The following is a 144,179-nucleotide window of genomic DNA, read 5'->3' on the forward strand; positions in this document are numbered from 1 at the left end:
TAGTAAGCAGTGCTTTCAGTTGAGTAGAGTGTAGACATGAATTTTTGGTGAAAGTGCTATCTGCTAACTTGTTGTAAACATTTTCTCTATACTTATCAAATGATTTAGAGTTGTCTGCAAACAGTTTTATGAGTGTGCTCATGAAGTTAGAGAAGTTGCATTGAGCACTATCTCCTACCATACGCAATAGAACATTAGAGTTTCCAAAGCTATAGAAACATATTGGTAGCTCCAATCTAAATGCTATGTGGTATGTTCTTGAATTCAGCTTGCATTAGAGTAATCCATGGTTGTGGGTTGTCTTCATTAAGTGACCGTACAATTCACCTCACTTCGGTTGTTTTGTACACATACAGCACAAAATGCATAGAGTAGAATGTAATGCATTCATCTCATTATAGTGTAGATTTGAATTATTCTGAAAAGTGCTTTGTGCTAACCTGATGCAAACCTTATAATTCTAGTTACCATGTGATTTGGAGTAGTCTGCAACCAATTTTATGAGTGCAGTCATAAAGTTAGAGAAGTTACGTTATTACCTTTTACACATAATAGAACATAAGTGATTCCAAAGCTAACGAAACACATTGGCAGTTCCAAATATCTAACACAAAATGCTTTGCATAGTAAGCAGTGCTTTCAGTTGAGTAGAGTGTAGACATGAATTTTTGGTGAACGTGCTATCCGCTAACTGTTGTAAACCTTTTCTCTATACTTATCATATGATTTAGAGTTGTCTGCAAACAGTATTATGAGTGTGCTCATAATGTTAGAGAAGTTACATTGAGCACTATCTCCTACTATACACCATAGAACATGAGACTTTCCAATGTTATAGAAACATTCGTAGCTCCAATATAAATGCATGTGGTAGGTTCCTGAATTCTGCTTGCATTTAAGTATTTGATGTCTCTGAGCTGGTGTGATGCAGTTTCTGTACACTTCCAACGCCACCTGTGAGGTTATGTAGAAACTGTTGTTAACATTTTCTCTTTACTTATCATATGTTAGAGTTGTCGGCAAACAGTAGTATGAGTGTTCTCATAAAGTTAGAGAAGTTACACCTACTGTACACAATTCAACATGTTTCCAATGCTAAAGAAACAAATTGGAAGCTCCATTGTAAAAGCTAAGTGGTAGTTTCTTGAATTCAGCTTGCAGTAGAGTAATCCATGGTTGAGGGTTGTCTTCATCCAGTGACAGTACAATTCCCAACTCACTTGGGTAGTTTTGTACACATACAGCACAAAACGCATAGAGTTGAAAGTAAAGCATTCAGCTCATTATAGTGTAGATTTGAATTATTCTGATAAGTGCTTTGTGCTAACCTGATGCAAACCTTATAATTCTAGTTTCCATGTGATTTGGAGTAGTCTGCAAATAATTTTATGAGTACAGTCATAACGTTAGTGAAGTTACGTTATGTAGTATTACCTTTTACACATAATAGAACATCAGTGAATCCAAAGCTAACGAAACACATTAGCACTTCCAGTGTAAATCCTATATGATACTTTCCTGAATTCTGCTTACCTTTGAGTATTCGATGTCTCTGAGCATGAGTGATACAGTTTCTGTACACTTCCAACGCCACCTGTGATGTTATGTAGAAATAGCTAACAGAAAATGCTTTGCATAGTAAGCACTGCTTTCAGTTGAGTAGAGTGTATACGAATTTTTGGTGAAAGTGCTATCTACTATGTTGTAAAACTTTTCTCTATATTATCATATGATTTAGAGTTGTCTGCAAACAGTATTATGAGTGTGCTCATAAAGTTAGAGAAGTTACATTGAGCACTATCTCCGACTATACACAATAGAACATGAGTGTTTCCAATGTTATAGAATCATTCGTAGCTCCAATCTAAATGCTATGTGGTAGGTTCCTGACTTCTGCTTGCATTTGAGTATTCGATGTCTCTGAGCTGGAGTGTTACAGTTTCTGTGGACTTCCAACGCCACCTGGGTAGTTATGTAGAAATACCCTAACACAAAATGTTTTGCATAGTATGCAGTGCTTTCAGTTGAGTAGAGTGTAGACTTGAATTTTTGGTGAAAGTGCTATTTGATATCTTGTTGTAAACCTTTTCCCTTTACTTATCATGTGAGTTATTGTCTGCAAACAGTAGTATGAGTGTGCTCATAAAGTTAGAGACGTTACACCTGCTGTACACAATTCAACATGTTTCCAATGCTAAAGAAACAAATTGGTAGCTCCATTGTAAAAGCTAAGTGGTAGTTTTTTGAATTCAGCTTGCAATAGATTAATCCATGGTTGTGGGTTGTCTTCATTAAGTGACCGTACTATTCACAACTCACTTGGGTTGTTTTGTACACATACAGCACAAAATGCATAGAGTAGAATGTAATGCATTCATCTCATTATAGTGTAGATTTGAATTATTCTGAAAAGTGCTTTGTGCTAACCGGATGCTAACCTTATAATTCTAGTTACCATGTGATTTGGAGTAGTCTGCAACCAATTTTATGAGTGCAGTCATAAAGTTAGAGAAGTTACGTTTAGTATTACCTTTTACACATAATAGAACATCACTGATTTCAAAGCTAACGAAACACATTGGCAGTTCCAGTGTAAATCTTATATGGTACTTTCCTGAATTCTGCTTACATTTGAGTATTCGATGACTCTGAGCAGGAGTAATGCAGGTTCTGCACACTTCCAACGCCACCTGTGTAGTTATGTGGAAATATCTAACACAAAATGCTTTGCATAGTAAGCAGTGCTTTCAGTTGAGTAGAGTGTAGACATGAATTTTTGGTGAACGTGCTATCCGCTAACTGTTGTAAACCTTTTCTTATCATATGATTTAGAGTTGTCTGCAAACAGTATTATGAGTGTGCTCATAATGTTAGAGAAGTTACATTGAGCACTATCTCCTACTATACACAATAGAACATGAGACTTTCCACTGTTATAGAAACATTCGTAGCTCCAATATAAATGCTATGTGGTAGGTTCCTGAATTCTGCTTGCATTTAAGTATTCGATGTCTCTGAGCAGGAGTGATGCAGTTTCTGTACACTTCCAACGCCACCTGTGTAGTTATGTAGAAATATCTAACACAAAATGCTTTGCATAGTAAGCAGTGCTTTCAGTTGAGTAGAGTGTAGACATGAATTTTTGGTGAAAGTGCTATCTGCTAACTTGTTGTAAACATTTTCTCTATACTTATCAAATGATTTAGAGTTGTCTGCAAACAGTTTTATGAGTGTGCTCATGAAGTTAGAGAAGTTGCATTGAGCACTACCTCCTACCATACGCAATAGAACATTAGAGTTTCCAAAGCTATAGAAACATATTGGTAGCTCCAATCTAAATGCTATGTGGTATGTTCTTGAATTCAGCTTGCATTAGAGTAATCCATGGTTGTGGGTTGTCTTCATTAAGTGACCGTACAATTCACAACTCACTTCGGTTGTTTTGTACACATACAGCACAAAATGCATAGAGTAGAATGTAATGCATTCATCTCATTATAGTGTAGATTTGAATTATTCTGAAAAGTGCTTTGTGCTAACCTGATGCAAACCTTATAATTCTAGTTACCATGTGATTTGGAGTAGTCTGCAACCAATTTTATGAGTGCAGTCATAAAGTTAGAGAAGTTACGTTATTACCTTTTACACATAATAGAACATAAGTGATTCCAAAGCTAACGAAACACATTGGCAGTTCCAAATATCTAACACAAAATGCTTTGCATAGTAAGCAGTGCTTTCAGTTGAGTAGAGTGTAGACATGAATTTTTGGTGAACGTGCTATCCGCTAACTGTTGTAAACCTTTTCTCTATACTTATCATATGATTTAGAGTTGTCTGCAAACAGTATTATGAGTGTGCTCATAATGTTAGAGAAGTTACATTGAGCACTATCTCCTACTATACACAATAGAACATGAGACTTTCCACTGTTATAGAAACATTCGTAGCTCCAATATAAATGCTATGTGGTAGGTTCCTGAATTCTGCTTGCATTTAAGTATTCGATGTCTCTGAGCAGGAGTGATGCAGTTTCTGTACACTTCCAACGCCACCTGTGTAGTTATGTAGAAATATCTAACACAAAATGCTTTGCATAGTAAGCAGTGCTTTCAGTTGAGTAGAGTGTAGACATGAATTTTTGGTGAAAGTGCTATCTGCTAACTTGTTGTAAACATTTTCTCTATACTTATCAAATGATTTAGAGTTGTCTGCAAACAGTTTTATGAGTGTGCTCATGAAGTTAGAGAAGTTGCATTGAGCACTACCTCCTACCATACGCAATAGAACATTAGAGTTTCCAAAGCTATAGAAACATATTGGTAGCTCCAATCTAAATGCTATGTGGTATGTTCTTGAATTCAGCTTGCATTAGAGTAATCCATGGTTGTGGGTTGTCTTCATTAAGTGACCGTACAATTCACAACTCACTTCGGTTGTTTTGTACACATACAGCACAAAATGCATAGAGTAGAATGTAATGCATTCATCTCATTATAGTGTAGATTTGAATTATTCTGAAAAGTGCTTTGTGCTAACCTGATGCAAACCTTATAATTCTAGTTACCATGTGATTTGGAGTAGTCTGCAACCAATTTTATGAGTGCAGTCATAAAGTTAGAGAAGTTACGTTATTACCTTTTACACATAATAGAACATAAGTGATTCCAAAGCTAACGAAACACATTGGCAGTTCCAAATATCTAACACAAAATGCTTTGCATAGTAAGCAGTGCTTTCAGTTGAGTAGAGTGTAGACATGAATTTTTGGTGAACGTGCTATCCGCTAACTGTTGTAAACCTTTTCTCTATACTTATCATATGATTTAGAGTTGTCTGCAAACAGTATTATGAGTGTGCTCATAATGTTAGAGAAGTTACATTGAGCACTATCTCCTACTATACACAATAGAACATGAGACTTTCCACTGTTATAGAAACATTCGTAGCTCCAATATAAATGCTATGTGGTAGGTTCCTGAATTCTGCTTGCATTTAAGTATTCGATGTCTCTGAGCAGGAGTGATGCAGTTTCTGTACACTTCCAACGCCACCTGTGTAGTTATGTAGAAATATCTAACACAAAATGCTTTGCATAGTAAGCAGTGCTTTCAGTTGAGTAGAGTGTAGACATGAATTTTTGGTGAAAGTGCTATCTGCTAACTTGTTGTAAACATTTTCTCTATACTTATCAAATGATTTAGAGTTGTCTGCAAACAGTTTTATGAGTGTGCTCATGAAGTTAGAGAAGTTGCATTGAGCACTATCTCCTACCATACGCAATAGAACATTAGAGTTTCCAAAGCTATAGAAACATATTGGTAGCTCCAATCTAAATGCTATGTGGTATGTTCTTGAATTCAGCTTGCATTAGAGTAATCCATGGTTGTGGGTTGTCTTCATTAAGTGACCGTACAATTCACCTCACTTCGGTTGTTTTGTACACATACAGCACAAAATGCATAGAGTAGAATGTAATGCATTCATCTCATTATAGTGTAGATTTGAATTATTCTGAAAAGTGCTTTGTGCTAACCTGATGCAAACCTTATAATTCTAGTTACCATGTGATTTGGAGTAGTCTGCAACCAATTTTATGAGTGCAGTCATAAAGTTAGAGAAGTTACGTTATTACCTTTTACACATAATAGAACATAAGTGATTCCAAAGCTAACGAAACACATTGGCAGTTCCAAATATCTAACACAAAATGCTTTGCATAGTAAGCAGTGCTTTCAGTTGAGTAGAGTGTAGACATGAATTTTTGGTGAACGTGCTATCCGCTAACTGTTGTAAACCTTTTCTCTATACTTATCATATGATTTAGAGTTGTCTGCAAACAGTATTATGAGTGTGCTCATAATGTTAGAGAAGTTACATTGAGCACTATCTCCTACTATACACCATAGAACATGAGACTTTCCAATGTTATAGAAACATTCGTAGCTCCAATATAAATGCATGTGGTAGGTTCCTGAATTCTGCTTGCATTTAAGTATTTGATGTCTCTGAGCTGGTGTGATGCAGTTTCTGTACACTTCCAACGCCACCTGTGAGGTTATGTAGAAACTGTTGTTAACATTTTCTCTTTACTTATCATATGTTAGAGTTGTCGGCAAACAGTAGTATGAGTGTTCTCATAAAGTTAGAGAAGTTACACCTACTGTACACAATTCAACATGTTTCCAATGCTAAAGAAACAAATTGGAAGCTCCATTGTAAAAGCTAAGTGGTAGTTTCTTGAATTCAGCTTGCAGTAGAGTAATCCATGGTTGAGGGTTGTCTTCATCCAGTGACAGTACAATTCCCAACTCACTTGGGTAGTTTTGTACACATACAGCACAAAACGCATAGAGTTGAAAGTAAAGCATTCAGCTCATTATAGTGTAGATTTGAATTATTCTGATAAGTGCTTTGTGCTAACCTGATGCAAACCTTATAATTCTAGTTTCCATGTGATTTGGAGTAGTCTGCAAATAATTTTATGAGTACAGTCATAACGTTAGTGAAGTTACGTTATGTAGTATTACCTTTTACACATAATAGAACATCAGTGAATCCAAAGCTAACGAAACACATTAGCACTTCCAGTGTAAATCCTATATGATACTTTCCTGAATTCTGCTTACCTTTGAGTATTCGATGTCTCTGAGCATGAGTGATACAGTTTCTGTACACTTCCAACGCCACCTGTGATGTTATGTAGAAATAGCTAACAGAAAATGCTTTGCATAGTAAGCACTGCTTTCAGTTGAGTAGAGTGTATACGAATTTTTGGTGAAAGTGCTATCTACTATGTTGTAAAACTTTTCTCTATATTATCATATGATTTAGAGTTGTCTGCAAACAGTATTATGAGTGTGCTCATAAAGTTAGAGAAGTTACATTGAGCACTATCTCCGACTATACACAATAGAACATGAGTGTTTCCAATGTTATAGAATCATTCGTAGCTCCAATCTAAATGCTATGTGGTAGGTTCCTGACTTCTGCTTGCATTTGAGTATTCGATGTCTCTGAGCTGGAGTGTTACAGTTTCTGTGGACTTCCAACGCCACCTGGGTAGTTATGTAGAAATACCCTAACACAAAATGTTTTGCATAGTATGCAGTGCTTTCAGTTGAGTAGAGTGTAGACTTGAATTTTTGGTGAAAGTGCTATTTGATATCTTGTTGTAAACCTTTTCCCTTTACTTATCATGTGAGTTATTGTCTGCAAACAGTAGTATGAGTGTGCTCATAAAGTTAGAGACGTTACACCTGCTGTACACAATTCAACATGTTTCCAATGCTAAAGAAACAAATTGGTAGCTCCATTGTAAAAGCTAAGTGGTAGTTTTTTGAATTCAGCTTGCAATAGATTAATCCATGGTTGTGGGTTGTCTTCATTAAGTGACCGTACTATTCACAACTCACTTGGGTTGTTTTGTACACATACAGCACAAAATGCATAGAGTAGAATGTAATGCATTCATCTCATTATAGTGTAGATTTGAATTATTCTGAAAAGTGCTTTGTGCTAACCGGATGCTAACCTTATAATTCTAGTTACCATGTGATTTGGAGTAGTCTGCAACCAATTTTATGAGTGCAGTCATAAAGTTAGAGAAGTTACGTTTAGTATTACCTTTTACACATAATAGAACATCACTGATTTCAAAGCTAACGAAACACATTGGCAGTTCCAGTGTAAATCTTATATGGTACTTTCCTGAATTCTGCTTACATTTGAGTATTCGATGACTCTGAGCAGGAGTAATGCAGGTTCTGCACACTTCCAACGCCACCTGTGTAGTTATGTGGAAATATCTAACACAAAATGCTTTGCATAGTAAGCAGTGCTTTCAGTTGAGTAGAGTGTAGACATGAATTTTTGGTGAACGTGCTATCCGCTAACTGTTGTAAACCTTTTCTTATCATATGATTTAGAGTTGTCTGCAAACAGTATTATGAGTGTGCTCATAATGTTAGAGAAGTTACATTGAGCACTATCTCCTACTATACACAATAGAACATGAGACTTTCCACTGTTATAGAAACATTCGTAGCTCCAATATAAATGCATGTGGTAGGTTCCTGAATTCTGCTTGCATTTAAGTATTTGATGTCTCTGAGCTGGTGTGATGCAGTTTCTGTACACTTCCAACGCCACCTGTGAGGTTATGTAGAAACCGTTGTTAACATTTTCTCTTTACTTATCATATGTTAGAGTTGTCGGCAAACAGTAGTATGAGTGTTCTCATAAAGTTAGAGAAGTTACACCTACTGTACACAATTCAACATGAGTTTCCAATGCTAAAGAAACAAATTGGAAGCTCCATTGTAAAAGCTAAGTGGTAGTTTCTTGAATTCAGCTTGCAGTAGAGGGTTGTCTTCATCCAGTGACAGTACAATTCCCAACTCACTTGGGTAGTTTTGTACACATACAGCACAAAACGCATAGAGTAGAAAGTAATGCATTCAGCTCATTATAGTGTAGATTTGAATTATTCTGATAAGTGCTTTGTGCTAACCTGATGCAAACCTTATAATTCTAGTTACCATGTGATTTGGAGTAGTCTGCAACCAATTTTATGTGCAGTCATAAAGTTAGAGAAGTTACGTTATTACCTTTTACACATAATAGAACATAAGTGATTCCAAAGCTAACGAAACACATTGGCAGTTCCAGTGTAAATCCTATATGGTACTTTCCTGAATTCTGTTTACATTTGAGTATTCGATGTCTCTGAGCAGGAGTGATGCAGTTTCTGTACACTTCCAACGCCACCTGTGTAGTTATGTAGAAATACCTTAACACAAAATGCTTTGCATAGTAAGCAGTGCTTTCAGTTGAGTAGAGTGCAGCCAATTTTATGATGTGCTCATGGAGGTTACATTAAGCAATATAGAACATTATAGAATGTTATTTTATATTATAGAATATAATTTGTACATTATATTATTATATATTATATACAATATATACATTATATATTACATTACATTATACATTATAGAACATTAGAGTGGCAGGGTCGATTTTAGCATTTAGGAGTATTTTGGATGGGTTCATGGATGCAAGAGGTATGTAGTGATAAGTCAGAGTGTTCTTTCACTCCAATGCCTTCACAAACTCTTTAATTACCCCTTTCTGAACACTGGACTGCTCACAGCTGGTCCAGGAGTCTTATTTACCTTCAGGCCTTTCAGCTTCGAAAGCACATTCATTGCTTAGTAATACCATCTATACTGACCTTTCCCAATAGTTTTGAATTATTGGCATGTTTTTTTGAGGGGCGGGGTGAAATGATGTCAGAGTAAGAAATGTAGGGGGACAGCAGAGGATAAAAGAGAGATGAAAGTGAAACATAAGACCAGAAGACGTAGGAGCCAATTTAGGTTATTTGGCTCATCTCGTCTGCTCCACCATTTCATCATGGCTAACCTAATTTGCCTCTCAGCCCCAATCACCTCCGTTCTCTCTATATCCTTATATGCCCTGACCAATGAAGAATCTATCTAACTCCATCGTTTTGAGAAACATGCAAGTATATTGGACACAAGAGATACTGCAGATGCTGGAAATCTGAAGGATTTCAAAGAATGGGCTGGAGGAGCTCAGCAAGTTGGGCTTGGTTGGGAAGAAATGTCAACTTGGGAAGAGAGGCCAAGACCACTCATCAGGGCACTTGATACCGAGGTATCTAGAATATCAACAAGCAAGAAATTATAACATAGTGTCAAATAGTTAAAACGTTTGGCAAAATTTACTGCAAGCCTTAAGAAAATATGCCAAGCAGAGCTCAATAGTATAACAAATACAATAACGGGAAGGAACACCTTTACTATACCCATATAAATGGCTTCATTAGGAACAATACTTAAGTTTTTCTGATCTGGAAAACTGTTTGGAACCCATAACCACAGGGAGAGTGAGAGATGAAAAACAGGGGAGGATTTAAAAGGACTGTCGTGGAACTGAATCACTGGCAAGTTCCAGGTGGCCTGAGTTGACTCTATTGTGCACTAGGTGTGTTATAAAATCACTAAGTACCAGAGACAGAGTTTAAAATAGAACTGATTTATTTGTCTCAGATCCAGAATATTAAATTCCAGTCCCATTAAAGGTGAATGTGCAGCAGAAGAAACTCCTCCCATGCCCAGCGACCAAAGCAGCAATAATTTCAGAGTTCAACGCTGACAGTCACCCTCAAAATTGCATTCAGCAATGGTGATGGACAAATATCCAGCATGCAGCTTATTGAAACTTTATCCCCAGTGTGAACCCGGTCGTGTGTCGTATGTGTAACATGCTGCAAGGTTTCACTGCTGATGTTTTCTCTGAAGCAGCAATGTTTAGGTTATGACTAGAAATAACAGAGTTTTGGGGTTATCCAGTAACAGAAATGTCCTTCCTTGTGAGTCTGGAAGAGAGGTTTTCGTGGTCTTTTGCTGGGGAGAGATGAGAAGACGCGAGTGGAGCGAGTGGCCCCTTTTTGTTTATTTTATTAACCATATAGTCAAAGTAAGAATTATGAATCTCAATAGTTTAAATCGCATTTTGTGTACTGTTTGTTATTTCATGTTACTGATTTGTAACAGGGGACACATCACGCAGCATCCACCCAAACGAGATTTCTTATGTTTGGCCGGGCTGGGGGGGCTATAACCCCCCACCCCCCCCCCCCCCCCCCCCCCATATTAAGCTGCCAGCCAAAGCGAGAGTTACATAAGGTTAGATTACTGAGTGAATCCCTTCCCACACTCCCCTGTGTGAACTCAATGATGCACATTTGGTTGATTTGTCTGAGAAAATCTCTTCCCAAAGTCCGAGCAGATGAACCGCCTCTCCCCAGTGTGAACTGACCGGTGTGCTTCTCGGTTAGTGAACTGTGTGAATCCCTTCCCACAGTCTGAGCAGGTGAACGGCCTCTCCCCAGTGTGAATTCGCTGATGTGCCTTAAGATTAGATGATAAAGTGAATCCTTTCCCGCAGTCTGAGCAGTTGAATGGCCTCTCCCCAGTGTGAACTGACTGGTGTGCTTGTAGGTGGGATAACTGAGTGAGTCCCTTCCCACAGTCTGAGCAGTTGAATGGCCTCTCCCCAGTGTGAACTCGCTGATGTACCTTAAGTTGAGATGATAAAGTGAATCTTTTCCCACAGTGAGAGCAGGCGAATGGCCTCTCACCAGTGTGAACTGACTGGTGTCTCAGTAGGTGAGATGACAATGTGAATCCCTTCCCACAGTCCAAGCAGGTGAACAGCCGCTCCCCGGTATGAACTCGCTGGTGAGCCATTAGTTCAGATGACCGAGTGAATCCTTTGTTCCACTTCTTAAATATCTGGACAGAGACAGCAAAATGGCATGTTCTGTTCGAGATTCCCGTAGATAATTTCCTTGTCGTTTTTAACCTGAAAAAAAAACATTTAAGCTGCATCAATGAGTGAAGGACAACATTTCAGATGAGATCACTTGAGTTGCCAAGGTGTGATCTGGCATCATACTGTTACAATAGACACTAGACAATAGGTGCAGAAGTAGACCATTCGGCCCTTCGAGCCTGCACACAATTTGGAGAGAAAAATCATCTTCTAACTGTGCACAGTGCTGGTATCTGGAATGACCATCAAACTCTCTGATGCTCTACCTGTCTCTATAAGAATGGGGCATTTCTGCCATCCCCAATCTATGACCTGACTCAGTTTGACTCTCTCCATTGGTATTCTTCCCTGATCCCACTGAGCTGCAAGGGTGCCTGGCCCGACAGTAACTGAAACACTCTCACGCAAATACTCTTTGTTGACATGCAGCTGGGATTTTCTTTTATCTACTGTCAATGTAAAGTGCCACAGTTCATTTTCCTGCCTAGATGAATGGTTGGCTTGCACAGCTGTTAAAAGGAATTAAATGAATAATCATATTATTTCTGGTTCTTGTCACAGAGTCACAGAATCACAGAAAAGTACCACACAGAAACAGGCCCTTTGGCCCATCTAGTTTGTGTTGAACTATTTAAACTGTCTACTCCCATACACCTACCATTCAGGTTCCTATACAAACCTCTTAAATGTTGAAATTGAGCTCGCATGCACCAGTTGAGTTGTCTGCTCAGTCCACACCCCGATGACCGTCTGTGGAAGAAGTTTCCCCTCATGTTCCTCTTAACATTTCCTTTCACTCTTAACCCATGGGGTCTGATTGTAGTCCCACTCAATCTCAGTGGAAAAAGCCAGCTTGCATTTACCCCATCTATAACCCTTGTAAGTGTGGTACACCTCCATCAATCTCCCATCAGTCTTCTACATTCCAAGGAACAAAGTTCAGACCAGCTCAATCTCTCCTTATAACCCAAGTCCTCCAGACCTGGAAACATTCTTGCGAATATTCTCTGAACTCTTTCAACCTCTTACATTTTCCTGTAGGTTGGAGACAAAAACTGCACTCAATAGTCCAAATTAGGCACCATCTCCTGTACTCAGTACTTTGGTTTATGAAAGCCAATATGCCAAAATCTTTCATTCTGTCCTTATCGAACTGTGACACCACTTTCAGTGAAATATGGACCTGTATTCCCAGATTTCTTTCCTATGCAACACTTCTCAGTGCCCTACCAGTATGACCCTGGTAGGTCATACCAAAGTGCAACACCTCACAATTTTCTACTTTCTATTTCTCAACCCATTTTTCCAGCGGGTCCAGATCGCACTGCAAGCCATGATAGCCTTCCTCGCTGACAACTACACCACCAATCTTGGTGTCACCCACAAATTTGCTAATCCAGTTAATGACACTATCATCCAGAATACTGATATAGATGACAGACAACAACAGATCCAGCACTGACCCTTATGGCACACCACTAGTCACAGGCCTCTGGCCAGAGAGGCAACCATCTGCTACCAAACTCCGGCTTCTCCCAAAGACAGTGTCTCATCCAATTTAATATCTTATCTTGAATGCTGAGTGACTGAACCTTCTTGACCCACCTCCCATATGAAACTTTGTCAAGCCATACTGCCTATACTTAATCAGACCACATCTATCCAAATACTTATATTTCCGGTTCCTGCAGATAAATTTCCAATAGCTTTGCCCCTACTGATATGAAGCTCACCAACATACAATTTCTTAGTTTATTTTTAGAGCCTTTCTTGAACAGCGGAAAAACATTGGCTGTCCTCCAATCCTCCAGTAGCTCACCTGTCACTAAGGATGATTTAAATATCTGTGCTTGGGCCCCGAAAATTTCTGCACTTGTCTTCCACAGGGTCCCAGGGAACAACTTGTCAGGCCCTGGGGATTTATCCATGGTAGTTTGCTTTAAGTCAGCAAACACCTCCAACTCTGTAATCTGTACAGGGACCATAAAGTTGATGCAGCTTTGTCTCACTTCTATAGACTCTGTGTCCATCTCCTGAGTAAATATGGATGCAATAAAATCTCCCACATCTATTTTGTCTCCTCATATGGATTACCATTCTGATCTTGCAGAGGATTAATACAAACGTATTTTCCCTTGCAATCTTTTCACACTTAACATATCTGCAGAATCCCTGAGGATTCTCCTTCACCTTGTCTGCTGGGGCAACCTCATGCCTTCTTTTGTTTCTTTCATAAGTGTTCACTTGAATTTCCCGTACTTCGTAAGTACCACATTTGTTCCTATTTGCCTGTACCTGGTATGCATCTCCTTTTTAATGATCTGGGAGATGAAAGCCAAATGGATGATAGAGTTGCACGGTGGGAGGTGGCTGTATGGGGGGGGGGGGGGTTAAACTAAAGTTGCAGGGGGAATGGGAGCCTGAATAACAGAACAGATAGTGGAGGGGTTGTGCAGACAGATGTTGTTCAGGCCTTAGACAAAGTTAGGAATGAAAAAGTTGAGCATGGTGCAGTGAACATGCTGAGATCTGCATATTTCAATACGAGGAGCAGCGTGGGAAAGGCGGATGTGTTCAGGGCATGGAATAACACCTGGAATTAGAATACTAGGATCTGGCAACTGTGGATTGGGACAGGCTGCTTTATGGCAAAGATGTGCTTGGTAAGTGGAAGGCCTTCAAAGCTAAATTTTGAAAGTACAAAGCAGGTATGTGCTTGTCAGAATAAAAGCTAAAGATAGAAACTCAGAATCTAAATCAGGTTTATTATCACCGGTATGTGTTATGAAATGTGTTAACTTAGCAGCAACAGTTCAATGCAGTACATAACCTAGCATAGATAATAATAATAAAATAAATACATTAAAACAGTATAAACAAACAATTAAATAAATTACGTGTAATGAATAGATTATTAAGAATGTGCAAAAACAGTATCACTGTATGTTAAAAAGTGAGATAGTCCAAAGCTTCAAATTCCATTTAGGAATCGGATGGCAGAAGAGGAAGAAGCTGTTCCTGAATCGCTGAGTGTGTGCCTTCAGGCTACTGTATCTCCTACCTGATATAGCAGTGAAAAATGGGCATGCTCTGGGTGCTGGATGTCTTTAATAATGGATGCTGCCTTTCTGAGACACCACTTCCTAAAGATGTCCTGGGTAATTTGTAAGCTAGTACAAATGGAGCTGACAAGATTTACAACCTTCTGCTGCTTCTTTTGGCCCCTCCATACCAGACAGTGATGCAGCCTGTCAGAATGTCCTCCACGGTGCAACTATAGAAGTTTTTGAGCGTATTTGTTGACATGCCACACCGCTTCACAGTCCTAATAAAGTATAGCCGCTGTCTTGCCTTCTTTATGGCTGAATCAATGTGCTGGGACAAGGTCAGATACTCAGAGATCTTGACACCCAGGAACTTAAAGCCGCTCACTATCTCTACTTCTGATTGGTATGAGTTTCCTCATCTTACTCTTTCTGAAGTCCACAATCTGCTCGTTCGTTTTACTGACGTTGAGTGCCAGGTTGTTGCTGTGGCACCATTCCACTAGCTGGCATATCTCACTCCTGTACACCCCCTCGTACAATGGTAGATGATGTTTGAGCTACGCCTAGCCACACAGTCATGTGTATACAGAGAGTACAGTAGTGGGCTAAGCACACACCCCTGAGGTGCGTCAGTGTTGATCATCAGCAAAGAGTACATGTTAAACTGTAGGGAACCTTGGTTTTCAAGAGATATTGGGACTCTGGTGAAGCACAAAACGGAGTTGCAGGTAGGTTCTAATGGAGTATAAGAAATGCAAGAGAACAAATAAGACATAAATCAGGATGGCTAAAAGAAGGCATGAGGTAGCCCTCACAGAAAAGAGAAAGAATAATCCTAAATTATTCTACAGATAGATTAAGGGCTAAAGTACTGCAAGGGACAAAGCTGATCCTCTGGAAGACCTGCATGGCAATCCATGCGTGGAAACAAAACAAATAGGGAGATCCTAATATTTTTTCATCTCTAATTACTCAGGACATGGGACACAGAGTCTTTGGACGTGTGGAAAAGCAGCATTAATATCGTGGACTCTGTACAGACTAAAGTAGAGGAGGTGTTTCCTATCCTGGCAGATTAGGGTGGATATATCTCCAGGGCATGAGAAGGTGCTCCTTCAGACCCTATGGGAGGCGAGTGCAGATATTGTCGGGGCCCTAGCAGAGATTATTAAGTCATCCTTAGTGACGGCGGTGGAGGGGGGGGGGTGGGCTGACCAGATGATTGGAGAATAACTGAAGTTGTTTTGCTCCTCAACATAGAACAGAGGTATCTCCAGCAGATTACAGGCTCTTTGGCCCACAATCCTGTGTCGACCGTGTAACCTACTCTAGAAACTGCCTAGAATTTCCCTAGCGCATAGCCCTCTTTTTTTCTAAGCTCCATGTATCTATCTAAGAGGCTCTTAAAAGACCCTATGGTATCTGCCTCAACCACTGGCAGTGCATTCCACACAATCAACACTCTCTGTGTAAAAAACTTACCCCTGACATCCCCTCGTTACCTATTTTCAAGCACCTTAAAAGTACTGTATGCCCTTCGTGTTAGCCATTTCAGCCCTGAGAAAAACCTCTAGCTATCCACACGATCAATGCCACACATCATCTTATACAACTAAAAAAGGTTCTAAACATAAGGAAATTATACTTTGTTTTGAGAAATTGTTAGAAGTACAGAAGTTAGTTTGTTGTTCACACAGAGAGTGGTCAGTGCGTGGAATGGGCTGCCAGCGGCGGTGGTTGAGGCGGAAACGAAAGGGTCTTTTAAGAGACTCCTGGATTGATACATGGTGCTTAGAAATTTAGAGGGCTATGGGAAAGCCTAGGTAGTTCTAAGGCAAGGGTATGTTTTTCCTCAACTCCGTTCTAACTCTCCACACTCAAAATTCCACTTCTGAAGGACGCCCATTTACCAAGTACTCCTTTGCCAGAAAACAGCCTGTCCCAAACCACAGTTGTCAGATCCCTTCTGATACCATCAAAATTGACCTTTCTCCAATTTAGAAACTCAACCTGTCACCAGACCTCTCTTTTTCTATATTTACTTGGAATCTCATGGCATTATGATCACTAGATTCAAAGTGTTCCCATATACACTAATTTCTGTCAACAGCCCTGCATCATTTCCTAATAGCTTATTGCACACTTCTACATTGGGAATTCTACATACTGATTAAGGGCACATTTGCAAACTTTATTCCAGCTAGTCCTTTTACAGTGTGGGAGACACAGTCAATATCTAGAAAGTTAAAATCACTTACTGTATCAACATCTATTTATTGGCATAGTCTGCAATCTCTCTACAATTTTGTTCCTCTGAATCCTCAGACTGTTGGGTACAACCAATAGACAATAGGTGCAGGAGTAGGCCAATCATGGCTGATCATCCACAATCAGTACCCCGTTCCAGCCTTCTCCCCATATCCCTTGACTCTGCTATCTTTAAGAGCTCTATCTAACTCTTTCTTGAAAGCATCCAGAGAATTGGCCTCAACTGCCTTCTGAGGCAGAGCATTCCACAGATCCACAACTCTCTGGGTGAATAAGATTTTCCTCAACTTGATTCTAACTGGCCTACCCCTTACTCTTAAACTGTGGCCTTTGGCTCTGGACTCCCCCAACATCGGGAACATCTTTCCTGCCTCTAGAGTGTCCAATTCCTTAATAATCTTATATGTTTCAATCAGATCCCCTTTCATCCTTCTAAATTCCAGTGCATACAAACCCAGTTGCTCCAATTTTTCAACATATGACAATCCCGCCGTCCCGGGAATTAACCTTGTGAACCTACGCTGCACTCCCTCAAGAATATCCTTCCTCAAATTTGGAGACCAAAACTGCACACAATACTCCAGGTGTGGTCTCACCAGGGCCCTGTACAGCTGCAGAAGGACCTCTTTGCTCCTATACTCAACGCTCCTTGTTATCAAGGCCAACATGCCATTAACTTTCTTCACTGCCTGCCTGCTGTTGTCCTCATCAAGTTAGAGAAGTTACATTAAGTAATATTACCTGTTGTACATAATAGAACATCAGAGATTCCTAAGCTAAAGAAACATATCAGCAGTTCCAGTGTAAATGCTATGTGGTAGGTTCCTGAGTTCAGCTTGTACTAGAGTATTCCATGTCTCTGAGTAGTATTCATGCAGTTTCTATGCACATCCAACTCCACCTGAGTAGTAATGTAGATTACTTTCAGTGACTGATGAACAAGGACACCTAGATCTCATTGTACTTCCCCTTTTCCTAACTTGACACCTTTCGGATAGTAATCTGCCTTCCTGTTCATGCCACCAAAGTGGATAACCTCACATTTATCCACATTAAATTGCATCTACCATGCATCTGTCTAATCACCCAACCTGTCCAAGTCACCCTACATTCTCATGACATCCTCCTCACATTTCACACTGCCACCCAGCCTTGTGTCATCTGCAAATTTGCTAATGTTACTTTTAATCCTTTCATCTAAATCATTAATAGCAGTTTAAACAAAATTCAAATCTACACTCGATTCAACTGAAAGCATTACTTTCTATTCATGTTGTGTTAAGTATGTCTACATAACTACTCAGGTGGAGTTGGATGTGTATAGAAACTGCATGAATACTAGTCAAAACCATAGAATTCTCTAATACGAGCTGCATTCCGGAAACTGCTGCATAGCATTTACAATGGAAGTGCCAGTATCTTTCTTTAGCTTTGGAAAAGCTTTTGTTCGATTTTGTAGAAAAGGTGATATTACTTAAAGTAACTCCTCTAGCTTTAGTAGCACAGTGATAAACTCGATTGCAGACAAATCTAAATCATATAAGTAAAATTAAAAGTTTTACAACAAGTTAGCACATAGCCGTTTCACCAAAATTCAAATCTAAACTCGATTCAACTGAAAGCATTACTTTCTATGCAAAGCGTTTTGTGTAACGTATGTCTACATAACTACTCAGATGGAGTTGGAAGTGTACAGAAACTGCATGAAGACTACTCAGAGCCATGGAATACTGCATTGCAAGCTGAATTCAGGAACCTACCACATAGCATTTACACTGGAGATACCAATATATCTCTTTAGCTTTGGAAACTCATGGTTAATTAATGACAATAGGTGATACTGCTCAATGCAACTTCTTTACCTTTATGAACACACTGATACCATTGGTTGCAGACAACTCTAAATCATATGATAAGTAAAATTAAAAGTTTTACAACAAGTTAGCACATAGCCTTTTCACCAAAATTCAAATCTACACTCTATTCAACTGAAAGCATTACTTTCTATGCAAAGCGTTTTGTGTTAAGTATGTCTACATTACTACTCAAGTGGAGTTGGATGTGCATAGAAACTGCAGGAATACTACCCAGAGCCATGGAATTCTCTAGTACAAGCTGAATTCGGGAACCTACCACATAGCATTGATACTGGAACTGCTGATATGTTTCTTTAGTTTAGGAATCTCTGATGTTCCATTATGTACAACAGGTAATATTACTTAATGTAACTTCTCTAACTTGATGAGGACACTCATAAAATTGGTTGCATACAACTCCAAATCACATGGAATATAAAATTAAAAGATTTACACCGTTAGCATAAAGCAGTATTCAGCATAACTCAAATCTACACTCTAATGAGCTGAATGCATTACTTTCTACTCTATGCATTCTCTGTTGTATGTGTACATAACTACCCAGGTGGCGTTGGAAGTGTACAGAAACTGCATGAAGACTACTCAGAACCATGGAATACTCTAGTACAAGATGAATTCAGGAACCTACCACATAGCATTGACACTGGAACTGCTGATATGTTTCTTCAGCTTAGGAATCTCTGATGTTCTATTATGTATAACAGGTAATATTACTTAATGTAACTTCTCTAACCTGATGAGGACACACATAAAATTGGTTGCAGACAACTCTAAATCATTTGATAAGTAAAATGAAAAGGTTTACAAAAAGTTAGCAATAGCAGTTTCACCAAAATTCAAATCTACACTCGATTCAACTGAAAGCATTACTTTCTATGCAAAGCGTTTTGTGTAACGTATGTCTACATAACTACTTAGGTGGAGTTGGAAGTGTACAGAAACTGCATGAAGACTACTCAGAGCCATGGAATACTGCATTGCAAGCTGAATTCAGGAACCTACCACATAGCATTTACACTGGAGATACCAATATATCTCTTTAGCTTTGGAAACTCTAATGTCCTATTATCTACAATAGGTGATACGGCTCAATGTAACTACACAAACTTTATGAGCACACTCATATAATTGGTTGCAGACAATTCTAAATCGTATGATATGTAAAATTAAATGGTTTACAAAAAGTTAGCACATAGCAGGTTTCAGCAAAATTGAAATCTACACTCTGTTCAGCTGATGCATTGCTTACTATTCAAAGCATGTTGTGTGAAGTATTTCTACAGAACTACTCAGGTGAAGTTGGAACTGTATGGAAACTGCATGAATACTACTCACAGCCATGGAATACTCTAATTCAGGAACCTACCACATAGCATTTACACTGGAGCTACCAATATGTTTCTTCAGCATTGGAAACTCATGGTTAATTAATGACAATAGGTGATACTGCTCAATGCAACTTCTCTAACTTTATGAACACACTGATACCATTGGTTGCAGACAACTCTAAATCATATGATAAGTAAAATTAAAAGTTTTACAACAAGTTAGCACATAGCCGGTTCACCAAAATTCAAATCTACACTCTATACAACTGAAAGCATTACTTTCTATGCAAAGCGTTTTGTGTTAAGTATGTCTACATTACTACTCAAGTGGAGTTGGATGTGCATAGAAACTGCATGAATACTACTCAGAGCCATGGAATTCTCTAGTACAAGCTGAATTCAGGAACCTACCACATAGCATTGATACTGGAACTGCTGATATGTTTCTTTAGCTTAGGAATCTCTGATGTTCTATTATGTACAACAGGTAATATTACTTAATGTAACTTCTCTAACTTGATGAGGACACTCATAAATTTGGTTGCAGACAACTCCAAATCACATGGAATATAAAATTAAAAGGTTTACACCGTTAACATAAAGCAGTTTTCACCATAATTCAAATCTGCAGTCTAATGAGCTGATTACATTAGTTTCAACTCTATGCATTCTGTCTTGAATGTGTACATTACTAGCCAGGTGGCGTTGGAAGTGTACAGAAACTGCATGAAGACTACTCAGAGCAATGGAATACTGCATTGCAAGCTGAATTTAGGAACCGAGAGCATAGCATTTACTCTGGAGCTACCAATATATCTCTTTAGCTTTGGAAACTCTAATGTCCTATTATGTACAATAGGCGATACAGCTCAATGTAACTTCACAAACTTTATGAGCACACTCGTATAATTGGTTGCAGACAATTCAAAATCATATAATAAGTAAAATGAAAAGGTTTACAAAAAGTTAGCACATAGGTTTCAGCAAAATTGAAATCTACACTCTGTGGAGCTGATGCATTACTTACTATTCAAAGCATGTTGTGTTAAGTATTTCTACAGAACTACTCAGGTGAAGTTGCAACTGTATAGAAGCTGCATGAATACTACTCACAGCCATGGAATACTCTCATGCAAGCTGAATGCAGGAACCTACCAAAAAACATTTACGCTGGAGCTACCAATATGTTTCTTCAGCATTGGAAACTCATGTTTAATTAATGACAATAGGTGATACTGTTCAATGTAACTTCTCTAACTTTATGAGAACACTCATACAATTGGTTGCAGACAACTCTAAATCATATGATAAGTTAAATTAAAAGTTTTACAAGTTAGCACATAGCCGTTTCACCAAAATTCAAATCTAAACTCGATTCAACTGAAAGCATTACTTTCTATGCAAAGCGTTTTGTGTAACGTATGTCTACATTACTCAGGTGGAGTTGGAAGTGTACAGAAACTGCATGAAGACTACTCAGAGCCATGGAATACTGCATTGCAAGCTGAATTCAGGAACCTACCACATAGCATTTACACTGGAGATACCAATATATCTCTTTAGCTTTGGAAACTAATGTCCTATTATCTATAATAGGTGATATGGCTCAATGTAACTACACAACCTTTATGAGCATACTCATATAATTGGTTGCAGACAATTCTAAATCGTATGATAAGTAAAATTAAATGGTTTACAAAAGTTAGCACATAGCAGGTTTCAGCAAAATTGAAATCTACACTCTGTGCAGCTGATGCATTGCTTACTGTTCAAAGCCTGTTTTGTTAAGTATTTCTACAGAACTACTCAGGTGAAGTTGGAACTGTATGGAAACTGCATGAATACTACTCACAGCCATGGAATACTCTAATTCAGGAACCTACCACTTAGCATTTACACTGGAGCTACCAATATGTTTCTTCAGCATTGGAAACTCATGGTTAATTAATGACAATAGGTGATACTGCTCAATGCAACTTCTTTACCTTTATGAACACACTGATACCATTGGTTGCAGACAACTCTAAATCATATGATAAGTAAAATTAAAAGTTTTACAACAAGTTAGCACATAGCCTTTTCACCAAAATTCAAATCTACACTCTATTCAACTGAAAGCATTACTTTCTATGCAAAGCGTTTTGTGTTAAGTATGTCTACATTACTACTCAAGTGGAGTTGGATGTGCATAGAAACTGCAGGAATACTACCCAGAGCCATGGAATTCTCTAGTACAAGCTGAATTCGGGAACCTACCACATAGCATTGATACTGGAACTGCTGATATGTTTCTTTAGTTTAGGAATCTCTGATGTTCCATTATGTACAACAGGTAATATTACTTAATGTAACTTCTCTAACTTGATGAGGACACTCATAAAATTGGTTGCATACAACTCCAAATCACATGGAATATAAAATTAAAAGATTTACACCGTTAGCATAAAGCAGTATTCAGCATAACTCAAATCTACACTCTAATGAGCTGAATGCATTACTTTCTACTCTATGCATTCTCTGTTGTATGTGTACATAACTACCCAGGTGGCGTTGGAAGTGTACAGAAACTGCATGAAGACTACTCAGAACCATGGAATACTCTAGTACAAGATGAATTCAGGAACCTACCACATAGCATTGACACTGGAACTGCTGATATGTTTCTTCAGCTTAGGAATCTCTGATGTTCTATTATGTATAACAGGTAATATTACTTAATGTAACTTCTCTAACCTGATGAGGACACACATAAAATTGGTTGCAGACAACTCTAAATCATTTGATAAGTAAAATGAAAAGGTTTACAAAAAGTTAGCAATAGCAGTTTTCAGCAAAATTGAAATCTACACTCTGTGCAGCTGATGCATTACTTACTATTCAAAGCATGTTGTGTTAAGTATTTCTACAGACCTACTCAGGTGAAGTTGGAACTGTATAGAAACTGCATGAATACTACTCTCAGCCATGGAATACTCTCATGCAAGCTGAATGCAGGAACCTACCAAAAAGCATTTACGCTGGAGCTACCAATATATCTCTTTAACTTTGGAAACTCTAATGTCCTTTTATGTACAATAGGTGATACAGCTCAATGTAACTTCTCTAACTTTATGAGCACACTCATATAATTGGTTGCAGACAACTCTAAATCATATGATAAGTAAAATGAAAAGGTTTACAAAAAGTTCGCACATAGCAGGTTTCAGCAAAATTGAAATCTACACTGTGCATCTGATGCATTACTTACTATTCAAAGCATGTTGTGTTAAGTATTTCTACAGAACCACTCAGGTGGAGTTGGATGTGCATAAAAACTGCATGAATACTACTCACAGCCATGGAATTCTCTAGTACAAGCTGAATTCAGGAACCTACCACATAGCATTGATACTGGAACTGCTGATATGTTTCTTTAGTTTAGGGATCTCTGATGTTCCATTATGTACAACAGGTAATATTACTTAATGTAACTTCTCTAACTTGATGAGGACACTCATAAAATTGGTTGCAGACAAATCTAAATTACATGGAAACTAAACTTAAAAGGTTTACACCAAGTTAGCATAAAGCAGTTTTCACCATAATTCAAATCTGCAGTCTAATGAGATGATTGCATTAGTTTCTACTCTATGCATTCTGTCTTGTATGTGTACATAACTACCCAGGTGGCGTTGGAAGTGTACAGAAACTGCATGAAGACTACTCAGAGCCATGGAATACTGTATTGCAAGCTGAATTTAGGAACCGAGAGCATAGCATTTACACTGGAGCTACCAATATATCTCTTTAGCTTTGGAAACTCTAATGTCCTATTATGTACAATACGTGATACAGCTCAATGTAACTTCACAAACTTTATGAGCACACTCATATAATTGGTTGCAGACAACTCTAAATCATATGATAAGTAAAATGAAAAGGTTTACAGAAAGTTCGCACATAGCAGGTTTCAGCAAAATTGAAATCTACACTCTGTGCAGCTGATGCATTACTTACTATTTAAAGCATGTTGTGTTAAGTATTTCTACATTACTACTCAGGTGGAGTTGGATGTTCATAGAAACTGCATGAATACTACTCAGAGCCATGGAATACTCTAGTACAAGCTGAATTCATGAACCTACCGCATAGTATTGACACTGGAACTGCTGATATGTTCCTTTAGCTTAGGAATCTCTGATGTTCTATTATGTACAACAGGTAATATTACTTAATGTAACTTCTCTAACCTGATGCGGACACACATAAAATTGGTTGCAGACAACTCTAAATCATTTGATAAGTAAAATGAAAATGTTTACAAAAAGTTCGCACATAGCAGGTTTCAGCAATATTGAAATCTACACTGTGCAGCTGATGCATTACTTACTATTCAAAGCATGTTGTGTTAAGTATTTCTACAGACCTACTCAGGTGAAGTTGGAACTGTATAGAAACTGCATGAATACTACTCTCAGCCATGGAATACTCTCATGCAAGCTGAATGCAGGAACCTACCAAAAAGCATTTACGCTGGAGCTACCAATATATCTCTTTAACTTTGGAAACTCTAATGTCCTTTTATGTACAATAGGTGATACAGCTCAATGTAACTTCTCTAACTTTATGAGCACACTCATATAATTGGTTGCAGACAACTCTAAATCATATGATAAGTAAAATGAAAAGGTTTACAAAAAGTTCGCACATAGCAGGTTTCAGCAAAATTGAAATCTACACTGTGCATCTGATGCATTACTTACTATTCAAAGCATGTTGTGTGAAGTATTTCTACAGAACTACTCAGGTGAAGTTGGAACTGTATGGAAACTGCATGAATACTACTCACAGCCATGGAATTCTCTAGTACAAGCTGAATTCAGGAACCTACCACATAGCATTGATACTGGAACTGCTGATATGTTTCTTTAGTTTAGGAATCTCTGATGTTCCATTATGTACAACAGGTAATATTACTTAATGTAACTTCTCTAACTTGATGAGGACACTCATAAAATTGTTTGCAGACAAATCTAAATTACATGGAAACTAAACTTAAAAGGTTTACACCAAGTTAGCATAAAGCAGTTTTCACCATAATTCAAATCTGCAGTCTAATGAGATGATTGCATTAGTTTCTACTCTATGCATTCTGTCTTGTATGTGTACATAACTACCCAGGTGGCGTTGGAAGTGTACAGAAACTGCATGAAGACTACTCAGAGCCATGGAATACTGTATTGCAAGCTGAATTTAGGAACCGAGAGCATAGCATTTACACTGGAGCTACCAATATATCTCTTTAGCTTTGGAAACTCTAATGTCCTATTATGTACAATACGTGATACAGCTCAATGTAACTTCACAAACTTTATGAGCACACTCATATAATTGGTTGCAGACAACTCTAAATCATATGATAAGTAAAATGAAAAGGTTTACAGAAAGTTCGCACATAGCAGGTTTCAGCAAAATTGAAATCTACACTCTGTGCAGCTGATGCATTACTTACTATTCAAAGCATGTTGTGTTAAGTATTTCTACATTACTACTCAGGTGGAGTTGGATGTGCATAGAAACTGCATGAATACTACTCAGAGCCATGGAATACTCTAGTACAAGCTGAATTCATGAACCTACCGCAAAGTATTGACACTGGAACTGCTGATATGTTCCTTTAGCTTAGGAATCTCTGATGTTCTATTATGTACAACAGGTAATATTACTTAATGTAACTTCTCTAACCTGATGCGGACACACATAAAATTGGTTGCAGACAACTCTAAATCATTTGATAAGTAAAATGAAAATGTTTACAAAAAGTTCGCACATAGCAGGTTTCAGCAATATTGAAATCTACACTCTGTGCAGCTGATGCATTACTTACTATTCAAAGCATGTTGTGTTAAGTATTTCTACAGACCTACTCAGGTGAAGTTGGAACTGTATAGAAACTGCATGAATACTACTCTCAGCCATGGAATACTCTCATGCAAGCTGAATGCAGGAACCTACCAAAAAGCATTTACGCTGGAGCTACCAATATATCTCTTTAGCTTTGGAAACTCTAATGTCCTTTTATGTACAATAGGTGATACAGCTCAATGTAACTTCTCTAACTTTATGAGCACACTCATATAATTGGTTGCAGACAACTCTAAATGATATGATAAGTAAAATGAAAAGGTTTACAAAAAGTTCGCACATAGCAGGTTTCAGCAAAATTGAAATCTACACTCTGTGCATCTGATGCATTACTTACTATTCAAAGCATGTTGTGTTAAGTATTTCTGCAGAACTACTCAGGTGGAGTTGGATGTGCATAGAAACTGCATGAATACTACTCAGAGCCATGGAATACTCTAGTACAAGCTGAATTCAGGAACCTACCGCATAGCATTGACACTGGAACTGCTGATATGTTCCTTTAGCTTAGGAATCTCTGATGTTCTATTATGTACAACAGGTAATATTACTTAATGTAACTTCTCTAACTTGATGAGAACACTCATAAAATTGGTTGCAGACAACTCCAAATCACATGGAATATAAAATTAAAAAATTTACACCGTTAGCATAAAGCAGTTTTCAGCATAATTCAAATCTACACTCTAAAGAGCTGAATGTATTACTTTCTACTCTATGCATTCTGTCTTGTATGCGTACATAACTACCCAGGTGGCGTTGGAAGTGTACAGAAACTGCATGAAGAGTACTCAGAACCATGGAATACTCTAGTACAAGCTGAATTCAGGAACCTACCACATAGCATTTACACTGGAACTGCTGATATGTTTCTTTAGCTTAGGAATCTCTGATGTTCTATTATGTACAACAGGTAATATTACTTAATGTCACTTCTCTACCTTGATGAGGGCACTCATAAAATTGGTTGCAGACAAATCTAAATTACATGGAAACTAAACTTAAAAAGTTTACACCAAGTTAGCATAAAGCAGTTTTCACCATAATTCAAATCTGCAGTTTGAATTCATTAGTTTCTGTATTGCAAGCTGAATTTAGGAACCGAGAGCATAGCATTTACACTGGAGCTACCAATATGTTTCTTTAGCTTCAGAATCTCTGATGTTCTATTATGTACAAAAAGTAATATTACTTAATGTAACTTTTGTATCCTTATGAGCGCACTCATAAAATTGTTTACCAACAACTCCAAATCACATGGAAACTAAAATTAAAAGGTTTACACCAAGTTAGTACAAAGCAGTTTTCAGCATAATTCAAATCTACACTCTAATGAACTGAATGGATTACTTTCTACTCTATGTGGTTTGTGTTGTATGTGTACATTACTATTCAGGTGGTGTTGGAAGTGTACAGAAACTGAATAAAGACTACTCACAGCCATGGAATACTCGAATGCAAGCAGAATTCAGGAAACTGCCACATAGCATTTACACTGGAGCTACCGATATATTTCTTTAGCTTTGGAAACTCTAATGTTCTGTTATGTACAACTGGTGCTACGGCTCAATGTAACTTTTCTAACTTTATGAGCACACTCATACAATTGGTTGCAGACAACTCTAAATCATATGATAAGTAAAATTAAAATGTTTACAACAAGTTAGCACATAGCCGTTTCACCAAAATTCAAATCTACACTCTATTCAACGGAAAGCATTACGTTCTATGCAAAGCGTTTTGTGTTAAGTATGTCTACATAACCACTCAGTTGGAAGCTTTGAAGCTGCAGAATAATGCCCAGCTCTCGCAGCGAAGCTGGCGGAGGCAAAGATATTTTAGTATCATACAACCGTTCCCACGCAGAGAATACAGTGAAAGGTGCCCACAGCAGGTTGAAATTGTCCGAGCCGATCAACAATAAAACGAGGGATTTCCTGCGTTTCTCCATCTCCGGTTCTCTGGCCCTCTGTCCGTTGCCCGGAGCCCTGAGTCTCCTGCGGGTTCTGCTGGCGACTAAGACATGTCTGACAGTGAAGCCATTCGATACCAGAACCAGGACAAATGGGAACACAGGGGTGAGGAAGTAATAAAATAGGTCAATTTGACTCAAGAAATTGAAATAATGATCTTCGTTTATACAAATGAATGGATTGACTGCCCAAGTGCATTCCTCTGAGAGCCGAAAATACTGGTAAATATTCTTTAAACAGCTGATCACAGTCACTGTCCCCAAAACCACAGCTGCAGTTTTCCCAATGCAATATTTTGTTAACATCATTGCTAACCTGTTTCATATATTTGCATTTTATAGTACTGTATTACTTAGTTTACTAATAAACACTATTAGTTATAGTAATACCAGACTCCACCGTGTTGTCCATTTCTGCTGGTTTGGTAACCCGGTCACGGGGTAGGTGACAGCTGTCAGTATCTAATGGTGTTCCGTACGGGTCAGTATTGAAACTGCATCTTTTAATGTTAAATCTGAATGATATGTATGACGGAAAAGATGCTGACGAACTTTGCAGCTGATACAAAGGTAGGTACAGGACAAAGCGAGAGTATGCAGAAGGACTTCGATAGGTTTGGAGAACAGGCAACGAAGGTACAGATGAAATGCGGTGTATGCAAGTGTACGGTCATGAACAATGCAGGAATTAAGGCATAGAGAAAAAAAATAAATGGGAGAAAATTCAAAAATCAGAGGTTCATAAGTACTTGGGAGTCTTTGAGCAGGAGACCCTAAAGGGTTTTTTGCAGATTGAGTTGATTAATGATGACAACTGTAATGTTAGCATGTAAGAGCAAGGATGTGATACTGTGGATTTATAACGTATTGGTCAGAGCGCTCTTGGTGTATTGTGAGCAGTCTCCGACCTCTTGTCTGAGAAAAGATGTGCTCGTATTGGAGCGGGTCCGGAGCAGGTTCACGAGAATGATTCCAGGGATGAAAGGGTTAAAGTTTCTTGGGACACCGAAGCAGAAACGGCATTCAATAGCTTAAAGAGACGCTTCACCACCGCCCGCATCCTGATCCATCCGGACCCGTCCCGACAATTCATCGTGGAGGTGGACGCTTCAGATTCCGGGGTAGGAGAGTCCTGTCCCAACGGTCGGGTACGGACGAAAAGGTTCACCCCTGTGCCTTCTTTTCCCGCCGATTTTCCCCCGTGGAACTGAATTATGACGTGGAAATCGAGAATTATTGGCGGTCATACTGGCGCTGGAAGAATGGAGGCACTGGCTGGAGGGGGCAGAGCACCCATTCGTTGTCTGGACAGATCACAAGAACCTGGGGTACATTCAAACCGCCAAGCGCCTGAACTCCCGCCAGGCCGGTTGGGCATTATTCTTTGGGCGATTCAAGTTTACCATCACTTACCGTTCAGGGTCCAAGAATGGAAAGCCGGACGCGCTCTCCCGCCAATATGACTCCAGGGAAGACACCTCCAGTCCAGAAACGATCATCCCCCCGTCCTGCGTGGTGGCCTCCCTCACCTGTGAGATCGAGTCCGTGGTAAAAGAAGCCCAACGAGATGACCCGGACTCAGGTAAGGGACCCAGCGACCGCCCTCTATGTGCCCGAATGCGTCCGATCTCAGGTCCTCCAGTGGGGGCATGCGTCTCGATTTGCATGCACACCCCGGAAGTAATCGAACCCTGGCATTCCTAAGAAAACATTTCTGGTGGCCCTCCATGGAGGCAGACACCCGCTCCTACGTCGCGGCATGCCCCACCTGTGCCCGGAGAAAGGCCTCGCATCGGCCGCCTGCGGGATTGCTTCGCCCCCTGCCTGTTCCTGGCCGCCAATTGTCGCACATCGCCCCGGACTTCGTTACGGGTCTGTCCAAATCCCGCGGGAATACGACCATCCTCACCGTGGTGGACAGATTTTCTAAGGCTGTGCATTTTGTAGGCCTACCTAAACTCCCCAAGAGACCGCTGACCTCCTTGTCCGCCATGTCTTCCGCCTCCACGGAATCCCCGCCGACATCGTCTCGGACCGAGGTCCTCAGTTCGTCTCCAAGGTGTGGAGAGCATTCTGCCGAGCCTTGGGTACATCAGTCAGCCTATCATCCGGCTTCCACCCCCAGATTAATGGACAGACGGAGCGGGCTAACCAAGACCTGGAAGCGACGTTGCGTTGTGTTACTGAAAACAACCCAGCCACCTGGAGCGACCAACTCCCGTGGGTCGAGTACGCCCACAACTCCCTCGTGAGTTCAGCCGTAGGAAAGTCCCCGTTCGAGTGCTCACTGGAGTACCAGCTCCATTGTTTCCCACGCAGGAAGCAGATATTGCTGTACCATCCGTCGGCGATCATATTGACCGGTGCCGCAGGATTTGGAAGGAGACACGGTAGCCCGTTCAACAGATCGCTACAAGGAAACAGCCGACCGAGACTGGACCCCGGCACCAGAGTACCAACCTGGGCAGTTGGTATGGCTATCCTCCAAAGACATTCCGCTCAAGAATGAGCTTAGAAAACTCGCTCCTCGCTTCCTAGGTCCGTTCAGAGTCGAACGGGTTATCAATCCTACGGCGGTCCGACTGAGGATACCAAGTTCCCTACGCATCCACACTACCTTCCATGTTTCCCAAGTTAAACCAGTCTTGGTCAGCCCCTTGTGTCCACCGCCCAATACTCCCCCACCAGCCCAAATCATTGATAACCATCCAGCCTTCACCATCAGACGACTATTGGACGTACGCCGAAGGGGCAAATGGTTCCAGTACTTGCTGGAGTGGGAAGGGTATGGGCTAAAAGAGCGTTCCTGGGTTCCCCGCTCCTTTATCCTGGACCCTTCCCTCATCCAGGATTTTTATCTGGACCATCCCGACAAGCCGGGAAAGTCGCCGGGAGGCTCCCTTTGAGGAGGGGGTACTGTCATGGTCCTGGATGGCATTTCCCACCTTTTCCCTTTCCTCCCTAATTGGTCCTTAATCCCCACACTTGATTCCCAATCTTTCCCAATTCCCCTCAATTACCAGCACCTGGTTTCCATTAGCCATCGGAGGCTAAGACCCCGCCAGCTCCGGTCAGCCCTTGCCAGATTGTTGGTTGACTCTCAGAAAGAGAGGAACCTTGCTCCAAGTCTTCAACCCCGTATCCCTTCGTGAATCAAGCCTCCCTAGTCCTGACTCAGCCTGGTCTCTATTCTGCGCTCGCTACGGAGATTTTGCCTCCTGATCCTGCCTCCGTGTCAGAGTCCTGCAGCTGGGTTCTTTCTTCCTGCCACGTCCCTGTAACATAAGCTACTCTCACAGTTACATTGACGATCCCTCCTGCCACACGGACACTCACAGAAGTGCTATTCCATTATTTCCTTGGATGAGAATTTCCTCAGGACATTTTACAGTAAGCGGGGATTCCCTTCCACCACGATCTCCATTCTCTGTTGCATTTCCTACGGGTAACATCACTCCATCCCACCCAAAATAATGAAAGAGGCAGGGTATCCTTGTCCTCAGGTAACACGCCAGGAGCCTCCGCATGTATTTTTCCATATCTTCCACCATTTACATAGCGACACTACCAAAAGACACGACTTTCCCTCCCCCATCTTATCTGTCCGGAGATATCTCTTGCGTGACCACATTGTTTACTCGTCCTTGCGCACAATTATCCCTCATTCCAGTAACCATACTCTAGACATTATTTCCAAACAGGCACTGATTATCCGGGCACAACGGACATCTCTTTGGTATTACACCTCCTTTACAGTGTTCACTCACTTCCTAGAAATAAAATGCTGATAATTCACCAGCTACAATTGACGAATCCAAATATCATCGATTATGTCATTTACAATCCTTGTCGGACCAAGAATTTGCTGATGCCGCGGACAGAATTTTCCTGATAGTTGTTATGAGCTTAATATTACTAAGTTCGGAGGAGAGACATTTATGGACATGGTCCGCAACGAGAGTACACACTGTAGAGGAAGATAGAGGTATTCAACATTAACTTTTTAAAATAAATTCATGATATTATTGCGAATGACCTTGACAGCTGACAGAAAAGCACACTGTATTATTTTTCATCTTCACATTGTACCGTGTTTACGCTTGTTTTCCTGACACATATTTTTGTCTGTTAATAGTGACATTTTCCTCACGTGAATCTCAGGTTTATTTCTGCGTGACGTCCGTTTGAAGTTAACAAGAACACATTGTCGCGGGTTGGTTGATAAGAAATCCGAAATGTCAGATATCTGCACGCTGTGCTGAGTGCAATATCCACCGCCCGGAGGCTAATAATATTGCACCTTCCTTCAGTACAGATAGATGGACTCAACAGTGTTACACGGCTGACCTTGCCTCAAGTATAGTATCAGCACATACATTACATATGTATTTTTAACATATTCTGATTATATCCCCGCATATTGTGTTCCATCGCTGGAATCCTTAAAAATTAAGCTGCTTATGCAATTCCATTGCTTTATTTTTTCACAATAGGGTCATTCCTTATCCTGTCGCATCACTGACGTATTTAAAGACGTCAGTCAGCAGAGCCAGACTACCAATGAGGAATCACAGTCATCCCGGCATTAATGACATTGGTTAACGAGACAAAGCTCAGATTTTAAAGTAAGTACATTGGCATGCAAAGGTTTGGCCACCCCGGTAAAAATTTCTGTTACTGTGAGTAGCTAAGCGAATAAAAATGACCTCATTTCCAAAAGGCATAACGTTAAAGATGACACATTTCTTTAATATTTTAAGCAAGATTACCTTTTTATTTCTACCTTTTACAGTTTCAAAATAACAACAAAGGAAAACGGCCCGAAGGAAATGTTTGGGCACCCTCCATTGTCAGTACTTAATAACACCCCCTTTTGCAATTAACACAGCACAGCTTGTAAACCCTTTCTGTAGCCAGCTAAGAGTCTTTCAATTCTTGTTTGGGGGATTTTCGCCTATTCTTCCCTGCAAATGGCTTCTGGTTCTGTGAGATTCTTGGGCCTTCTTGCACGCACTGCTCTTTTGAGATCTATCCACAGATTTTCGATGATGTTTAGGTCGGGGGATTGTGAAAGGCCATGGCAAAACCTTCAGCTTGCACCTCTTGAGGTAGTCCGTTGTGGATTTGGAGGTGTGCGTAAGATCATTATCCTGTTGTAGAAGCCATCCTCTGTTCATCTTCAGCTTTTTTTTACAGAAGGTGTGATTTCTGCTTCCAGAATTTGCTGGAATTTAATTGAATTCATTCTTCCCTCTACCAATTAAATGTTCCCCGTGCCACCGGCTGTAACGCAAGCTCAAAGCATGATTGATCGACCCCCGTGCTTAACAGTTGGTGAGGCGTTCTTTTCATGATATTCTGCACCCATGCCGTTGCTCATTGCGGTCAAAAAATTCAATTTTAACTTCAACAGTCCACAGGATTTGTTTCCAAAATGCATCTGGCTTGTTTAGGTGTTCCTTTGCAATCTTCGGACGCGCAATTTTGTGGTAGGACGCAGGAAACATAGAAACATAGAAAATAGCTGCAGGAGTAGGCCATTGGGACTTTCGAGCCTGCACCGCCATTCAGTATGATCATGGCTGTTCATCCAACTCAGAACCCTGTACCTGCTTTCTCTCCATACCCCCTGAACCCTTTAGCCACAAGGGATCTAACTTCCTCTTAAATATAGCCAAAAACTGGCCTCAACTGTTTCCTGTGGCAGAGAATTCCACAGATTCACCACTCTCTCTGTGAAGAAGTTTTTCCTCATCGCGGTCCTAAAAGGCTTCCCCTTTATCCTTAAATTGTGACCCCCTCGTTCTGGACTTCCCCAACATCGGAAGTAATCTAGCCTGTCCAATCCCTTTAGAATTGTATATGTTTCAATAAGATCCCCCCTCAATCTTCTAAATTCCAGTGTATAAGCCTAGTCGATCCAGTCTTTCTTCATATGAAAGTCCTGCCATCCCAGGAATCAATCTGGTGAACCTTCTCTGTACTCCCTCTATGGCAAGAATGTCTTTCCTCAGATCAGGGGACCAAAACTGCACACAATATTCTAGGTGCGGTCTCACCAAGGCCTTGTACAACTGCAGTAGAACCTCCCTGCTCCTGTACTCAAATCCTTTTACTATGAATGCCAACATACCATTTGCCTTTTTCACCGCCTGCTGTACCTGCATGCCCACCTTCAATGACTGGTGTACAATGTCACCCAGGTGTCGTTACATCTCCCCTTTAACTAATCGGCCACCGTTCAGATAATAATCTGTTTTCCTGTTCTTGCAACCAAAGTGGATAACCTTACATTTATCCACATCAAATTGCATCTGCCATGAATTTGCCCACTCACCTAACCTATCCAAGTCACCCTGCATCCTCTTAGCATCCTCCTCACAGCTAACACCGCCGCCCAGCTTCATCAGCGATCTCCCTGTATCATGTTTTAACATAAACCAACTGTAGGAGACTCTTGTTACAAAAATAGCATCGGGAAGACAGCAACTATTTTAAGAGTAGATACTAGATTTGAGGAAGCGAGAAAGTAGGAGAAAAAAATTCACCAGAACCCGCTGAATCAGAGGCTCACAGGTACAGGACTGAGAAGACACACTTAACGCTCGAGCAGAGACTGACAGGTGTAGAATGAACACAACACACTAACGCTGCAGCAGAGAATAACAGGTATAGAATGAAACCCAAACTCTCACACTGTAGCAGAGACTGACAGATACAGAATGAAACCCACACTCTCACATTGTATCTGAGACTGACAAACACAGAATGAAACCCACTCTCTCATACTGTAGCAGAGACTGACAGATGCAGAATGAAACCCATACTTTCACACTGTAGCAGAGACTGGTATATCCGGAATGAAATGCATAGACTCACACACTATGAGAGCGAGAGTGTGTCAAAGACAGGGGCATTTTTATGTTAAACCATGAGATCAAATCGGAATGGAATCTATACATAGCAGACGGTATTTTGTTAAATCATGCCGGTATTTACACCATTGAGAAACGTGTTGATGGTTGTGCTCGTAACTCACAGGGAAGTGAAAGGCAGCGTTATCAGCCCATTATATTCCTACAGCTAATTGAACGCCACGGTATTTCAGCATCTAACTGTTCACCAGGTGGATTCAACAGCAGCTTTGTCCGTCACTTTACTGTTTCAAACTCCACAGCACGAATAACAAATTTCATGCATATACATTATGGGATGTATAAGAGTTACACACAAACATACATACACATGCGCACACACAGTAAAAACACAGACAGACGTATAGACAAAACCACACACACACGCATACGCGCATACAAACAGGCAGAAACACACACACACACACACACACACACACACTCACTCACTCACACACACACACACTCACTCACTCACACACACACGTATACACATAAACATAGATACACACAGATACTACAGATGTGAAGATAGTTTAAGAGATGGAGGGAACCGGGGACAGTTCTGGAATTATCGAAGGTGTCGAAAATAAACATTACACTGGGAAGGTGATCAAAATGACGTAAACATCGATGTCATCCAGGGCTGAAGGAGAACTGGACAGAGTACCTGTCTACACAACGAGTATGTTTTGCATATGGTGACACATAGTCGGGCAGGGTGGGATGAGTTTGGTTTAAGAGTGGCCAAAGTGGACTGCTGAATTATGAAAAGTGAACGATATTAAAGTCTGCAGGGGAAGACTGAGAGGAGTTTCCATGTTTCCCTGGATCCAGACCACACTGACGGGAAACCGGATTGCTTTGTGACAATGAAAATTGCCGAAAGTGTTGGACATATCGGTTCCAGAATGATTATGGAAAGGGAACTACAGAAAAAGTTTCTGTTTGGAAAATTGGAACAGTCGGAACCGCTGCCAATACAGCTGTGGAATGTGGTCAATGAAGTGGCCTATTGCTCATTTACTGGTCTCGTTACACATTTTGGTCGAATTACACAGAGGGATCTGAATGAGCTAATGCCCCTGATATTGATGTGTTCATGTTACATCCCCACAGCATTGGCACCTGTGACACTTATGTTTGTTCAATAACGATGGTCAGAAGTGGGACCTTGTCACTGGAGATTGATCCCCTGCATAAATCAGAGCCTGTTGCAGTACGTCAGCCAGAGTGTCTTGCCAAGCTGTGGAATTCAGAGCAATAGCGTTTACTGCGTCACTCAAATGGGATATCCAGTAATCTGGCGGATTGAAGACATTTACTACCCTGTTATTTCAGCCGCTGGAATTCCCGGTAAGCCGCTGACACACCTGCGAACGGCAGAAACTGAGAGTAAATTCCGATGATCTGAAGTGTTTCTCTCTCTACTTGTTTCCCTCGCTATTTGTTTCCACAGTCGCTTGCCCAGTCCCCGCATTTCAGTCATGGAAGGAAGGCGCTGACAATATTAATCCCATTGCCTTCGTAGCAAGTAGCGCTCCATATTGGAGCCGAGATGCTGCCTTTGACTGAAATCCTCTCCGGTGCCTCAATGTCATGGAATAATTGTGAATTACATAGCACGAGACCGGGCAACACTGCATCTGTGGGAGCCAGCCGACCTTCTGTTTTGTCCGTATAAATGGACTGTGAATTGCGTGACTGAGTGATTGAACAATGCAAATGGGTCATTTATTTTAGAAATGTGATCAGAAGGAACTGCAGATATGAATTTCATTTCATTTCTGTGCTGCTCAGAGTTAGCGATATTTATTGTCCATTCCTTACTGCGGACTAGGGGGCATGTAGACAGCTGTCAACTTAATCCATTTAAAAACTCACGGAAATTTCTCTGTCACGCCGATATTTCACACTGTCAGTGTCTTCAAATGTCCTTGATCCGGTTTCCACCATTTGAAGCAGGAAAAAAAACACACGATCAAGTTTAATATTATTATAATTTTGCTCTATTGCCCTGACAAGTCAGTAATTTCTCTGCTTCTTTCCTTCCCTCTTGCAGTTAACCTGGTGGCGATTGTTATCCTGTCCCGAGGAAAGTGCGCTCTCCAAATGTATCTGCTGGCAATGGCAGCGGCTGATCTCCTGGTTGTTATCTCTGACCCTCTGCTGAAGTGGATTGTTTACATATATTTCAGGTCTTCCTTCCTCTTTATGACCCCTGTTTGTAGCGTCATTCGTTGCCTGCTTTTAGCAAGCACCGGTGTCTCTGTCTGTCTGACGGTCGCGTTCACCTGTGACAGATTTGTGGCCATTTGTTGTGAAAAGCTGAAAACAAAATATTGCATCGAAAGAACGGCAGCTGCGGTTATGGGGACAGTGAGTGTTCTGGGCTGTTTAGAATGTATTCCTTTCTGCTGTACATTGGAACCTTGGATAATATTCAACGGCGTTTTTTATGGGTGTGTGACCAAAGAGAACTTGTATACGTCCTCATAATGTGTCGCATTTGTGATGATTCATCGTATTTTAATGCCTTGTCTCCCGTTTGTTCTGATTTTATTGCTCAATGCTCATAGTTAGACGGATCTTTTCCACCAATAGGGTCCGGATGGGGTTCCGGGGCCACAGCAACGGAAAGAATGTCAAGGACACTGAGATGGAGAACCGAATGAAATCCGTCGTTTTGCTATTCAGTATAACCGGTAGTTTTATATTTCTGTGGTTAACTCGGCTGGTTTTTTATATCTACTTACGAATTGCAAACATCCCTCGTATCTGGGACAATGATCCGATTTATATCGCAGAATCCAAGGCGACGATGCTGCAGATCCTCAGCTCCTGCACCAACACATGTACTTACGCCGTGACTCAGAGCAAGTTCAGAGAGGAGCTGAAGAACGCGGTAAAATACCCACTGAAACTGTAAACAAAATTCCTTAAATCATAGAGCGACTCGTTGCTTTCTTCTGGAGATTTAAGTCAAACGCCATGGTTCCTTCATAGTCACTTGACGATATGTAGAACCACGGGTAACAACTGAGCGCTCTGAAATGTGCATGCATTTTTATAATTATGTATTTCACTCGCTGCTTACCCCGTACAGGTGAAATGTGCCCTTCTTCAAATACGTAATATGTAACGTTCACCTCAGCTGTAATTCACCCCGATACAGGGTCTATAGTCAGGTCCCGCCCGTTTTATTTTAATAAACTCCATTACATCTGACAGCGTTTTACTCCGGGTTGGTCAATTTTGGAAGAATTCTCTCTCTTTTCTCCATTCTCTCCGTTGTTTCTAATTCATCCTTTTTAGTGATGCTCACGGTGTTTTTCCTCACAATATCTCTCGCTTACTCCTTCTTCCACGCCGGTGAAGGAAACGTTATCAGGCTGCAAAATAGCGAGGTAGGGGTGTGTGTGTGTGTGTGTGTGTGTGTGTGTGTGTGTGTGTGTGTGTGTGTGTGTGTGTGTGTGTGTGTGTGTGTGTGTGTGTGTGTGTGTGTGTGTGTGTGTGTGTGTGTGTGTGTGTGTGTGTGTGTGTGTGTGTGTGTGTGTGTGTGTGTGTGTGTGTTTTCTCCTTTTCTATCTAATCCACTTTGTCCTTTTATGTCTGCCTCTTTACCTCCGTTCACATCCTGAGGTCCCGTGAAAATCTGTTTCCTCTGTTCTCAGTTTCTTTCTGTCCACGCGTCCGGTTCCCTTCTGAACAAAATGTAATCTCATTGCAGACTAGTGAGCTTCACCGTGAGGGAAACATGATCGGACTGAAACATTGCGTGTTTATTTTCTTCTTTTTTCATCTCAATCTCCATCTCCGAACGGTTCCCTCGTTGACCTCTACAAAATGGACGCGTTGCACTTGAATCCCAAGGGGACAAATATCCTGGCTGGGGTGGGCGGGGGGTGTTGCTAAAGATACTGGGGAGAGTTTAAACGAGAATTGTTCTGGGGTGGGAACCGAAATTAAGAGACTGGGGAAGAGGCGATTGGGTCACAAATAGAGAAAGCTTGGAGATAGTGTGTGAGGGAGGATAGGGAGGTGATAGAGAAGGGACGCGCTCAGACGGACGGTTTGGGATGTGTCCATTTTAACGCAAGGAGTATTGTGAACAAAGCGGATGAGGATAGAGCGTGGATTAGTACTTGAAGCTATGATGTGGTGGCCATTACAGAGGCTTGGTGGCTCAGGGACAGGAATGGTTACTTCAAGTGCCGGCTCTTTGATGTTTCAAAAAGGACAGGGAGGGAGACAAAAGAGGTTGAGGGCGAGGCACTGTTAATCAGATAATACTGGCTCGGCTGCAGAAAAGTTGGACGCCATGGAGGGATTGTCTACGGATTCTCTGTGGGTGGAGGTTAGGGACAGGAAGTGGTCAATAACTTTATTGCGTGATTTTATAGGCCGCCCATTAGTAACAGGGATATCGAGGGGCAGATAGGGAAACAGATCCTGGAAAAGTGTAACAAATATACAGTTGTCCTGATAGGAGATTTTAATTTCCCAAAAATAGATTGGAATCTCCCTGGAGCAAGGGATATAGATGAGGTAGAGTTTGTTATGTAGGTTCAGGATGGTGTCTTGACACAATATGTAGATAATCCTACAAGAGGACTACAAGAGGAGAGACTGTACTTGATTTGTATTGAGAAATGAACCTAGTCAGGTGTCAGGTCTGTCAGTGTAAGAGCATTTTGGAGAAAATTATCATAATTCTATCTCCTTTACAATAAAATTGGACAGAGATCAGAACAGACAAGTTAGAAACGCGTTCAATTGGGGTAAAGGAAATTATAGGCAGGATATTGGAAGCTTAAATTGGGAACAGATGTTGTCAGGGAAAAGTACGGATTAAATGTGGCAAATATTCAGGGGATATTTGTGTGGAATTCTGCATAGGTATGTTCCAGTGAGACAGGAAAGCTATGGTAGGGTACAGGAGCCATGGTGTGCAAAGGCTGGAATAAATCCAGTCAAGCAGAAAAGAAAAGCTTACGAAAGCTTCAGAGAGCTAGCTGATGTTAGAGATCTAGAAGATTATAAGGCTAACACGAAAGAGCTTAAAAAAGAAAATAGGACAGCAGGAAGGGACCATGAAAAGGCTTTGGTTGGCAGGATTAAGGACAACCCTAAGGCATTCTACACGTATGTGAAGAGCAAGCGGGTAAGACGTGAAACAATGGGACCTATCAAGTGTGACAATGGGAAAGTGTGTATGGGATCGAAGGAAATAGCAGAGGCACTTAATGAATGCTTTACTTCTGTATTCACTATGGAAAAGGATATCAGTGATTGTAGTGATGACTTGCAGAAGACCGAAAAGCTTGAGCAGGTAGACATTAGGAAAGAGGCAGTGGGAGGCGAGCGAGGTGATGGCTGAGACTTTGGCGATTATCTTTGCATCATCAATGGGGACGGGAGAGGTTCCGGAGGATTGGAGAGTCGCGGATGTTGTTCCTTTATTCAAGAAGAGGAGTAGAGATAGCCCAGGAAATTATAGAGCATTGAGTCTTACATCAGTGGTTGGTAAGTTGATGGGGAAGATCCTGAGAGGCAGGATTTATAAACATTTCGAGAGGTATAATATGATTAGGAACAGTCAACATGGCTTTGTAAAGGGCACTTCGTACCTTACAAGCCTGATTGATTTTTTTTTCAGTATGTGACTAAACACATTGACGGAGGAAGAGCAGTAGATGCAGCAAGGCATTTGATAAGGTACCCCATCGCATGCTTATTGAGAAAATAAGGAGGCATTGGATCCAAGGGGATATTGCTTTGTTAATCCAGAACTGGCTTGCCCACAGAAGGCAAAGAGTGGTTGTAGACGGGTCATATTCTGCACAGAGGCTGGAGACCAGTGGTGTGCCTCAGGGATCTGTTCTGGGACTCTTGACTCTGTGGTTAAGAAGGCATACGGTGTTCTGGCCTTCATTAATCGTAAACTTGAATTTAGGAGCCAAGAGGTAATGTTGCAGCTATATAGGACCCTGGTCACACCTCACTTGAAGTACTGTGCTCAGTTCTGGACGCCTCACTACAGGAAGGATGTGGAAGCCATAGAAAGGGTGCAGAGGAGATTTACTAGGATGTTGCCAGGATTGGGGAGCAAGCCTTATAAGAATAGGTTGAATGAACTCCTATTTCTCCTTGGAGCGAAGGAGGATGAGAGGTGACCTGATCGGGGTGTACAAGATTGATCGTGTGGATAGACAGAGGCTTTTTCCCAGGGTTAAAATCGTTGCCATAAGAGGACACCGGTTTAAGGTGCTGGCAGTAGGTGCAGAGGAGATGTCAGGGATACGTTATTTAGGCAGAGAGTGGTGAGTGCGTGGGCTGTCGGCAGTAATGGTGGAGTCGGATACAACAGGGTCTTTTTAAGAGACTATTGGATAGGTACATGGAGCTTAGAAAAATAGAGGGCTATGTGTATGCCTAGTAATTTCTAAGCTACGGACATATTCGGGCAAATTTTGTGGGCCGAAGGCAGAGATTAGAATTGCTTGTGTCACTATTTTGGACAGTAATGGGTGTCCTTCGTTCTGTCTTTTCAATTGTGATCCCATTCCTTGTTTTTATCCTGCTCAATGCTTTCACCATCACGAACAATTTAGTGGCCAGCAGAGCTCGCGGCAGACTCCGGGCTCCAAGTAGGAATCAAAGTTTCAGCAACCCCGAGATGCAGAACCTCACAAAATCCTGGGTTTTACTGGTACTACCAGCCCCGACTAGGAGTTGAGGATGCCATCGTCTACCTGCTGAACCGTGTCTACGCCCACCTGGACAAGCCGGCGAGCACTGTGAGGGTCATGTTTTTTGACTTCTCCAGTGCATTTAACACCATCTGCCCTGCTCTGCTGGGTGAGAAGCTGACAGTGATGCAGGTGGATGCTTCCCTGGTGTCATGGATTATTTATTACCTGAATGGCAGACCACAGTATGTGCGCTTGCAACACTGTGTGTCAGACAGAGTGGACAGCAGCACTGGGGCTCCACAGGGGACTGTCCTGTCTCCTTTTCTCTTCACCATCTACACCTCGGACTTCAACTACCGCACAGAGTCTTGCCAACTTCAGAAGTTTTCTGATGACTCTGCCATAGTTGGATGCATCAGCAAGGGAGATCAGGCTGAATACAGGGCTACGGTGGGAAACTTTGTCACATGGTGTGAGCAGAATCATCTGCTGGTGGTGGACCTGAGGAGGGCTAAGGTGACCCCTGTTTCAATCCAAGGGGTCAGTGTGGACATGGTGGAGGATTACAAATACCTGGGGATACGAATTGACAATAAACTGGACTGGTCAAAGAACACTGAGGCTGTCTACAAGAAGGGTCAGAGCCGTCTCTATTTCCTGAGGAGACTGAGGTCCTTTAACATCTGCCGGACGATGCTGAGGATGTTCTACAAGTCTGTGGTGGCCAGTGCTATCATGTCTGCTGTTGTGTGCTGGGGCAGCAGGCTGAGGGTAGCAGACACTAACATAATCAACAAACTCATTCGTAAGGCCAGTGATGTTGTGGGGGTGGAACTGGACTCTCTGATGATGGTGGCTGAAAAGAGGATGCTGTCCAAGTTGCATGCCATCTTGGACAATGTCTCCCATCCACTCCATAATGTACTGGTTAGGCAAAGGAGTACATTCAGCCAGAGGCTCATTCCACCGATTTGCAACACTGAGCGTCATAGGAAATCATTCCTGCCTGTGGCCATCAAACTTTACAACTCCTCCCTCGGAGTGTCAGACACCCTGAGCCAATAGGCTGGTCCTGGACTAATTTCCACTTGGATTATTATTATTATTATTATTATTATTATTATTATTATTATTTATGGTTTTATATTGCTACATCTGCACACTATTCTTGGTTGGTGCGACTGTAACGAAACTCAATTTCCCTCGGGATCAATAAAGTATGTCTGTCTGTGTAGTCGTCTCGGGAGATTTCATCGTGTCTGGAAGAGGATGGTTAACGCAGCGGACGACCCCCATTGTTTGAAGATACCTTCATGTTTCAGTGGACTGTGCTACATGCTGCAACATCTGAGCTCTTTACCTCGTCAGTCAGAATGTTCAGGGAGCAGCTGAAGGAGGTGCTGAATTCTCCCCTGACACTCATTTTGTAAACTATTCGACACTGAGGGACCATGTGGCCAGCGAACATCTCTTCTGCTGTCAAGAAGGAGGTAGAGTTGTTGTCCATTGATTAACTGTGCCGCTCCAAATTATCCCTTGATGGATGGACACAACTCTCTTTTTTCAGATCTTCATGTCCCTCACTCTTCCCTGATGATCCCTACCAACCTCATCCATTGTCCAGTGCAACTTTTCGTCAAGGAGGCTGAAACACTCGGTAATGTCTCGAATGCATGACATGGAGTAAACTAGAACCACAAACATTCTCTGACATCATCCCAAATGTTAGTGCCAGAAACGTACGAGGGTTGCGCCAGACAAACAGAATAAGTATAGAATACATTTAATATCGAGCAATGTTCAAACACATTGAAAGTCTCAATGTTATAACGCACCACAACCTAACAAATTTACTCATAATATACAGCCCGTCAATGGGATAGTCACAAATCGGAGCTGTGAAACTGACAAGTAAATTCCACTGTAGACCTACAAATCTACTAATGTATCATTAGACTAATGACCACCTCAGAATCAGATCGTGAGAACAATGGCAGCTTCATGTTTCTGAGAGGAACTCGTTCCACATGTTTGTAGCTGCAAGGATGGAAAGCTCCTGGCCGTCAAAGCACTTTATCCGAGTACAGGTTTTCAGAGTCATTAATAACGTGAACATGATGGGTCACCTGGCTTTTAATTCAACTTCATTATTGAAATGCAGTGAGGCATCAATGGCTCAAAAGCATTGAAATAACACATTTGACTCGCACCCTCCGTGAAGATAACTCTCAACAAAAGTACTAAAAGCGACACAAACAAACCGCGAGAGGAACTCCGCAGGTCAGGCGACACCTATGGGAATGAATAAACTGCCGAAGTGTCGGACCGAGAACCTTCTCCAGGACCAGAAACGAAGTGGTGCGACGCCAGAATAAGAAGTTAACGGAGGAGGAGAAGGATAGCTGGACGGTGATAGGTCAAGCCTGGTGGACGGGAAAAGTAAAGGGATGTAGAGGAAGGAATCTGATTGGACTGGAGAATGGACATTAGGAGAAAGGGAAGATGGAGAGGACCAACGAGGAGGTGAGAAGAGGTCAAAGGCCAGATTGGGGAATAGAATAAAAGGGGAAGGGTGATCATTCTCTCTAATGGAAGGAGAATCGCTATTCATGCCATAAAGATGGAGGCTACCCATACAACATAGACTGTAGGTTGTTGCTCCTCCACCGTGGGGGTGGTCTCATCATGGAAGAAGAGGATGCTGCGAGACAGGAATAGAAATCAGAGTTAATAATTTTTGTCTGGGGGAAGATCTGTTTTTGGTGCATGGAGCTGAGCTGCTCGACGAAATGGTCCCCGATTAACGATGGGTCCCGCCAATGTGGAGAAAGCTGCCTCGGGAACATTGGACACACAGACTACCCCAGTGGGTTTGTAGGTAAATTGTTGCCTCACCTGAAAGGGTTGTTTGGGGACAAAGACTGGTGCTGAGGTAGGAGGTGGGTGGGCAGGTGTAGCGCTGTGGCCTCTTGCAGGGATAAGCGCCGGGAGGGAGATGAATAGTGAGGTATGGAAGGGAAATGGAATAACGGAGGAAGTGATCCCTGTGGAAAGCGGGGAGTGGTTGTGTGGCGGTGATCGGGAGGTAAAGATAAGTTTGTTTCTACGATCTCTTTGGAAAAGGCTGAATGTGCAAATTCTGATTTGTGGGTGCGGAACGTCATTGGGTCGTAGGTAATAGCAAGAGGAACTCCATCGTTGTTGAGGTGGCGGAAGACTTGGTGAGCACAGACGGGCTGATCCCACTTTTAAAGCGATGCCTCCAAAAAGGATATCACTACCACTCGTCCCCATCTCTCCACTTTCCGCAGGGATCGCTCCCTCCATGTTCTCCTGTTTCATTCAGCCCTCCGCACCTATCTCCCTCAAAGCGCTCATCCCTGCAAGCACCCGAAGTGCTACACCCGCACATTCATCTCCTCCCTCACCATTAGTCCTGGCCCCACACAGTTCCTTCCAGGTAAGGCAACAGTTCACCTAAGAATCTGCTGTGGTGGTCTGTTGTGTGTGGAGTTCCTGGTGCGGCCTTCTATACATTGGTGAGACCCGGGATAAAGTGGACCTCATTTCGCCGAGCACCATCACTGCAGCGTGAAAAGCGGAGCTTCCCGGCGTCCAAACATTTTAATTCTGATTCCCATTCACGATCCGACATTTTCAGTCCATTGCTTCCTCTTGTGCCGTGGTGAGGCTAGCCTCAAGATGGGGAAGCGACAAAATATGTTCCGTCTAGGTAGCCTCCAACCTGGTGTCATGAATGACAATTAAAAAAAATCCCTCCCCCTCCCCTCTTCTTCTGTTCACCACTCTGGGTTCATGCCTATTTTCACCCGCCTATCACTTCCTAACTGCTTCTGTTTTTCCTGTTCTCCACTGTCCTCTCTTATCAGATTCCTTCCGCTCCAGCCCTTCGCCTTTCACCGGGCTTCATCTATCACCTTTCCTCTCCTAACGCTATTTTATTCTGGCGTCTTCCCCCTTACTCTGCAGACCTGAAAAATCTCTCCACCCGAAACGTCAACCATTTATCCATTTCCATAAATGCTGCCCGCCCTGCTGACTTCATCCAGCGTTGTGTGTGTGTGTGGCCTTTGATTTCCAGCATCTGCTGAATTAGTTATGTTTAAAATGTATATTTGAACATTTGAAATGGATGGAGACGCTCAGACGGATGAATCATTCAGAAATAATTCACGCTGTACATGTTTTCAGAGATTCCGTTGTCGGAGAAAATGTGAAAAGAAGAAAATCATCTGTAATCATAATTTCAGCAGGAATAAAATTCACCCCAAAAATAAGCAAAACAGTATCGCGTCTGATTTTCTGCTCCTAACAGGGATGGATTTTTTACGAACGAGAAGCACTCTGTAATAACACGTCACCTCACAATGGTGGTGCACCTCAAAATAACACAGAGACTGTCACACTTTATCAATTTAGACCAGTCAGCTTCAGGAATGTTAATAAAATATCAGTAAATGTACCGTCAGTTATAATCACTGTCTCAACATCTGCAGATGCTGGAAATTCGAACACCACACACAAAATGCTGGTGGAACACAGCAGGCCAGGCAGCATCTATGGGGAGAAGCACTGTCGACGTTTCGGGCCGAGACCCTTCGTCAGGACTAACGTTAGTCCTGACGAAGGGTCTCGGCCCGAAACGTCGACAATGATTCTCCCTATAGATGCTGCCTGACCTGCTGTGTTCCACCAGCATTTTATGTGTGTTGTGGAAACAGATGGAGACAAGATCAAAGGCCTCCAGCACCATGGGCCGATACAGCGTCTGTGGTTGTGGAACATCTTAGTCGTGCTTTGGCCAGGACTGTAATAAAACATCACCAAACTGGAAACAAAAATGTGTTATATTGAATTGCCTACACATTTAAATCTTTCTCATTCAACCCCGTGCCACTGAGAACTTGGATCAGATTCCCACATGATGGATTGTTCTCTCCCCGCCACTGTCAAGAGTAGCGCTGCACTCAATGTGGATGGGCCATTTAGAAAGTAAATCATTTCAGGAGTGATACCTGGAATACGAGGGAGTGTTTTTCACAATTAGAAATTTCAGCCAATTTTCCAATTGGAGTGTAGGGAAATATTTTGCAACAGTAACAGTAAATTATGGGCAAATCAACATGAATTTTGCATGTAGAGGTTCTCATTCGAGGGGAAAAAACAACAAACTCTCTCCACTTCTGATCTCTCTGTGAGGATTGGTATGTGAGTCTTCGTCTTACCCTTCCTGGAATTCACAATCAGCTCTTACGGCTTACTGACGTTGAGTGCTAGGTGTTTACTGCGACGCCACTCCACTAGTTGGCATATCTCACTCCTGTATGCCCTCTCATCACCACCTGAGATTCTACTAACAATGTTGTACCATCAGAAAATTTGTAGATGTTATTTGAGCTATGTATATAGAGAATAGAGCAGTGGGCTAAATACACATCCCTGAGGTGTGCCAGTGTTTATCGTCAGCAAGGAGGAGATATTATCACTAGTCCACACAGATTGTGGTCTTCCGGTTAGGAAGATAGCACAGCTTCAGGATAGAGGGGAGTCCATTCAAAACAGTGATGCAGAGAAATTTCTTTAGCCAGAGGGTGGTAAATTGGTGGAATCTGTTGCCTCACACAACAGCAGGGGCCACGTCATTGGGTGTATTTAAGGCAGAGATGATAGGTTCTTGATTTGACATGGCATGAAAGATTACCAGGAGATGGCTGGGAAATGGAGTTGAGGAGGAGACAAATAAAGATTAGCCATAATTGAATGGCTGAGCAGACTCGATCGGACAGAGGAATCCTGCTGTTATTCTCTTGGTCTTATTATGGTATTATATGTAATTATGATGTGAAGTACTCAGCAGCAAACTTAAATGAGAGGCCATTTCAGAAAAATGAATTATCACTATGGAGAAAAACGTTAACCAGTGTAATCAGTATGTCCCTCATGGAAGCCATCCCAGTGATCTGAGCAGACAAGGTGTTGACAAAGAAACATCGAGTGCCCGACTCAGAGTTAGGGACCACTACCCAGAAACCGAGGGAATTACAGGAAAAGGTGGTTAACACAAAAAAATCAACAATACATAAAATACAAACAAAGCAGCAAGTGCAGAAAATGCCAAGAGAAACCAGACACAATCCAACACATTCCAGGATCCTGCAGCAGTTGAACTCAATCTTGGCAAAATCTTGCTTTAAAATACAAACTGATGAATGACCTCCATCACTTAATAAAGACACCATAAATTCAAGCCTGATCCAGTTTTAGAATCAAAATCTTACAAATTATACGATAATCAATACATTATTTCAGATAGGACAATCCATAATAACCATCAGGATATAATATTGCAGGATAAACAAGCAGGAACAACTCCCTTGATAGATAAAACCATCCCAACACACACGTTCCTCGACCAGTGGTGCACTTCACAACAGGCATCGTTTGTGTTATCAGTCAGACAACATAATTATTCCCTTTGTTAATCAGCTTCCAAAGGTTGCTACTCTGTCATTTGTTGCCACACCCCGTGGCTGATTCCCTTCTCCTCATCACACATTCTTACCTCGACCATCCTCCAGAGCCCTAAACTCTGCCCTGTGCAGACCCGCCTCTGGTTTCTGACCCTGCTCAGTTGATCAACCAACTAATGGTTTCCCATTCTGCTTTCAGTCTTTAGAGTACAGTGGTGTTTTCTAACAACCCTGTAGAAGCAGAGAAAATGACCCATAGTGTGGAGCTGAATCGTGAATAAGGAGATTAACTACCAATGTCATTCTTCCTCAGCCCAGAATTTGAGGGGTGAAGAACATGTCAGACAGAACTACAGTCAGCTCATCTTCTTCACTTTGCAGAAAATTCAAGGGAAACCTGTTCACCCACAGAGTGGTGACTTTGGAACCCATCACCACAGGAAGAGTGAGAGGGGAACAACAAGGGAGGATTTAAAAGGACTGTCGTGGAACAGAATCACTGGCCGGGTCCAGCTGGCCTGAGTTGACTCTCTACTGTATACTAGTTGTGTTATAAATTCACTAGGTACCAGAGACAGAGTTTAAAATAGAACTGATTTACTTGTCTTAAATCCAGAATATTAAACTCCAGTCCCATTAAAGGTGAATATGCAGCAGAAGAAACTCCTCCCATGCCCATTAACCAGAGTGCAGAACTGGATGAGAAACACAGTTTTAAACTTATTGAAACTGTCTCTGAATTCAGTAGTGTGTCATAAGGTTACACAAGTGACTGAATCCCTTCCACAGTCACAGCATGTGAACAACATCTCTGCTGTGAACTCGCTGGTGTCTCTTAGGCCAAATAGCTGGTTGAATCCCTTCTCTCAGTGTGAGCAGTGAATGGCCTCTTTTCAATGTGTACTGACTGGTGTGCCAGTAGGTCAGATGACCGAGTGAATCCCTTCCCGCAGTCTGAGCAGTTGAATGGCCTCTCTCCAGTGTGAACTCGCAGATGTAGCTTCAGGTGAGATGACTGAGTGAATCCCTTCCCACAGTCTGAGCAGGTGAATGGCTTCTCCCCAGTATGAACTGACTGGTGTGCTTGTAGGCTAGATAACTGTGTGAATCCCTTCCCACACAAAGAACAGGTGAAAGGCCTCTCCCCAGTGTGAACTCTCTGATGGACCTTCAGTTGAAATGACCGAGTGAATCCCTTCCCACAGTCTGAGCAGATGAACGGCCATACTCCAGTGTGAACTGACTGGTGTCTCTGGAGGGTGGATGAGTGAGTGAATCCTTTCCCACAGTCTGGGCAGTTGAATAGCCATTTCCCTGTGTGGGCTGACTGGTGTGTCTGTAGAATGGAGAACTGAGTGAATCCCTTCCCACAATCTGAGCAGGTAAACGGCCTCTCCCCAGTGTGAACTGACTGGTGTGTCAGTAGTTGAGATGATAAAGTGAATCCTTTCCCACAGATTGAGCAAGAGAATGGCCTCTCCCTAGTGTGAACTCGCTGATGTACCTTCAGTTGAGACGACTGAGCGAATCCCTTCCCACAGTCTGAGCAGGTGAATGGCTTCACCCCAGAGTGAACTGACTGATGTGCTTGTAGGCTAGCTAACTGTGTGAATCCCTTCCCACAGTCTGAGCAGGTGAACGGCCTCTCCCCAGTGTGAACTCTCCGATGTACCTTCAGTTGAAATCTCCGAGTGAATCCCTTTCCACAGTCTGAGCAGCTGAACGGCCACTCCCCCGTGTGAACTGACTGGTGTCTCTGTAAGGTGGATGAGTGAGTGAATCCTTTCCCACAGTCTGAGCAGGTGAATGGCTTCTTTCCAGTATGGGCTGCCTGATGTGTCTGTAAGCTGGATAACTGAGTGAATGTCTTTCCACAATCTGAGCAGATGAACGGCCTCTCCCCAGTGTGAACTGACTGGTGTCTCAGTAGGTGAGATGATGAAGTGAATCCCTTCCCACAGTCTGAGCAGGTAAACGGCCTCTCCCTGGTGTGAACTGACTGGTGAGCCAGAAGGTTGGATGATTGAGAGAATCCCTTCCCACATTCTGAGCAGGTGAATGGCCACAATCCAGTGTGAACTGATTGGTGTGTCTTTAGGCCAGATGACCGAGTGAACCCCATCCCACAGTCTGAGCAGGTGAAAGGCCACTCCCCAGTGTGAACTGACCGGTGTGCCTGTAGGTGGGATGACTGAGTAAATCCCTTCCCACAGACTGAGCAGGTGAAAGGCTTCTCTCCAGTGTGAACTCGCTCATGTACCTTCAGTTGACAGGACCGAGTGAATCCCTTCCCGCAGGCTGAGCAGGTAAACAGCCTCTCCCCAGTGTGAACTCGTCGATGTATCTTCAGTTGAGATGACAGAATGAATCCCTTCCCACAGTCTGAGCAGGTGAATGGCTTCTCCCCAGTGTGAACTCGCTGATGTACCTTCAATTGAGATGACAGAATAAATCCCTTCCCACAGTCAGAGCAGGTGAATGGCCTCTGCCCAGTGTGAACTGACCGGTGTGCCTGTAGGTTGGATGACCGAGCAAATCCCTTCCCACATTCTGAGCAGGTGTACGGCCTCTCCCCAGTGTGAACTGACTGGTGTGCCAGTAGGTTCGATGAGCGAGTGAATCCCTTCCCACAATCTGAGCAGGTGAACGGCCGCTCCCCGGTGTGAACTTGCTGGTGAGCCATCAGGTCAGAAATGAATCCTTCTCCACAAATTCAGCAGGTGGCCGCATCTCCTCAGTGTGAACTGACTTGTGTGTCCACAGGTGGGATGACCAACTAAAGAATTTCCGACGTACAGAACAGGGGAGTGGCCTTGCCCCAGTGTGGAATTGCTGATGGACTTTCAGTTGAGATGTCCGAGTGAATCCATTCCCACAGTCTGTGCAGGAAGGATGACTGGGTGAATCCCTTGCTCCACTGCTTAATGGAGATGAACGGCAAAACTGGCGTGTTGTGTTTAAGGTTCTGTTAGACAAATTCTAGTCCTTTTTGACCTAAGAAAAGATTTATAAAATACATCAATGTGTGAAGGACAACAATTCAGATGAGATCACTTTAGTCACCAAGATGAGATCTGGCACCACATTGTTACAGTGAGTTTCGACCTAAGTGGGCGAGAGAAATCATCGTGTAACTGGGCACATTGCTGGCAGCTCATTCTACACCCTCACGACCCTCTGAGTGAAGATGCTTCCCCTCATGTTCCCCTTAACAGTTCACCTTTCACCCCTAACCCATGACCTCTGGTTGTAGTCCCACCCAATCTCAGTAGAAAAAGAGTGCTTGCATTTACCCTATCTATACCCCTCATAATTTTGGTATACCTCCATCAAATCTCCCCTCAAACTTCTACAGGAGATTTACAGAGGAGATTTATAAGGGTGTTGCCTGGAGTGGGGAGCATGCCTTATGAGAATAGGTTGAGTGAACTCAATCTTTTCTCCTTAGAGCGATGGAGAATGAGAAGTGACCTGATAGAGGTGCATGAGATGATTGATCGTGTGGACAGTAAGAGGCTTTTTTTTCCTAAGGCTGAAATGGTTTCCACAAGAGGACACAGGTTGCTGGGGAGTAGGTACAGTCAGGGGTAAGATTTTACTCAGAGTCGTGAGTGCGTGGAATGGGCTGCCAGCAATGGTGGTTGAGGCGGATACAATAGGGTTTTTTAAGAGACTTTTCCATAGGTACATGGAGCTTAGAAAAATAGAGGGCTATGGGTAAGCCTAGTAATTTCTAAAATAGGGACATGTTCGGCACAACTTTGTGGGCCCAAGGGCCTGTATTGGGCTATAGGTTTTCTATGTTTCTATGTAACTGAAAAAAAAATTGTCGGATGAGCTCACAGCCTGGAATTATGATATTGTAGTCATTAGTGAGTCTTGGTAGCACCCAACAGTCTGAGGCATTTAGAGGAACAAAATATCCGGGGCCTCAATATCTCTGAAAACCAACGCTGCACCAGTTACCTTTCAGCTTTTATTTGGCAGGCATACAAGATCTATACCCTCAAAATTTCACTTCTGAAGAACTCCCACTCACCAAGTACTCATTTGTCAGAAAACAGCCTGTCCCAAACCACACTTGTCAACTCCTTTCTGATACCATCAAAATTGACCTTTCTCCAATTTAGAATCTCAACCTGTGGTCCAGACTTCTCTTTTTCCATATTTACTTTGAATCTCATGGCATTATGATCACTAATTTCTGTCACCAGCCCTGGATCATTTCCTAACAGCTTATTACACACTTATACATCGGGAATTCTACGTCCTGATTAAGGGCACATTTGACAAACTCTACACCATCTAGTCCTTTTACAGTATGGGAGTCCCAGTCAATATACAGAAAATTAAAATCACTTAATATATCAACATTTGTTTCTTGGCATGGTCTGTGATCACGAGAGAAAAATTTGTTCCTCTAAATGCTTCAGACTGTTTGGTGCAACCAAGTCCCATTAATGGCGACAATATCATAATTCCATGTCCTGAGGTCTGAACAACATCTGTGATGTGTCAAGAAAACAACCTCTCCCTCATTGTCACAAAAAACAAAGGGGCTGATTGTGGACTCCAGGATGAATGCAGACAGTCTAAGTCTTAGTTACGTCAGCGGTTCTGGGGTTAGGAGGGTTAACAGCTTTAAGTTCCTCGGCATACACATCACCGAAGATCTCATGTGGTCTATACACACTGGTTGTGTGGTGAAAAAGGGCACAACAGTGCCTCTTTCATGTCAGACCATTGAAAAGTTTGAAATGGGGACCTAAATCCTAAGAACTTTCTACAGAGTCACAATTGAAAGTATCCTGACTGGCTGTGTCACTGTCTGGTATGGGGACTGTACTTCCCTCAATTGCTGGACTCTGAAAGGAGTGGTGCGGTCATCCCAGCCCACCTGTAGATGTGAACTTCCCACTATTCAGGGCTGTAAAGAAGGATCATTGGGGATCCCAGTCAACCCAACCACCAGCTGCTACCATCCGGGAAATGGTACCACAGCATAAAAGCCAGGACCAGCAGGCTCCAGGACAGCTTCTTTCACCAGGCCATCAGATTATTAATTCATGCTGATACAACTGTATTTCTATGCTATATTGACTGTCCTTTCATACATGCTGTTTATTATAAATTTCAATTAATTGCACATTACACATTTAGACAGAGACATAAAGTGAATATTTCTACTCCTCATGTACATGAAGGATATAAGTAATAAAGTCAATTCAATTCAATCTCTCCATTATCTGTTCTGTCACTCTGGCTCCCACCCTCCCTGCAACTTTAGTTTAACTCACCCACTAGCACTAGCCTTATCACTAGGATATTAGTCCCCTTCTAGTTCTGTTCCCCTAACTAACGAAACCCCTATCACCCCTTTGGCTTTCCTCTGCCAGGTAATCCCCTCCAACAGTTTCTAAAATGGTCTACCTGTTGTTGTGGGGGATGACCACAAGAGTACTCTGCGAAGGCTATTTAACCTCATTCCCCTTCCTGACTCTCACTTCCTGCATCCTGCACCTTTGTGTAACTCACTTCTCTTTATGTCATATCTATCTTGCACTCCAACTCCTGGATGATCCAGAATTCATCCATTTCGAGTTCCAACTCCTTAAAATGCAGGGTTACAAGCTGCAGCTGGATGTACATCTTGTTGGTGAGGGCATCAGGGACACTGGAGGTCTCCCCACCTTCACACCAATGTCCCCTCTAATGTGCAATGACCAGTGTGCACATAAATCTTGTACTGTACAATTTTTTTGCCCAGTGACAACAACATGTGCACACGGAATTTTATATAGAGAGGTATTCATTTCAACAGCTTGCAAATCACAATCAATATGAACTTTGATCTCCTCTGGGTTTCATCGAGTTCATCTGCACTCTCACACAACCTATGTAACAGACCTGTAGCAATAATGAAGGATTTTCTCACCAGTACTTTTGCACACCGTATACACTGGTATGCCAAAGTTTGCCTCCCCTGGTCAAAATTTCTGTTACTGTGAATAGTTAAGTGGGTAGTAGATGAACTGATCTCCAAAAGTCATAAAGTTAAATATGAAACATGCTTTTCAACATTTTAAGCAAGAATAGTGTATTATTTTGTTCTGTACAATTTTAGAGTGAAAAAAAATGAAAGGAACATCATGCAAAAGGAGATTTGAGCTCTCAGGTAACTTTTACCAAGGTCTCAGACCTAAATTAGCTTGTCAGGGCAATGCTTGTTCACAATCTTCGTTAGGAAAGGCAAGGTGATGCAAATTTCAAAGCTTTATAAATACTCTGACTGCTCAAACCTTGTCCCAACACCCAGCAGCCATGGGCTCCTCTAAGCAGCTGCCAAACACTCTGAAAACTAAAATAAATGATGCCCACAAAGCAGGAGAAGGCTATATGAAGATAGCAAAGTGTTTTCATGTAGCCATTTCCTCAGTTTGTAATGTAAATAAGAAATGGCAGTTAACAGGAACGGTGGAGGCCAAGTTGAGGTCTGAAAAACTAAGAAATCTTTCTGAGAGAACTGCTCATAGGATTGCTAGAAAGGTAAATCAAAACCCCAGTTTCACTGTAAAAGACCTTCAGGAAGATTTAGCAGACTCTGAAGTGGTGGTGCACTGTTCTACTGTGCAGCGACACCTGCACAAATATGACCTTCATGGAAGAGTCATCAGAAGAAAACCTTTCCTGTGTCCTCACCACAAATTTCAGCGTCAGTAGTTTGCAAAGGAACATCTAAACAAGCCTGATGCATTTTGGAAACGAGTCATGTGGACTGATGAAGATAAAATATAACTTTTTGGCCACAATGAGTAAAGGAATGCTTGGAGAAAAAAAGGTGCAGAATTTCATGAAAAAAACACCTCTCCAATTGTTAAACACGGAGGTGAAGCGATCATGCTTTGGGCTTGTGTTCCAGCCAGTGTCATGGGGAACATTTCCCTGGTAGAGGGATGAATGAATTCAATTATATACCAGAAAATTCTGGAAGCAAACATCACACCATGTAAAAAAGCTGAAGATGAAAACAGGTTGGCTTCTACAACAGGATAATGATCCTAAACACACCTCAAAATCCACAATAGACTATCTCAAGCTACGCAAGTTGAAGGTTTTGCCATGGCCCTCACAGTCCCCCGATCATCAAAAATCTGTGCATAGACCTCAAAAGAGCAGTGCATGCTATACGGCCCATGAATCTTACAGAACAAGAAACAAGGAAGAATGGGCGAAAATCACCCAAACTAGAAATGAAAGACTCTTAGCTGGCTACAGAAAGCATTTACAAGCTGTGATACTTGCCAAAGGGGTTGTTACTAAGTACTGACCATGCAGGGTGCCCAAATGTTTGCTTCGGGCCCTTTTCCTTTTCTGTAATTTTGAAACTGTAAATGTAAAAGATGGAAATAAAAAAAAATATTGCTTAAAATATTAAAGAATGTGTCATCTTTAACTTTATGCCATTTGGAAATCAGGTCATCATTTACTCCCTTAGCTATTCACAGTAACAGAAATTTTGTCCAGGGGTGCCCAAATATTTGCATGTCACTGTTCGTGATTTTCTTGCTAAATGATGCTACGAAAAGTCAGATTTCCAAATATCTCTCCACTTCTTCCAACTTGCAAATTCTCCAGCAACTTTTGCATCACCACAGTACACACAGGTAACACCCGTTTCTGTTTTGTACATAAATATTTCCCCTGAACCCTCCCCCAAGTGACGGCAATTGGCAACTGATGGCAATGCCAATTACTATGAAGGGAAGGGCAGTAGTCTGTCTCATTGGAGTCTGGCACACGTGTGATGTGAAAGCTACTTGTTGCCCAGGGCAAAAGTGTTTGATACCATTAACTACCCAGAGAGAATGGATCACAACATGTTCTCATGGGTAGGAAAGTCCAGAACAAGAGCAGGCAGAACAAGCAACACACACAAAATGATGGAGGAATTCAGCAGGCCAGGCAGTATCTATTGAAAAGAGTACTAATGCTGAGTTCCTCTGGCATTTTGTGTGTGCTGCTTGGATATCCAGCATCTGCAGATTTTCTCTTTTTTATGATTGGAAATAGAACAAACGTAATTTTCATAACTGCTGATGTAAAAGATTTCTTTCCCTTTCTCCGAGTTCCTAATCCTTGCATTTAGACAGCTAGAGCTCAGCTCTGTCTGTGAGATCTATCTGCTCCCATTCCCTGATTAGCCGGAAGCTTCACAACGCCGGTGCAGGGATCGTGGGGCTGAGAGAGGAAAAAGACCTGGCCTGTCCCGCGTTTGTGGGTCCCGGTGTCCAAAGTTTACAGCAATTGTCACTCAATTAAAGTCGAAAAAGCCCACCCAGCACCCCTTCTTACCTCTCCGACCCTTCCGAGGCCTTTTGTTTACTGCGCGCATGCGTAATATTCGGAGACAACAGCAACCCTGACGCCTGCGCATTTGATCTATGCTTCAAGCGACAGCGAAAGTTTAAACGCAGGGCTTTATGGGTAATCATGCTGCCATTAAAAGTTTCTGCAAGCACCAGTTACATGTCCATACCTCAGTTTTATTTTGTGTGTAGAAAACTCAGCAGCTTTTTTTTAATGCAAAGCGGCTCCCATAAACAATTCCCTCAATATCAACAGGCATTTCGTGTATCTAATGCCAAAGTACAATCCGCTTACAAATGCAGATATGAAACACAAGAGATTCTCCAGTTGCTGGGGGAAAAAAAGGGACGCAAACACGCAGAATGCTGAAGGAGTTCTGCAGTTCTGTGCCTAGAGGAGGACACAGTCTAGGTATGCTGAACGGAATCGGCTTAAATGCTGTCCATTTATTCCTCTCCACATTTGCTGCCTGATCTGCTGATTACCTGCAATATTTTGTAGACATTAACCTTTTTTTTTCAATTAACCAGTTTCCAAATGCTTTTCATCTTTCATTCATAGCCACATCCTGCTGGTCTGGGTCCCCTTCCTCCTCCTGCTAGTAACCTCCAGACCCCATCTCTTTCTGGATCCCCAAAGCCCAGATTCGTGCAGGCAACTCTTTGGATACAGACTCTGCTCCATCGAAGATTCAGTCGCTCGTCTGCTGTCAGACTTTAGAGGTGCATTGCTACAACCCAGCTGTCTGAGGCACAATCCTTTGAAATGAGTGAAAATTACCCAAAACGTTGAAAAGTGCCGAGAAGAAGGAACTTAACAACCTTAGTCCAGAGCCCTGAAGAACGTAGAAACCACAGTGTGTTCATCGTCTTATTCAGTCTGGAGAAAAGCATGCAGGAAATTCATGCAGGATGATGAAATGGATTGGTCGTGTGGATAGCCAGAGGCTTTTTCCCAGGGCTGAAACAGCTAACACGAGGGCATAGGTTTAAGCTGCTTGGAAGAAGGTAGAGAGCAGATGTCAGAGCTAAGTTTTTTAAACAAAGAGTGGTGTGTGTGTGTGTGTGTGTGTGTGTGTGTGTGTGTGTGTGTGTGTGTGTGTGTGTGTGTGTGTGTGTGTGTGTGTGTGTGTGTGTGTGTGTGTGTGTGTGTGTGTGTGTGTGTGTGTGTGCCAGCAGTGGTAGTGGCGGATACAATTGGGACTTTTAAGCGACTCTTAGATAGGTACATGGAGATTAGGAAAATAGAGGGCTATGCAGTAGGGTGATTCTAGGCAGTTTCTAGAGTAAGTTACATGGTCGGCAAAACATTGTGGGCCAAAGGGTCCGTAATGTGCTGTCGTTTTCTATGATTCAATGAAATTTAAGGGAAATCTCCCATCCCACGGTGTGGTGACTAGTTGCAACCTGTCATCTCAAGGAGAGTGAAATAGAAACGGCAGGAATAGATTTTGATATACTGATATGGAACAGAAACATGGGCAGGGACCAGATGGGCCGAGTGGTCTCTCTAGTGTACAGTGTGAGTGTGGTAGAGACAGTAAGTACCGGAGACAGGGGATTTGATAGAACTGATTTATCTTTCACAGATCCGCAAAATTTATCATCAGTCCAATTTAAGGCTAACATCAGCAGAACGAACTCCTCCAATGCTCAGTGACCGGGGTTCAGTCCTGGGTGCGATGAGCAGCCGCAGGAACTGCAGATTCTGACAGTACTAGACCCTCATGAATCTACAGCTACATTCAGTCACCATGTTGGTTAAACATTTAACACAGAGCCATACATATGAGAATTTAGCACTTTTTTGTTTTTCTGAGCTTCTCATAAAAGTGTACAGTTTGGTTAAGCTTTGCTCCAGAATTTTCACAGAATTAAAAGAGTGCGAGATGGCCTGTTTCCGTGCTGTGATTGTTATATTACATCTTTAATTTTTAGTTTTCCGCTACTTATATAATTTAACTATTTAATATGTATATTATTATTTTAAATCACAATTGTTAAAATCTATTGTTACGAATTGTTACTGCTGCCGCAGAGACAATGAATTTCATGACATATGCCGGTGCTATTAAACCTGATTCTGTTATTGATATGGGAGACCCACCACTGGTCACCTGATCCCAGTTACCGCAGATCGTAATGCGAGAGTGAAGCCTTTTCCATTTAACTGCATTCCTGGGAAATGACAATAGTTCAGTTAAGTTTCCTTATGAGGTTTCAAGCCGAAGCTCTGTCTGTCTAATATTTCCACACAATTAAAATGGGGAATTTGTTTATTTTTATCACGTACTGAGCTACAGCCAAAATCTTGCCTGACGTACCATCCACACATGTCAATACACTGCAACAGTACATTGAGCTGATATACGACAACACAATATCTGTAACAATGCTACGTAACTGTAGCAATTATGGCTGCAGAGAAAATGCAGAGCCGATAGACATATGGTGCAGGGGTCAGGTCGAGTTACATTGTGAGGTTAAGTCCATTTTATCGGACTGGAGATCATTCATTTGGCTTATAAATGCAGACAGGATACCGTCCTTGAGCCTGGTGGTATGCACTTTAAGGCTTTTGTATCTCTTGCTCGATGGGGGCTGGATTTGCAGCAAGAATATCCAGGTTGTGAGGATCTTTGAGTACATGGCCTGCTTTTCCGAGGCAGGGGAAGTGTAGGAAGAGTCCATGGAGGAGAGGCTTATTTCTCTGATGTTCTCTGCTCTCCAAAGCTCTCTGCAGTTCCTTGCAGTCATGGGCAGGGCAGTAGCCATACGAAGGTGTGAAGTATCGACAAGAAGTTCAGAGACCTCGGCCTTCACCCAGCCTTGTGTAGCTGAATCCTGGACTTCCTGTCAGATCACCGGCAGGTGGTAAGATTGGGCTCCCTCACCTCTGTCTCTCTGACCCTCAGCACACATACCCCTCAGAGTTTTCTCCTTGGCCCCCTCCTTTACTCTCTGTATACCCATGACTTGTGTCACCACCCACAGCTCCAATCTGCTAATTAAATTTGCTGACACACTGACTGGCCTAATCTCAAATAATAACGAGACAGCCTACAGAGAAGAAGTCATCACCCCGACACAGTGGTGTCAAGAAAACAATCTTTCCCTCATTGTGACAAAAACAAAGGAGCTGGTTGTGGATTACAGGAGGAATGGAGACAGGGACCAAATTCAACATTTCTATGTCTGTTATTGACACAAAATGACATTTTAATATTGATCAGGGCACAATGTATTTTATATATTGTTAATGACATAAAACATATTTATAGATTGTTACTGACAGAGAATCGTATAATTTATGTTCCGTGTGTTATCAGAATGTACTTGTCTGTGATGCTGCTACAAGTCAGTGTTTCTCTGTACCTGTACCTTCCCGTACTTGTGCACTTAGCAATAAATTCAACAGGACCTGAGAAATCTGGATAGACAGGGTCTGATTAGGAATAGTCAGCATGGATTTGTGCGTGGAAGGTCATGTTTGACAAATCTTATTGATTTTTTGAAGAGGATACGAGGAAAGTTGACGAGGATAAAGCAGTGGATGTTGTCTATATGGACTTTAGTAAGGCCTTTGACAAGGTTCCGCACGGAAGGTTAGTTAGTAAGGTTCAATCGTTAGGTGTTAATATTGAAGTATTAAAATTTATTCCACAGTGGCTGGATGGGTGGTGCCAGAGAGTAGTGGTGATAACTGTTTGTCAGGTTGGAGGCTCGTGACTAGTGGTGTGCCTCAGGGATCTGTACTAGGTCCAATGTTGTTTGTCATATACATTAATGATCTGGATGGTGGGGTGGTAAATTGGATTAGAAAGTATGCAGATGATACTAAGGTAGGTGGCGTTGTAGATAATGAAGTAGGTTTTCAAAGTTTGCAGAAAGATTTAGGCCAGTTAGAAGAATGAGCTAAGCGATGGCAGATGGGGTTTAATGCTGATAAGTGTGAGGTGCTACATTTTGGTAGGAATAATCCAAATAGGACACACATTGTAAATGGTAGGGCATTGAAGAATGCAGTAGAACAGAATGACCTAGGAAAAATGGTGCATAGTTCCCTGAAGGTGGAATCTCATGTGGATAGGGTGGTGAAGAAAACTTTTGGTAAGTTGGCCTTAATAAATCAGAGCATTGAGTATAGGAGTTGGGATGTAATGTTAAAATTGTACAAGGCATTGGTAAGGCCGAATTTGGAGTATTGTGTACAGTTCTGGTCACTGAATTATAGGAACGATGTCAACAAAGTAGAGAGAGTACAGAGAAGATTTACTAGAATGTTACCTGGGTTTCAGCACCTAAGTTACAGGGAAAGGTTGAACAAGTTAGGTCTTTATTCTTTGGAGCGTAGAAGGTTGAGGGGGGACTTGATAGAGGTATTTAAAATTATGAGGGGGATAGATAGAGTTGACGTGGATAGGCTTTTTCCATTGAGAGTAGCGGAGATTCAAACAAGAGGACATGAGTTGAGACTTAAGGAGCAAAAGTTTAAGTGTAACATGAGGCCAGTAGAAGTGGTAGAGGCAGGTTCGGTATTGTCATTTAAAGCAAAATTGGATCGGTATATGGACAATGGAGGGTTATGGGCTGAGTGCGGGTCAGCGGGATTAGGCGAGTGTAAGCGTTCGGCACGGACTAGAAGGGCTGAGATGGCCTGTTTCCGTGCTGTAATTGTTATATGGTTATATCTCAGTGAGATTTGATTAGTGATGATCAACTTTGCAGCTCGGTAGGTCGACTGTAAAGAGGCAGTACACTGTTACATGCAAAACCCTGCACAGTGTTGATGATCAGAGGGATCTTAGACTTCAAGTTCGTCACTCCCTGAAAGAGACTGCATAGATTGATTGGGAGGTTAAGAAGGTAAATGGCGTGATTGCCTTTATTAGTTGAAGCATTGAGTTCAAAAGTCGGGAAGTTGTGTTGTTGCTTTATAAAAGTAGTTAGACCACATCTGGAGTGTTTGATATAGTTCTGGTCGCCCTCATTCTTGGAAGGATGTCGGGGCTTTGGAGAGGGCGCAGAAGAGTTTTACGAGGATATTGCTTGGATTAGAGGGCATGAGCTTTAACGAGAGGTTGGACAAACTTGTGTTGTTTTCTCCAGAGCGGCACAGGCTGGGGTGAGACTGGATGGACGTTTATAAGATTACTAGAGGGATAGATATAGTAGACAGCCGATATATTTTTCCAGGAGGTTTCTCCTTCATACAGATGTTTCAAGGTGAGAGGAGATGTGAGGGGCAAGTTTGTTTCTTTCCACAGAGTGGTGGGTAGCTGGACTCCCTGTCTGGGGTGATGGTAGACCCCACCAGACACGTGGTCCCGTTTGCCCCTCCCATTTAACCGCGGATGGGCAGCATCTTATTGAACAGAATATACAACAGTGGGAAAGTACCAGAAGATTTTTCAAAGGCAGTATTCATTGCACTGCCGAAGAAACCAGGTGCAACAGAATGTGGACAACACAGAAAAATTAGTTTAATAAGCCACCACACAAAATTTCTACTTAGAATCATCATGCTCAGAATAAGAAACAAATTTAAACCAGAGATCAGTGAAGAACAGTTCGGCTTTGTCGAAGACAAGGGAACATCTAACGCAACTTACATTCTCAGGAATATTATTGAAATATTATTAAGTTCAATAAGACCTATGCTTCTGTTTCATTGACTACACAAAAGCCAAGTAAAAGACTCAGTGAAACACCAAGTAATAATGAAAATGCTTGAAGACATTAATATAGAAGGAAAAGATCTAAGAATAATCAGGAATCTCTACTGGCAACGAAGTGCAGCCATACGGATAGACAACGAGATTAGTGAATATCAGCCAATAGAGCGAGGAGTCAGACAGGGTTGTGTTCTATCACCAGACCTGCTCTCCCTGTATAGTGAAAACATCATGAGAACCATACAAGTGCTACCTGGAATAAGTATAGGAGGATTCAATATCAACAACCTCCGCTATGTGAATGATAGCAAACAGTGAAGGAAATTTACAACACAGACAGCGAAAGGCTTGGGCTAAACTTAAACAAAAAGAAAACGGAAGTAATGGTAATGTCAGAGAAACCTGAGATCCAACTGTAGGATCGTCTGAGAAATTAAATCCTGAAACAAGTCCACAACTTCAGGTACCTTGGATCATGGGTAACATCTGATGTAAATGCGAAACAGACATAAAAGCAAGAATAGCAGTGGCAAGAACAGCGTTTACAGAAACGAGAAACCTCCTAACGAACAAGAAAATAGTAAATGACATCGGCCTCAGGACACTCAGCTACTATATTCTTCCTAAATTGATTCCTATCAGAAAACAGCAATCAAAATTCTTTGGACACATCATGCGAAGAGACATTAGAACATTGACTTACAACTGGAAAACTGGAAAGAAACAGAAGCAGAGACAGACAGAGAAGGAAAATGATAGATGGATTAACATCCGGGTTAGAAACAGGGGAGGCAACAACGACAATTCGGAAGGTCAGGGACCGTGATGGATGGAGAGACATGACCACCCACGCCGAACGGTAAGGCACCTGAACTGGGCAGCGTCTGCACGTCTGATTCCGAGGTCGCGCCCCCCGGATGACGCGACAATCACTTCGCGCATGCTCACATTCTCCGCGTGGGCGGTGTTTTCCTATCCGTTCTGTGCTGCACCGGTTCGTCTGCGGGATCGGGAAAGGGTCCCGGCTTCCTGTGTCGAGATTACGGTCTGCGGGCCGAAGATATCACTTTCCCATCGGTGAGTATTGAGATCGATCCTGAGCGGGGAGATCTGATGTTGGCCGTGAGCTCCGAACTGAGGAAATGTCTGAGCCCACGATGGTGACGAGCAGAGGGATTCACCACATTGAGGACAAACACCGGCAGACTGTTGACCTACAAGTGGGGCCAATGGTCCGGGTAAAGTGATATGAGTGGTGTTGTGGGCCTGGGTCTTATTGAATGACAGGATGTGCTAGAGGGGCCGAGTAGCCTGCTCCTGTTCCTGGTCTCTGTGTGTTTAAATACAAGGAGCAAACAGACCCTTCTTGGGCATGCAGGATGTCCCGGTGGGTGTTGTAGGAACTGGTGCTTGGAACCCAGTTGTTCCCTAACTGAGGGACCAAATCAACATTCCCAAGTCTGTTATTAACAAAAATAGTGTGTGTGTGTGTATATATATATCCTGAAAGTGACAGCAACTGTATCTTAGATCCCGAGAGCTTCGGGAGTTTGGAAAAATTAAATAAGGGTCTCTGTGCGTTTTTGTTTCCCGGGGTTTGTTTCCACGCCCTGATATCGATGGAGTGAAGAGAGAGTTCAGAGCCGACACAGCGCGGTCCGATGCAGGACAGACGGGGTAGGTTACAGGCGACACTCCGCTCCGGAACAATCAGCACCGGAACATTTAGAATAATGCTGCAGTTATTTAGCGCAGGTCAGGGAGAATATTAAATAAAACGAACATAGAAACTTTCTGATCCGATCCCCTGACAGAGTGTGAAGGAGCCGCGGCGAAGGGTAGTTGCGGAATTTAAAATAAGCGAGCCGAGCCGGGCCCGTTTGGGCGGAAGCCGAGGAGGAGATCAATGCCTGCGAACGGGGGAAGTAAATCTGCAACGAGCATTGGAAACTGTCCATGGACAAAGTCGGAGTCAGCAGGGCTGAGCGATACCGGACAGTATGAACATATGTGACGGGATCGCGGGAATCGCTGTCACTGAGAAAGTTGCCGAGGCTCTCCCGGCTTTGCATATCAGTCAGAAACCTGATGGACGGAGATTTACATTGATTTTCCAAAGCGTTCCCGGCCTCCTTCCCGATTCCTGCTCTCCGTGCAGTGCCCCGGACCGTAGCGTTTCTCCCGGCGTGGGCACCTTTGAGGCGCCGGCGATACCCGCCTTCCGCGTTTTAAACCTCCGGGGATGAGCTGCTCTCCATTTCCAGCATCTCCCTGCCCTGAGATCCACGGAGCGGACAGACGGTAACTCACTCTCTCTTTCTGTTGTTCCCCGGTGAATTTAGTGGCGATGGTGATCCTGTGGCCACGGCAGCGGCGGACCTACTAACCGTCGTGTTTGTGGTGATATTGTGGCGGGTCAGTCATTATTACTTCCCCGGAACTTTCCTGGACATCACGCACGTGTGCAGTGTGATCTCTGCCCTGGGAGAAGCAGACGCAGACTGTTCTATCTGGTTCAACGTTCAACGTTCTGACTGTCAGACACATTTTCGTGACTAGTCGCGTCCGTAAGGGGCTGAGGGGTCAGAGTAAGGTGGAGAACCGCAGTGACCCGGAGATGGAGAGCAGGAGGAGGTCTGTGATCTTACTTCTTACCATCTCCGGAAGCTTCATCATCCTGTGGTCGGTGAGTGTTGCCGAATTACTTTATTACATTACTGCCGGACTAGGTCAAAATAATGACAATGATTCTGAATACATTTTCCAACACACCGGAGACATGCTGATGCTATTAACTTGTTGCACAAACGCGTTTATTTATGAGGTAACACAGTCCAAGTTCAGAGAGCAGATCATCCGCGCAGCGAAATATCCTGATCAATGTTTCCATGTTTGATGAACCGTGCACATGCCATTATCAATGCCTCGTTGTCTCGCACAGTTGGCTCCCAAATTCTGCTTTATTTTGTAGCTCTGTGCACAGTGATACTCAATGTCTTTACTCGTTTCATCAAGATGACGAGGTACAGAGTTCTTACTCAGATGAGTCGATTATAAAATACCAGTATCCATTTTGAGAATAGTGGTGAGCACCTGATAGGTCAGGCGTTATTAATGTTTCACTAATTGGATGAGATTTTACACACTTTTGCTATCATTATGTAAATGTTATAAGAAGCAATGAGACCACGATCTAAGTCATTTGTAGCTTTCCTTGCAAAGGACTCGAGTGTGCAACGCATTTCAATTTCTTCTTTCATCTTCTGGAACTGAGTAAACCCATAAGTAGCATTTTCAGTGTGTCTTTTATGGAAGTGTTCCTGCAATCTTGATGGTTTCTTTGTTTCATTGGACAGTACAGTATTACGAAAAAGACACATGTGGTGTCGCTGATCTGACGGAAAGGGGATAAAACAATACTACAGGGTGGACGGGGATACTATAGGGTCTTTCAAGAGGCTCCTGCACGGGTGCATGGAGCTTACAAAAAGGGAGGGATATGAGTAACCCTATGTAATTTCTAAGGTAAGTTCAGGTTCGGCACAGCTTTGTGGGCCGAAGGGCTTTGTGCTGCAGTCTTTCTATGTTTCTATGTATATAACATTCTACAGACGCACTTTTTATAGTTTCCGTTTCTTAGCAGGATTAGAATTAATGCTTCGCATCATCTAGACATGGAGATCGTGCAGTGGGTACTTATCCATCATTAACAGGGCTATATTTTTAATTTGCAGTTCCCGTGCCGCGAGTCAGCGGGAGCTGTTGATCGCACTGGTCGCTAATTTATGCATCCGTAATAATATCTGTTAGGTTAGTAAGCTGGGGAGATATTGCTGAGCTTTAGACGGTTGTGACGGCGTGTGCTCACCGCCTGCAGTGCTGTGGTTCTTCCTGTGTTTCGAGTGATCCGTGATTTTTTGGAAGTGCCTGCTCTAAACAGTCGGCAAGGTCTGCTGACTCAAATTATTTTGTCGATTACCACCCCACCAAGAATCTTGAATGCCCCCGACGACTGTTATTTGACTCTAAAGCCCTCTAGAGACACAGAGAAGAAGAGGGCACGACTTCAGCATTGCAGGCCGTCCTTTTCGAACTGAGCTGCGGAAAAATTACTTTAGTCAGAGGGTGGTAAATCTCTGGAATTTGTTGCCACGAGCGGCTGTGGAGGCCAATCCTTCGGGTATATTTAAGGTAGAGAGTGATAGACTCTTGATTAACCAGGACATCAAAGGGTATGGGCTGAAAGCAGGGGCCTGGGGATTACTGGAAGCATTGGATCAGCCCATGATTGAATAGCGGAGCAGACGCGATGGGACGAATGGCTTACATCTGCTCCTATATCATATGGTCGTATAGTAATCGGTCCCCGTTGGGAATCACCGTTCTATGGTGATAATTTCTTCGTATTTGTGGGTGGAGATTTAATTTCAGTTCAGTGGTGTGTACTTCTTACCTGAATAGCACATGCTTGCATCAAGCGTTGAATCATGTTTCGTTGATGAAAATATATGCTTCGAAGATTTACTGAGAGTGGGACAGAGAGAATAGAACTCCCCAACACCCTGAGTGTGTACAGCTTTCTCGACATCTTCATGCCATCTCCCTCGCTAGTACGCTCACCTTCTGTCTCCCTCTTCATCCCTACCCGTCACCATGCACTCACTCCTCAGCACACCCTCCTCTCTGTCTCTGTCCTCCATCTTCTCTACTCTCCTCCTCTCCCTCACCCTAAAACACCCTCTTCCTCTTTCTCACCTCCCACTCTTACCCCTCACACAAACTTTCTCTCACACTCCCTTTCTGTCGCCAAACCACCTCCCCGCCCCATCACTGACCGACACTGAATCTGTCCCGGTGTTTATTCTAAGATAGCACTGCGTCCTTTTCAATGTGCGATGGTGATACAGATACAATTGTGTACAAGATAATTTGTTCTGGTGTTCTGTTTGGAGAATGGAACTGACAGGCATTCAGAGTTTCATGCAGAGGGGAGAGAGAGCTGAAAGGCAGAGGACGAGACGGAGAGGGAGAGGGGAGGGTGTAGAAGAGGACAGCGAGACCACAGAGAGACAAACTGAGGGTGGTAGAAAGAGAGAGAGAGACTGGGGGAGAGAGAAACAAGAGGAAGAGAGCGACTAGGGAGAGTCAGCGGGACAGACTGAGGAAAGATGGGAGGAGAGAGGCGGAGGCGAGAAACAGGGAGGGGACAGAGGTGGAGTCGACAGGGAGAGGAAAGAGGTTAGCGGGAAATGAGATGGAGGTCACTGTGAAATAAACGAGGAGCGAAGACAGGGCAAAAAGAGGCGTGGGGAGAGAGTGACGGAGGAGAGTGGGGAGGATATAGTACAGTGAGAAAGATGGGGGAGTTAAACTGGTATAGAAACCAGGCAGACAGACGGGAGAGATAAATGAGGGAAAGAGGTTTGATATCTCTCTTCATGAGAGAAGCACGGCAGGAATCGGTAAGGGCCATTTCATTGTAACTGGAGATGGATGGAAATCTCAGGAATTCTACATCATCCATAAAATTTTCTTTGAGATCAATGATGTGTCTATCTATCTATCTAGCTGAGTGTACAATCTTTGGGGTTCATTGCTCCGGAGAGTGTTAAGGCCGGCAGGCTGGGCATATTTGAGGTAGATAAAAATAATAATTTAAGGTAGCAGGTGGAATGGGCACAGAAGAATAGATCAGCCACAATCATAAGACACAGCAGGAAAATTCCTCCTCATTTCTGTTCTAAATTAAGGTCTCTCTATTCTAAAGGTGGTCCCCCTGATCCTGGATCTTCACTGTAGGAAACACCCTCTCGACATCCACTCTATCTGTGTCATCTGGTCCTGAACTCCCCCACCATAGGAAACATCCTCTCCACATCCACTCTGGTGCTAGACTCCCCCTCTCTAGAAACCAGCCTCTGCACATTCAATTTATCTCGGCTTTGCAGTATTCGAGAACAACACCCACCCACCCCGCCTCGTTAATCTAAACTCCAGCGGGAATAGGCCCAGAGAAACCCTGCCGAACCATTTTTCTGTCTAGTCCCACTGACTTGCACCTGGCCCATATCCCTCCATACACCTTTCATCCAAGTTTTTCTTAAATGTTAAAAGTGAGCCTGCATTTACCACTTCATCTGGCAGCTCATTCCCACCACTCTCTGTGTGAAGAAGTCCCCCCCCCCCCCCACCACCCTAATGTTCACTTTAAACTTTTCCTCCTTCACCCATGTCCTCTGTTTTTTTTTCTTCCCCGGCTTCAGTGGAAAAATCCTGCTTGCATTCACTCTATCTTGACCCATCATAATTTTATATACCTCTATCAAGTCTCCCCTAATTCTTCTAAGCTCCGGGGAATAAAGTCCTAACCTATTCAACCTTTCTCGGTAACTCAGTTTCTCAAGTAACGACAACATCCTTGTAAACCTTCTCTGCACTCTTTCAACCCTAATATAATTCGGTGACCAAAACTGCACACAATGCTCCAAACTGAGCCTCGTCAATGCCTTATACAACCTCACCATAACATTCCAACTCTTATACTCAATACCTTGATTTATAAAGGCCAATGTACCAAAAGCTCTCTTTACTACCCTATCTACCTGTGACGCCACTTTTAGGGATTTTTATATCTGTATTCCTAGATCCCTCCTCAGTGCCCTACCATTTACCTTGTATGTTCTACCTTGGTCTGTCCTTCCAAAGTACAATACTTCACACTTATCAGTATTAAACTACATCTGCCATTTTTACAGCTGGTTCAGATCCCTCTGCAAGCTTTGAAAACCTTCCTCACTATCCACTACACCTCCAATCTTTGTATCATCAGCAAATTTACTGATCCAATTTACCACATTATCATCCAGATCATTGATATAGATGACAAATAACAATGGACCCAGCACTGATCCCCGTGGCATATCACTAGTCACAGGCCTCCACTCAGAGAAGCAATCCTCCACTACCACTCTCTGGCCTCTCCCACTGACCCAATGTCTAATCCAATTTACCACTTCACCATGTATACCTGGTGACTGAATATTCCTAACTAACCTCCCATGCGGGACGTTGTCAGAGTCCTTACCGAAGTCCATGTAGACAACATCCACTGCCTTCTCTTCATCCACTTTCCTTGTAACCTCCTCGAAAAATAGTAAAAGATTTGTTAAACATGACCTACCACGCACAAAGCCGTGTTGACTTTCCCTAATAAGTCCTTGTCTATCTAAATACTAGTAGATCCTATCCAATAATTTACCCACTACGAATGTCAAATTTACCGGCCTATAATTTCCTGGATTACTTTTAGAGCCTCTTTTAAACAACGGGACAACATGAGCTATCCTCCAATCCTTTGGCACCCATAGACATTTTAAAAATTCCTGCCAGGGCCCCTGCAATTTCAACACTAGTCTCCTTCAAGGTCGGAGGGAATACCCTGTCAGGTTCTGGGGATTTATCTACACTAAATTTGCCTCAAGATAGCAAGCACCTCCTATCTCTTGTTACGATCCCCGTAACTGGGTCACTTACCAGCAAAGATAGAGAGGTCCGCTGAAGTCTGATGGTACTATTCTTAAACGTTTTTATTTATAAAGGGGCACAAAAGTAAGGTTAATACAAACATTCAGATAATATACATCGTCAATACTCAATCTAAAGCGCGGGTATAGTAATAATCAACAATAAGAAGTGGCTCTATCGTTTTGTCTAGGGGTAAAAATATTGTCCGATAGCAATATGAAAGTCTCGCCAGTTCATACAGGCTTTTAGCCGTCTGAGGACCGCTGGGTTTTCACTGGTTGGAGAGAGAAAGAATTTTGGTGAGAAAATAAACTTGCCAGCCTTTTGGACTCAAATCATTGAATCGGGAACGTGGGTTCCCCGTTGTCAGTTCGAAGTCCTTTTCGGGGTTATCAGCCACTCGTTCCCGAGGCTAGGGGAATCGAACCACACGTGGCTCCCGAACAGCTTCCCATCATCACGGGAGCAATGAGCAATGGTGTCTCCTTCTGGTGCGTCGCTGGGGTACCGCCTCCTGCAGTCCCCTTTTTATCGTGACTGGCAGATTTGTAGATGTCAATCAAGGTAGGGTGATACAATCCCCACCCCACATTGCCCGAGGGTGTCCATATCCCTGATAGCTGGCACGTAGTATAGAGTTGCAATTCACACAGGTGTCTCTAAGAACAATGGTCAAATCCATTGCATTGTCTCTCATTTCCTGGGTCCAAGACCCGAATTAATAGCGATCTTGCGATTCTCCGGAAGGAGGGGGCTGGTCCCGCACCCTCAGAGCTGTGGTACATTCATAACACTCTATATATTGATCCAGAAAACTTTCCTGAATACATTTTACAAAATTTAACCCATCTGGACCTTTAACAGTATGGGAGTCCCAATCAATATGAGGAACATTAAAATCCCCTAATATCACAACTTCTAATATTACTGGATAAACAACAGGAACAACTCCCTCAATCGATAAAACCATTCCCAACACACGTTCCTTGACCAGTGGAGCACCTCACCACAGGCATTGTTTGTGTCATCGGTCAGACAACCGAAATATTTCCTCTATCGATCAGCTTCAAAATGTTTCTACTCTGTCATTCGTTGCCACACCCCGCTGCTGATTCCCTTCTCCTAATCATACGTTCTTACCCTGACCATCGGCCAGAGCCCCAAACTCTGCCCTGTGCAGACCCGCCTCTGGTTTCTGACCCTGCCTGAACATTCAACTAATGGTTTCCCATTCCACTGTCAGTGGTGGACAGTGGTGCTTTCAGCAACCCTTTAGAAGCAAGGAAAATGACCCATAATGTAGAAATAAGTCATGAATCAGGATGTTAACTCCCAATATCATTTTTTCCTCAGCCCAGAGATTAGAGGGGCAAAGAACATCTCAGACAGAACTACAGGCAGCTCAACATCTTCACTCTGCAGAAAATTCAAGGGAAACCTCTTCACCCACAGAGTGGTGACTGCTTGGAACTCATCACCACAGGCAGAGCAAGAGATGAACAACAGGGGAGGATTTAAAAGGACTGTCATGGAATTGAATCACTGGCATGGTTCAGCTGGCCTGAGTTGACTCCGCACAATTACATTTAAAGGGTCTTTACCGCGTGTGTAACCATGCCTCCAAAGCGTAAATCCGATGCAAGAGCTGGTGATACATCAAGGAAAAGGAAAATTATCATAATTGAAAAGAAAGTGGAAATAATAAAGCAATCAGAAAGAGGTGAAACACCATCGGTCTTTAGAAAAGAATAAGGCTACAGCCCTGCCCCAATGAAAGCTGTAATTGTGACTACACAATGCAGGGGTTTAATTATTGAAATGGAAAGGCTATTGATAATTTGGCTAGATGATCAAAATCAGCGTAATTTGCCTATTTTAGTGCAAGAAAAGGCTGGAATCCTTTTCAATGATTTAAAAGCTGCACGTGCACTAAGTGAAGGCGATTGTGATGAAGAACTTGTTACAAATAGGGGTTGGTTTAATCGTTTCAAAGTGAGGGCAAATTTACATGATATTAAAGTACAAGGTGAAGCAGCGAGTTCTGATGTAACTGCTGCTAGTAATTTTCCTAAATTGTTGAAAAAAATTATTGAGGAGGGAGGTTATTTGCCAGTCCAAATATTTAATGTAGACGAGACTGGCTTATGCCTGAAAGAACCTACATTTCGAAAGAGGAGAAAAGTGCACCAGGGCAAAAGGCATCGAAGGATAGGCCAACCTGTTCCAACTTACATACAATTCTGACTTAAAGACAGACTTAGTAACAGATCTCGTTCGTAACCCGGGGACTGCAGGTGAACGGCCTCTCGCCAGTGTGAACTCAATGATGGCTGATTTGGTTGATTTGGCAGAGAGAATCTCTTCCCAATGTCTGAGAAGGAGCTTGGCTTCTACCCAGTGTGAACTCGCTGGTGTCTCTGTAGGGTGGATGACCGAGTGAATCCCTTCCCACAGCCTGAGCAGGTGAAAGGCCTCTCTCCGGTGTGAACTGACTGATGTACCTTCAGTTGAGATGACGAAGGGAATCCCTTTCCACAGTCTGAGCAGGTGAATGGCCTCTCTCCAGTGTGAACTCGCTGATGTACTTTCAGGTGAGATGACTGAGTGAAACCCTTCCCACAGTCTGAGCAGGTGAATGGCCTCTCACCAGTGTGATTGCGTTGATGTACCTTCAGTTGAGATGACGAAATAAATCCCTTCCCACAGTCTGAGCAGGTGAACGGTCTCTCTCCAGTGTGAACTCGCTGATGTTCTTTCAGATGAGATGACAGAATGAATCTGTTCCCACAGTCCGAGCAGGTGAATGGCCTCTCTCCAGTGTGAACTCGCTGATGTTGCTTCAGATGAGATGACTGAGTGAATCACTTCCCACAGTCAGAGCAGGTGAATGGCTTCTCCCCAGTGTGGTCTCGCTGATGTACCTCCAGTTGAGGTGACGAAGTGACTCCCTTTCCACAGTCCGAGCAGGTGAATGGCCACTCTCTGGTGTGAACACGCTGATGTACCTTCAGTTGAGATGACGAAGTGAATCCCTTCCCACAGTCTGAGCAGGTGTAAGGCCTCTCTCCAGTGTGAACCCACTGATGTACCTTCAGGTGAGATGATGAAGTGAATCCCTTCCCACAGGCTGAGCAGTTGAATGGTCTCTCTCCAGTGTGAAATCTCTGATGTATCTTCAGTTGAGATGATCGAGAGAATCCCTTCCCACAGACTGAGCAGGTGAATGGCCACTCTCCAGTGTGAACTGACTGGTGTCTCAGTAGGTGATATGACAAAGTGAATCCTTTTCCACAGTCTGAGCAGGTGAATGGCCTCTCTCCAGTGTGAACTGACTGGTGTACCTTCAGTTGAGATGATGAAGGGAACCCCTTCCCACAGTCCGAGCAGGTGAATGGCCTCTGTCCAGTGTGAACTGACTGATGTAACTTCAGTTGAGATGGTGAAGGGAATCCCTTCCCACAGTCTGAGCAGGTGAATGGCCTCTCTCCAGTGTGAACTCGCTGATGTACCTTCAGATGAGATGACTGAGTGAATCCTTTCCCACACTCTGAGCAGGTGAATGGCATCTCTCCAGTGTGATTGCGTCGAGGTACCTTCAGTTGAGATGACGAAGTAAATCCATTCCCACAGTCTGACCAGGTGAATGGCCACTCTCTGGTGTGAACCCGATTATGTACCTTCAGTTGAGATGACTGAGTGAATCCTTTCCCACAGTCTGAGCAGGTGAACGGCTTCTCTCCAGTGTGAACTCGCTGATGTTCCTTCAGATGAGATGACAGAGTGAATCCCTTCCCACAGTCTGAGCAGGTGAATGGCCTCTCTCTGGTGTGAACTCGCTGATGTTGCTTCAGATGAGATGACTGAGTGAATCCCTTCCCACAGTCTGAGCAGGTGAACGGCCTCTCCCCAGTGTGATCTCGCTGATGTACCTTCAGTTGAGATGACGAAGTAAATCCCTTCCCACAGTCTGAGCAGGTGAACGGCCTCTCTCCAGTGTGAACTCGCTGATGTACCTTCAGTTGAGATGATGAAGCGAATCCCTTCCCACAGTCTGAGCAGGTGAACGGCCTCTCTCCAGTGTGAACTCGCTGATGTACCTTCAGTTGAGACGATGAAATACATCCCTTCCCACAGTCTGAGCAGGTGAACGGCCACTCTCTGGTGTGAACCCGTTGATGTACCTTCAGTTGAGATGATGAAATGAATCCCTTTCCACAGTCTGAGCAGGTGAACGGCTTCTCTCCAGTGTGAAATCTCTGATGTACCTCCAGTTGAGATGACCGAGAGAATCCCTTCCCACAGACTGAGCAGGTGAATGGCCATTCTCCGGTGTGAACTGACTGGTGTCTCAGTAGATGATATGACAAAGTGAATCCCTTTCCACAGTCTGAGCATGTGAATGGCCTCTCTCCAGTGTGAACTGACTGGTGTACCTTCAGTCGGGATGAGCAAGTGAATCCCTTCCCACAGTCCGAGCAGGTGAACAGCTTCTCTCCATTGTGAATTCGCTGGCGTGCCATTTGGGTGGATGACCAAGTGAATCCCTTCCCGGAGTCTGAGCAGGTGAGCAGCCTCTGTCCTGTGTAGAATGACGGGCGTGCCAGTCGATCAGATGATAGAGTGAATCCCTCGCCACAGTCTGAGCCGGAATGATGGTCGAATGTATCCCTTGCTTCGCTTGTTAAAAACTTGGATACAGACAGCAAAACTGGCGTTTTGAGTTCCAGATTCCCGTGCACAAATTCCTTGTCGTTTCTAACCTGTAAAAAGATTTACAAGATCCATCAATGCATGTAGGGCAACATTTCAGATGAGATCACTTGAGTTGTCAAGGTGTGATATGGCTTCACACTGTTACAGTGAAGTTTCACCCAAGTTGGAGAGAGAAATCATTTTCTAACTGGGCACAGTACTAGAATCTGGAATGACCATCAAATTCTCTGATGCTCTCTAAAAGAATGGGGCATTTCTGTCATCTCCAATCTGTGACCTGGCTCAGTTTGACTGTCTCCATTGGTATTATTCCCTGTTCCCACTGAGCTGCCCTGGGTTTCTGGCCCCACAGTAACTGAAACACTCTCACAGAAATAGCCAGCAGTACATTTCATGGGCCCACCACTCACTGTGTAAAAAACATCCCCTCGGTACGTTAAAACTATGCCCCCTCATCTTAGCCACTTCAGCCCTGGGAAAAGCCTGGAAAAGCCTGGAAAAGCCTGGAAAAGACATAATCAATGCCCCTCATCATCTTATATACCTAAAAAGGCTTTAAACATAAACAAGGGAATTATACATTCCCTTTGAGGATTTGTTAGGATGATACAAAATTATGAGGGTATAGATAGGGTAAATGCAAGCAGCTTTAGCCACTGAGGTTAGGTGGGATGACAACCAGAGTTCATGGGTAAGTGGGGAAGGTGAACATTTAATGGTGTTATGACCGCAGCCCCCTCCTTTGCGAGAATCGCAAGAGCACTAAGGGAGGGGTGGGTCAGTGGACCCAGGAAATGGGAGAGAGACATGCCGGATGACTCGTTCACCGGCGATGCAAAATAACGCAACATTGGCCATTGTCTCTTGAAGACACATTTGTGGATTGGGGACTGGGCTATGTGCAAGCCCTCGGGCAAAGTGGGCTGGTTGAGAGAGAGATTGCATCACCCCCAACCTGACTGACATCTACTACCCTGCGAGTCAAGATAAAAGAGGGGCTGTAGAGACCACCAGAAGACACACTAGCGATCCCGTAATAGCGGGCAGCCATTTGAAGGAAGCCACGTGCATTTGGTTCCCTTGCCTGGGAACCGGTGGTGGGTACCACAGAAACGATTTTCTTGAACTAACAACGGGGAACCAACTCCCCCGACTCAACGGTTTGGCCTCATCAAAAGACCCGGGCAAGTTTCTTTTCTCACAAATCTCTCTCTCTCCAACAAGTGAAAACCCAGCGGTCCCCAAAACCAGAAGCCTGCAGGAACTGAGTGACTTTTATATTTCCAACAGACAATATATTACCCCCCAGACAAACGATAGAGCTATTTCTTATTGATGACTATTGCTATACCCGCGCTTTTAGATTGAGTATTGACGACATATATTATCTGAATGTTTGTATTAACCTTATTTTTGTGCCCCTTTATAAATAAAGACTTTTAAAAATAGTACCATCAGACTTCAACGGACCTCTCTATCTTTGCTGGTAAGTGACCCAGTTACAGGGTACGTAACAATGGAAACATTTGGAAAAGCTCTTTACTGAAATGGTCGTGAGAGCGTGGAAGGAGATGCTAGCACAAGTGGTGAATATGAGCTCGGTTTCACCATTTAAAAGAAGTTTGGATGGGAGCCTGGATGGTAGGGGTATGGAGGGTGATGGTCCCGGTGCAGGTAGTTGCATTGAGACAGCTTAAGTGTTTTTTCAGCATTGACTATATGGGCGAAATAGCCCAGTTCATCAGTCCAGATTGGAGGCAGCATCTCCAACACCATCACATTGAGCACAGGGCCCCCCAGGGTTGTGTGCTCAGTCCATTGCTATTCACTCTGCTGACCCACGACTGTGCTGCAACTCACAGCTCAAACCACATCATCAAGTTCACCAATGATACAACCGTGGTGGGTCTCATCAGCAAGAATGACGAGTCAGCTTATAGAGAGGAAGTGCAGTGGCTAACGGACTGGTGCAGAGCCAACAACCTGTCTCTGAACGTGAACAAAACAAAAGAGATGTGTACAATGTCCAGTGTATGTTACTAAAAAGGGCTTCTTTGGTTTGTTACGAGTAGGAATGCTTCTTTGTCTGTTAAAAGTTTCTCTTGCCGTTGTTTCGCTTTAGAATGGCTGATATGGTAATTGTATTCATTTGTTAATCAATGGGGAATGTTATTGTGTTTTGTGAGGCTGGGAACTTGGGGGAGGGGTTGCGCGGGCTTGGGGGTGTGAGGAGAGTCCGGAGGGAGACGCCGAGGAAGGAGGACGTGCGCTCGGACGACCACCGGGGAGTCCGAAGTGGGAGTTTCGGGAGGACAACCACCGAGGAGTCGAATGGTTCGCTGGATGAGCTCCACCGATGTGCACTAAACTGACTGAACTTTGATAAGTTGGCACCTTTTGTTTTTTTCTTGTATATATATATATTGTATTGCCTAATACTCTTTTAATTTTAGTAAACTCTTTAAAGTGTATTTCATAACAGTATTTGTTGTGGGTTTGATACTGTTGGCGGGCGCGAGGCATAAATGCGATTCTCACAGCACCTGCGTGTACAGGAGGTGGGTTGGTGTGTGGCTGGATCTCTTTTTCCCCTAGACATATACCAGCCTGTTGGGTAAGTGTTACAGATGGTTAACACGAGGAAATCTGCAGATGCTGGAAATTCAAGCAACACACACAAAATGCTGGTGGAACACAGCAGGTCGGGCAGCATCTATAGGGAGAAGCGCTGTCGACATTTCGGGCCGAGACCCTTTGTGTGTGTTGCTTAAAAGAGATGGTTGACGACTTCAGGAGGGCACGGAGTGATCACTCCCCACTGAACATTGATGGCTCCTCGGTGGAGATCGTTAAGAGCACCAAATTTCTTGGTGTTCACCTGGTGGAGAATCTCACCTGGTCCCTTAACACCAGCGCCATAGCAAAGAAAGCCCAGCAGTGTCTCTACTTTCTGCGAAGGCTGAGGAAAGTCCATCTCCCACCTCGCATCCTCATCACATTCTACAGGGGTTGTATTGAGAGTATCCTGAGCAGCTGCAACACTGTCTGGTTCGGAAATTGCACTATCTCTTATTGCAAAACCCTGCAGTGGATAGTGAGGTCAGCTGAGAAGATCATCGGGGTATCTCTTCCCGCCATTACGGACATTTACACTACACACTGCATCTGCAAAGCAAACAGCATTATGAAGGACCCCATGCACTCCTCATACAAACACTTCTCCCTCCTGCCGTCTGGCAAAAGCCACTGAAGCATTCGGGCTCTCACAACTAGACTATGTAACAGTTTCTTCCCCCAAGCTATCAGACTCCTCAATACCTGGAGCCTGGACTGAAACCTTACTACACTATTGTCTTGTTTATTATTTATTGTAATGCCTGCACTGTTTGTAGTCCTGGGTAGGTCTATAGTCTAGTGTAGCTTTTTTTTTCTGTGTTGTTTTTTTACATGGTCCAGTCTAGATTTTGTACTGTTTCATGTAACACCATGGTCCTGAAAAATTTTGTCTAATTTTTACTGTGTACTGTACCAGCAGCTATAGTCGAAATGACAATAAAAAGTGACTTAACTTGACTTTTTCTGTACTGAACTTCTCCATGTTTCTATGACTGAGAAGCTGGCCAAAGTTGTTTGGAAGGAAAAGGTGGGAGGGACAATGGAGCAGCAATGGCTGGAGTTTCTGGGAGCAATTCGGGAACTAAGTGATCGATACATCCCAATGAGGTGGAAGCATTGGAAAGGCAGGAGGACACAACCGTGGATGAAAAGAGAAGCCAAAGCCAACATAAAAGCCAAAGAGAGGGCAAACAAAAGAGCAAAAGCTATTGGGAAGCTTTTGGAAACCAACAGAAGACAATTAAAAAAAAGTCAGATGAGCTCAGTGCGTGGAATCATGATATTGTAGTCATTAACGAATCTTGGTAGCACCCAACAGTCTGAGGCATTTAGAGGAACAAAATTTCCGGGGCCTCAATATCTCTTAAAAACCCAGGTTCCCTGCACCAGTTACCATTCAACTTTTATTTTGTCAGGCACATACAAACTCTACACCCTCAAAATTTCACTTCTGAAGGCCTCCCACTTACCAAGTACTCCTTTGCCAGAAAACAGCCTGTCCCAAAGCACACTTGTCAGATCCTTTCTGATACCATTAAAATTGACCTTTCTCCAATTGAGAATCTCATCCGTGGTCCAGACCTCTCTTTTCCCATATTTACTTTGAATCTCATGGCATTATGATCACTAATTTCTGTCACCATCCCTGGATCATTTCCTAACAGTTCTGGATCACCTCTATGTCAGGAATTCTACGTACTGTTTAAGGGCACATTTGACAAACTCTACCCCATCTAGTCCTTTTACAGTATGGGAGTCCCAGTCAATATATGGAAAGTTAAAATCACTTACTGAATCAACCTTTGTTTCTTGGCATGGTCTGTGATCTCTGTATAAATTTGTTCCTCAAAATCTCTCAGACTGATGTGAGCAACCAAGTGTCAATAATGGCTGCAATATCATAATTCCCTGTCCTGAGCTCATCTGGCTTTTCTACGATGCTTCTTGCATTGTGATATACACAGCTCAGCACGTTCATCGCACCATGCTCAACCATTTGATTGCTGACTCTATCTGAGTTCTGAACAACATCTGACTGGTGTCAAGAAAACAAACTCTCCCTCATTACCACAAAAATAAAGGAGCTGATTGTGGACTACAGGAGGAATGGAGACAGGTTAACCCCTATTGACATCAATGGATCTGGGGTTGAGAGGATGAACAGCTTTAAGTTCCTCGGCATAAACATCACCAAGGATCTCACATTGTCTGTACGTACCGGCTGTGTAGTGGAAAGAGCACAGCAGCACCTCTTTCACCTCAGATGGTTGAAGATGTTCAGGATGGGGCCCCAAATCCTGAGGACTATCTACAGGGACACAACTGAGAGCATCCTGACTGGCTGCATCACTGCCTGGTATGGGAACTGTACTTCCCTTAATAGCAAGAAACTGCAGAGAGTGGTGCAGACAGCCCAGTGCATCTGTAGATGTGAACTTTCCACTATTCATTACATTTACACAGACAGGTGTGTAAAAAGGGCCAAAGGATATCGGGGATGAAATTCACCACAACTACAAACAGGAAATGGTACCATGGCAAAAGGACCAACAGACTCCGGAACATCATCTTCTACCAGGCCATCAGACTGATTGATTCATGCTGATACAATTGCATTTCGATGTTATATTCACTGTCCCATGTACAAACTATCTGTTATAAATCACTATAAATTGGGGAGACTCTGCCTACAGTCTAATGGAGTGACACACAGATTTGTGTGGCTCCAATTAATTCTTCCTTTTCCCCATTTTAAACTTGGAATTTTTAACTTTTACTTGTCAGATCTTAGTGGGGAATAGTTGTTACTATGTCACAATCTTTAAGAAGTGGAAAGTAGCTTCCTGAATCCAGCAATGGAAATGGGAAAAAATCAGAGGAAACACCGGCTTGGGTCGAGCATCTAGAATTTTCACTGATGGGCCTCGACAAGAAAATAGACAACATGGTAAAACTTGATGCTACATCTTCTGAAATGAAGTCGTTACGAGAGTTTTCATTTTGTGCAGGAAAATATTATTTCTCTGAATTCTGAAGTGAATAGAAGTGAAACGCCAAATAGTGGATATTTCAGCTCGCTTGGAAAGGTCTCAACATAAGATTATCGATTTGGAAGCAAGATCTCGACGGAATAATATTCATATTGTTGGATTGAAGGAAGGATCTGAGAGTGGAGATTTATTAGACTATTTTGCTAACTTGGTTCAATCTCTGTTTCATGATATTTTATGGCAACCTCCCGACATCGAAAGAGCACAGAGAATTGCCAATTCAAAATCTCGGGTCCCGAATAAACCAAGGTCAGTTTTGGTCTGCTTCCTTCATTATAAAGTTAAAGACCAAATCATAAAATATGCAAGGAAACACAGAGATTTTATATTTAAAGGTTCCGAGATTCGTTTTTATGAAGATTATCCACGGGAAGTTATGGACCTCTGGTCTAAATTTGTTCCAACCATGAAGATAGCCTATGATAAGGGAATATTCCCATCACTTCAATATCCAGCCCAATTAAAATTATTTCCCAAAGCTTCGACTCTGCGTGTTTTTCTGGACTCCAAAAAGGCATTGGATTATGTTAACACTATTCCTGTTGCAGCCGAGGTTTGAATGGTTTTAGGTCTGCTGAATAATTATTATTTCAGAAAGAAGATGTAATAGTGGCCAAAGGAACTAGGGTAATGGATGAACTGAAGGAAATTTATATTAGGCAAGAAACAGTGTTGGATAGACTGTTGGGTCTGAAGGCTGGTAAGTCCCTGGGACCTGATGGTCTGTATCCCAGGGCACTTAAGGAGGTGGCTCTAGAAACCGTGGACGCATTGGTAATCATTTTCCAATGTTCTATAGATTCAGGATCAATTCCTGTGGATTGGAGGGTGGCTAATGTTGTCCCACTTTTCAAGAAAGGAGGGAAAGAGAAAACAGGCAATTATAGACCGGTTAGCCTGACGTCAGTGGTGGGAAAGATGCTGGAGTCAAATATAAAAGAGGAAATTACGACACATTTGGATAGCAGTAGAAGGATCAGTCCAAGTCAGCATGGATTTACGAAGGGAAAATCATGCTTGACTAATCTTCTGGAGTTTTTTGAGGATGTAACTATGAAAGTGGACAAGGGAGAGCCAGTGGATGTAGTGTACCTGGACTTTCAGAAAGCCTTTGATAAAGCCCCACATAGGAGATTAGTGGGCAAAATTACTAATGGTATTGCGGACAGATTACTGACATGGATTGAAAGTTGGCTGACAGGAAACAAAGAGTAGTGATTAATGGGTCCCTTTCAGAATGGCAGGCTGTGACCAGTGGGGTACCACAAGGTTCGGTGCTGGGACCGCAGCTATTTACAATATACATTAATGATTTAGATGAAGGGATTAAAAGTAACATTAGCAAATTTGCTGATGACACAAAGCTGGGTGGCAGTGTGAAATGTCAGGAGGATGTTATGAGAATGCAGGGTGACTTGGACAGGCTAGGTGAGTGGGTGAATATATGGCAGATGCAGTTTAATGTGGATAAATGTGAGGTTCTCCACTTTTGTGGAAAGAACAGGAAGGCAGATTACTAGCTAAATGGAGTCAAGTTAGGAAAAGGGGAAGTACAACGAGATCTAGGTGTTCTTGTACATCAGTCAATGAAAGCAAGCATGCAGGTACAGCAGGCAGTGAAGAAAGCTAATGGCATGCTGGCCTTTATAACAAGAGGAATTGAGTATAGGAGTAAAGAGGTCCTTCTGCAGCTGTACAGGACCCTGGTGAGACCCCACCTGGAGTATTGTGTGCAGTTTTGGTCTCCAAATTTGAGGAAATACATTCTTGCTATTGAGGGAGTACAGCATAGGTTAACAAGGTTAATTCCCGGAATGGCGGGACTGTCATATGTTGGAAGATTGGAGCAACTGGGCTTGTCTACACCGGAATTTAGAAGGATGAGGGGTGATCTGATTGAAACATATAAGATTATTAAGGGATTGGACACGCTGGAGGCAGGAAGCATGTTCCCGCTGATGGGTGAGTCCAGAACTAGAAGCCACAGTTTAAGAATAAGGGGTAGGCCATTTAGAACAGAGATGCGGAAAAACTTTTTTACCCAGCGAGTAGTGGATATGTGGAATGCTCTGCCCCAGAAGGCAGTGGAGGCCAAGTCTCTGGATGCTTTCAAGAGAGAGTTAGATAGAGCTCTTAGCTCTTAGCTCTTAGCGGGGTCAAGGGACATGGGGAGAGGGCAGGAATGGGGTACTGATTGTGTATGATCAGCAATGATCACAGTAAATGGTGGTGCTGGATAGAAGGACCGAATGGCCTACTCCTGCACCTACTGTCTACTGTCTATAAGATTAGCTTTGAAGATTTCTGATTTGCTTAAGATGTCCTTTGATCGATCAACCATTTAAAGAAGTTGTGAACTTTTTGATGTGAATGATGAAAGAGATTCCCGAAATCTGTTTGGTCTACTGAGCGAATTAACACAATGGACAGATTGTTTGATTATTTGTTTTTTATCCTCCTTTTTATCGTTAATTCAGTGATAGTTTCCATAGTTCATAAGGACCTTTTCTGATATATACTTAGTTGGGAGTGCTTAGTAGAGAGATAATTAGTTTTTTCTAAAAGCAGTTTTTCATTGGGCATGTCAGTTAAATGGAAAATGGTGCTGATTTTTCTTCACTAGAGATTACATAGGCATTTTTCTCTTTGTTTAATTTTATTGTTTTGGTGTCTTTGGAGATTGTTTCTGCATTCCCCAGCATGATTTTTAAGGATTAAGTATAAACATTTTTGTTTCTCTGAACTTTCATGCTGGATATGGGGAGCCAGATGTTGTGGAGAAATACTGCACAGTGCAGGCCCTTTGGCCCATGATGCTCTGCTTACCTTTCAATCTACTTCATGATTAATCTAATGCTTCCATCCTGAAGAGAATTCCATTCGTCTTTCATTATGAGCCTATCTCGGAGTCTCATAAGTGTCCTTATTGTGTCTGCCTCTGTGACTACTCATGGCAGATCTTTCCACACACACACTGGTCTATGAAAAAAAATCTCTGAGATCCCTATACTTTCCTCTGATCACAGTAAAATTATGCCCTCTTGTATTAGCCATTTCAGCTGGGAATCTGTTCCATGTTTTAATGATTACTCAGCCTCACCCAGTGTCCAATTTCCCAGCACAATAATACACTGTAAAGCAATGGAAGGCATCAAAGTAAATTGATATTTAAATTGCAGCTATATCAGTTAGAAGCAAGGGCTGTAAGTGGGTATAAGAACCAGTTAACATGACTTGATAGGGTGGTGTTTTGCTTTGTAGTGTTTGGCTTTTTATATTTAGCAAAATATTTTTTTTTCTTCTGCAGGGCTTTTCTATTTTAGGGCCATATGTTTTCTTTTGTAATGGGGGGAGGAATTAAGGAAAGCTTTTTAAAACCATTCTGATAAAATGGGCAGCTTACAAAGTCTCTCTCTTTTTTACTCTATGGGGATGCATTTCGGCTTTTTTTGCTGAATTTCGGGCTTTTGGTGTGGTGGGAGGATTGGGGTTAGTTTTGATTCATACGATTAACTGTAAGATTAACTTTAGTTTTCTTTTTTATAATTTTTTTTCCCATTACGGAGTTCCGGAGCATGCATGCTTTGTACTCGGTTATACTTATCGCAGCCAGTTTTGATTAGCCTGCGCTGGTGTACATGTATTTGTGTGTTAAATAAAATAATTTTTTAATGGTAACTAAACAGATAAACGTTATAAGTTGGAATCATCCTATTAAGCGAAAGAAGACTTTCAAAATCATTAATTGATTCCAACCTGATATAATTTTTGCTCAAGAAACGCATACTAAAACGGGCGATCAAAATAGATGTTTCAAAATATGAATGGGCCTTCAATTTCATGATATCAAAATAAAACAAAGGGTGTATCTATTTTTATTAAATCTAATATTTTATTTATCCAAGAAGACAGTGTGTACTAATGGTAGATTTATAATTATTAAAGGAAGAATTTGTAATTGAAAAAATGTTCTGGTTAAACTATATGGACCTAATGTAGATGATCCTTCTTTTTTAAAAAATGTATTTGATTTATTGCCAGATTTAAATGAATATATGTTGTTAATGTTGGTGGTGATACAACTGTTGTTTAAATCCTTTGATTGACAAGAGTTCAACCAATCAGTGGCTTCTGAGTTTTTCTGTATCACTTATTAACTCTTTTTTTAATTGATTTTGGCCTGGTTGAAATTTGGAGACATTTAGATAGATAGATAGATAGATAGATACTTTATTCATCCCCATGGGGAAATTCAACTTTTTTCCAATGTCCCATACACTTGTTGTAGCAAAACTAATTACATACAATACTTAACTCAGTAAAAAAAAATATGATATGCATCTAAATCACCATCTCAAAAAGCATTAATAATAGCTTTAGAAAGTTCTTAAGTCCTGGCGGTAGAATTGTAAAGCCTAATGGCATTGGGGAGTATTAACCTCTTCATCCTGTCTGAGGAGCATTGCATCGATAGTAACCTGTCGCTGAAACTGCTTCTCTGTCTCTGGATGGTGCTATGTAGAGGATGTTCAGAGTTATCCATAATTGACCGTAGCCTACTCAGCGCCCTTCGCTCAGCTACCGATGTTAAACTCTCCAGTACTTTGCCCACGACAGAGCCCGCCTTCCTTACCAGCTTATTAAGACGTGAGGCGTCCCTCTTCTTAATGCTTCCTCCCCAACACGCCACCACAAAGAAGAGGGCGCTCTCCACAACTGACCTATAGAACATCTTCAGCATCTCACTACATCCTAATTTACATCCTAATGATAGAGATTATTCTTTTTTTCCAAATTTACACAAAAAAATGTTCCAGAATCGATTACTTTATAGCTGATCCCCGATTTTTGTCCAAAGTCCATAATGAGAATATGATGCTATAGCTCTCTCGGATCATGCGCCTTTGAGCATAGCTTTTGAATTGAATGATGTCGTTATTGCAAATTTGCCTTGGCATTTTCCAGAAAATTTATTACAAAGTCCAGACTTTGTCAAATTTATTGAGACTCAGATAAAAGACTTTTTTTCTTTTTAATAATATGGGAGATGTGTTGAAATTGATTATATGGGATACATTTAAAGCATATTTGCGTGGTCAGATAATCTCCTATTCAGCTAAGCTTAAGAAACAGACAAAAACAGTTAGTTAAGATTTCCAAACAAATTAAAGACTTGAATAATATTTATGCAATTTCTCCTAACATTGATTTATTCAAACAAAGAATTGAATTCCAATCACAACATAATTCATTATTAACTTATACTATTGAAAGAAATTTGTTTAAATTGAAAAGTCAATTTTATGTGTTTGGAGATAAAAATAATAAGCTATTAACATCTCAATTGAAAGCAGCTAGAGCTAAAAGACAAATTTTTAAAATTCTTAAGAAAGATGGTAGTTTAGCATGCAATTATGAAGATATTAATAAAATTGTATAAGACTTTTATATTGAACTTTATAAATTTCAGTTTCCAGTTGATTCTTCTAAAACGAATGCCTTTTTACAAAAGATCGATTTTCCTTGAATTTCTGTTGAAGATCAACAAACTCTTGATGCTCCTATTACTGAAAGTGAAATTCAGAAAGCCATTTTTTCAATGCAGTCTGGTAAAACTCCTGGACTGGATGGTTATTCTGTAGGATTTTATAAAAAATTTGAAAAATTGCTCTCTTCATATATGTTGGAAATGCTTAAAGATTCATTTTTCATAGGAGAGATACCTTCTACATTTTATGAAGCTTCTATTTCTTTAATTCTTAAGAAAGATAAAGATTCTACTGACTGTGCTTCATCTAGACCTATTTCATTATTAAGTGTGGATGATAAAATTCTCTCAAAAATAATGGCCAATCGGCTGGAGAATAACCAGCTAAAATTATATCTCAAGACCAAACAGGTTTTGTAAAAGGCTGTTATTCCTTCTCTAACGTTCGGAGACTGTTAAATGTTATATATTCATCCTTTTCTAAGACTCCCCAATGTGTTGTCTCTCTTGATGCTGAAAAGGCATTTGACAGAGTTGAATGGAAATACTTATTTAATGTTTTAGAGAAATTTGACTTTGGTATTAATTTTAATAAGTGGAATAGAATGATATATAAAAGCCCTATTGCTACTGTTATTTCTAATAATTGCAGATCTTTTTTCCGACTCTTGTGGGGTATGAGACATGGATGTCTGTTAAGTCCTTTGTTATTTAATTTGGTGCTGGAACCCTTGCTATTGCACTTCATGAAGCTAAAGATATTCATGGAATTCTCTTAAATGGAACTGTTCATAAGATCTCCCTTTATGCTAAAGATCTCTTAGGTTATATTTTGAATCATGAAGAATTTATTCCTAGTTTATTAAAACTACTAAATGATTTTAGAAAGTTTTCGAGACATAAACTAAACCTTCATAAAAGTGAATTATTTCCTGTAAATTATTCTGCTTTTATGTATGATGACATTCCTTTTAGAGTTACAGACTCATTTAAATATTCAGGTATTATTATTACTAAAAATCATAAAGACCTTTATAAAGCTAATTTGGTTCCTTTAGTGGATTTTATGAAGGAATTATTTTGCAGTTGGAATCTACTTGCAATTTCACTAGCCGGCCAAATTCATGTAGTTAAAATGATGATTTTACCAAGATTTTTATATGCATTTCAAAATAACCCTATTTTTTAACTAAGAAGTTTTTTGATCAGGTTGACACTATTATTTCATCTTTTGTTTGGAATAATAACAGACCAAGAATTGGTAAATATAATTTACAAGAATCAAAAGAAGATGGAGGTCTTGCTTTGCCTAATTTAAGAATGTATTATTGAGCTGTTAATATAAGTTACATGTGTTTTTGGTTATATTGGGCTGACAGAAATGAACGACCACCTTGGGCTGATTTGGAATTGAATGCTGTGAAACAGTTTCACTTCACCTCATTATTACGAGATTTTCTACCTGTACAACTGGCCAAGATTACTAATTTAAATTTATACTCTGTGATTAAGCAGTCATTAGGAATTTGGTTCCAGTTTTGTAATTTTTTTAGTCTCAAAAAATTTAAACTTTTTGGTTTAATTTATCAAAATTATTTACTTAAACCTTCATTAAGTGATCCTACCTTTCTTGTTTGGGGAATAAAGGAGTTTATTCTTTCACGGATCTGTTCCAAGATGGTTGATTGATGTCTTTTGAGAAATTAGTAACTAAATACTCTCTCTCGTAATCACACTTCCTGCAATATCTTCAAGTCAGACACTTCTTACAAAAATAATTAAGTAATTGTCCATATATACAGGATTATGACCTGTTAGATATTATTTTAAAAATGAATCCTTTAGTGAAGAGTTTTATTGGGAAAATTTATAATTTATTGTTACAACAGCACAATTGCCCTTCACTTAAGATTAAGAAAAATTGGGAGAGAGAGCTTAACATGACCTTGATAACAGAAGATTGGTTGGAGATTTTGAAGTTGGTTAACTCTTCTTCAATTTGTGCCAGTCACTCTTTAATTCAATTTAAAATTGCACATCATTACTATTTGACAAAGGAGAGACTGTCTTAAATGTTTCCTAATGTTGATAGTCAGTGTGATAAATGTAAAACCGAGACAGCCACATTGACACATATGTTTTGGTCGTGTTCTGTACTGAAACATTTTTGGAAGTCTATTGTCTCTACAATTTCTAAAGTTTTAAAAAATAATTTACAACCTAATAAATTTATAGTTCTATTTGGTATAATCCCTCAATATTTCTCCATCAGACCAATATGTTACATTATTGGCCAGAAGGGCTATTTTGTTGAAATGAAAAAATGCTTCTGCTCCAACTTTGATATGATGGTTTTCTCAGGAGATGCTATGTCTTAGTTTGGAGAAAATCAGAAGTCAAACTTTTGATCCTTCGATTTGATTTTGACAAAGCTGGGGTTCATTCGTCCACTACTATCATCTGATTTGAGTTAATTAATATTGTTTCCTTCCGATTTTTCTTTAAATGGACGTGAGTTGGCGGATTGCTGTTGTTTTATTATGGAAGCTTGTATGATGGAACTCCGGGGTTGTGCTCCCAATGGGTTTTTCCTGTGTTTTTTTTCAGTTAGTTAGTTATTAGGGGTTCCTTTTTTTCCTTCTTTTTTCTTTCAAAAAATATTCTTCACATTTTATTTTTTCTTTTTGTTATTGATATATTGCTTAGCTTTGTTAATCAGTTATTTGTTAATTTAATTCTTTATTGTACATAATGACATATTGCCTTAATATATCTTTTTTTGTTGATCTTCAACATAATTAATAAAAAAGATTTTTAAATGAAATGAAATTACAAGTATCACACCACTTTTAATTGAGCAGGAGGCTTTGTGCCGGGTAAATTACATAGAGAACATGGGTCAATTGCAGTCGATTGATACAAGTGGGCCAGGAGCAGCCCTACACAATATGTGTGAGAGTTTTCCAGACAAGGAAAAAGATTTGCGAATGTTGCACAGAATAAGTAATTGGGGAACAAAATGTGGCCACTGGGGGGTGTGGGGGGAAACTGGGATATTACCTCATGTGAGCAAGCAATAAATTAGATATGTAAAAAGAACTGTGGAAAGAAGTGCAAATTATTGAAATGGGATTGGAAAGATAAGGCAGATGCAAAGTGGAACAGTATGCTATTAGCAAGTTGGAGGAATAATGCATGTGACAAAAGGATAGAGGTATGTACTGCAGAAGGAATGCCAAAGGTTGGGAGACACTAAAAGCATGAAAGCATGATAGTGTGAATGAGTGGATGGGTGCCGAAAATGACAGCAGGAAAAACAATGTAAGCAAATCAAGGCCGGCCTAGATAGGAGAGCAGGACTGGAATGTGTGTCTGAAATTTGAACTGATAGGGAAACAAGGGATCCCGAACCCATGTCTGGCATACCGACCCTGTTTGAGGACAGTGACAATGATGAGGAGTGGGCACCTATCGTACTCCCTCCACCTTATCAGGAGCCAAGTGCACCCAGTGCTCCTGAACCACAATCCTCCCAGTGCTCAGATACGGTGGCCACTCAGGTGAAACAGTGGCACACCCGAGCCACTGAAGATACTGAAGATTATTCCAAGACAGAGTGGGAACAATCCAATAAAACCCCAGAGTTAATGGCTCCACAGAGACAATTGCCCTCCTGAATGCTGCCCAATCCATGAGCAGGAAGAGGATCAGTCCACAGTGATTCCTGTGTATGCACCCTGGAAGCTTCGAGAGTTGATAGTGATTGTGAATCAGACCACAGATATAAAAGATAAACCAGCACAGTTTGCTCAGTATGTCTGCAGTACTACACAAATGTTTAACACATGGTTTGACGCAGCCAAGAAGGGCCAAAAGGCCTGATTCTGTACTGTAATGTTCTATGGTTCTACGGTTCTTTGACCCTACGGGGTGGTCAACTGAGGAAAGCCAATATTTTGTACTCCTCAAAGGACAGATGTTCCCAGTCACAGTGTTTGGAGAGGTTAACGGAAGAGAGGGCAGTGCGTTACTGGCCGAAATTCTGGATTTCCTTCGGTGATAGACAGGACTGGTGGTTCCCCATACCACCGTGAGGGTTTGCCCTGGATTCAAGCCAAAGAGCCTCAGGTTCCTTGCTTATACCTTGATGAACCAAGCCTCCAGCACCGAGGGAGACTGGCAAGGGTTGGCTGCGGGCCAACTCCGATATTGGAAGGAGTCTGAAGTGAAGGCGGGACATCTGGCAAGACATTCTTTTGATATTGACCGAACCCATGGCGTTGTACCCCAGCTCTGTGCAATTTCAGGCCATGAAGTCGGCTGCACCAACTGCCCCCCTGTCTGGATCACCATGAAAGAAGGACAGACTCTCCCATCCATTCCGCAATATCCCCTCAAGCCCGAGGCAATGTTTTATGAGGATGGAAGTTCCTTTGTGGATCCAACAGGGAAATGATATTCTGGCTATGCGATAGTGATGGACAATGAAGTAAGTCTCTTTTGAGACTCAATGAAGTAAGCAGGTCTCTTTTGAAGCAGGTGTCTCCGCCCAAAAGGCTGAGCTGTTTGCTCTGACTCGTGCCTGTATCCTAGCAACAGACTAAAGTGCGAATGTTTACACAGACTCCCATTATGCTTTTGGAATTGTAAATGACTACGGGGTTCTTTGGGAACATGGGGATTTCTGAATTCCGCTGGCCAACCTATTAGTAATGTCACGTTTGTAAACAACTTACTCACTGCTCTACAGCAACCTCAAGTTTTGGCTATTATTAAATGTGTGGCCCACACCCACATGTCCAACTGGGTCACTAAAGGCAATGCTTTAGCAGATGAGAGAGCGAAAAGTGCGGCACAATCCTCTGAAGTTTTAGTCCCCTCAGGTTCCCGTCAATCAACCTTCCGTGACTAAAGCAGAACAGATTTGCCAGACATATGGGAGGTATGTACTTCAACGGGATGCCTCTGAGGAGGAGCGCAAATTGTGGTCCTAGATGGGGTGCCAGAAAGACCCCGACCTAGGTTTTTGTATCACCCCAGTGGGACAGGTTTGTGTTCCTACACAGTTTTTACCAATATTGGTCGATGATATACATAATTGTACACACCTGGGAAAGGAGGAAATGGGTGGTAACCTGTACCCTGCACACCGTGTACAATTCCCTTGACAGGTAGACCTTTTTTACATCTACAAGTTGATTTTATTGAATTGCCTAGAGTACATTGCTATAGATACCACTTAGTTATTATAGATGTGTTTAGTAGATGGATTAAAGCTATTCCAACGACCAATATTACTGCTATGACTGTTGTGAAGGTATTATTATGGGAAATAATTCCCAGGTATGGCCTGCCCTTTATGCTGAGCTCTGACAATGGCTCACACTGGTGGTGAAAGTGAACAAAGAGGTATGTAACAAATTAGCTATCAGGCAATAATTCCACTGTGTACACCACCCATGGGCTGCTGCCATAGTGGAAACAGCCAATGGCACTCTGAAGATTAAATTGGCCAAACGAACAGTGGAGACAGGACTCCACTCCTGGCAAGCACAATTCCACATGAGGATTACCCCACAGGGGAAAACAGGGTTGTCACCAGCTGAAATCATTTATGGACAGCCCATGAGAACACCCTGGGGACCTAAAACTTGTGCACCATTGCTCCCAGAAAGTCTACCAGCAAAATTGGATATGCATAACCTAAGGGAAGAGATGGGGAAATATATATGCTAACTAACCAAAATGTTTGAAGCATTACATTCACAGGTATGACAGGCTTACAAGTAAGAGAACTACCCCGCAAAGAGGAGTGACTATCCCCTCAAAGAATCTGGGAATTTTGTCCTGACCAAGAACTGAGATTGAGGGAAACTCAGACCTCAGTGGAGAGGATCATATCAGGTGTTACTGACCACTCTCACGGCTATGAAACTGAAGGGACAATTTTGTTGGATACATTGAACAGACTGCAGAAGTGCTACTGAAGGAACTGAGTAGAAGGACTCTCTCTGACTAAAGGAAAATGTTTTGGTTGATAGTGGTGTTAGTGTTTATGTCTTTGAGAAGGCTCACACCAGCATCCGGGGGCCCCCATGTTAACACCTTTCTGTCTCTCTGTCACACCGATGCCAAACAGGTAGAACTAGGGGCCTGCTGGGTTTGTGCCGAAATTCCGCAGCATGGTAAAACTATGATTCCAATGTCAGTAATCCCGCTCAACCAGAGTGAGGAACTCTCAGCCTGGGCTTTCTCAAATAACACCCGGGGCAGAGAGATAAGGAACTGTGGTTCAGTCAGAGATGACTGTGGCTGTCAGTGTTGTGAGGGATGGTATCTCATGCCCCCACCAAACGGAACTTCCTATACTGGGAAACATGAATCCTGGCCATACTTGCAGGTGCCCAGCAGTGGAGAGGAATAACTGAGACTGAATGATTTTGGATGATCACTTTTCTCTCATATGGAGTTGCCAAGAATTCACAAGAGATAATCAATTTGGCTACAGCACTTGAGGAGCTGGCCACAATACTGCAGGGTCACTGACAGAAACACAGGCCCAAGTAACAGAAATATCCACTGAAATGATTGCAATCCGGCAACAGTCCTACAGAATCGTATGGCTTTATATTTTATCCTAGCTCAGAAAGGGGGAACCTGTGCTATTATTGACGCAGAATGCTGCACCTATATCCCTGATGAGTCTACTAACATTATATCCCTCTCCGAGCACACTGCCAAGGAGATTGACAGCATCAAGAAAGTAGGGCAGGATTTACATGGGTTCACTGAAGAGTCGAAGTGGTGGGATTTGAAGGCCTGTTTGTTAATATGTGGGGCATGATATTGCATTATGGTCTAATAATTGTACATATCATTGTAACAATAACTGTTGTACACTCTTTCTTCCTACTGATAAGTCAATGCTGTACTGGGTTGCTTTCTCTATAAAAAATTACGGCTTTGTTGATCACGCAATGGTCAAAAGTAGGGAATGATAAAGTATGTAAAAGTATTAACACTTTGTTAAACAATAGCAGCCTGTTTTTCTGAAAGAAACTGTTGATGATCAACAGATGTGCTAAGCCATGCTGAGCCATATTTCTTCTTGAGGGAAGCTAGCTAGGGTTTCAGGATCCTCATCTCCTTGTACACTCATGTGTAGAGATAGGACACCTTCAGACTGTTCTGTGTGTGTAGGCCATTATGACTATTTTGTAATGTGTCTTTAGGGGCTGTCATGTAGTAAATAACTTTGGCTCCAGCCTGTCTTGTGTGGTGGGTATCTGGACAGATATATCTGTGGTGTAAGGGGAATTGTTAGTCAGTTAGTAGATTGGGCGGGAACAGTCTATGACTGTTCCTGTTTGAGCGTCTAACTGAGTAAGCCCCAGATGCTTGGAGTAAAGAGTTTGTATTTATATGGTCTCTGAGTGACTTTTTCCAGATTCGACTTCTACAGAATGGGAGAGGACTGGGCTGCTGGAAGCACATTACCAGACCTGGAATGATTGCAACTGGATCTGACAGACACATAACTGGTTATTCTGGGCACATTCAGTCTCACTCCAACTATTTCCTACCTTCCTTTGTACAGGTATGTAATATCTTGTATCAGATATGTGTTTGAGTAAATGAAACTCACCAAACTTTCTCCTGACTGAATCACTGGAATCTCCAAGTCAACTGGGTTCTCTCTAGTTGATGCTCACAATTCTCCGGCTGGTTCGCTTGTTGATGTTCCCCTGTCTTCAGTCGTGGTTTGCTTCCAGTTGGGTTTTTTCTTCCAATAAATCTCTCACCTCAGGTCTAACTTTAACATGAAAGATAATGAAGCACATTAACAATAGAAAGGAGAAACAAACATTTCTGCTTAATGTTACTATAAACCAAACTCACTGAAATTTAAACGTTGAAGGCAGGTATAATGATCTCAGTGAACAATCTTTTATTGTCCCTCACATTTCACAAAACGATATGGGATAAGAAGGAGCCATCATTCAGTCATGGTAAGACATACGACACAGGAACAGAATTAGGTGATTCGATCCATCTGGTCTGCCCCACCACTCAACCATGGCTGATTTTTATTCCAACATCATATTCCTGCCTTTCTCCTGTAATCCCGAAACTACTTAACAATCATGAATTTATTTATCTCTGTCATTAATATACCCAAATTGCAGCCTCAACCAACCTCCGTGACAACAAATTCCACAGATCAGACATCTTTTGGCCAAAAAGTTTTTCTCATCTCAGTTTTAAGAGTTTCTTTATTCTAAGACTTTATTCACAGACTCTCCGTCTAAAGGAAACATCCTCTCCATGTCCACTGTATCCAGGCTTTTCAGCATTCGGTAGGTTTACTTAACCATGCATCCCTCCACCACCCCCACCGTCCCTCTGAACTCTATTGAGCACAGGTCCAGAACCATCAAATGTTCCTCATGCATAAAGCAGATCATTCCTGAGATTATTCTTGTAAACATTGTTAGCAAGACACCACGTGATCTTGCGACACAAAGCGGGGGGCGGGGCAGATCTGCGGCACACAGCCTCACGTGACCTGTTGGCGGGACTCCCCTTTCAGTTCTGCGGAAATAGACAGCCTGGGCTCCTGGTTTGGATCGCTTAATGCAGATTCAGTGAAGTCAACACATTTCTGACGAGCCCAGATAACTGGGTACTAAATGAATAATTGGCCCTCATTTCGGGGCTGATGGCAAACATCGGATCTCCCCGCTCGGGATCGCTCTCAATACTCACCGATGAGAAAGTGATAGCTTCAGCCCACAGACAGTGATCCCGAATCCGCAGAACGCCGCCTGCCTGGAGACTGTGAGCATGCGCAAAGTGATTGGTGCATCATCCGGAGGGCGGGGCCTCGGAAGCGACGCACAGATGCTGCCCATCTGCAGTTAAATGGGAGGGGAAAATGGGATTACGTGACCCCCCCCCCCCCCCTCCCGGCAGTGACTCCAGCTATCCATTACTCTGTGGAAAGAAGCAAACTTGCCACTCACATCTCCTCTCACCCTAAATGTATTAGACATTTCACCCCCAGGAAAAATATATCGTCTGTCCACTCTATCTATTCCTCTCGTAATCTTATAAACGTCCATCCAGTCTCACCCCAGCCTGCGCCACTCTGGAGAAAACAACACAAGTTTGTCCAACCTCTCGTTATAGCTCATGCCTCTAATCCAGGCCTGGTAACCCGCTTCTGCGCCCTCTCTAAAGCCCCGACATCCTTCCGAGAATGGGTGCGACCAGAACTGTATGAAATACTCCAGATGTGGCCTAACTAGTTTTATAAAGCTGTGTTACGAACTGTAACGTTTTAGAAACGAACCAGCAGCAATAGAGTTCACACTGGAGTCTGGTTTTGATGTTAAAACCACTTCTTTATTAGGATCTACTTATAATAACTTAACGAAATAAAGGAAAGTTATGTGTGTATATGTGTAACTATAACTCCTAAACTATCGAGCCTGAGGGAACAAAGCTTAGAGTCTTGAGATGGTAAAGTAGGAAAATTCAGTAATCCACGGAATAAATGATGGGAGAGAGATATTTGTAATCCAGGGTGAAACGTAGAGAAAACGCCGTTACTTCAAAATAACCGTCGACGAAGTTCTTATCCGTTGAATCCGTCCATATACGAGTTATCAGCGAAAGTGACCTGTCACAGGAATACCGTCTTCCAGGGGTTACCGTACAACATACCCAGGCAAGGGTTAACACCAGCGGTACCCCAAGATATTCCACAATCCATTCCTATGGATTATACGAAGTGACAGCCACACACATTTGTTGTGGTTTCCTGTACCGATGATCAACCCACTCTTGTGAGAGTTCCAAGCCTCAACTGCGACAAACTGAAGCTATCAGCTTTTCCAGTCTCTCTCTCTCTCTCTCTCTCTTTAGATTGGCCGACTGCCTGTCTGCAGATCTTATGGTTAATCCCCAGTTAGCGCTGACTGTGACTGACGTCATAGTCCCGCCTCCTCACGCCGGCGCTCTTACAGTCACAGTACGACCGCAGGATCGTAACAGCTGCAACAAAACTTCCCGACTTTTGAACTCAATGCTTCAAATAATAAAGACAACCATTCCATTTGACTTCTTAACCACCCGATCAATCTGTGCAGTCTCTTTCAGGGAGCGATGGAGTCGAAGATCCCTCTGATCATAACACTGTTCAGGGTTTTGCATTTAACAGTGTACTGTCTCATACAATCGACCTACCGAGCTGCCAAGATGATCATCACTAATCAAATCTCACTGAGATTTCTCAGGTCCTGTTGAATTTGTTGCCAAGTGCACAAGTACAGGAAGGTACAGGTACAGAGAAACACTGACGTGGCAGCATCGCAGACAAGTACATTCAGATAACGCACGGAACACAAATTATACGTTTTTCTGTCAGTAACAATCTAGAATCCATAAATATGTCATTAACCGTATATAAAATACAGTGCATTCTGTCATGATCAATATTAAAATGTGCAATAACAGACTTGAAAATGTTGAATTTGGTCCCTGTCTCCATTCCTCTTGTAATCCACAACCAGCTTCTTTGTTTTTGTCACAATGAGGAAGAGGTTGTTTTCTTGACACCACTGTGTCGGGGTGATTACTGATTCTCTGTAGGCTGTCTCGTTATTATTTGAGATTAGGCCAGTCAGTGTAGTGTCGTCAGCAAATTTAATTAGCAGATTGGAGCTGTGGGTGGCGACATAAGTCATGGGTGCACTGAGAGTAAAGGAGGGGGCCAAGCAGACAACCCTATGGGGTATGTGTGCTGAGGGTCAGAGAGACAGAGGTGAAGGAGCCCACACTTACCACCTGCTGGCGATCTGACAGGAACTCTAGGATCCAGCTACACAAGACAAGGTGAAGGCCGAGGTCTCTGAGCTTCTTGTCGATACTTCACGCCTTCGTATGGCTACTGCTCTGCCCATGACTGCAAGGAACTGCAGAGAACTTTGGAGAGCAGAGAACATCAGAGAAACAAGCCTCCCCTCCATGGACACTTCCTACACTTCCCCTGCCTCGGAAAAGCAGGATATGAACTCAAAGATCCTCACAACCTGGATATTCTTGCTGCAAACCGACTCCCTCATCGCGGAAGAGATACAAAAGCCTTAAAGCGCGTACCACCAGGTTCAAGGACAGTTTTCTGTCTGTGGTTATAAGGCAAATGAATGATAAAATGAACTCGACCTCACCATGTAACTCGACGTGACCCTGCACCATACGTCAATCTGCACTGCACTTGCTCTGCAGCCATAATGCTTTGTTACAGTTATTGTTTTGTCGTATATCAGCTCAATGTACTGTCGTAATGTATAGATCTGTGTGGATGGTACGTCATGCAAGCTATTCACTGTAGCTCAGTACGTGATAAGAATAAACAAATTCCCCATTTTAATAGTTTGGAAACATTAGACAGACTGAGTTTCTGCTCTGGAACCTCATAAGGAAACTTAACTGAACTGTTGTCATTTCTGAGGAATGCAAATAAATGGAAAAGGCTTCGATCTCGCATTACGATCTGCGGTAACTGGGATCAGGTGATCTCCCATATCAATATCAGAATCTGGTTTAATAGCACCGGCATATGTCATGAAATCTGTTGTCTCTGCGACAGAGACATTCATAAAACAATAGATTTTAACAACTACGAATTCCAATAATATACAGATTAAATAGTTAAATTATATAAGTAGAGCAACATAAAAATTAAAACTGTACTAAACTCTTTTAATAGTGTGGAAATTTTGGAGCACAGCTTAACTGATCTGTACACATTGATGAGAAGCTCAGAAAAATAGAAAAGGCTATATTCTCATATGAATGGGTCATATACCCAGAAATATTGGCTGCACTTTGGCAGGGAGAAACAGTGGAATAGACCATAAGACCATAAAATATTGGAACAGAAGTTGGCCATTCGGCCCACCGAGTCTGCTCCGTCATTCAATAATGGGCTGTTCCAATTCTTCCACTCATCTCCACTCCCCTGTCTTCACCCCAAACCCTTTGATGCGCTGGCTAATCAAGAACATATCTATCTCTGTCTTAAATACACCCAATGACTTGGCTCCACAGTCACTCATGGCAACAAATTCCACGGTTTTACCACCCAGTGACTTAAGTAATTTATCCGCATCTCTATTCTAAATGGACGTCCTTCAATTCTGAAGACATGCCCTCTTGTCCTAGTATCCCCTACCATTGGAAATTTACTTTGCCATATCTGATCTGTAAAGGGCTTTTAGCATTCAGAATGTTTCTATGAGATCCCTATTATTCTCCTGAACTCCAGGGGACACAGCCCATGAGCTGTCAGACCTTCCTCATATGGTAAACCTTTCACTGCTGGAATAATTCTAGTGAATCTTCTCTGAACCCTCTCCAATGACAGTGTATCACTTCTAAAATAAGGATCCCAAAACTGCACTCAATAGTCTATGTGATCTCACGAGTGCCTTACAGAGCCGCACCATCGCATCCCTGCTCTTAATTCAACCCATAGAGACTCTACACCTTCCAATCATATGTCATCTCTTTCCAATGATTTAATATTGTACACAAGGGCCACACCACTTCCTGTGCCTACTCACCTCTCTTTCAGAAAGTCCATCGTTGGACTTTCAGCTCCCAATGGCCGCCATTCTTTAGCCAAGTTTCACAGATAGCTACAGCGTCATGTTTGCCAATCTGTAGCTGGATTTCAAGAGTGTCCATTTTATTCCTGATGCTGCGTGCATTCAAATACAACACTCTCAGTCCAGCATTTGCTGCTTTCTGTTTTAATTGCACTATGATTCTATTGCCCTGTAACTCATGCCACTGGCTTTGATTAAGCTTTATCTCCTGCCTGTTCTTTCTATAATCTCTGTTGCACGCCATCTTTGATTTATTTCTGTTTTCCCCTTCCTCAGCCCAATCACTCCGGTTCACATCCCTCGGCCAAATTCGTTTGAACCCTCACTAACAGCTTTATTCAATATGGCTGCTAGGATATTGCGCCCCTTTGTATTCAGGTGTAAACCGTCTTTTTTGTACTGGTCGTACCTCCCATGGAAGAGGCCCCAGTGATCCAGGAATTTGAAGCCCTGCCCCCCTACACAAGTCTCTCAGCCACACATTAATACGCCTGATCATGCTATTCTTTCATCGCTAGCACGTGGCGCAGGCAGCAATCCTAAGATTACTACCCCAGAGGTCCACAGGGGTCTGGATGGCACCGTTTCTGTTTACCTTCTATGGCAGTGCATCGGATGACAGTATTGGTCGCCCTGTGACCAAATTTGCGAATGAAGTCGAAAATTGAAAGGCCTGGATAGAGAGGTCGTGGAGGGCTATAGCACCTGGTTATTACAATGCCATTAATACAACTTAAATATACAAACGATAGGCTTGCTCCGCGGCTTGAGATTCTTAATTGGAGAATGGCGCTTTATTCTCAAAATCCTCATAGCCCACAGTGACTGTGCACTGATCCCAGCAATGGAACCCGCCACTGCAGCCCCACAGTGCACTATGTACTGATTGCAAAGCTACGAAATTTCATGTGAATAGCCTCCCCTCCCCCAACTCCACTCTTTCTGCGTCATCAGCAGACTGGGACATCTCACATCTCACTGCCTCCGCCAGGACATTGAACTGTGAACAACTCTGGTCAGGGACTGATCTCTGGGGTACTCCAAACGCTACCTCCTTCCAGTCTGAAAACGAGCCACTCATCCAGCCACACACTACCGGCAGTCTCCAACGAAAAAGACACACACATCTCCAACGAAAAAGACTAATAACCTACTCCTGAGAGTCAATACCATTGCTGACTCTGAGTTTACCACCGTCAGATGCCAGGAGGGACACAATAATCAGAAAGTCTCTAGTCGCAGCCGTGTAAATAAAATGTGATCTCAGTAGGTGTGTGGCGCATGCTCAGAATGCGAAGGAGACAGACAAACTGAGCCAGGTCACAGACTGATGAAGGGGAAGAATGATCCATTTTAATACAGAGAGGGAAGCAGAGATTTTGATATTGTGCCTGATGCCGGAACTGTGGCCAGTTGGAAGATGAAGTCCTGTTCCTCCAAATTGTTTTGAACTGTGACAGTGTTTTTATCGGAAGGCACCATGGGGAATAAAACTATCTGAGTTGAAATGTTGTTCTTCACCCACTGACGTGCTTTTTTAAACTTTTAACAGTGTAGAAAAGTCAAAGGATTTGTGATTGGGAATGACAAACACAACAGGAATTACTCTCAATAATTTCTCCTTTGGCTTTTCCCACTTCCTCCAAACCAAAGGCGTAGCCATGGGCACCCGCATGGGTCCCAGTTATGCCTGCCTTTTTGTTGGCTTTGTGGAACAGTTCATGTTCCAAGCCTATATGGGTATCCGTCCCGCTCTTTTCCTTCGCTACATAGACGACTGCATTGGCGCTGCCTCCGGCGCGCATGCTGAGCTCGTTGACTTCATTAACTTGGCCTCCAATTTTCACCCTGCCCTCAAATTTACCTGGTCAATTTCTGACACCTCCCTCCCCTTTCTTGATCTTTTTGTCTCCATCTCCGGAGACGGCTTATCCACTGATATCTACTATAAGCCTACAGACTCTCACAGCTACCTGGACTATTCCTCTTCCCACCCTGTCTCTTGCAAAAATGCTATCTCCTTCTCACAATTCCTCCGCCTCCGCCGCATCTGTTCTCAGGATGAAGCTTTCCATTTCAGGACGAAGGAGATGTCTTCTTTTTTAAACAAAGGGGCTTCCCTTCTTCCAACATCAACTATCAAGCTTGGGAAAACAATGCTTAAAGTCTTAAGATGGTAAAGTAGAATAGTTCAGTAATCCACGGAATAAGTGAGTGAGAGGAGAGATTTGTAAATCCACACGAACATGTAGAGAGAAGGCAATTACGAAAAATTCAACACACATTCCACGCTGGGTAAACGAAATATCAGTCGCCGAAGATCTTATCCGTTGATTCGTTCCGAAATCCACTTCGAACTATCACCAGGTGACAGTGACAGGAATATCGTCTTCAGGTAGTTACCACAGAACACCCCGATTCCAGGTAATGGCCAACAGAAGTGATACCACGGGATACTCCAACAAATCCACACGTATGGATTATACGAAGTGACAGTCACACTTCCGTTGTACACTGCGTGCCAATGATCAACCCGACCTTCTGGGCATGGAAGAGCTCCAACTCGTAGCAGTGACAAGCTGAAGTTCCAACATTCTCAGTCTCTCTCTCTCTCTCTCTCTCTCTCTCTCTCTCTCTCTCTCTCTCTCTCTCTCTCTCTCTCTCTCTCTCTCTCTCTCTCTCTCTCTCTCTCTCTCTCTCTCTCTCTCTCTCTCTCTCTCAAGCAGGCTTCCTCAGCTTGTCTCTGACGTCATAGTCCCGCCTCTCACAGTGAACGAACCTCAAACAACACACACAAAATGCTGGTGGAGCACAGCAGGCCAGGCAGCATCTATAGGGAGAAGCACTGTCGACGTTTTGGGCCGAGACCCTTCGTCAGGACTCTGATCAGTCTCTGTCTTTAAACGAGCCTGCGGTCTTGTAACACAATTCACCTCTAAAGTCTGACAGAAGACCAGCTTCGATGGAGCAGAGTCAGAAACCAGAGAGTTGCCAGACTGAGTCAGGGCTTTGGGGCTCCAGAGAGAGATGGGGTCTGGAGTTTACGAGGAGGAGAAGGAATCAGACCAGCAGGATGTGGCTAAAAATGAAAGTTTAGAAACATTTGGAAACCGGTTGACCGAAAAAACGTGGTTAATTTCTGCAAAATACTGGTGGAAATCAAATGTGGAGAGGAATAAATAGACAACGTTTCGGCCGACTCCCTTCGGCATGCCGAGTCTGTGTACTCCTCTGCTTAGTTGCTGCCTGAACTGCAGAGCTCTTCCAGCATTGTGTGTGTGTGCGTCTCTGTATTTCCAGCAACTGCAGAATCTCTTGTCTGCATTTCTGCATTTGTAAGAGGATTTTAATTTGCCATTAGATACACGTGGCAAATTAGATACACATTCTTATGGGAGCCGCTTTCTGCATTAAAACAACTGCTGAATTTTCTATACACACAGAAAAAAACTGAGGTTTGGACATCGAACCAGTACATGCAGAAACTTTTAACTGCAGCGTGATTACCCGTGAAGCACCGATCAAATGCGCAGGCGTCAGGGCTGTTGCGGGCTCTGGTTATCACGCATGCGCGCAGTACACAAAAAGCCTCGAAAACTGTCGGATGCAGGTAAGAGCGATTCTCCGTGAGACATCTTAAGCTCCGACCTCGGGACAATTGCTCTGAGTTCCCAACATTGCACCCCGCAATCCCGGGACAGTCCTGCCCTCTTCCATCTCTCCAGCCCCACGATCCGGACACCAGCCCCGGGGAGCTTCCGTCTGATGAGGGAATGGGAACCGATGGATCTCTCAGACAGAGCTGAGCTCCAGCTATCTGAATGCAAGGATTGGGAACTCGGAGAAAGGGAGCAAAATCGTTTCCATCACCAGTTGAAAAAATCACATTTGTTCTACCTCCAATTATAAACACTTATCCACTTGGCGCGTGGCTAAGTGATCTGAAGGTCACTAGTTCAACCCTCAGCTGAGGCAGCCCGTTGTGTCCTTGAGCAATGCACTTAACAACACATTACTCTGCGACGACACCGGTGCCAAGCTGTATGGGTCCTAGTGCCCTTCCCTTGGACAACATCGGGGGCGTGGAGAGGGGAAACTTGCAGCATGGGCAACTGCCGGTCTCCCATACAACCCTGCCCAGGCCTGCGCCCTTGAAACCTTCCAAGGCGCAAATCCATGGTCTCACGAGACTAGCGGATGCCTATATAATCACAAAGAAGAGGAAATCTGCAGATGCTGGAAATCCAAGCAACGCACACAAAATGCTGGAGGAACTCAGCATTAGTACTCTTTTCCATAGATGTTGCCTGGCCTGCTGAGTCCAGGATTTTGTGTGTGTTGTTTGTTCTACCTCATCTTGCTCTGGACTTTTCTACCTGTGAGAACATGTTTTGTCCCATTTTCTCTTGGTACATAATGATATCAAACACCTTTGTCCTGGGCAACAAGTAGCTTTCACATCACAAATGTGCCAGACTCCAGTGAGACAGACTACTGCCCTTCTCTTCATATTCATTGGCATTGCCATCAATGAATTCACCAAACGTCTGTCACCTGGGGGAGGGTACAGAGGGAATATTTATTACAGTATAAAAACTGGTGTTACCTGCGTGTATTGTGGTGATGCAAAAGCTGCTGGAGAATTTGCAAGTGGGAAGAAGTGGAGTGATATTTGGAAATTGGACTTTTTAAAGCGTTGCTTAGCAAGCAAATCACATGTGGACGGTGTCCAAATGCTCTGACGAGGAAATCCTTAATTATCCACTATAGACTTGCTACATAGGTTGTGTGAGAGTGCAGATGAACTCGATCAAACCCAGAGGAGATAGAAGTTCTTATTGACATTGATTTGCTAGCTGTTAAAATGAATACCCCTCTATATAAAATTCAGTGTGCACATGTTGCTGTCACTGGGTCAAAATTGTACAGCATAAGATTTTTGCACACACTGGTCTTCACAAATCAGAAGGGACTGGTGGGAAGGTGAAGAGACCTCCAGTGTCCCTGACACCCTCACCTACAAGATGTGCTTCCAGCTGCAGCTTGTAATCGTGCACTTTAAGGAGTTGGAACTGGAAATGGATAAATTCCAAATCATCCAGGAGTCAGAGGGGGTGATAGATATGTCATGAAGAGAGGTGTTACACCCAAGGTGCAGGACACAAGAAACTGGGTGAAAGTCAGGAAGGGGAACGATTTTAAATAGCCTTCATAGAGTACATGTGTGGCCATCCCCCATAACAATAGGTGGACCACTTTGGGAAGTGTTGGAGGGAATTAGCTGGCAGTGGAACATCAAAATGGTGATACACGATTTATTAGTTAGGGGAACAGAACTAGGAGGGGACTAATATCCTAGGGGTGAGGCTTGCTACTGCTAGTTGGGTGTGGGGTTGGAGGTTAAACTAAAGTTTCAAGGGGTATGGGCCAGAATGCCAGAACAGATACTGGAGAGGGTGAATTGAATTGATTTTCTTACTTATATCCTTCATATACATGAGGAGTAAAAATCTTTATGTTGCATCTCCATCTAAATGTGCAATGTGCAATTTATAGTAATTTATAAAAAATTGTATGTACAACAGCACAGTCAATGTTACACAGAAATACAATTCTTTCAGCATTGAATTAATCACTCTCATGGACTGGTGGAAGGAGCTGTCCCAGAGAGTTTGTTTTGACACAGGACAGATGTTGTTCAGACCTTAGACAAAGTCATCAATCAAAAGGTTGAGCATGGTGTGAAGACTGTCCTGAGCTGTGTATATCACAATGCAAGAATTAATATAGGAAAGCCTGATGAGCTCAGGACAGGGAATTATGATATTGTAGCCATTACTGGGACATGGTTGCACCCAACAGTCTGAGTGACTGAGAGGAACAAATTTGTAGAGAGATCACGGAACAACCATGAAACCATGAAACAAAGGATGACATAGTTGGTGATTTTAACTTTCCATATATTGACTGGGACTCCCATATTGTAAAAGGACTAGATGGAGTGGAGTTTATCAAATATGCCCTTAATCAGTACATAGAATTCCAGACATAGAAGTGTGCAAAAAGCTATTAGGAACTGATCCAGGGCTCGTGACAGAAATTAGTGTATGGAAACACTTTGTATCTAGTGATCATAATGCCATGAGGTTCCGAGTAAATATGGAAAAAGAGAGGTCTGGACCATGGGTTGAGATTCTAAGTTGGAGAAAGGTCAATTTTGATGCTATCAGAAAGGATCTGACAAGTGTGGCTTGGGACAGGCTGTTTTCTGGCAAAGGAGTACTTGGTAAATGGCAGTTGTCAAGTGAAGTTTTGAGAATGTAGAGTGTGTAGAGAACTGGTGCAGGCAACATTGGTTTCCAAGAGATATTGTGTTCCTCCAAATGCCTCAGACTGTTGGGTGCTACCAAGGCTCATTGATGACTATAATATCATAATTTCATGCCCTGAGCTCATTTGACGTATTTTTTAGTCGTCTTCTGTTGGTTTCTAAAAGCTTCCCAATAGTTTTTGCTCTATTGTTTGCCTCGTTGGCTTTGGCTTCTCATTTCAGCCATGGTTGTGTCCTCATGCATTTCCAATGCTTCCACTTCTTTGGGATGTATCGATCACTCAGTTCCTGCATTGCTCCCAGAAACTCCAGCCATTGCTGCCCCATTGTCAGTCCTAACTTTTCCCTTCCAAACAAGTTTGGCCTTTCATTTAAGTTTTCTGGTCTGTATTTCTTATCACGATTGCATATACACACATGGAGTGCTGAATCCTGTTCATTTTTGATGAAAATATATACTTAGTTTTATCTGAGTGTTGTGTGATTTTTTTTCATGTGTGTTATTTCTCTTCTTCCTTCTGTCCGAGCTAGTGTTAATCTAAGTGTGTTAGGGTGTAAATAGTCTTTTCTAAAGTTTTCTAAAGTTCTTATTTATCTTTGTAAATTCTACTGATTGAAATGGGACCAAGATATTTTTATAACAAATAATTCAATGTCAGTGTTGATGGAAGTGTTTATTGCCTTTGTTGTGTTTGTTAACTATTGAGATCTGGCAGGTTTTTTTAAAGCCTTGAACTAAATTTTTCAAAGGTTTTCCCTATTTCGCACTACTTCCTATTTTCTTTGCTTCTTGATATTCCAGATACGTGGGTATCAAGAGTCCCGATAAAGGGTCTTGGCTCAAAATGTTGATTCCCATCCACAGATGCTGCCTGACATGCTGAGCCCCTCCAGCACTTTGTGTGTATTTCTCTAGATTTCTAGCATCTTCAGGTCCTCTTGTTTCCCAGATACTTACATGTTTCTTGAAAGGACAAGCCAAGAACAAGCTGGTCATGAGGTTGTGTGGCCCTGTTGTTAAAATATTCAATAAAATCATTAGAAAGAGATGGCATAGGGTTGGGAGTTGTAGAAACTGTGTGTAGAATTAAGGAATAGCAAATGTAAACAAAAATCCCTGATGGGAATTATATAGAGACCTCCAAACAGTAGTAAGTATGTGGTCCACAAATTAGAATGGGAGATAGAAAATGCGTGTCAAAAGGGCAATGTTATGGGGCGTTGTCATGTAGGTGATTAGGAAAATTAGGATGGTGTTGTTCTCAAGAGGAGGGATTCCTAGAATGCCTACAAGATACTTTTTTAGAGCAGCTTATGGTTGAGCCACTTGGGGATCAGCTATTCTGAATTGGGTGCTGTAATGAACTGGAATTAATTAGGTCATTTAGGTTCAAAGAACCCTTAGGGGCAAGTGATGTAAATGTGATCAAATTCACCCTGACATTAGAGAAGGAGAAGCTAAAGTCAGATGTGGAATACAGAGAATTAGAGAGACATGAGAGAAAAATTGATCAAAATTGATTTGAAAAGAACACAGGCAGGGTTGAAAACAGAGCAGCAATGGCTGTAATTTCTGGAAGCAATTCGGAAGGCACAGGATATATACATCACAAAGAGGAAGTAGTATTGTAAAGGTAAGGTGACAAAACTGTGGCTGATAAGAGAAACCAAAGTCAACATAAAAACCAAAGCGATGGATTAGAGGAAAAATTACTAGGAAGCTAGATGATTGGGAAGCTTTTAAAAACAAACAGAATGCAACTAAAATAATTAAGAAGGTAAAGATAGAATACATAGATGAGCTAGCCAGCTATATTAAAGAAGTTAACAATTTTTTCTTCAGGTACATATAGTGTAAACGAGAGGCTGAAGTGTATATCAGACCTCTGAAAAATGATGCTGGAGAGGTAGTAATGGGGTTGGGGGTGGAAGGTGATAGCAGATGAACTGAATAAGTATTATACATCACTCTTATCTGTCGAAGACACTTGCAGGAATATGGAAGTCCCAAATGTTAGTGGTCAGAATGTTTAAAGTTACGTTACCCGGGAGAAGGTTCTTGGGAAACAGATGGTCTGAAGATAAATAGGTCACCTGGAGCAGATAGTACACCAGCTGGAGATCTGAAAGGGATGGCTGAAGAGATATGAACGCATTAGCAATGATCTTTCGAGAATCGTTAAGGAAATGTTCAGAAGTTTTCTGATGACTCTGCCATAGTTGGATGCATCAGCAAGGGAGATAAGGCTGAATACAGGGCTACGGTGAGAAACTTTGTCACATGGTGTGAGCAGAATCATCTGCAGCTTAATGTGAAAAAGACTAAGGAGCTGATGATGGACCTGAGGAGGGCTAAGGCACCGGTGACCCCTGTTTCCATCCAACGGGTCAGTGTGGACATGGTGGAGGATTACAAATACTGGGGATATGAATTGACAATAAACTGGACTGGTCAAAGAACACTGAGGCTGTCTACAAGAAGAGTCAGAGCCGTCTCTACTTCCTGAGGAGACTGAGGTCCTTTAACATCTGCCGGACGATGCTGAGGATGTTCTACGTGTCTGTGTTGGCCAGTGCTATCATGTTTGCTGTTGTATGCTGGGGCAGCAGGCTAAGGGTAGCAGACACTAACAGAATCAACACTCATTCGTAAGGCCAGTGATGTTGTGGGGGTGGAACGGGATTCTCTGATAGTGGTGTCTGAAAAGAGGATGCTGTCCAAGTTGCATGCCATCTTGGACAATGTCTCCCATCCACTCCATAATGTACTGCTTAAGCACAGGAGTACATTCAGCCAGAGACTCATTCCACTGAGATGCAACACTGAGCATCACAGGAAGTCATTGCTGCCCATGGCCATCAAACTTTACAACTCCTCCCTCGGAGGGTCAGACACCCTGAGCCAATAGGCTAGTCCTAGACTAATTTCCACTTGGTATTATTTACTTATTATTATTTAATTATTTACAGTTTTATATTGTTATATTTCTACACTATTCTTGGTTGGTGCGACCGTATTGAAACCCAATTTCCCTTGGGATCAATAAAGTATGTCTGTCTGTCATTATATCCCAAGTAGTTTCTTCCTTCACTACTCCCCCTCTCTCAGTTTCACCTACTACCTAACACTTCTTCCATCCCTTTCACCCCCACACTTCTTCCTCTGACGTCTCATCTTATTATCCCCCAGCCCTGATAAAGGGTCTGACCCCAAAACGTGGACTGTTTACTATTTCCCATATATGCTGCCTGGCCTCCTAGGTTCCTCCAGCATTTTGTGTATGTGTTGCTTGGATTTCCAGCGTCCACACATTTTGTCCTGTTTTTCATAAAAACAAAAGTGGGGTCATATAATATAGGAAGAAAATAGTGGGAAGTGAGAGGATTGGAAAGCTTTTACATAAACAACAGGAGACAACTAAAAAAAACACAGGAGAGACAAGATGAAAAATTAAGTTAAGTGAGCCAATAATATCAAGTATAAAAAATTGTTCAGATATATAAAGAGTAAAAGAGAGGCAAGAGTTGATGTTGTACCGCTGGAAGATGATGCTGGTGAGTTAGTAATAGAGCAAAGAAATAGGAGCCAAATGTAACAGATATTTTGTGGAAATCTTCACTGTGTAAGACACTAGCAGTATAAGACCATAAGACATAGGAGAAGAGTTAGGCCATTCAGCCCCATCGAGTCTGCTCCACCATTCTATCATGGCTGATCCTGGGTCTCACTCAACCCCATGCACCAGCCTCCTCGGCATATCCTGTAATTTCCTGACTGATCAGCAAATTATTAGTTCCTGCCTTAAATGTAACCACCGACTTGGCCCCTGCCATCGTCTGTGTCAGAGAATTCCACAGATTCACTGCTCTCTGACTAAATGAAATCCTCCTTAACTCCTCTAAAAGGTCGCTCCTCATTTTTGAGGCTGTGCCCTTTGGTATGCCTACCCCCACCATATGAAAAGTCTTCTCCTCATCCAGCCAATCTTGACCTTTCCACATTCAGTGGTTTTCAGTGAGATTTAGCACCCCCACCCGCATTTATTAAACATAGGTCAGAGCAAGAGTACAGGCCCAAGGCCGGCAAACGTTCCTCATATCTTAACCACTTCATTCCCGGAAACATCCTCTGGAGTCTCTCCGTGTCAACACACCTTTTCTGAGATATAGGTCCCAAATACTCTAAGTGCGGCCTAAGTAGTGTCTTACACAGTCCCAGCATTATCTCCTTGCTTATATATTCAAGTTCACTTTAAATAAATGCCAGCATTGCATTTGCCTTCTTTACCTGTAAATTAATCTTCTGGAAGTCTTGCCCAAGGACTCATATTTCCTGCTGTAGTTCTATTGTTTGAACCTTCTCCCCAGTCAGATAATAGTTCACTATTGATCCTTTTGCCAAAATGCATTATCGTACATTTCGCAATATTGTATTCCATCTGGAAATGTTTTGCCCATTCTTCAAATTTGTCTATGTCCTGCTGCAGTCGCATTGCTTCCCCAGCACTACCAACACCTCCACCTATCTTTGAATCATCCGCACACCTTGCCACAAAGCCAGGCATTATCCAAATTGTTGACAAATAATGTGAATAGCAGCGGACTGATTACTGCCCCATGAAGACCACTAGTCACTGCTAGCCAACCAGAAAAGGCTCCTTTAATTCCCTCTCGCTCCCTCTTGGCTGTCAGCCATTCCTCCTATCCATGCCGGTATTTCTTCTGATTTTTATCCTGTTAAACAGTCTCATGTGTGACACCTTATCAGATGCCTTCTGAAAATCCAAGTAAATGAGATCCACAGCCTCTCGGTTGTCCATCCTGCTTATGACTTCCTCGAAGAACTCTAACAGATTTGTCAGGCAAGATTTCCCTGTACAGAAGCTATGCTGGCTTTGACTTATTTTATCATTAGTCTCCGAGTACCCCAAAATCTCATCTGTTATAATAAACTCAAAAGCTTCCCCAGCATGAGGTTAGGATAACTGGACTATAAATTGCTTTCCTTTGCCTTCTTCCCTTCTCAAAGAGTCGATTGACATTTGCAATCTTCCTGTCCTCCGGGACCATGCCAGAAGCAAGTGATTCTTGGCAGGTCATGACCAGTGCTGGGTAAATCTCATCTGCACCCTTTCTATCATGTCCACATCCTTCCTGTAGTGAGGCAACCAGAATTTAGCAAATTACTCCAAGTGGGGTCTGACCAGGGTCCTATATACCTGCAACATTACCAATCGGCTCTTAAACTAAATCCCACGGAAGGCCAATGCACCGCATGCCTTCTAAACCACAGAGTCAACCTGTATAGCAGCATTGAGTGTCCAATGGACTCGGACCCCAAGATTCCTCTGATCCTCCACACTGCCACATTATTGCTATATTCTGCCATCAGATTTGACCTACCATAATGAACCACCTCGCACTTTTCTGGACTGAACTCTATTTGCCGCTTCTCAGCCCAGTTTTGCACCCTATCAATATCCCGCTGTAACCTCTGACAGCCATCCACACTATCGAGAACATCCCCAACTTTTGTGTTACCAGCAAATTTGCTAACCTATCCCTCCACTTCCTTATCCATGTTATTTATAAACATCACGAAGAGCTGGGGTCGGTCCGAGAGCAGATCCCTAAGGCGCTCCACTGGTGACCGACTTCCATGCAGAATATGACCCAACTACAACAACTCTTTGCCTTCTGTGGGCAAGCCACTTCTGGATCCATAAAGCAATGTTCTCTTGGATCCCATGCCTCCTTACATTCTCAATAAACCTTGTTAAAGATCATCTGAAAATCCAAGCGAAAAACATCCATTGCTTCTGCTTTATCTATCTTGCCTGTTATTTCCTCAAAGTATTCCAAGTGATTTGTCAAACACTATTTTCTCTAAAGGTATCCTGCTGACTTTGGCCTATTTCATCATGCATCCCCAATTACAGTACCCAAAAACACTCACCCTTAATAAACTCTAACATCTTCCTGACCACTGAGGTCAGACTAACTGTCCTATAATTTTCTTTCTTCTGCCCTCGCTCACTTCTTAAAGAATGGAATAATATTTGCAACTTTCCAGTCTGCCAGAACCGTTCCAACATCTAGTGATTCGTGATAGATCATTACTCATTACTTTAAGAGAAAATTTAGGGGGAAGTTCTTCATTCAGAGTCGGAGCGTGTGCAACGAGCTGCCAGAGCAAGTGGCAGGGACGATTTCAACCTTTAAGAGAAGTTTGCTTATGTTCATGGATGAGAAGTATATGGAGGGCTATGGTCCAGGTGGAAGTTGTTGGAACCCGGCAGATTAATGCTTTAGGACGGACAAGCGTTTTCTGTGCTGTAGTATTCTATGACACTAATGCCTTCAGAATCTCTTCAGCTACCTCTTTCTGAACCCTGGTGTGTTCACCTTCAGGCTTTTCAGCTTCCAAAACACGTTCTCTCATTTGTAAATGGATTTTTAGAGCAGCTGATGGTTGAGCCTACTCGGGGAACAACTATCTTAGATTGGGTGTTGTGCAATAACTCAGATCTTGTTAGGGAGGTTAATGTAAAGGAACCATCAGAAGGCAGTGATCATAATGATTGAATTCCAACTGCAGTTTGTGAGGGAGAAACATAGGTCACATGCATAGTATCGCAACGGAATAAAGGGAATTACAGAGGCATGAGAGAGGTAATTCCCCAGGTGGATTTGAGAAGGATACTGGTGGGGATGACGTCAAAGCAGAAATGACTGACGTTTCTGGGAATAGTTCATAATGTACAGAATAGGTCATAATGTCCCGTAGTAGTAGTTCGCAAATGGCGGGGCTAGGCTACCGTGGCTGACAAAGGAAGTTATGGACTTCAGGTAGCAATAGTGAGTTGGAAGTTAGATAATTGGGTAGCTTTGTAAAATCCAACAACAGGCAACTGAAAAACTCTATATGAAGGGGAAAGTTGAAATATCAGAGCAAACTAGACAACAATATACACCATTATAAAAATGCGAAAGGGAGGCAATAGTTTATTTCGGACCTCTGGAAAATGATGCTCATGGGGTAGAAATGGGGAAGAGATGGTAGACGAACTTGATAGGTACTTCGCATCCGTCTTCTCTGTGGAAGACACAGCAGTGTGCCAGAGATCCGTGAGTGTCAGGGAGCAGGAGTGAATGCCATTGCTATTACAAAGGAAAATGTGCGAGGCAAACTCAGGTTCTTAAAGTGGATAAGTCACCTGGACCAGATGGAGTATATCCCAGAGTCCTGTGTAACCTTTTAGAAACAAACCAGCAGCAATACAGTTCACGCCAGAGTCTGGTTTTGATGTTAAAACCATTATCTTTATTAGTAACTACTTCTAAAGTTAACAGTGTTATGCGTATAAATATGTGTAAATATAACTCCTAAACTATCGAGCCTGGGGGAATAAGGCTTAGAGTCTTGAGATGGTGACGTAGGAAAGTTCAGTAATCCAAGGAATTAATGATCAGAGAGAGATATTTGTAGTCCAGGGTAAATGTAGAGAGAAGGCAATTATATCGAATTCCACAGGTAAACGCAAATTTCGTCGAAGATCTTGTCCGTTGAATCGATCCGAAATCCACTTTGATATATCACCTGTCAGACGAATGTCGTCTTCAAGTGACTACCACATAACATATCCAGGCAAGGGTTAACTTCAAGTGGTCCCACATTACATTCCTAAATCTACATCTACTGCTTTGGATTATACGAAGTGACAGACACACATTCTGGAGCAAACCTTGCCCCGGCAGTTCTTAAATAAAAGTCTTACTCAGACTACGAGAGTAGCTGATCTGTCTCCCTGATTCCGTGTGTGTGTGTGTGTGTGTGTGTGTGTGTGTGTGTGTGTGTGTGTGTGTGTGTGTGTGTGTGTGTGTGTGTGTGTGTGTGTGTGTGTGTGTGTGTGTGTGTGTGTGTGATATATACACACACACACACACATATATTGCTTTCTCTATCTCTCTATCTCTGAGCTGAGAAAGCTGCCGGCTGACGTCACTGTTAGCCCCGCCTGACTCAGGAACTGTCTTAAAGTGACAGTCCACTGCAATCGAAACCTAGGGATTGGTAATACCTGAGAGAGGTTGATGCAGAGATAACAGATGCAATGGTCATGACCTGTCAAAAATCACTTGACAAGAGGTTCCTTGCAGAAATACACATCAATGTGGTTAACAAAAGGAAAGAAAAAATCGAAAGTACATGAAATTCAGAAAGTGCCAAGAGAAACCAGACACAATCCAACACATTCCAGGATCCTGCAGCAGTTGAACTCAATCTGATCACTTATGCAGGTACAATCAGTGGCAAATATCATTCACCAAAATCTTGCTTTAAAATACAAACTCATGAATTCCCTCCATCACTTCATCGAGGCACCGTAAATTCAAGCCTAATCCACTTTTAGAGTCAAAATCTTACAAATTATATGATAATCAATACATTATATCAGATAGGACAATCTATAATAACCATCTGGATATTATATTAAAATATTACAGGATAAACAAGCAGGAACAACTCCCTCAATAGATAAAACCATTCCCAACACACACATGTTACTCGGTCAGTGCAGCACCTCACAACATGCATTGTTTGTGTCATCAGTCAGACAACCGAAAGATTTTCTGTCAATCAGCTTCCAAATGTTGCTACTCTGTCATTCGTTGCCACAACCCGCTGCTGATTCCCTTCTCCTCATGACACGTTCTTACCTCGACCATCGTCCAGAGCCTTAATCTCTGCCCTGTGCAGACCCGCCTCTGGTGTCTGACCCTGCTCCGTTGAACATACAACTAATGGTTTTCCATTCTGCTTTCAGTCTTTAGAGGACAGTGGTGCTTTCTAACGACTCTTCTGAAGCAGGGAAAATGACGCCTAATGAGGAAAATGAGCCCTGAATATGGAGGTTAACTACTAATGTCATTCTTCCTCAGCCCAGAGATTAGAGGGGCGAATAACATCTTAGACGGAACTGCAGTCAGCTCGACTTCTTCAGTCTGCAGAAAATTCAAGGGAAACCTGTTCACCCGCAGAGTGGTGACCGGAACCTCTCCCACAGGGAGAGTGAGAGATGAACAACAGGGGAGGATTTAAAAGGACTGTTGTGAACAATATCACTGGCAGGGTCCAGCCATCCTGAGTTGACTTTCTACTGTACACTAGGTGTGTTATAAATTCACTAAGTACTGGAGACAAAGTTTGAAATAGAACTGATTTATTTGTCACAGATCCAGTCCCATTGAAGGTGAATTTGCAGCAGGAGAAACTCCTCCCATGCCCAGTGACCAGGGTGCAGAACTGAGTGTGGTGAGCAGCAGCAATAGTTGCAGAGTTCAGCACCAACACTGGCTTCTCTGTAATGTTTCACTGCTGAGGTAATGGTTTCTCTGTAGCAGAGATAACAGGATTTTGGAGTGCAGTGCTATCTAATGAGAGAAATGTTCTTTCCTGTGACTCTGGAAGAGAGATTTTCATGGTCTCTTGCCAGGATAGATGGAGAAAGTGGGCCCTTATTTTTTCTTTACTAACCCTATAGTCAAAGTAAGAATAATAAAGCTCAGTCACTTAATCACATATTGTGTACTGTTTGTTATTCCAGGGTACTGATCTGTAACTGATCATGCAGCATCCACCCAAATGAGATTTTTTAAGTTTGGCTGGGCTGGGGGGGTGGGGGGGGGTGGGGCTATCACCTCCTACATTAAGCTGCTAGCCGAAGCGAGAGTTACATAAGTTTAGATGACTGAGTGAATCCCTTCCCACAGTCTGAGCAGGTGAATGGCGTCTCTCCAGTGTGAACTCTCTGATGTACCTTCAGTTTAGATGACCGAGTGAATCCCTTCCCACATTCTGAGCAGGTGAACGGCCTCTCCCCGTTGTGAACTCGTTGATGTACCTTCATTTGAGATGAACATGTGAATCCCTTCCCACAGTCTGAGCAGGTGAATGGCCTCTCTCCAGTGTGAACTCGCTGATGTACCTTCAGTTTAGTTGGTTTAGTAAACCCCTTCCCATAGTCTGAGCAGGTGAAAGGCCGCTCCCCAGTGTGAATTTGCTGGTGAGGCATTAGGTCAGATGACCAAATTAATCCTTCCCCATAAATTCAGCAGGCGACCAGCCTCTGCCCAGTGTGAACTGACTGGTGTGTCCACAGATGGGAGGACTGAATGAATCCCTTCTCACCCACAGAACAGGTGAATGGCCTTGTCCCAGTGTGAATTCCTGATGTATCTACAGTTGAAATGACCAACTGAATCCATTCCCACTATCTAAGCAGATGAATACATTCCCCCCTGAGTAAGATGATGGGCATGCCAGTTGGTCAGATGATCGAGCAAATCCCTCCCCACAGTCTGAGCCGGAAGGATTGCTCCACTTCTTAAATATCTGGACAAAGACAGCAAAACTGGTGTGTTGTGTTCGAAAATCCTTTAGACAAATTCCTTGTCATTTTTAACCTGTAAAAAAAATTATAAAATCCATCAATTAGGACAACATTTCAGATGAGAACACTTGAGTTGTCAAGGTGTGATCTGGCACCACAGTGTTACAGTAAAGTTCAACCCAAGTTGGAGAGAGAAACCATCTTCTATCTGGGCACAGTGCTGGTATCTGGAATGGCCATCAAATTCTCTCATGCTCATCCTGTCTCTATAAGAATGGAGCATTTCTGCCATCTCCAATCTGTGACCTGGCTCAGTTTGACCTTCTCCATTAGTATTATTCACTGTTCCCACTGAGCTGCCTGGGTTTCTGGCCCCACAGTAACTGAAACACTCTCACACAAATACCCGGCAGTGCATTTCACACACCCACCACTCACTGTGTAAAAACCTTACCATTGATATCCCCTCAGTATCTATTTCAAAGCACCTTAAAACTATGTTCCCTCGTGTTAGCCAGTTCAGCCCTAGGAATAAAACTCTGGCTATCCACATGATCAATGTCCCTCATTATCTTATACATCTAAAAAAGACTCTTAACATAAACAAGGAAGTTATACATTGCTTTGAGGATTTGTTGGAAGTATACAAAATTATGAAAGTACAGATAGGGTAAATGCAAGCAGCATTTTCCATTGAGGTTGGGTGCGATGACAACCAGAGGTCATGGGTAAGTGGGAAATGTGAAAATTTAATGGAAACATGTGGAAACGCTCTTTACGGAAATGGTTGTGAGAGTGTGGAATGAGATGTCAGCACGGTGAATATGAAATCGGTTTCACCATTTCAGAGATGTTTGGATGGACGCCTGGATGGTAGGGTTATGGAGGGCGATGGTCCCGGTGCAGGCTGTTGCATTAGACACCTTATATGTTTTACAGCATTGACTAGATGTGCCAAATAGCCTGTTTCTGTACTGAACTTCTCCATGTTTCTATGACAGAGAAGCTGGTCAAACTTGTTTGGAAGGGAAAAGGTAGGAGTGACAACAGAGCAGCAATGGCTGGAGTTTCTGGGAGCAATTCAAGAGCTGAGTGATTGATAGATCCCAAAGAAGTGGAAGCATTGGAAAGGCAGGAGGATACAACCGTGGCTGAAATGAGAGGCCAAAGCCAACATAAAAGCCAAAGAGAGGGCAAACAAAAGAGCAAAAACTATTGGGAAGCTTTTAGAAACCAACAAAAGACAAGTAAAAAAAGTCAGTTGAGCTCAGGGGGTGGAATTATGATATGGTAGACATTAACGAGTCTTGAGAGCACACAAAAGTCTGAGTCATTTGGAGGAACAAAATATCCCAGACCTCAATATCTCTTGAAAACCAAGGTTCACTGCACCAGTTACCTTTCAACTTTTATTTTGGGAGGCACATACAAACTCCACACACTCAAATTTCAATTCTGAAGTCCTACCACTGACCAAGTACTCCTTTGGCAGAAAACAGCCATTCCCAAACCACACTTGTCAGACCCTTTCAGATAGCATCAAAATTGACCTTTCTACAATTCAGAATCTCAATCTATGGTCCAGACCTCTCTTTTTCCATCTTTACTTTGAATTTCATCGATTGTGATCACTAATTCCTGTCACCAGCCCTGGACCATTTCCTAACAGCTTATTGCATACTTCTACGTCGGGAATTCTACATACTGATTAAAGGCACATTTGACAAACTCTGCCCCATCCAGTCCTTTTACATTATGTGAGTCCCAGTCAATATATGGAAAGTTAAAATCACTTACTGAATCAACCTTTGTTTCTTGGCATGGTCTGTGATTTCTCTACAAATTTGTTCGTCTAAATCCCTCAGACTGTTACGTGCAACCAAGTCCCAACATCATAATTCCCTGTCCTGAGCTCATCTGGCTTTCCTATGATGATTCTTGCATTGTGATATACACAGCTCAGGACATTCATCACACTATGCCCAGCCATTTGATTGCTGACTCTATCTGAAGTCTGAACAACATCTGACTGGGGTCAAGAAAACAACCTCTCCCTCATTGGCACAAAAACAAAGGACCTGATTGTGGACTACAGGAGGAATGGAGACAGACTAACCCAATTGCTATCCAGATATCAATGTATCCAGGTTCAGAGGGTGAACAGTTTTAAGTTCCTTGGCAGAAACATCACCAAGGATCTCACATGGTCTGTGCATACTGTTGTGCTGTGAAAAAAAGCACAACAGCAATTCTTTCACCTCAGACGGTTGAAGAATTTTGGGATGGAGCCCCAAATCCTCAGAACTTTCTACAGGGACACAATTGAGAGTATCCTGACTGGCTGTATCAATGCCTGGTATGGGAACTGTACTTCCCTCAATCGCAGGAACCTGCAGAAAGTGGTGCAGATAGCCCAGTGTATCTGTAGATGTGAACTTCTCACTAGATAGATAGATAGATACTTTATTCATCCCCATGGGGAAATTCAACATTTTTTCCAATGTCCCATACACTTGCAGCAAAACTAATTACATACAATACTTAACTCAGTAAAAATATGATATGCATCTAAATCACTCTCTCAAAAAGCATTAATAATAGCTTTTAAAAAGTTCTTAAGTAGTTTACTTAAATACATTAAATACAATCAACACTATACTATTCAGCACATTTACAAATACAGGTATGTAAAAGGGGCCCAAAGGGTATTGGGGACCCAATTCACCACAACCACAAACTGTTCCTGCTGCTACCATCCTGGAAACAGTACCACAGCAAAAGGACCCACAGGCTCCGTGACTTCATCTTCTACCAGGCCATCAGACTGATTAATTGATTTCTATATTATATTAACTCTTTTATGTACAAGCTATTTATTATAAATTACACATTGCACATTTAGACAGCAACATAACGTGAAGGTTTCTACTCCTCATCTATATGCTTGACTGGACTGCCAACACAGATGCCTTGTGCAGGAAGGCACAGAGTCGAATGTACTTCCTAAGAAGGTTGGCGTCATTCAATGTCTGTAGTGAGATGCTGAAGATGTTCTATAGGTCAGTTGTGGAGAGCGCCCTCTTCTTTGTGGTGGCGTGTTGGGGAGGAAGCATTAAGAAGAGGGACGCCTCACGTCTTAATAAGCTGGTAAGGAAGGCGGGCTCTGTCGTGGGCAAAGTACTGGAGAGTTTAACATCGGTAGCTGAGCGAAGGGCGCTGAGTAGGCTACGTTCAATTATGGATAACTCTGAACATCCTCTACATAGCACCATCCAGAGACAGAGAAGCAGTTTCAGCGACAGGTTACTATCGATGCAATGCTCCTCAGACAGGATGAAGAGGTCAATACTCCCCAATGCCATTAGGCTTTACAATTCTACCTCCAGGACTTAAGAACTTTTTAAAAGCTATTATTAATGCTTTTTGAGACAGTGATTTAGATGCATATCATATTTTTTTACTGAGTTAAGTATTGTATGTAATTAGTTTTGCTACAACAAGTGTATGGGACATTGGAAAAAAAGTTGAATTTCCCTATGGGGATGAATAAAGTATCTATCTATCTATATGAAGGATGTATGTAATAAAGTCAATTCAATTCAATTCACCCTCTCCACTATCTGTTCTGTCATTTGGTTCCATTCCCCCTATAACTTATTTTAATCACATCACATCACACACACACACATACTAGCTCTAGCAAGCCTTACCACTAGGATATTAGTCTCCTCTTGTTCTGTTCCCGTAACTAACGAATCCCCTATCAGCCCTTTGACTTTCCTCTGTCAGGTAATTCACTCCAACAGTTTCTAAAGTGGTCTACCTGTTGTTGCAGGGGATGGCTACAAGAGTACTCTGTGATGGCTATTTAACCTCTATCCCCTTCCTGACTCTCACCCAGTTTCCTGGGTCCTGCACCTTGGGTGTAACTCACCTCTCTTCATGTCATATCTATTACCCCTTACAACTCCTCGATGATCTTGAATTCATTCATTTCAAGTTCCAACTCTTTGAAGTGCAGGGTCACGAGCTGCAGCTGGATGCACATCTTGTAGGTGGGGGCATCAGTGACTCTGGAGGTCTCTTCACCTTCCCACCAATGTCCCCTCTAATTTGTAATAATCAGTGTGCAAATAAATCTTGTACTGTGCATTTTTTACCCAGTGACAACATGTGCACAGTGAATTTTATATAGAGAGGTATTCATTTTAACAGCTAGCAAATCACTGTCGATAGGAACTTTGAACTTCTCTGCGATCAGTCGAGTTCATCTGAACTCTCACACAACCTATGTAACAGGCCCGTAACAGGTAATGAAGCATTTTCTCTCCAAAGCTTTTGCACAATGTCCATATGTGATTTGCTTGCTAAATTATGCTTTAAAAAGTCAGATTTCCAAATATCACTCCACTTCTTCCCACCTGCAAATTCTCCAGCAACTTCTGCATCACCACAATCAATACACAGAGGTAAAACCAGTTTCAATATGGTACATAAATATTTCCCCTACTTCCCCCAAAAGACTGACGGTGGTTAGCTCAGTGATGGTAATGCCAATAAGCATGAAGGGAAGAGCAGTAGTCTGTCTCACTAGAGTCTAGCACATTTGTAATGTGAAAGCAACTTGTTGCCCAGGACAAAGGTGTTTGATATCAGTATGTACCCAGAGAGAATGGCTCAAAATATGTCCTCACCAGTAGAAAATTCCAGAACAAGAGGAGGTAGAACAAGCAACACACACAAAATGCCGGAGGAACTCAGCAGGCCAGGCAGCAACCATTGAAAAGAGTACTAATGCTGAATTCCTCTGGCATTTTGTGTGTGTTGCTTGGATTTCCAGCATCTGCAGATTTTCTCTTGTTTGTGATTGGAGGTAGAACAAATGTGATTTTCTCAACAGCTAGTGGAAACGATTTTGTTCCCTTTCTCCGAGTTCCCAATCCTTGCACTTAGATAGCTGGAGCTCAGCTCTATCTGAGCGATCCATTGGTTCGCATTCCCTCATCAGCCGGAAGCTCCCTGGGGTCCGCGTATGAAACGCGGGGCTGTGAAAGAGGAAAGAGAGTAGGACTGTCCCGTGATTGCGGGTCACGATGTCCGAAGATCACAACAATTGCCTCTCAGTCGGCGGTGAAAATGTGCTCCCGGCGAAACACTTACCTTTGAAGGTCGATCCTCTCAAGGACTTTTGAGTACTGCGCGCATGCGCAATATTCGGGAACGTCCGGAACCCTGACGCCTGCGCATTCGATCGGTGCATCAGCGACAGTGAAAATTGTTCCGCAGAGCTTTCAGGGTAATCACGGTGCCACTAAAGGTTTCTGCAAGCACCGGTTCCATACCAGACCTCAGTTTTGTTTTTGTGTGGAAAACTCAGCAGCTCTTTTCACGCAGAAAGCAGCTTCTAAGAAACAATGCTCTTAATATCAGCAAACGTTCCGCGTTTCTAATGCCAAAGTAGAACCTTCTTACAAATGCAGATATAAAACACAAAAGATTATGCTGTTGCTAGAAATGTAGACACATACACACAAAATGCTGGAGGAGCTCTGCAGTTCAGGCGGCAACTAAGCAGAGGAGTACACAGTCTAGGCATACTGAAGGGGCTCGATCTAAACGTTGTCTGTTTGTTCCTCTCCACATCTGCTGTCTGATCTGCTGATTTCCACCAGTATTTTGCAGGAATTAACCACTTTTTTCCAATCAACCAGTTTCTAAATGTTTCTGATCTTTCATTTGTAGCCACCTCCTGCTAGTTTGATTCCTCTTCTTCCTCCTCCTTATAAAATCTAGACCCCATCTCATTCCGAAGCCCCAAAACCCTGACTCAGGCTGGCAACTCTTTGGTTTCTGACTCTGCTCTTTGAAGATTCACTCGCTCGTCTGGTGTCAGACTTTAGAGATGCATTGCAACAACTCAGCTGTATGAGGCACAATCCTTTAAAATGAGTGAAAATGACTCAAAAAGTTGAAAAGAGCAGGGAAGAAGGAGTGTAACCACCTTAGTCCAGAGCCCTGAAGAACTTCAAAACCACAGTGTGCTCATCCTCTTATTCATCCTGGAGAAAATCGTACAGGAAATTCATGCAGGTGTATAAGATGATGAGAAGCAATGGTCGTATGGATACCCAGAGGCTTTTCCCAGGACTGAAACGGCTAACATGAGGGAGCAAAGGTTTATTCTGCTTGCAAGTAGGTACAGAGGAGATGCCAGAGCTACGTTTTGTGAACAATGAGTGGTGTGTGTGTGGAATGTACTGCCAGTGACGGTAGTAGAGGCAGATACAATAGGGTCTTTTACATGGATCTTAGGAAAATTGAGGGCGATACAGTAGGGTAATTCTAGGCAGTTTCTAGAGTAAGTCACATGGTTGGCACAACATTGTGGGCCAAAGAGTCATTAACGTTCTGTAGATTTTTATGATCTATGAAAGGGAGAGCCAGTGGATGTACTGTACCTGGACTTTCAGAAAGCTTTTGATAAAGTCCCACATAGGACATTAGTGGGCAAACTTAGGGCACATGGTATTGGGGGCAGAGTACTGACATGGATTGAAAATTGGCTGGCTGACAGGAAACAAAGAGTAGCGATTAACGGGTCCCTTTCTGAATGGCAGGCTGTGACCAGTCGGGTACCGCGACGTTCGGTGCTGGGACTCCAGCTGTTTACAATATACATTAATGATTTAGATGAAGGGATTAAAAGTAACAGTAGCAAATTTGCCGATGAAACAAAGCTGGGTGACTGTGTGAAATGTCAGGAGGATGTTATGAGAATGCAGGGTGACTTGGACAGGCTAGGTGAGTGGGAAAACGTATGGTGGATGCAGTTTAATGTAGATAAATGTGAGGTTATTCACTTTGGTGGCAAGAACAGGAAGGCAGATTACTATCTAAATGGAGTCAAGTTAAGAAAAGGGAAAGTACAAAAAATCTAGGTGTTCTTGTACATCAGTCAATGAAAGCAAGCATGCTTTTAAAGCAGGCAGTGACGAAAGCTAATGGCATGCTGGCCTTGATAACAAGAGGAACTGAGTATAGGAGTAAAGAGGTCCTTCTGCAGCTGTACAGGGACCTGGTGAGACCCCACCTAGAGTATTGTGTGCAGTTTTGGTCTCCAAATTTGAGGAAGGACATTCTTGCTATTTAGAGAGTGCAGTGTAGGTTCACAAGGTTAATTCCCGGAATGGCGAGACTGTCATATGTTGAAAGATTGGAGCGACTGGGCTTGTATACACAGGAATTTAGAAGGATGAGAGGGGATCTGATTGAAACATAGAAGATTATTAAGGGATTGGACACGCTGGAAGCAGGAAGCATGTTCCCGCTGATGGGTGAGTCCAGAACTAGAGGCCACAGTTTAAGAATAAGGGGTAGGCCATTAAGAACAGAGATGCGGAAAAACTTTTTCACCCAGAGAGTGGTGGATATGTGGAATGCTCTGCTCCAGAAGGCAGTGGAGATCAAGCCTCTGTATGCTTTCATGAGAGAGTTAGATAGAGCTCTTATAGACAGTGGGGTCAAGGGATATGGGGAGAGGCCAGGAACGGGGTACTATTTGTGTATGATCAGCCATGATCACAGTGAATGGCGGTGCTGGCTAGAAGGGCCGAATAGCCTACTCCTGCACCTACTGTCTATTGTCTATTGTCTTTTGAAATTCAAGGGAAATCTCCTATCCACGGAGTGGTGACTAGTTGCAACCTGTCGTCACAGGGAGAGTGAGAGGGGAATGGCAGGAATGGATTTTGATATATTGATATGGAACAGAAACATGGGCAAGGACCGGATGTACCGAGTGGTCTCTCTACTGTACATCGTGAGTGGGGTAGAGACCGTAAGTACCTGAGACACGGGAGTGATTTATCTTTCACGGATCCACAATATTGAACATCAGTTTAATTTAAGGCTAACATCAGCAGAACAGACTCCTCCAATGCTCAGTGACCAGGGATCAGTCCTGGGTGCGCTGAGCAGCCGCAAGAATCTGACGGTAACAGTCCCTCATGAACCCGCAGCTGCCTTTAGTCACCGTGATGGTTAAACATTTAACATGGAGCTGATTTGAACTTCTTCCCTGATGTGAAGTTGCTGGTGTTGCCGCATCTGGGATAATTGAGTAAAAATCTTTGCTCACTCCGGACAGAAATGTGGTCTCTGCTTACTGTGAACTCACTGAAGCATCAAGGTGGGTTAACTGAACGAATCTCTTCGCACACACGGAGCAGGTGAACGGCCGCTTCCCAGTGCGAAGCTGTTGGTGTATCTGCGATGTCCCCCTGAATCCCTTCCAGAATGAGAGCCAGTGAATGACATCTCACTGCTATCAACGACATGGCAATGTAGCCAATCAGATCCCGGACATGGACACGTGATCGGGTTCTCCTTGTAGCGAGTGGGGCGCTGTCTTCTCCAGCATCTCTGCCTCCACATTCAAGGATCGGTGGCATTCAAGTGCTGGTGAACGGAGTGATTGGGCTGAGGAAGCGGAAAATAGAAATAAATCAAAATTCCGTGCAACAGAAATTATAGGAATAACAGTCAGGATATAAAGCTTAATCAAAGCTTGCAATGAAAGTTACAGGGCAATAGAGTCATGGTGCAATTAAAACAGAAAGCAGCAGATACAGGTCTGAGAGTGTCGCATTTGAATGCACACAGCATAAGGAATAAAATGGACGATCTTGAAATTCAGCTACAGATTGACAAATATGATGTTGTGGCCATCTGTGAAATTTGGCTAAAGAATGGCTACCATTGGGAGCTGAATGTCAAACGATATACGATGTATCAGAAAGATAGCTTTGCAGGCAAAGGAAGTGGTGTGGCCCTGTGTAGAAGAAAAAAATATTAAATCATTGGAAAGAGATGACGTAGGATTGGAAGGTGTAGTCTCCATGGACTGAATTGAGAAATGGCAAGGGTAAAAGGACACTAATGACAGTTGTATAATGGCCTACAAACAGCAGCCGGGATGTGGATTGCAAATTTAGCAAGAGATAGAAAAGGCATGTCAGAAAGGCAATGTCATGATAATCGTTGGGGATTTTAACAAGAAGGTGGATTGGGAAAACCAGGTCAGTTCTGGACCTCAAGAGAGATCATTTGCAGAATGTCTAAAGGATAGTGTGAGGGGTTTTTTCTTTCATGTTACTTGCTAAGGCTAATAGAATGTTTTTTCTGCAGTGTTATAATAAAATGGCTTCTCTGTAATGCTAACTGATGAGGCTATGTTCTCTGTAGCAGCGTGTTTGGGTTATAATTAGTGATAACGGGACTTGTATTCATTTGCTAACCAATTGGGATAGATGTTATTCTTTCTTCTGTATTTGAAAGCTACAGATACATTGTATTGCGCGGGATTTGGGAAAAGGCGCGAAGAGGATGAAGAAAGAAGACATGGCTTGAGGAGTCGTTTGCCGGACCCGCTGGACCTGGGGTCGGGGCGGGAGATCAGGGAACGACTAGGGAAGGAGGATCAGGGAAAGGGAATCTGTGAGCTCCCACGTTTGTGCAATAGACATGTTTATGAGATTATTGGTGCCTTTAATTTGTTTTCTTTTTTCTTTTGTTTCTCTACTAACCCCATACTTAAATATAAAATCTTAATCGTTTCGCCGCACATTGTGGACTGAATGTTATTTCGGGGTACTGATGTTACACAGGGGACACAACACACAGCATCCACCCAAACAAGAGTGCTAAAGTTTGGCCGGGTAGTGGGCGCCTCCACCGAGATCATGCAACTAGATGCAACGAGTCTTACAGTGGCTTTTTATAACAGCTCATTGTTGAGCCCACTAGGATATCAATGATCCGGAAGTTATAAGGGAGCTTAAGGTTAAGGGACCCGTAGGGAACAGTGATTGTAACGTTCTCGCTCGGGTGTAACGTAACGCCGAGTTAAACGTCAAGATAAACCGGAGTCAATGAAAACAAGGTCGCAGTAAGATTAACCATTTACTGTTCACTCTTCACGTTAATGTATGGTGAAAACTGTTGATAAAACAATACAAGATTGGTACAGTGTTTGTTTTCTTCTAAATATCACATTTACATCGTGAATACTTGCAAAGGTAAAACTACAATAACTACATTACATTAAAGTGCAGCATATAGTCAGAATCTACCTGCTCCATTGACTGCTTTAAATACACTTCAATACAAACTATCCCGACTCTTTAACTAACGAAAACATAAACCTTATTGACCGTCGTTACTTTTAACAGAATCGGCGTTAACATTTTAACTCAATATATCGATTATCTAATGACTTACAGTGTTGCTTTCACTGTGTTTTTGGTGCTTGGAGAGAAACTTAACTAGCGCTGTGGCGCCACATGAGAGCGCCCCCCACCCTTGCGTTTATCCCAAACCGGTATTTTCCCACAAGACGCGGCGAACCCGGATGTGACCTCATCGCAGCCGCGATATATTACAGACAAATGAATTTACTTAAACAATCCTAACTTTAACTAAAAATGCTAACAAATTACTAAGCAAAAATATTATAAACTAAATAACTGCCATAAAGGCAGCACAGTGATTACAACATTATCGTGTTCACATTGAAATTTGAGAGGGAAAATAAGATCCAATGTGTCGTATTTCAGTGGAATAAAGGAAATTACAATGGCATGAGACGGGAACTGGCAGAAGTTGGCTCGAAAGGGACATTTTGCCGGAAGGACAACAGTGCAGCAATGGCTGGAGTTTCTGAGAAAAATGACGGATGTGCCAGACAGATTTCCTTCCAAATAAGAAAAAAAATTCCAAAGGGAAGAAGGACACAACAGGGGCTGACAACTGAAGTCAGAGCAAAAGTGAAAGCAAACGAGAGGCCGTACAAGGAAACCAGAGCTAGAGGGAAGATAGAGGATTGGAGAGCTTTTAAAAACTTGCAGAAGAAATCTAGGAAGATAATTCGGAAGGAAAAGATGAATTATGAGAGGAAGCAGGCGACGAATATCAAAGAAGTGTTATGAATGTACCACAGCTCTGAGGGGCCGAAGGGTGCGGGACCAGCCCCCTCCTTCCGGAGAATCGCAAGATCGCTATTAATTCGTGTCTCGGACCCAGGAAATGAGAGACAATGCAACGGATTTGACCATTGTTCTTAGAGGCACCTGTGTGAATTGCAACTCTATAGTACGTGCCAGCTATCAGGGACATGGACACCCTCGGGCAATGTGGGGGTGGGGATTGTATCACCCTACCTTGATTGACATTTACAAATCTGCCCGCCATGATAAAACGGAGACTGCAGGAGGCGGTACTCCAGCCACGCACCAGACGGAGACACCATCGCTCATCGTTCCCGTAAGAACGGGAAGCTGCTCGGGAGCCACGTGTGATTTGGATCCCCTAGCTAGGGAATCGAGTGGCTAATAACCCCGAAAAGGATTCCGAACTGACAACGGGGAACTCACGTTCCCGATTCCACGATTTGAGTCCAACAGGCTGGCAAGTTCATTTTCTCTCTCCAACCCGTGAACACCCAGCGGTCCCTCAAACGGCTTAAAGCCTTCATGAACTGGCGAGACTTTTTATATTTCCATCGGACAATAGTTTTACCCCTAGACAAACGATAGAGCTACTTCGAATTGTTGATTATTACTATACCCGTGCTTTAGATTGAGTATTGACGACGTATATTATCTGAATGTTTGTATTAACCTTACTTTTGTGCCCCTTTATAAATAAAAACGTTTAAAAATGTTACCATCAGACTTCAGCGGACCTCTCTATCTTTGCTGGCAAGTGACCCAGTTATGGGGTTCATAACAGAAGATACTAAAAGCTTTTTTAAGTATATAAAGGGTAAAAGAGAGTCAAGGGTAGAAAAAGGACCAATACTAAATGACGCTGGAGATATTGTAATGAGAAGTGCAGAGATGGCAGTGGAACTGAATGAATAGTTTGCATCAGTCTTCACAGCGGAGGACATCTGCATTCAAGAGTGTCAGGGAAGTGAAGTCTGTACAGTGACAATCACGACTGAGAAGGTGCTCAGGAAGCTTAATGGTCTGAGTGTGGATAAATCTCCTGGACATGATGGAATGCACCCTCGGGTTCTGAAGGAAGTAACCGGAGAGTTTGTGGAGGCATTAATGACGATCTTTCAAGAATCGACAGATTCTGCCGTTATATTGGATGACTGGTAAATTGCAAATGCTATCCGCAATTTAAGAAGTTCGTGAGGCAGAAGGAAGGAAGCAGAGTCCTGTTAGCTTGGCATCAGTGGTTGGTAAGTTGTTGGAATCGATTGTTAGGGATGAGATGACGGAGCACTTGAGACACATGACAAGATATGCCAAAGCCAGCATGGATTCCTGAAAGGAAAATCCTGCCTGAGGAACCTACTGCAATTTTTTGAGGAAATTACAAGCTGGGTAGATAAAGGAGATGCAATAGATATAGTGTACTTGGATTTTCAGAAACCATTTGACAAGGCGCCGCAGGATAAGATGCCTTGGAATTACAGGGAAGTTACTTGCGTGGGTGGAGCACTGCTAGTCGGCAGAAAACAGAGAGTTGGAATAAAGGGATCCTATTCTGACAGGCTGTCGGTTACCAGTGGAGTTCCACAGGGGTCGGTGCTGCTTTTTACGATGTCTGTGAATAATTTGGACTATGATATTAATGGATTTGTGGCTAAATTTGCTGATGATACAAAGATAAGTGCAGGAGCGGGTAGTGTTAAGGAAACAGAGAGCCTGTAGAGAGATTTAGATAGTTCAGGGGAATGGGGAAAGCAGTGGCAAATGAAATACTAAGTTGGAAAGCGTATGGTCATGTACCTTGGTGCAAGAAATAAACGGGCAGACTATTATTTAGATGTGGAAAGATTTCAAAATGCAGAGGTGCAACTGGACTTGGGAGTCCTTGTGCAGGATACCCTACAAGTTAACTTCCAGGTTGAGATGATGGTGAAGCAGGCAAATGCAATGTTGGCATTCATTTCTAGAGGTATAGAATATAAGAGCAGGAATGCAATGGTGAGGCTGTGTAGGGCAATCGTGAGACCACACAGAGTATTGTGTGTAGTTTTGGGATCCTTATTTTAGAAATGATATACTGACATTGGAGAGTATTCAGAGAAGATTCACGAGAATGATTCCAGGAATGAAAGGTTTACCGTATGAAGAACGCCTGGCATCTCTTGGGCTGTATTCCCTGGAGTTCAGGAGAATGAGGGGGATGTTATAGAAATATTTCGAATGTTGAAAGCCCTGATCAGATTAGATACGGCAAAGTTAATTTCCCATGGTAGGGGATTCTAGGACAAGATGGCACGACTTCGGACTTGAAGGCCATCCATTTAGAACTCAGATGCGGGGAAATCACTGTAGTCAGAGGGTGGTTAATCTGTGTAATTTGTTGCTACGAGCATCCGTGGAGGCCAAGTCATTGGGTGTATTTAAGACCGAGATAGATATGTTCTTGATTAGGCAGGGCATCAAAGGGTATGGGGTGAAAGCAGGGGAGTGCAGATGTCTGGAATAATTAGATCAGCCCATGATTCATTGGCGGAGCAGACCCGTTGGGACGAATGGCCTACTTCTGCTCCTATATCTGATTGTCTTATGGATTCACTTCTCCGTGCGTCTCCATGCATCTGAAATTTTCAAAAAATATGTACATTTCTGCTGCCACTACGGCCGCTGCATACTGGCATCAGCGCTGGACTTCGAGCCGAGAGGTCCTGAGTTTGAATCCAGCCTGATGCTAGATTCCAGATGCGACATACTTGAAAAAAATGTTCATTTCAAAATGTTAAACACGTAGATTTCAGCAGATCCAAATTAACACACACAAAATCCTGAAGGAACTCATCAGGTCGGGTAGCATTTATGAAGATGAAGTCGACGTATTGGGCCGAGACCTTTCTTCAGTTCTGGAAAGTAACAAATAAAATGTCATGGGGAGGGGAAAAGTGACAGATGAAGCCCGGTGAGTATGAAAGGTAACGGGCTGGAGAGGAAGCAATCTGGTAAGGGGACAGTGGAGCAATAGCGACAGAGTTCCTCTTGTCCTGACCTACCACACAATGACATTCCGTAATCAGCAAATTCTGCTCATGCAAGCGGGCAGTTCGCACCACCTTGTCCATGGAGTTTCACAGCATCGATGTGTGTAGTGAGGTCGACGATGTCCATGCCGGCGTTTCTGCCCACGCCGATCTCTTTAATTCTCTCATGTTACAACAATGAATTTTACTGTGATGGGGAAACATCTCTCTCTATCTGTGCTTCTGTCCATCTATTTTTCTGTTCATTTCTCCTTCACAAAAATGCACAGACACACACATTTTTGTCCGAATGGAACTTCATTTTTTCGGTCTGTTTCATATATTCTGCGCTTATATTTTCACTGTTCACTGTACTTAAGGTATTCGGGAGTATTTATTGAAATTCATGCAGAAGCGCCAAATTAATTTTAGTAAGAATTTTGATAATGTTCCCCAAATTAGGCCGGATCAGGGTGGCAGGAAGCATAGATCCAGGGTAACTTGGCTTTGTGGATACCGAAATGACTTGACCACAGAAGGCAGAGGGTGGTGGTAGAGTGAGAAGCGTATTCTCTCTGGAAGTCGTTACCCAGGAGTGTTCGGAAGCAATCTGTCCCGACAACACTGTTCGTTGTGATTTTTACTGCAATGCTGCAGGTTCAATTGCAGCACTGAAGAGAAGTTTGTGTGGGTACATGGATGAGGGAGGTATTGACATCTTGAGTCTGGGTGCACGTGGATGAGCCCAGGCCGAAAATGACACAGGCTAGATGGGCCGAAAGCCGTGTTTCTGTGCTGTAAGAGAGTGAATTACATTGTGCGTTCGATACAAGTCCATTTACCAGGAGACTTAAATCATTCAACAGATAAAGAATATCTGCGGTGAGGAACAAAGTTAGCGTTTCAGCTCCAACACCCTGTGTCGGAATGGCTTCAAACAATTTCTGATGTGATTTCAGGTCTCCAGCAAACTTGTGTGTTTCTTTTATTTCCAGCTGCTCACAGACTGACGACAGTGAGTGGGAATTCCCAAACACGGTGAGAATACTGAACCCGAGGTAGATAACCAACGATGCAAACACTGAACAGCTCATTCCATGTACTCACTGTCTCTGTGTATTGAGATTACCTCGCAGGTCTATTCGATCTGTCTGCTCTTTTCTATCTGTGGCCATTCAGCCCCTCTAACCATCAACAAGATGATGGCTGCTCTCCCATCTCAGCCACACATCTCTGCCCGATCCTCATTTCCTCGATCCCGTCGGTCTCCACACATCTGCCGGCCTCTGTTTTATGTGAGGACAGTCACCAAGTCTTCACCGCCCTCTGTGGTGGGGATTTACAGACATTCACCACCTTCGGAGTGGAGACATTTCCCCTCAGTCCACCCCCTTTTTCAGAGACTGGGATCCCTGGTTCAACCAGTAATGATGTTGGGCATTTCAATGTGTTCACCTCCCAGTCCTCGATTCTCTAAATGAAAGGGTTTTCACATTTGATCTTTCTTCATATGATGACCCCACCACTCCAGGGATCAGTCTGGTGAATCTACATTGCACTCTCTATAACAAATACTCTAACCTCTTTGTTAATCCTCTATGGAATCAATTTCCACCTTCTGCAGCCCCGTGTTGCTCCAACCACTCACCTCCTACCCCTATCACTATTTCCACCTTCCCACCTCCCCCTCACCTGGATCCACCTCTCACTCCTCAGCTCTTGCCCCACCCCCACCCTTCACCTCTTTTCTCTATTATTTCCCATCCACTCTCAGTCCAGAGGGAGGATCTCGGCCCGAAATGTTGACGGTCATTTTCCCTCCACAGATGCTGCCCAACCCACTGAGTTCCTCCGGCAGTTTGTTCTTTGGTCTGTATAACCCGTGTTAGTATGGGGAGCGGGATTTTACACCATATTCCAGGGACAGTCTCAACAAATCCCAAATAATTGTCTCTTTGCCCGGACTATTGGCCCCGCTTGCAGGTCAACAGTCTCCCGGTATTTGTCCCCCAATGTGGTGAATCCCTCTTCTCGCCACCACTGTGGGCTCAGACATTTCCACAGATGAGCCTCTGCTGTCCCCACCGGGACAAACATCCTGTCCGCCTCTCTCACACCATCAATAAAATCCCCCTCTTCCTCCTTCTCCTGGCGGGATCCCTTTCCTGCGAAGCGGCATCAAGCGATAGGCCATGCGGTCTCCTCCTACCTCTCAGCGATACATCAGACTCTGGCCGCAGGAGACGCTTCACAAACGCCCCCAACTTCCCTCAGAGGGAAATAGAAATAAATCGAAAAGCGGGACATTTTCTTTGTTCCGCTTTAGCGTGCAGTTCGAGCTGCAGCAGGAAACGGACTCAGTGGCGGCAACGCCCTCTCGGCTGGTCCACTTCCAGTAATGGGTGAAAGTAATGATTGACATCGCTTCGCAATAATGGGAATAGCACAGGCCGGCAATCAATTCAATTGTACGTGTTGAATCAATTCAATTCCTCTGTGGAAGCTGGGCGAGGGGGCGTTGGCACATGCTTGGTAGCTCAGCCGTTAGCTCGAACACAGCAGCGCGTGTGTGACGTAAGGCACCCGTGCTCGTGACAGCAGTTGCAGATACGAGGCGACCATGGGTGACGTCAGGCACGTGGGGGCTGCTGTGTGAAGTCACGTGAGGGGAGCGTTTCTATTTTAAAACACCTTTTGTTTCGTACGATGTGGAACAACATTAAATTAGGGTTTCATGACTGAATCCCCTGTTGTGTGATGTAAAGTCCCTTTTATGTGTCCAGCTGTTGTTTGTATTTATTTCTATTTATTTTGTTTAGTACGATTTACAACAGAATTAAATTAGACTTTTATGGCTGAATCCCCTGTTTTCCTGTGCCCGGCTGTACCGTGTTATTGGTGGAGTGAGCAGCGTTGTGCTTGCCTCGAGTTGGGTCACAAAACCACAAATGTTTCTGGGAAACACACGCAAAATGCTGGAGGAACTCAGCGGTCCGGGCAGCATCCTGCCGAAGGGTCTCCGCCTGGAACGTCCACTGTACTCTCTTCCGTAGATGCTGCCCGGCCTGCTGAGTTGCTCCGGTATTTTGTGGGTGTCCCTTGGATTTGCAGCATCTGCAAATTTTCTCGTGTGTGAAGTGTTTCGGGGAGGACTTTCTAGACTGATCTGGTTTGGGATGGCTTCAGTCAGTGCAGAATCTTGTTTATATTTGTTGGTCATTACATTTCGCCCAGCGCCGGCTGGATGGAGTTGATGGGGAGTTCGGCGCTGTCCCCCCGGCCTCCGGTCAGTGGCGAAGCTGTGGGGAACTCCGGCCAGACTCCAGATCTCCAGATTGCGTAAATCGTGAACGGTTGTAGTGAGAAATGGCCGGGCACGAGCTCTGCCGGTTGGCTGGAGGCTCCAGCCTCTCCTCAGCTCCTTGTGAGATCAATTCCTTGTGCTTCTCCAAGGTGTTTAGGGTGAAGGGGATCTGTCTGTGTGTGTGTGGGTAGAGTTTATGAGTGGAGTGTGGGTGTGAGGTTGTAGGCGGGTTGGGTTCTGTCGGGAGAAAGTGGGATGATTGGACATTCCGTGATCCGGGGAAGATGGTCCCGAGACAAGTTTAGTTGTAAACAAGGGAAGATCTGGTGAATTGAATCAGACTGATTAGCGCATGTGTCCTTTAAGGAAACAACAATTCTCTCTTCATATTAATGACCGTCTAAGCTTGCTGTTCACAAGATTGTGTGTTACAGAACCCCAGAATCTAGGACATCTGTCACCGTCATGGGCTGTGAATGCAGATTGGGTAGGGGGAGTTTGTGTCCCTTCCCGATTCCCTTTCGCTTTCAGACTCCCGATATGTCAGCAGATTCGAATTCACTGTAAGGACATTTATACCTCACAGCAGGCCATGGTTTGTCAGGTCTAACGACAAGTTGAATGTACTACAACCTTCAGACTGGATCAGAAAACCATTCTGCGGGTATCTGAAATGTCAGAAGCAGGGGAGATGTGATCACATGTGCAGAGGGCAGGGGTTGTGTCTCCATCTCACTTGAACCCTCAGTGAGATGGTTCAAGTTACAATGTGAAGGGATGAAAGCACAGTGTTTGGGGCTGGATTTAGTCACTGATTCTGACACAGTGAGAGGGTTAGTTTTGCTGTAAGGAAGCAATATTAATGGAAGAAAACACAGGAACTTCATCAATTGCCAGTTGTTTATCAGAGGTGACTAATTTGTATGTTACCTTGACAGAAACAGATATTCTGTCAACAGATGGTGGGAGGCTTTTTATTGGACTCGAGGCCCGGGCCTAGTGAGGTTCCCCAGGGTTACGCCCCATTGCTCTCATTATTCATTGATATTTAATTATATTTGCATTTGCACAGTTCGTTGAATTCTGTGCTCTACTTGATCTTTCATTGATCATGTTACTATTCTATAGATTTGCTAAGTGTTCCTTTAGGAAAAACAATCTCAGGGTGACATATATGTATTCTGATAATAAAATTTACTTTGAACATCAAACATTGCTACTTGTCATCTAGATCAATAATTTGGTTGAGAATGTACAGGGCATGGATAATAGGTTTGCAGCAAGTTCAAACAATTACTTCTTCTGAAAGATACTAAGTATAAACCCTCCACTCTGTTTCCCTCTCCACATTCGACCACCCTCTCCCCTTACTGTCTTCCCTCTCTGCCCCGGCCTCCCTCTCACTCTGACATTGGACACAAGTTCAGGGTGAAAGCGAATTATTTTAGGGGAATCTAAAGGGGAATTCTTCACTCAGAAGTTGATGAGAGTGTTGAATTAGCTGCCAGCAGAATTGGAGGATGTGGGTTTGATTTAGATACTAAAGATAAATTTTGTTGATGACATGGATGGGAGGTGTATGGAGGCTCTGGTGCGGGTAGTTGGAACTAGGCAGTAACAACAAAAACAGATCGGCATTGACTGGAAGGGCATGTGACTCTGATAATATTCTGATTTGTAATTTCCACAGTCAGTACTTTGTGACTTATAACTGAACCCGGCAATTTACCCAAACAAGAATTGAAAGACTCTTGGCTGGCTACAGAAAGCATTTACAAGGGGGTGTTACTAAGCACTGATAATGCAGGGTGCCCAAACTTTTGCTTTGGGGCCTTTTCCTTTTTTGTTATTTTGTAACTGTAAAAGATGGAAATAAAAATGTAATCTTGCTTAAACTATTAAAGAAATGTGTCATCTTTAACTTTATGCCTTTTGGAAATCAGGTCATCTTTTACTCACTTAGCTATTCACAGTAACAGAGATTTTGACCAGGGGTGCCCAAACTTTTGCATGCCACTGCTGGACTAAGTGTGTAAATGTAGGAGGGGACTACGTTGAAAAAATGTGCTAGGTTTTCTACCTGAGGCCACGAACATATCAATCACCCCTCGTATATATTTTCATCAAAAATGAATAGGATTCAGCACTCCGTGTGTGTATATGCAATCGTGATAAGAAATACAGACAAGAAAATTTAAATGAGAGGCAACTCAGAAAAATGAATAGTCACTATGGAAGAAAACAGTAACCAGTGGAATGAGTATGACCCTCCATGGGAGACATCCCAACAATCTGAACCAACGAGATGTTGACAAGGAAGCATCAAGAACCTTACTGAGAGTTGGAGAACTCTTTGCAAAAACAGAGGGGTTCCTTTCAGAAATACAGGACGTTAACAAAAGGAAATAAACAAAAATCAAAAATACATGAAATATAAACAAACAAGGAAGCAAGTTCAGAAAATGCCAAGAGAAGCCAGACACAATTCAACACATTCCCGGATCCTGCAGCAGTTTAACTCAATCTGATTACCTACAAAGGTACAATCAAGTGGCAAATATCATTCATCAAAATATTGCTTTAAAATACAAACTCATGAATGCACTCCATCACTTAAAGAGGCACCGTAAATTCAAGTCCGATCCACTTTTAGAGTCAAAATCTGACAAATTATATGATAATCAATACATTATTTCAGATAGGACAATCTATAATAACCATCCGGATATAATATTACAGGATAAACAAGCAGGAACAGCTCCCTCAATAGATAATACCATTGCCAACACACACATGTTCCTCAACCTGTGGAGAACCTCACCACAGGTATTGCTTATGTCATCAGTCAGACAAACAAATTATTTTCTCTGTCAATCAGCTTCTAAATGTTCCTACTCTGTCATTCATTGCCATGCCCCACTGCTGATTCCCTTCTCCTGATCATATGTTCCTACCCCAACCATCGTCCAGAGTCCCAAACTCTGCCCTGTGAAGACCCGTGTCTGGTGTCTGACCCTGCTCCGTTGCATATCCAACTGATGGTATCCCATTCTGCTTTCAGTCTTTAGAGGGCAGTGGTGTTTTCAGCAACCCTTTAGAAGGAGGGAAAATGACCAATAATGTGAAAATGAGCCGTGAATAAGGTTATCTACAGAGATTAGAGGGCTGAAGAACATCTCAGACAGAACTGCAGTCAGCTCGACTTCTTCAGTGTGCAGAAAATTCAAGGGAAACCTCTTCACCCACAAAGTGGTGACTGTTTGGAAGCCATCACCACAGGGAGAGCGAGAGATGAACAACGGTGGAGGAGATAAAAGGACTGTCGTGGAACTGAATCACTGGCAGGGTCCATCCAGCTGAGCTGACTCTACTGTGTTTATACGTGTGTTATAAATTCACTAAATACCAGAGACAGAGTTTAAAACAGAACTGATTTATTTGTCTCAGATCCAATGGCAGAAATGTTCTTCCTTGTGAGTCTGGAAGACAGATTTTCCTGTTCTTTTGCTGGGGAGAGATGAGAAAACACGAATGGAGAGAGTGGGCCCTTTTTCTATTTTTTTGCTTGCTTCACCTACCATATAGACAAAGTAAGAATTATAAAGCTCAATCGTTTAATCACATATTGTGTACAGTTTGTTATCTCGAGGTACTAATTTGTAACAGGGGAAACATCACGCAGCATCCACCCAAACGAGATTTCTTAAGTTTGGCCGGGCTGGGATAGGCTAACACCCCCTATATTAAGCTGCTAGCTGAAGCGAGAGTTACATAAGTGTGAACTCAATGATGCACATTTGGTTGATTTGGCTGAGAGAATCTCTTCTCAAAGTCTACCCGGTGTGAACTTACTGGTGTCTCTGTAGTTGAGATCACCGAGTGAATCCCTGAGTCTGAGTGTGAACTGACCGGTGTGCTTGTAGGTGGGATGACTGAGTGAATCATTTCCTACACTCTAAGCAGGTGAATGACCTCTGCCCAGTGTGAACTCGCTGATGTCTCTGTAGTTGAGATGACTGAGTGAATCACTTCCCACAGACTGAGCAAGTGAATGGCCTCTCTCCAGTGTGAACTGACTGATGTCCCTGTAGTTGCGATGACTGAGTGAATCCCTTCCCACAGTCTGAGCAGGTGAACGGCCTCTCTCCAGTGTGAACTCACTGATGTACCTTCAGTTTAGATGACTGAGTGAATCCCTTCCCACAGTCTGAACAGGCGAATGGCCTCTCCCCAGTGTGAACTTGCTGATGTGCCTTCAGTTGAGATGACTGACTGAATCCATTCCCACCGTCTGAGCAGATGAATGGGTTCCCCACTGTGTAAAATGATGGGTGTGCCTGCTGGTCAGAAGAACAAGTGAATCCCTCCCCACAGTCTAAGTAGGAAGGATGATCGAGTGAATCCCTTGCTCCACTTCTTAAATATCTAGACAGAGGCAGTAAAACTGGTGTGTTGTGTTCGAGATTCCAGTAGACAAATTCCTTGTCATTTTCAACTTGTAAAAAGATTTACAAAATCCATCAGTGGGTGAAGGACAACATCTCAGATGAGATCACTTGAGTTGTCAAGGTGTGATCTGACATCACACTGTTACAGTGAGTTTCAACACAAGTTGGAGAGAGAAATCATCTTCTAACAGGGCACAGTGCTTGTATCACAAATGGCAATGAAACTCTGATGCTTTTCCTGTCTCTACAAGAATGGGGCATTTCTGCTGACTCCAATCTGTGACCTGGCTCAGTTTGACTCTCTCCATTGGTATTCTTCCCTGTTCCCACTGAGCTGCATGGGTTCCTGGCCCCACAGTAACTGAAACACTCTCACACAAATAGCCAGCAGTGCATTCCACGCACCCACCACTCTCTGTATAGAAAAGTTAGTCCTGACATCCCCTCGGAATCTATTTCCAAGCACTTAAAAAGAATGCCTCCTTGTGTTAGCCATTTTAGACCTGGGAAAAAACCTCTGGCTATCCACATGATCAATGCCCCTCATCATCTTTTCACCTAAAAAAGTCTCTAAACATAAACAAGGAAATTATACATTGCTTTGACAATTTGTTAATATACAAAATTATGAGGGTATAGATTGGGTAAGTGCAAGCCGCTTTTTCCACTGAGGTTCTGTGGGAAGACAACCAGAGGTCATCGGTAAGTGGGGAAGGTGAAAATTTAATGGGATCACGTGGAAAAGCTCTTTACTGAAATGGTCGTGAGTGTGTGGAATGAGATGCCAGCACGTGGTGAATATGAGCTTGTATGAATATATATGTTGAATATGAATATGGTGAAAAGAAGTTTGGATGGGAGCCTGGATGGTAGGGGTATGGAGGGCGATGGTCCCAGTGCAGGTAGTTGCAGTAGACAGCTTAAATGTCTTTTTGGCATTGACTAGATGGGCCAAATAGCCTGTTTCCGTACTGAACTTTTCCATGTTTCTGTGACAGAAAACCTGGCCAAAGTTGTTTGGAAGGGAAAAGGTAGGAGTGACAACGGAGCAGCAATGGCTGGAGTTTCTGGGAGCAATTCGGGGGCTGAGTGATCCCAAAGAAGTGGAAGCATTGGAAAGACAGGAGGACACAACCGTGGCTGAAATGAGAAGCCAAAGCCAAAGAGAGGGCAAACAAAAGAGCAAAAGCTATTGGGAAGCTTTTAGAAACCAACAGAAGACAACTAAAAAAAAAGTCAGATGAGCTCAGTGCATGGAATCATGATATTGTAGTCATTAACGAGTCTTGATAGCACCCAACAGTCTGAGGCATTTAGAGGAACAACATATCCAGGGCCTCAATATCTCTTAAAAACCCAGGTTCCCTGCTCCAGTTACCATTCAACTTTTATTTTGTCAGGCACATACAAACTCTACACCCTCAAAATTTCACCTGATGGCCTCCCACTTACCAAGTACTCCTTTGCCAGAAAACAGCCTGTCCCAAAGCACACTTGTCAGATCCTTTCTGATGCCATCAAAATTGACCTTTCTCCAATTGAGAATCTCATCCCGTGGTCCAGATCTCTCTTTTCCCATATTTACTTTGAATCTCATGGCATTATGATCAGTAATTTTTGTCACCATCCCTGAATCATTTCCTAACAGCTTATTACACACTTCTACGTCGGGAATTCTACATACTGATTAAGGGCACATTTGACAAACTCTACCCCATCTAGTCCTTTTTACAGTAATTGAGTCCCAGTCAATATATGGAAAGTTAAAATCACTTACTGAATCAACCTTTGTTTCTTGGCATGGTCTGTGATCTCTCTACAAATTTGTTCCTCTAAATCCCTCAGACTATTGGCTGCAACTAAGTCTCTGTAATGGCTACAATATCATTTTTCCCTGTCCTGAGCTCATCTGGCTTTCCTACGATGCTTCTTGCATTGTGATATACACAGCTCAGCACATTCATCGCAACATGCTCAGCCATTTGATTGCTGACTCTATCTGAGGTCTGAACAACATCTGACTGGTGACAAGAAAACAACCTCTCCCTCATTGTCACAAAAACAAAGGAGCTGATTGTGGACGACAGAAGGAATGGAGACAGGATAACCCCTATTGGCATTAATGGATCTGGGGTTGAGAGGGAGAACAGCTTTAAGTTCCTTGGCATAAACGTCACCAAGGATCTGACATGGTCTGTATATACTGGCTATGTTGTGAAAAAAACACAACAGCACCTCTTTCACCTCAGATGGTTGAAGTTTGGGATGGGGACCCAAATCCTAAAGACTTTCTACAGGAGCCTCCTGACTGGCTGAATCACTGCCTGGTAAACTGTACTTTCCTTAATTGCAAGAACCTACAGAGAGGGGTGCACACAGCCCAGCACATCTCTAGATGTGAACTTCCCACTATTCACGACATTTGCAGAGGCAGGTGTGATAAAAGGGCCCGAAGGATATTGAGGACCCAATTCACCATAACCAGAAACTGTTCCTGCTGCTACCATCCAGGAAACGGTACCACAGCAAAAGGACCAACAGACTCCGGGACATTATCTTCCACCAGGCCATCAGACTGATTAATTGATTTCTATGTCATATTGACTGCCCTATGTACAAACTGTTTATTATAAATTACTATAACTTACACATTGCAAATTTAGACAGAGACGTAACATAAAGATTTCTACTCCTCATGTAGATGCAGAATGTATGTAATAAATTCAATTCAATTCATCCTCTCCATTATCTGTTCTGTCATTCTGGCTCCCGTTCCTCCTACAACTTATTTTAACTACATCCCCCCTCCCTCCGCACTAGCATTAGAAAGCCTTACCATGAGGATATTCATCCCCTCTTGTTCTGTTCCCCTAACTAATGAATCCCCTATCACCCCTTTGACTTTCCTCCGCTAATAATCCCCCTCAACAGTTTCTACAGTGGTCCACTTGTTGTTGTGTGGGATGGCCACAAGAGTATTTTGTGAGGGCTGTTTAACCTCATCCCTTTCCTGACTCTCACCCAGTTTCCTGTGTCCTGTACCTTGGGTGTAACTCTCCTCTCTTCATGTCATATCTATCACATCCTCTGATTACCGGCTGATCCAGGATTCATCCATTTCTAGTTCCATCTCCTTAAAGTGCAGGGTTACAAGCTGCAGCTGGATGCACATCTTGTAGGTGAGGGCATCAGGGACACTGGAGGTCTCTTCACCTTCACACCAATGTCCCCTCTAACTTGTAATGACCAGTGGGCACATAAATCTTGTACTGTGAATTTTTTCCAAGTGACATGTGCACAGTGAATTGTATATAGAGAGGTATTTATTTTAACAGCTAGCAAAGCATTGTCCATAAGAACTTTGATCTCTGAGTTAGATCAAGTTCATCTGCACTCTCACACAACCTATGTAGCAGGCTTGTAACGGGTAATGAAAACTTTTCTCACCAGAGCGTTTGCACTTTGTCCATATGTGGTTTGCTTGCTGAATTACACTTTAAAATGTCAGATTTCCAAATATCATTCCACTTCTTCACACTTGTAAATTCTCCAGCAACTTTTGCATCACCACAATACACACAGGTAACATCAGTTTCTATATTGGACATAAATATTTCTCCTGAGCACTCCTGAGGAATTGAGGATATATAAAAAAATCATTTTGAACCTCTGTAACCTCTGGCTAAAAGAATAATTGGGACTGAATAGGAATTTTTGAACTTAAGTAAACTCTGTCTTCAGCGGTTAGCTAAGACAGGCTCATTACCAGTTCTCTGCGGCTTGCAAAGAGACACACTGAGAGCTGATAACATTATACATTGTACCCTCTTTTGAGTAAAGGGAGGAGGACTCGCTGATAAGGACAGTGATGAACATCTGTCTGTAATTAAGTCAGGGCCTTGCAAAGGGAATAACTGATAAGGACGGGACAGTACATACATCTGTAATTAAGACCTTGATTTAGTGAACTCTCTTATCTAAGTAATTAAGTTTTACACCAACAGACTTGGTGAGCGTACCAGTTCAAATAACATCTTGCAAGAGTAATGTATGGGGCTTACTATGTATAAATATACAGCTGTAACCTGACTAAGTCAGTCCACTTGTCAGATGGTGGCAGGGCTTACTAGCCTTCCCTTTGAAACTGGGTCTCAAACTCCTACAGGAGAATGCACAATAAACTGTGAAGATAAGAAGCTGTTCTCCCGGGTTTTATTCAGATTCAACTTTAACATTTGGCGTCACGAACAGGGTCCCAATATAGTGAGTGCCAAGCAGACGAGCTGAGTAAGCAGCTGGACCACTCTGGGGACTGCGGAAACCGACCGGGTGCCCGATAGGTATTTTACCTTTTGTCACTCTCCGTTAGTTCCTGTCGAGTTCCCTTGCTCAAGCTGATCGCATACCTTGACAGGATTGGGAAAGAATCTCTTGGGAGACTCGTATAAGGTAGGCAAAATTTTACTTAGGAGGCAGATGGGCCGGGTAAATTTTAGTAAGTGGGTAGGAGGCGGTACCAGGTAAATTTACATGGTGCCAGCCATGTAAATTTATCTGATTGTTAATTGAGCAGGAGGCTTTGTGACGTGTAAAGAACATGGGTCAACTGCAGTCGAGTGATATAACTGGGTCAAGAGCAGCCCAACACAATATGTGTGAGAGTTTTCCACACAAGGAAAAAGATTTGTGAATGTTGAGTGCAGCGCTGAATAAGAAATTGGGGAACAAAATCTGGCCACCGGGGGGGGGAACCTGGGATATTACCTCATGAGAACAAGCAGTAAATTTGATACGGAAAAAGAACTGTGGAAAGAAGTGGAAATTGTTGAAAAGGGAGTGGAAGGAAAAGGCAGATGTAAAGTGGAACACTATATTATTAGCTAGTTGGAGGAATAATGCATGTGGCAAAGGGATAGAGGTATGTACTGCAGAAGGAAAGCCAAAGGTTGGGAGACGCTAAGAGCAGAGTGTCAATGGATGAATGGGTGCCGAAAACGAGAGCAGGGAAAATAACGTAATCAAACCAAGGCCGGCCTAGATAGGAGAGCAGGACTGGAATGTCAGTCTGAAGTTCTAACTGATAGGGAAACAACGGATCCCGAACCCATGTCTGGCATACCGACCCTGTTTGAGGACAGTGACAATGATGAGGAGTGAATAATGTGACCCCGCAAGATATATTCGGTCTCTGCTGCTTGATTCTCTCAGCTGATGAGGGACAGAAATGGAAGGCAGAATTAAGATACCAAACCTATCAGGAGTTACACACGGGAAACCATAATGAGAATGAACAGACAGACCAGGTTATTCAAGCCTTGGAAATGGCTCTCCAGCAACCTGTAAACATCACTGAAGTACTTCAATGCAAACCTAAGCCTGGAGAATCAGGACCAGACTATTGGAAGCAATTTATGGTGTGCTAGAGCACTTTCACAGGAGACCGAGTCTTTAATAATGGAAATCCAACCCCCAGTTTAATGCCTTACTGCTCCAATGCTCACCAACTAAGTTAGCCAACATGATTAAAACAAATAATATGGATTGGACTGACAAAAGAGCGAAATGGAACATGACGAGCTTTGACATATCATTGGGACCCAACTTTCAAATCCCCATAAACCCCGAAGGGAACTAATATTAAAGGTGAATATGTTCAGCGGGAAGAAGGACATGAGAGGGCTATATGTAGGAATCAGAAATGGGAACAAAAACCTACCAAGGGACAGGTGGGGACAACAACACATTTTGAAATTGACAAACAAGGATGCTTCCAACCATGAGTACCACCCCTCAGGAAGAGCCCAATGTAATATTGCAAGTTGCTGGGATTCCTGTTCCGTTTATTATTGATATGGGGGCAACCACAACCACTCTCGATCAGGAAATGGTATCAGAAAAGGGAAAACAGCTATCAATCACTCTGTCGGGGTCCAAAGGCAGGGCACGTACATATTTACGTACCCAGCCGCTGCAGGTGGAATTCCAGGGGACCAAATGTGAGGTTTCATTTACAGTCACCACCAGTCGGGGTGTAATCTAGCAGGGAGAGACTTGCTAGATGTCCGTTGGAAGTTGAGATTCTCTGTGTGGACAAGGGTATCACCCTGAGACTAGTGAACAACCGACATCTTCCCCAGTTACTGTCACCATCCCCAGCGGTGGGCACTTAATCTGGACTCTACTGTGTTTGAACCCCTTCTGCCAGCAGCTGATCCTCATGTGACTCTGTGCTATGACCCTCCAGGGTGCTCAACTGAGGAAAGCCAGTATTATGCACCCCTCGAGGGACTGAAGTTCCCAGTCACGGTGATTGGAGAGGTTAAAGGAAAAGAGGTCAGCGCATTACTGCCTGAAGTTCCGGATTTCCTTTGGCGACAGACAGGACTGGTGCTTCCCTATATCACTGTCTGGGTTTGCCCTGGGTTAAAGCCAAAGAGCCCAGAGTTCTATTCAGAAGGTTCAAAGGAACATCTAAACAAGCCTGATGCATTTTGGAAACAAGTCCTGTGGACTGATGAAGTTAAAATAGAACTCTTTGATGGCAATGAGAAAAGGTATGTTTGGAGAAAAAAGGAAACAAACTTTCATGAAAAGAACCCCTCTCCAACTGTTAAGCATGGGGATGGATCGATCATGCTTTTGGCTTGTGTTGCAGCCAGTGGCACAGGGAACATTTACTGGTAGAGGGAAGAATGAATTCAATTGAATACCTGCAAATTCTTGAAGCAGACATCACACTGTCTGTAAAAAAGCCAAAGTTGAAAAGAGGATGGCTTCTACAACAGGATAATGATCCTAAACACATGTCAAAATCCACAATGGACTACCTCAAGAGGCATAAGCTGAAGGTTTTGCCAAGGCCCTCACAGTCCCCCGACCTAAACATAATCGAGAATCTGTGGATAGACATCAGAAGAGCAGTGCATGCAAGATGGCTCAAGAATCTCACAGAACTAGAAGCCTTTTGCAAGGAAGAATGGGCAAAAATACCCCAAACAAGAATTGAAAGACCCTTAGCTGGCTACAAAAAGCATTTACAAACTGTGATACTTGCCAAAGGGGGTGTTACTAAGTACTGACCATGCAGGGTGCCCAAACTTTTGCTTCAGGCCCTTTTCCTTTTTTGTTATTTTGAAACTGTAAAAGATGGAAATAAAAAAGTTTTCTTGCTTAAAATATTACAGAAATGTGTCATCTTTAACTTATGCCTTTTGGAAATCAGTTCAACTTTTACTCGTTCAACAGTAACAGAAATTTTGACCAGGGGTACCCAAGCTTTTGCATGCCACTGTAATTGAGCAGGCCTCTTTTGAATCGGCTGTCTCTACCCAGAAGGCTGAGCTGTTTGCTCTGACTCCTGCCTGTATCCTAGCAACAGACTAAAGTGTGGCCTTTTACACGGACTCCCGTTATGAACTGACTATAGGGCTTTGGGGATTCCTGACTTCCTCTGGCCATCACTTAGTAATGCTACCTTTGTGAACAACTTACTCACCGCTCTACAGCTACCTCGAGTTTTGACTATTATTAAATGTGCAGCCCATACTGGGGAATGTGATGAGATGTTTAAGGGTAATGCTAGGGCTGATGCAGCTGCCAAACAGACAGCCTTGAATACCACACGTTTAGTCCCCTCGGGAACCCAGCAAGTTCCTATTAGACAAAATCTACGGACGGGTATGCCGGACTTGTGGGAAATACGTAACTAACAGGGGGACGTCCCTG

General features: G+C 42.8%; 2 protein-coding genes and 1 long non-coding RNA gene across 3 annotated transcripts; all 3 read right to left on the reverse strand.

Moving 5' to 3' along the window:
* Positions 1-10,721: 10,721 nt before the first annotated feature.
* On the reverse strand, positions 10,722-56,265 carry LOC140721881 (uncharacterized). The gene is given in 4 exon segments (XM_073036706.1): positions 10,722-11,315; positions 17,200-17,205; positions 48,738-50,854; positions 56,213-56,265. Coding segments are annotated over 3 exon segments (2,406 nt in total). The 5' UTR covers positions 50,544-50,854; positions 56,213-56,265.
* Positions 56,266-58,976: 2,711 nt separating this feature from the next.
* Positions 58,977-94,131, reverse strand: LOC140721867 (uncharacterized). The gene is made up of 3 exons (XR_012097489.1): positions 94,059-94,131; positions 92,938-93,105; positions 58,977-59,079 (listed from the first exon to the last, which is right to left on the reverse strand). It is a non-coding gene; the product is annotated as an uncharacterized lncRNA (long non-coding RNA).
* On the reverse strand, positions 69,482-77,157 carry LOC140721854 (uncharacterized). Its single transcript, XM_073036669.1, has 2 exons — positions 77,034-77,157; positions 69,482-74,185 (listed from the first exon to the last, which is right to left on the reverse strand). The coding sequence occupies exons 1-2, from the start codon at positions 77,055-77,057 to the stop codon at positions 72,287-72,289; spliced, it is 1,923 nt and encodes a 640-aa protein (XP_072892770.1). The 5' UTR covers positions 77,058-77,157; the 3' UTR covers positions 69,482-72,286.
* Positions 94,132-144,179: the final 50,048 nt, after the last annotated feature.

Source organism: Hemitrygon akajei, unplaced genomic scaffold, assembly GCF_048418815.1.
Source record: "Hemitrygon akajei unplaced genomic scaffold, sHemAka1.3 Scf000063, whole genome shotgun sequence".
NCBI lineage: Eukaryota > Metazoa > Chordata > Chondrichthyes > Myliobatiformes > Dasyatidae > Hemitrygon > Hemitrygon akajei.

Coding starts and splice junctions, on each gene's coding strand:
- LOC140721854 (XM_073036669.1), bottom strand. CDS start 77,057: ATGGCGCTGGTGTTAAGGGACCAG. Junction 74,186..77,033: donor CGCTGGTGTTAAGGGACCAG/GTGAGATTCTCC, acceptor ATCTTTTTACAG/GTTAGAAACGACAAGGAATT.